This window comes from Dipodomys spectabilis, unplaced genomic scaffold, assembly GCF_019054845.1.
Source record: "Dipodomys spectabilis isolate Male_0828 unplaced genomic scaffold, ASM1905484v1 ptg000098l, whole genome shotgun sequence".
Taxonomy (NCBI): domain Eukaryota; kingdom Metazoa; phylum Chordata; class Mammalia; order Rodentia; family Heteromyidae; genus Dipodomys; species Dipodomys spectabilis.
Genome location: NW_024870775.1, coordinates 10,992,481 through 11,130,433, shown reverse-complemented (window position 1 = coordinate 11,130,433; position 137,953 = coordinate 10,992,481). Strand labels below are relative to the sequence as shown.

The following is a 137,953-nucleotide window of genomic DNA, read 5'->3' as shown; positions in this document are numbered from 1 at the left end:
TGGCCTGTGTGAAGAACCCAAGAGCAGCCTCACCTTGCCCTGGACAGCCAGGGTGCACAGGCAAGGGACCCCCGTCCTGTAAGCACAGAGGACAGCCAGGACCTTCCCCTTCCACACGAGGCCGGGGTCCTCTTGAGTGTCCCTCCATGACCCCTCCTCGAGCCCAAGGAGGCAGGAGGGACACTGCCGCTGCCATGCTGGGAACAGCATTCTCCCCCGGGACTCCACCCTGAAGAATAACAAGACTCCCAGATCTCCGGGATGGGGGTGAGGGATGGCACCATCAACGAGTTGGGCAGGCCCCCCCAGCCAAGATTCCTGGGTAATTATTATTTATAAGTGACATGTCAAGCCTCCACTCCTAAACCCCCAAAAGACAGCCCAGTAAGAGTTGGATGGCCTGTGCAGAATTCACCTCCAGGAAAGGGAAGGCAGGAAGGAGCTGTTAGGAGCAAGTGCCTCCTGCTTTTGCCCACCTGCTCCCTGCTGACCATCTCTGCCCACCTCAACAGCTTGGGAGACTGAGCAGGGCTTTCCCCACCCCAGCTGAGCATGGCACCCCTAAGCAGTTGCTCAGTGCTCAGGGCTGGGCCTGTGACCCAGCTGGATCCTTGGGCCCAGCGCCCTGTGCTGGAAATGGGCTGTGCCAACTGGTCAGACTCAAAGTCCAGAGCCAGTATGACCAGATCACCAAATGTAGATGCACTGCCCTAAGATTAGATGGGGGCAGAAGGCCCCAGGACCCTCCCCAGGACCCACGCTGGCAAAGCCACACCTGAAGCTGCTGTCATTTCAGGTTTGATACCACGCAGGATCCTCACTCAGACCTTTTGAATGAGTGACATTGTCATTTGGTAAACTTGGTTGAGTAATTAAGACAGAAGTCATATGACTGTTATAACCTGTTAACATTTTATGTAAAATACAAATACTGTATTTTTGATGTCACTGAGGTTTGAGCGTAGGTTTGTTTTGTTTTTTGTTTTTGTTTTTTGTTTGGTTTTGTTGGTTGTGGGGCTTGAACTCTGGACCTGGGCGCTGTCCCTCAGTCCCTCAAAACTAGCACTCTGCCACTTGAGCCACAGCGCCACTTGCGGTTTTCTGGTGGTTTATTGGAGATAAGAGTCTCATGGACTTTCCTGCCTGGGCTGGCTTGGAACCTCGATCCTCAGATCTCAGCCTCCTGAGTAGCTAGGATTACAGGCATGAGCCGCCGGGGCCCGGCTTTAAACGAAGGTCTTTTGCTTCCTAGGCAGATATTCCTTGAATTATGCCCCCCAGCCTTCTTTTGCTTCAGTAATTTTTCACTTTTGGGGGGGTTAGTACTAGAGTTTGAACTCAGGGCCTCATGCTTGCTAGGAAGGCGCTCTACCACTTGGCCATGCACCTTGGGCTTGAACTCAGGACCTTAAGCTCACTTGTCTTTCTTCCTCACAGCCAGTGCTGTTCCACTTGAGCCATGCCTCCAGTCAGACATTTTGCTGGTTCATAGAGATAGTGTGTCACAAACTGTTCTGCCCAGGCTAACTTTTGACCATGATCCTCCAGATCTCAGCCTACTAGACTGTTAGAATTACAGATGTCAGCCACTGGTGGCCAGCTGTGGTTGCCTTCTGCTCTGAGAGGAGCAGAGTGACTCATCGCCACTCAGATATGATAGGATAAGCTGTTTGGACAGTGGCCTGGAGGTTGTAACTCAGTTCTGACTCCTGGAATTATCTTGAGGAGACAAACAATACTTCCAAACCTCCATTTGTGCCATCATGGGAGCTCAGTGTGTGAGGAGAGGACACTCGAAATCCCTGAATGGTAGGGCAATGTGGAGGCATGTCTTCCTCCTGTCTCAGCCTCAGCCCCATCCTCCATTGGCAAGCATACACACTGGCACCTGCCTGTGGCCCAGGCGATGTCCTGCATATCATGTTCCATGAAAGTTCACGCACAGAGACTGAGTACTCGGGTTGCTGTGACTCCAGTTGGCAGAGGCTGACCAAGCTAGTCTCAAGAATTCCTACAGAGCCGGGCACAGTGGCTCACACCTGTAATCCCAGTTACTCAGGAGGCTGAGATCGAAGTGAGCCCAGGGCAGGAAAGTCTGTGAGACTCTTATCTTCAATGAACCAGCAAAGAGCCTGAAGTGGAGCTGTAGATCAAGTGTAGAGCACCAACTTTGTGTGAAAAAGCAAGCAGCTCTGAGGCCTCAAAATCAAGGCACACACACACACACACACACACACACACACACACACACACACTCCTCCTACAGGACAACCAAAGTAGGAGGGAGCATGTGGCTGCAGAGTTGGTGTCCAGGCCTGCCCAGATGCCCACACCCACCCACTTGGCTCCTAGCTCGGCAGGGATGGCCCAGTGGCTGATCACCAGCCCCTGCCTGGGCCTGGAAGGCATCTTTTAAGCATATTTGGAGTAGGAACCTTGAGAATGATTTTCTCATCTAGCACAATAAGAATAAAGCTGTTTTATTTTGTCATTAGATGGCAGGCTGTGTCCTATTTAGGTGAATATCTTCTCATGAAAAAAAGAGTTGCTAGGCACTGGTGGCTCACGCCTGTAATCCTAACTACACAGGAGGCGGAGATCTGAGGATCACGGTTCAAAGCCAGCCTGGGCAGGAAAGTCCCTGAGATTTTTGGGGGGGGAGGGGTATGGTCGTGGGGCCTGAACTCTGGGCCTGGGAGCTGTCCCTCAGCTCTTCAGCTCAAGGCTAGCACTCTACCACTTGAGCCACAGCACCACTTCTGGCTTTTTTTTCTGCTTATGTGGTGCTGAGGAATCGACCCCAGGGCCTCATGCATGCAAGGCAAACACTGTACCACTGAGCCACCTTCCCAGCCCCATCCCTGAGACTTTTATCTCCAATAAACCACCAGAAAACTGGAAGTGGCACTGTGGCTGAAGTGGTAGAGTGCTCACCTTGAGCTAAAGAGCTGAGGGACAGCACCCAGGCCCAGAGTTCAAGCCCCACGACCAACAACAACAAAAAAGAAAATAATAGTTGAGACTGGGCATGGCGGCTCACTCCTATAATCCCAGCTACTTGGGAGGTGGAGATCAGAACAATTGTGTTTCAAGGCATCCCAGATCAACAACAACAAAAAGTAGCCCATCAAAGTGGACCTCATCTCAACCAACAAGCTGAGCATTGTGATACACAGCTATAATTCCAGCTACATGGAAGGCAATAGGAATAGGATTATGGCCCAGGCTGGCCTGAGTAAAAAAAAAAAAAAAAGCCTCTTTAAAACAATAACTAAAGCAAAAATGCCTGGTGGTGTGGGTGCAAATGGTTGGCGCACCACCTAGCAAGCATTGAGACTCCTAAGTTCAAACTCTAATACTGTGGAGAAAGGCGAGGGGTGGGGGGAAGAAGGGTATAGAATGCTAGTGGAAACTAGCTTTGGTGGAACTGCCTTCATTTCAAAGCCATCTGCAAAAATTGGACATTTAAAAAGCAATCCATCTAGAGGAAGCCATTTTGCTATTTCAATCAGTTTTCTTTCTTCCAGAGTCTCTTGTTTCCAGAGGTTCTGGGTTTTGAAACGTCGTCGGGCGCAGATTATTAAAGCAGATCCTGGAGCGTCTGCTTTCACAGTTGGCTGCTGCACACTCCGTCAGGGCTTCAAAAAAGAATTTGGTTGAAAAAAAGTTCAGGTTCTAAAATGTTCCCCAAACATCGCCAGGGCTCAGAGTTCCCGCTGTGCCTTGGGAAGGGGGGTGGGGTGAGGTGGGGTGCTGTGGCATGTGCTGTGTTCAGGTGGCTTAGCTTGCCCACTCTGCTGTGGATTATTGTACCCATTGTCCAAGTGGGGAAATCGAGGCCCAGGCTGTGATGAACTGCCGAGGTGACAGGATTGCTAAGAACCCAGGTATTCTGACCCCCAAACCCTGAGGGAAGATGCAGGAGTTGAAGCCGGCTTCAAACCAGGGCTCTGTCCCACCCACCCTGCCCAGTCTGTGTGGCTTGGTTGGAGCCGACTAGGCATTCTCCACGTCCCTGCCCCGCCTTTGGAAGAGCCAGTGGAGTGACAAGCGGCTGCGCTGGACATCAGCCCACAGTGAATGGGCTAAAAAACTGAGGAGTTGGCAGAAAAATGGGGAGTTGGCAGAGAGGACAAATAGCTGAAAGCGGCCTCACGTCCCAGGGGCAGAGGGGAGCCATGGGCACCACAAGCGCTGGCCAGATTGGCAGAGAGACCCAGGAGGAGGAGAGAGGAAAAATCCAGCTTCTTAGAAACACCATCACCAGCTCAGCCTCAACCCAGCGCAGCCCCAGGACACGGCCACACCCTGACCGGCCCAGCAAGCCTGGCCTGGGACTCTCCAGGGTGTCAGCCGCTTCCTATCCACTGGGCTCAGGCTGCTCGGCCCAGGCAGGGAGGTCTGCCGGTGCCTGTCTGGCCTTCTGGTTCCTTACATCCAAGATGACAAGTGGCCAGGGCCCTTCGGTTCCATCTGTGACCTCCTGGCTCTTTGCATCTTTAGAGATGTCGTTTCTAACATACAAGTCATCTGAAGGAGAAAGTAGCCAAGCACCTGGGGTTCATGCCTGGAATCCTAGCTACATGAGAGGCAGAGATCAGGAGGATCAAAGTTCCATGCCAGCCTAGAAGGAAAAGTGTGGGAGACTCCATCCCAACAGAAGAAATTGGATATGTCTGACTGATCATGTCAGCTATGAAAAAAGAAAAGAGGATCTCATTACAGGAACAGGAAGTACAGACTATCTCAAAAATAGCCAGTGCTGGGGCTGGGAAGGTGGCTCAGTGGTGGAGTGCTTGCCTTACATGCATGAGGCCCTCAGCACCACATAAGCAGAAAAAGCCGGAAGTGGCGCTGTGGCTCAAGTGGTAGAGCACGCTAGCCTTGAGCTGAAGAGCTGAGGGACAGCATTCAGGCCCCACAACTGACAAAAAAAAAAAAAAAAAGCAGTGCTGCACTGGAGATGCAGCTGAGGTGGTAGAGCGCCAGTTGTGAACAAGAAAGCTGAGTGAGAGGAATGTGAAGTCCTGAGTTCAAGCCCCAGTACTGGCACACAAAAACATGCAGAAAGGGGCTGGAGGCATGGCTCGGAGGTAGATGCCTGCTGAGCAAGCTTGAGCCACTGAGTTCAAATCCCACATCAGATCCCCCCACACCCCGTCCCCCGAAAAAGATTCCTGGTGCCAGGTCACCGGGTGGGCAGAGGAGGCAGGCGAAGGGCCACCACAGTAGGTAGATGGACAGAGGGGTGGTGGGGGCAGTTCATGAGCAGAAGTGAACGTGGACCCGGGGACCCTAGCCCCGCCAGCCCTGCCCTCATCCCCAGAGCCCTGCAGAGGCCAGTCGGGACCTCTGCCTGGAGTTCTCCCATTCTTCACTTTCCACCAGCCCCTCATGACTGCCTGGGAGGGTGACAGGAAGAGGCCAGGGGCGGGGCCGAGAGGGCAGAAGGGGAGGGGCATGGAGGTGGGCGGGGCCGAGTCATAAGGGAAGGGCTTGTGGAGGCTGGAGGCGGCGCTAGAGTGAATGGGGCGGAGCTAGGAGGACAGGCAGAGGATTGGCAAGAAGCTGAGCGGATTGGGGGCGTGGCCTCGGGCGGGACCGCGAGGACTAGCTGAAGGGTTATGGCCTAGGGAGTGGAAGGGGCGTGGCCTGAGTGCTGGCGGGGAAAGTGTGCCCTGAGGGTGGGAGGGGCAGGAGCATCAGGATTGGCTGGAGGGTGTGGCCCGAGGGCAGTAGAGGCGTGGCCTAAGATCAGCTGGTGGTGGGCGTGGCCTGACCGCTGAAGGGCGGGGCCTGGGGCCGGACTCGGTGGTGGAGCTTCCCGCGAGTTGGCAGGGCTCCGCTGGGAGGTGCTGCGTGCGGCTCTGCGGACTCGCGGACGCCCAATGCGAGTTCCCTCTGCGAATCGGAAAGGAAACGGGATGGGGCGCTGGCCCTCCTCCGTGCCCACCCCCCGGGCGGTGCAGCCCTCCCTCCCCACCGCCAGCCCTCTCCTGTGCTCCCCTAGAAGGGTCGCCACAGCGAAAGGCCCAGGCGGCCCCGCTGCGGGTCCAGTCCGGGGTCAGCGGTGTCCAGCCTATGGAACCACCACCGTCCATCGTGGCCCCGCTGGGCCCGGCAGGCATGGCGACCTCCGGCTCCCCGCTGGTCGGCCCGCTCCGAGGCCGGTAGGTGACGGCCCCACAGGCAGCTGCTTCCCACTCCACGAGGGAGAGCGCAGCACACCATCTACGAGACCCCAGTTTTCTCTGTCCACACGGTTTCGGGTCCCGCCAGGTCCACCCTGTCTCGTCCCTGGAGAGGTCTCCTTCCTGGGGGACGGTGGCTTGGGCAGTGTCTAGCCAGAGTCCTGGCCTGGGCAGGGATGCCAGCCTTCTGTTCCAGAGGCCACGGAGGAGTGGGGGGCTGGTCCTCTGTCCCCTCGTCCCACTTGGCGGTGTCCAGTGCCTAGCACATGACATCGCGGCTGTCCCCACATGCACGTCCCAGTGCGGAGATTGCGCAGAGATCGAGGTCAGTCTGGGGCCACGGCTCAGCTCAGCTCAGCTTTTCCGAGCCAAAACTGTCACATAAGGAATCCACACTTCAGCTCTGTCTGGAGGAAACTGGAACCTGTCAAGGAGGGCCAGCCCCGCCCCCCCCCCAGCACCCCAGGGCCATAGCACCCTCCCTTGCTTGCCTCCTCTCCAGGCTCTGTCTTCCCGAAGCCCTGCTCTGGGGCCTGGGTGATCCTCCCAGGTGCAGGGGCACCCATCACAGCCAGCCTCCTGCCTGGCCCCGTGTGACGTGGAGACCCAAGTGACAGGCTTGTGTGCAGCCACACGGAGGCCACTGTTCCCCTCCCTGTCTTAAGGCAGGGCGCTCCCCACAGCTCTGGGAGCCAGTTTTCCCCACCCCAGGACAAAGGCTGAAGTCACCTCTCCCACTAACCTGCGCAGCCCTGTGACCTGGGCTGCCAGACCCAGGGGAAGGGGGCCAGTCTGAAGAGGTGATTCCCTCTGGGAGGCCTGGCAGGCTGGGCTCCGCTGTCCCCACCTTGTTCACTAGGGGGCAGCCTTGTCTCAGGAACATGCCTGCAAAGTATTCAGAGCCCACTTTCTAAGGACCTAGGGTCCCATCCCCCTGGTCGCTGAGGCCTTCATGTCCCAGATCAGCAGGAGAGGAGACATCAGCCTCTATCCTCACTCCTGGCATGGGATCCAGTCCTAGGCCTGAAAGAAGCCTGATCTCCAGGCCAAAGGGTCCCAGAATCCCGTACCTAGGACAGAGAGCCCAGTGGATTCATGGTATGTGAGAGGGTAGGGGCTTGGGAGGGGGTTGTTACACTCAGGGCCTCCTGCTGGCTCAGCTTGCTTACTCAGCTTGCATTCTACCATTTGAGCCACACCTCCAGCCCAGGTTTTTGCTAGAGATGGGAGTCTCATGTCATTAGATTTATCTAAATCTATCTGTATTTTATTTTGAAGTTGGGTCTCACTATGCAACTCGTTGGTCTCCAACTCACAATCCTTCTGCCTTGGCCTCCCAAGTGCTGGGATTACAAAAGTGCACTACTGCACCTAGCTTAAATAGGTCATTGTTTTTGAGAGCTGAGTAGTATTCTATTTTCACACACTAAAGTAATATTACAAATACAACAATACCAGCCCCAGGCAATCACTGACTATTCAGCTTGGGTTTTGTAAAGATGTCATATCTGAACATTTAGTCCAGGCTGAGCCGAGAACCTGGGCCACCGAAGGCCCCTGCAATCATTCAGTCCATGACAAGGCAACACATATTCTTCCCATTGACCGCTCTCGGCCATCTGCTTGTACCCACAATGCTATGCAGTTCTCAAATGATGTTTTAAATATCCAAACGGCCCCTTGGCAGAGAGAAAGAGTCCCACTGCCTAATCCCTGCTGGCCCTGACATCCAGCCCAGTTCTTTCCCATGTCTCAGTTTCCCCATCTCCCAAAGCCAGCCCTTCCCACCTCTCCAGAGCCCCTAGGACTTGCTGTGTGGGAAAGGACTCAGCCGGGGTTGTCCACTCGGCTGTGCCAGCCCCTGCTCTTGGGCACCTGCCATACACTGGCGGGTAACACTCCCCATCTCGGGCACAGTGTGGGTGGCGGTCTCTATGGCAGCAGTGCCAGTGCCTGTCCAGGGTTGGCCAGGCTGCGGCCCGGGCACAGCTTTGTCCTCTAGGCTGGACCTGGGCCCACATGGGCAGTCTGGCTGGGAGGGAAGGGGACTGGGGTTCAGGGGTCCCTAAGTCTCAACCTCGCACAAGTGGAGCCTGCCTGGGTCACCGCATGGGCAGACTCCTGGCCACGCCTGATGCCTCCGCTCTGCTGCCCCTGGGTAAGGGCTGGGCCCCCGGCAGGAGGTGGCTCAATTTCTGAATGCCTCCGTGTCCCAGGCAATTGGCCAGAGCGTGGCAGGTCTCCTCCTGGGCCCCCCGAGCCTGGTTGTGGCTCCATCCTGCCCCGCGGTGCCTGTGTCCCAGTCCCTGCTTGTCCACTGCCTCCCACCCCCTGCCCCTCACTCCTCCACACGCTGGACTGGTGGAGAGGGCGGGGAGCAGATGGGTGGGAGACCTCTGCTGCAGTCCAAGGTGGCCAGCCGCTCCCCCCCTGCTGGTCAGGAGGCCCCAAACCCATGTGTGCAAAGTGCATGTTGCAACCTCAAGACTCTTCTCCCTTGCCCCTTCCCCTTTGGTGCCAGTACTGGGGCTTGAACTCAGGACCTGGGCTCTGTTCCTTAGGTTTTTCTCTCAAGGATAGCACTCTACCATTTAAGCCACAGTTCTACTTCCAGGTTTTTGGTGATTCATTGGAGATAAGAATCTCAAGTGGTTTTCTGCTCAGGTTGGCTTTGAACCAAGCCTCCTGAGTAGCTGTAATTAAAGGCAAATGCCACCACACACCCCTGGGCGGCAGTACTGCCGCCTTGCTGGTCAGAGGAGGGGATCGCCTGGCTCTCTGGTGTGCTTCCACCTCTGTGCAGGTCAGACTTACATCACACTGACAAATGCCTGCAAAAAATCAACTCCAGAGAGAAAAGATTTATTTTGGTTCATGGTTTCACTTGGGGAGCTCCATGTGTCAGCCCGTGGTAAGGCCAAGCATTATGGGGGCAGGGCGTGGAAGAGCAGAGCTGCTGCTCACGTGTGGCGCCAGGAAGCAGAGAGAGAGACACAGAAAGACAGAGACAGACAGACAGACACACACACAAAGGACAAACAAGAAGAAAGGAGGAGGAGGAGATAAAGAAGATAGAAGGAGTAGGAGGAAGAAGAAGGAGAAGGAGGAAGAGGAGAAGGAGGAGGGGGAGGGGGAGGCAGAGAAGGAGGAGGAGGAGAGCAGGGGACAGGACTGGGCTGTCCATAGCCTACGCTCAGGGCATTTTCCCTCCCACCAGGCCCCTCTTCCTGGCCCTGCGTTATGAATCCATCTGGAGATGGGGCCCTGGATGAGGTCCGAGCCCAGATCGAAGCACTTCCCTGAAGCTCAGCCATCGGGAGTCTAGCCCCCAACACAGAGCCTGCAGGGCACTGCACACCAGGAAGGACAGGACAGGGTAGAGAAGCCAGAAGGGGACTCAGAACACCCCACGGCCAGTGACCTGGCCAACTTGTGTTCTAGGGACAGCCGAGCTGGCTCCTTCAACACGGCCTCATTTATTTATTATTATTTTTTATTGTAAAGCTACTATACAGAGGGTTACAGTTACATGAGCGAGGTAATGAGTACACTTCCTATTGAGCATTGTTACCCCCTCCATTGTTTTCCCCCTACCATCCCCTCCCTCCCTCCCTTCCCCGAGGTTCTTTTTTTTTTTTTTAATTGTGATTAAGTGATTACATAATTTCCCAAATTTCACAGTATTGTGGAATAATGATGCTCATTTAAAGTCACAAGTTCATCCTAACTTTCCTGGAGCAAATTGTCTATCAAGGTCTATAACATATAACGGTGTACACATATACACCATACATGTGATCAGCAGCATGGGGATGTTTAGTAGTGGTTCGACCATGAGTGGAAGTTCTTTGTTTCTTAAGTCCTGTTAATTTTGTCCTATCACCTAACATTTTGGATTTAGCATCCACTTATCAGAGAGACCGTGTACCATTTGTCTCTTTGCTCTTGGCTTACCTTGCTCAACATGATTTCTTCTAGCTCCATCCATTTCCCTGCAAATGCCATTATTTTGTCATTTCTATTTTTTTTTTTTTTTTTTTTTTTGGTAGTGAGGCCTGAACTCTGGGCCTGGGTGCTGTCCCTCAGCTCTTCAGCTCAAGGCTAGTGCTCTACCACTTGAGCCACAGCACCACTTCTGACTTTTTCTGCTTATGTGGTGCTGAGGAATTGAACCCAGGGCCTCATGCATGCAAGGCAAGCACTCTACCACTGGGCCACCTTCCTAGCCCTATTTTGTCCTTTCTAATGGCTGCATAATATTCCATTGTGTATAGATACCACAATTTTTGGATCCATTCATCTGTGGTGGGGCATCTGGGTTATTTCCATATCCTAGCTATTGTGAACAGTGCTGCAATAAACATGGAGGTGTACGTGTCCTTATATATTGGTTCCTGTTGTTCAGGGTAGATGAACATGTTCTCATTTCATGATCCCACTGCAGAGCAGATCATTCTGGGGCTGGCCATCTTCTGGTTTTAACTTTTTTGTTATTGTGGGGCTTGAACTCTCAAGGCGAGCGCTCTCCCACTAGAGCCACAGCGCCACTTCCAGTTTTCTGGTGGTTTATTGGAGATAAGAGTCTCACAGACTTTCTTACCCAGTCTGGCTTTGAACCATGATCCTCAGATCTCAGCCTCCTGAGTAGCTAGGATTACAGGCATGAGCCACTGGTGCCCAGCTCTGGTTTTAACTTTTGTGTCCTGGATTAACCATGCCATGGGTGTTAACCAGAGATCTATGTGGTCCTGGTTTGCATTTGCCCAGGACTGGTGAGGCAGGACATCTTTCCATGAACTCATGGGTCACTTGTAGATCTTCCTGGGGAGAAATGGCTATTCAAGTTTATTGGAAAATGCACCCAGGGCCAGCTGTGGTGATGCATGCCTGTAATCCCAGCTGCTTGGGAGGTAGAGGTAAGGAGCACCCTAGTCTAAGGACAACACAAGGGAAAAAGTTAGTGAAGCCTCATTTCAACTAGTTAGTTGGGTGTGGTGGTTCATACCTGTATTTCCAGATATATAAGAAGCATAGGTAGGGAGATATGAAAAATAAGTAAAACAAAAGGTCTGGAGGCATGACTCAGGTGGCAAAGCACCGGCCTGCCTGGCATGCATGAGTCCCTGAGTTCAAACCACAGTACTGGAAAAATAAATGTACCTAGGATTTGGGTTCATTCAGGTTTACTGAGGCCAATTAATTAACAAATCTTACAAATCTTGATGAGTTTTGGCTTCTCTGTTTTTATTTTTATTTTTTATTTTTGTGCTGGTATGGGGCTTGAACCCTGGACCTGAGTGCATTCCCTGAGCCTTTTTGTTCAAGGCTGGTGCTCTCTACCACTTGAACCACAGCCCCACTTCCAAGCTTTATGGTGGGAAGATAAGAGTCTTATGAACTTTCCTTCCAGGGCCTGGCCTGAGTAGCCTCCTGAGTAGCTCAGATTACAGGCATAGACTATTGGCACCAGCTACGTTTTTTTTTTGTTTTTCTTTCTATTTTTAAATTTTTTTTGCTTGTGTTTTTAGAGTGGTAAGCAAACAATTGTAGGTCAGTGCCCTGAAGTTCTTCTACATCTCCCCCAGAGTTTCATAGCTTCAGCCTCTACGTTTTGGGCTTGGATGGTGTTGGAAGGAAGGCAAGGGTCCAAGTCTGTTCTTTAGTCTGTCCATGTCCTGCTGTCTTGGCACGGCTTGTTCATCTGAGTGAGTTTCACCTCATCCTGTCTCCAGCACCTCCAGCCTGTAATTGCTCATTCTGCCCCACTGAGGTCACAAGCCCAGCTCCCACGACCCGGGGCTCGTGGACATCAGGCCTCTGGCCTTACAGCCTCTGAACAAAATCAGGGCTCAAATGAGGGACTCAGCCCCTCTCCCGCCCACCCAGCAGCGGCAGCCTGAGTGAGCTCAGACATTTGTGATTCAATTAGAATCACTGTCCCGCTGAATTCCATGCCGGCTCCCCTGACATCCTGGCAAAGTTTGGGGGAAATTTGCATACAGTGAAGGTGGCTCTTTGTGGTGTGCAGTTCAATGGGTTTTGGTAGAAAGCTGGGAGGCCCGCATCCTGCCACCCTGTCACCTCTGCCTCTCACCCAGGCTATGGCTGACCCTCACTTCTTTCCGTCCTTCCTTCCTTCCCTCCCCCTTCCCTCCCTCCCTCCTTCCTCCTTTCCTCCCCCTACCCCCTCTCTCTTTGGAGCTTGAGTATGGGGTCCCTCAAGCTCATTGATCTTCCTTGTTCCATTGGTACTTTACCACTTGAACCATGCCTCCAGCTTGGCTTCTTGCTGGTTCTTTGTATATGTGTGTGTGTGTGCGTGTGTGTGCGTGTGTACACAAGGGTTTGAACACAGAGCCTGGGCACCATCTCTTAGCTTTTTTTCTCAAGGCTGGCACTCCCGCTTGGGCCACAGCTCCACTTCTGGCTTTTTGGTGGTTCATTGGAGATAAAGAGTCTCACTGACTTTCCTGCCCCAGCTGGCTTTGAACTGCAAACCTCTTATTTCAGATTCCTGAGTTGCTGACAGGCATGAGCCACTCACATCGGGAATGGAGCAAGGGAGGAAGGTATGCATAATGAAATGGTCCTGCACATGCTGTGGCCTGGATGCTCAACCTTTTGTTCTGGTTCTGGGGGGACAGAGCCCAGAGAAGTCCTTCCCTATCTTCATGCGTGGGGAGCAATCTGGTTCCGAGAAATGATTCTCCCACACTTTGTGTAGACAACTGTCCTCATTCCGGGTGTCCTAACCTGTGAGCCTTTGCATTTCATTTTGTTTTTTGTTTTATTTTTTTTCACCAGTATTGGGGCTTGAACTCAGGGCCTGGGCACTGTCCTTGAGCTTCTTTTGCTCAAGGCTAGCACTCTACCACTTGAGCCACAGTGCCACTTCCGGCTTTTTCTGTGTATGTGGTACTGAGAAATCGAACCCAGGGCTTCATGAATGCTAGGCAAGCACTCTACCACTAAACCACCTTCCCAGCCCCCAGCCTCTGCATTTCCTTTGGGGGAAATTTCTGTCCCTTGTCATAAAAATATTATCGAAGCTGGGCACTGGTGGGCAATTCTATAATCCTAGCTAGCTGGGATGTCTGAAATCTGGAGGATCACAGTCAGAAGTCAGTCCAGACAGCAGAAAAATCTGTGAGACTTTCTTTCCAAAATAAGTAGAAAAAAAAAATCCAGGCTGGAGGTGTGGTTCAAGTGGTAGTATACTCACTAGCTGAGCAAGCACAAGCCCCTGAACGAGCAACAAGATTGTATCCATCCCTCCTGTCCTTTCTGGATGCCTAGGTGGCTTCAGGGAGGCCAGAAGGCAGACAGGCCGGGCTTTTCTCCTGCCCCTGGGCACCTAGGTGAGGAGTAAGGGCTTCAAAAGTCTCTGTCTCTGACAGGCCCTGAGGTGCTCAGGTGGCACCTCCCAAGCTAAGCAGGGCAGAAACACCCTGGGTTTCAAGAAGCCCTACAAGGTGTCATGGGTGCCTGGCCAGCAGGGGCCTCCAGGCCTCATGGGGTGTGGTGGCCTGGGTGGGAGGAGAAGCGGGAACCCTCTGCAACTGTGGGCACAGTCCATGCCCCTGCTCACAGCAGCCCTGTCTTCAAGAGGAAACTGAGGCTCCGGGAGTCTGTGCAGTGGCCATTCCTCCTGTCATGAAGCAGGGCCAGGCCCTGGCTCCAGCGGCAGATGGACAGGACCAGAGCCTGAGGCTCTGTTTGCAACATGAGGAGGGAGACTCCGGGCTGCAGTGCCCTCTGCTGGCCTGTCTGCAACTTACAGGTCCTGAGCCCTTCAGGGCTGGACACTGAAATGAGGTACAAGAGGGTGTCCACCCCCGGGGGGGAGGGGGGGTGCTGGAGAGATGGGGTGGACAGAGACATGGCCGACATGAGGAGATGGATTCCTGAAATCCCGGTTCTTCAAAATGAGGGGGAGAAAGAGGAGGAGGAAGAAGTAGAGGAGGAGGAGGAGGAGGAGGAGGAGGAGGAGGAGGAGCAGGAGGAGGAGGAGGAGGAGCAGGAAGAGGAGGAGGAAAGGGGAGAGGATCAGTCTGAGGCCAGCTTGGGCAAAAGTGCAAAACTCTCCAAGTAAACTGAAAGCCAAAGAGCTGGAGGCAGTAGCCCGAGTGTGGCCTGGGTTCAATCCCAGTACCAAAAGGGGTGGGGGGTTAGTTGATTTAGTCTTTTGGTGCCCAGACCAGGGTCTAAACGTGAACTTGCTCTATTTTTTCCATTCATAGCTGATGCTCTACCACTTGAACCATGCCTCCAGTCCAGCTTCTGTTGAGATGAGTCCTGAGAATTCCTCTGCTCAGCCTGGTTTTGAACCATGATCCTCCAGTTCTCAGCCTCTTGAAGAGGGAGGATTACAGGTGTGAATCACCTGTGCCCAGCAAAAGAGTTGTTTTTAATTTTAAGCAGTTGCATAAAAAGGTTATAATTCCATAAGTCAGGTTACAAGTAAAATGCTTCTTGGTCAAATGTCACCCCTTCCCATTATTTCCCATTCCCCACCCCTAACCCCATCAAAACAGTCATTTCTTTAATTTATTTAAATGTCTATGTTTGACTCTTGACACTTGCCATATACCACATAATTAATTAATTAATTTCTTTATTGCTGGTACTAAGGCTTGAACTCAGGGCTTTGTGGTCTTGGTTGGCTTTGTTGTTGTTGTTTTTTACTCAAGTCTGGAGCTCTACCACTTGAGCCCCACATTTCCACGTCTGGCTTACTTTTTTGTTGGTTAATTTGGAGATAAAGAGTCCTACAGATTTGTCTGTTCAGGCTGGCTTTGAACTGTGATCCTCAGATCTCAGCCTCCAGAGTTGCTAGGATGACAGGCATGAGCCACTGGTACCTGTTTTAGCAAGAGTTGTTTTTATTTGTTTTGTTTTTGTTTTTGGGTCCGGTTGTGGGACCTGAACTCTGGGCCTGGTCTCTGTCCCTCAGCTCTTCAGCTCAAGGCTAGCGCTCTACCACTTGAGCCCAGCGCCACTTCCGGCTTTTTTCTTTTTGCTTATGTGGTGCTGAGGAATTGAACCCAGGGCCTCAGGCATGCAAGGCAAGCACTCTACCACTGAGCCACCTTCACAGCCTCAAGAGTTGTTTTGAAAGCAAAGGTTTCACCCTAATGGTTGATGTTTAAAAAACCAGAGCAATTCAGAGCCACGTGCCCAGGGCTCACGCTTGTCATCTAGCTACTCGAGAGGCTGAGATCTGAGGATCCCTATTCAAAGCCAACTTGGGTAGGAAAGTCTGTGAGGCTCTTACCTCCAATTGACCACCCAAAATGCAGGAGATGCTGCTGTGGCTTAAGTGGTAGAGGGGTAGCCTTGAGCACAAAAGCTCAGGGACGGCACCCAGGCCCGGGGTTCAAGCCCCAGGAACCACACAACAACAACAAAACAAACAAACAAACAAAAAAAATAGAGCAATTCAGACCGCAATTAAACTCCAGATTTTAGCATCAAAAGCTCTGTGTAGAGCTGCTTCCCTGTGCGCAGTGGGGAGACGCTGGATGGCTGGACACGTGTGTTAGCGTGTTAGCCATGAGCCCCGCAGGTCTCTGCCGCCCTACGCTGCTTCCATAGGCAGTCATGGTTGTCCTCCTGGGCCTGTGGACATTTGAGTCCCCTTCCTGGCCACCCAGAGCGCTGGGCACTCCCCGGTCAGCTAGTGGCCTTGGGAAACTGGAATAACTCTCCTGGACCACAGACTCCTGCCCAACAGCCACTGAGCCCAGAGAGACTCAGCCCAAGGCATCAGCCCCCTGTGCCAGTACTGGAGAGAGGACGAGCAGGGGCCTGCTAGTGTGCTCTTGCAACATTTAGGGTCTCTGAAGGTGTCAGGGAGCGTGTGAAATCCCAGGGGATGGGAAGAGACTGGGACTTAACTCTGCAATGTGTTTCCTGTAGGTGGGCAAATGGCTGTTCTGGGGAGGAATGAGCTACTTGTCATTGAAAGAGTTTAAAAGAGCCAGGTGCTGGTGGCTCACACCTGTAATCCTAGCTGCATAGGAGGCCCACAGCTGGAGGCTTGCAATTTGAGGCTAGCCCAGGAGAAAAGTACAAAAGACTCCATCTCTAATTGTCAAAAAGCCAGGCTGGAGACATGGCTCAAGTGGTAGAGCACCAGTCTAGCAAGTAAGCCAAGGAGAGCGGCTTGAGACTCTGAGTTCAAACCCTGGTACCATTAAAAAAAAAGAAAGAAAGAAGAATTCAAAAGGGACCTGGTTCCATTTCCTCATGAATCTGACACCTCTTTCCTGGTACCCCAGATGAGCCCAGCCTGCTTCCTGTGTGGGGACGCTGGGGTAAGCAGGCAGGTTTGCTCCTTTTTAGAGCAGCTGCCTATCTATCAGGGAGCCATAGTGGGGAAAATCAGATAATCTAATCCTGTGCAGGAGGTAAAGGGAGCAAATGCTGTGATGGCAGATGATGTTCAGGGGAGGGGTCTCTCTGAGCAGGAAGCATCCAGGAGAAAGGCTGGAGTGATGAGGAGGGGCCAGGCTGATAGCTTCAGAAAGGTAACACAGGGAGGAGCTGGTGCAAAGGCCCTGGGGCAGAGCCCGGCTCCATGTGCTGCAGGGTTGGGATGCAGGCATCCAGTCAGGGACTAGATGAAGGCAGAGTTTCTAGGCTCCAAGGCTGTAGAGGGATTTATTTTGCCCAGGGCATAGGGCCACTTTAGGTACCTCTAGGGTCCCAGGGTATCTAGGAGGGGGTCCCCAGATCACTCATTTCTTCATTCATTCATCCCGCATTTTCAGAGCTCCATGTAATGTAGGACAGGCCCATCTCGGGGGCTGGTGAGGTGAAGTCACTGACCTCCAGGTGAGGTCAGATGTGAGGTCACGTGCTGGCCTGGAGGAAGCAGAAGGCTGCAACAGCTAGCTGGAGACCAGGGAAGGCTTCCGGGAGGAGGAGGCATCCTGTCAGTTAAGGTGCAGGCAGAGGAAGTGGCTGCCAGGGGAATCCCGGTGAGTTCTGCCACTAGATGGCAGTGCCAGGCCAGGGTGTGGCGGCAGGCCAGTGGGGTGAGGTTGGCTGGGGGTGGCAGGTCTGGTGGGGAGTGGGGACCAGTGCTCGGTGCTGAGCACCGTGCTGGCCTTAGAAGGATGCGCAGCTCCTGCAGCCACAGGCCTGGGGACCACAGCTCCCCACAGCCCACTTCACAGATGGAGAGACTGAGGATGGAAGATGCCTCAGGACCTTGAGGGCAGTGGAAGGTCAGGGGTCAAGGGACCGTGAGGGGTGTGTGTGTGTGTGTGTGTGTGTGTGTGTGTGCACGCGCTACTCATATAACTGCAAGGTGGGGAATTGGTTACCCACAGGGTAACTGAGGCCCAAAGAAGTTGAGCAGCCAAAATCATGAACCAAGTACCTGGTCTCCGGGCACAAGCACTCCCGGGGCCCCCTGTGGGCTCAGCACCCCTGGAACAGGACAGCGGGCGCGGGCACAGACAGCCAGGACCCTGCACCCGGCCCCTTCCCAGCAAGACTGGCCTGGGCCGGCCACTTCCGGTCCTCAGCATCCCTGGCCCCGCCTGGCTGACACTGAGGCTCGGCCTCCCGCAGGGGCGACAGGAAGGGGCTGGTGGCCAGCTGGGCCGAGGACACAGGCTGGGGAGGGGAGCGGAGACAGGACGGAAGCCCCACAGCTGGAGTCCGGGCCACCATTGTCCCACCTGGAGCTCGGGCGCCAGCAGCTCCCTCAGCCCTGCCAGCTGGGAAACCCAGGCACCTCCCGCTTTCCAGCACTGCGGGTGCTAGGCCCTCCCCAGCCCCGCTCACATTTCTGATGCCTTCCATTCCCCTATCCATCTCCCCTTCCATCTCCCCTTCCATCTCCCCTATCCATCTCCCCTTCCATCTCCCCATCCATACAGCCTCAGAGGGTGCATGGAACTCTAGGTACTGATGTTATGTCCCGTGCCAGCCCTTGCTCACAAAGCTTGGCCTGCATTTTATGCTTTGAGCAGCGGCTCCATCATCCCCGAGTCTGAGGCCCCGAGTCTGACAGAGGAAACCAGAGCTGAGACTCACTCAGACCAGTGTCAAGTGGACAGAGGAGTGGTAGACAGACAGACAGACAGACAGACAGACAACAGCTAACTAGCTGGATGATGGATAGATAGCTAGATATGCACCAAGATATTAACATGATCTAATGATTAGATACCTAATGTTGGTCATACTAAAATAAACACACAAGCCAGGTGCTGGTGGCTCACACCTATAATCCTAGCTATGCAGGAAACTGAGATCTGAGGATCACAGTTCAAAGCCAGCCAGGGCAAGAAAGTCCATGAAACTCATATCTCCAATTAACCACACACACACACACACACACACACACACACAAAAAGCAGAAGTGGAGCTGTGGCTCAAGTGGTAGAGGACTAGCTTTGAGTCAAAAAAAAAAAAAAAAAAGCTCAGGAACAGCACTCGGGCCCTGAGTTCAAGCCCAGGAACCAGCACAAAAAATAACTAACACATAGCCAGATACTGTGGCTCACATCTGTCATCCTACCTACTCAGGAGGCTGAGATCTGAGGATCACGGTTCAAAGCCATCCCAGACAGGAAAGTCTGTGACTCTTATCTCTAATAAACCACTTAGAAAACTGGAAGTGGCGCTGTGGCTCAAGTGGTAGAGCGCTAGCCTTGAGCTGAAGAGCTGAGGGACAGCGCCCAGGCCCAGAGTTCAGGCCCCACAGCAACAAATTACCACACAGCTATGCAAACTAGCAGACACCTGTCATGCTGTGAGCTGTTGAAGCTCTGACCTCCCCAGGGGCTCTTGCCCCACACAGACAAGAACAAGCTCAGAGAAGGCCAAACTTGTGGAAGGCCACCCAACCTGGAGGCTGCAGAGCTGAGAGCCACCACCCGCTGTGCTGGACACCATGGTGCCTCCCCCTCCTTCCTCCTCCTAGCCCCGCTCCCCTTCCCCCCCAGGGCTGGGCTGGCAGCATGTCTGTCTGTCTGGTCTGTCTGTCTGCTCTAGTTTCCAGGTGGGATGAGAAGAGGCCGGAAAAGCCCTAGAGGAAGTGAAAGAGAGGAGGCCTCAGGGAGCTTGGGGCCTCTGCGGTGATTCCTGGACAGGACTCCCCCCCACCCCCCGCGCTTCCTGCCGTGGGGTGGCCCCCAGCGGCCGTGGAGAGCCCTGTCTGGGGCCTTGTGGATTCAGGCCCGACACCCTGTGGTCAGGCCTGTCATGTATCCATCAGAAATCGGAAGGGGGATCTTGTGTTCACTGCAGCCCCATCTCAGACCCTGAAGGGCGGTGGGGGGGGGGAGCTAGGGTTCCCCTTGGGCTTTCTCTCGCAGTGTCCCCGCCCCATGGCAGCCAGGCACCTGCAGCCTGCTCATATTTTATTGAAGTTGTGGAGCTGGGGGTTCACACAAAACCAGAGGATCCCCCCAGCTTGCCTCGGGTGGGATTCCAGGTGCATGGAGAGCCGAGGCTTGCAGCTAGGACTGCGATGGGTCAGTCACCCCCATCCCTGCAACGGAGGACCGGGGTCCACCCTGAGCCCAGCCACCTGAGCAGAAGGGGCCGGGGCGCCGCTGGTCCTGGGGGGCGTTGGGGGCCTGCTGGGGCGGGGACGTTACCCCCAGCTCAGGCTCCGCTTGGCCAGCTCCACGTGGGCCAGGGGGCGGTCACTGAACACCTGCACCCGGGTGACAGTGGCCAGTGGCCTGTGGCGGTGCGGGAACTGCAGCACCTTCTGTTCCTGGGCGTAGACGTGAAAGTGCTCGGCATCGGCGCTCACCTCCATCTGCCCGGTAGGAGAGTGGGCGATCCTGGTCCCCAGCCAGCCTTGGAGGCCAGTCCCCCCATCTCCGCAGAGGGCCGGAGGGCTCCAGGAAGAACAGCAGGGACTCACAGAACCGGTTCCCACCCCATGCTGGGGAACCTGTCCTCCCTCCCAAGTCTGAGGCTTGGTAGCCAGGGTAGTGAATTCCCTGTGGCACAAATGGGGAAACTAAGGAAGGAGGAGTCACTCTGACCAGCGGTGTGTCTGCGGTGCTGGCCTGCAATCTCATCCACCATGGGTTCTCTGTTTTGGGGCTTGGGACCCCCGCCCAGCTTCCTCCCACCTTTCCCACCCCCTCCCACGGCCCCCATCACCTCGAAGGGCTCCCCCAGGGCCAGAGGGAAGATGCTGGACACCACCTCCGGGCCCCAGAGGCCTCCCAGGAAGGCGTTGCCCACCACCGTGGCACTGGAGAACCGGGGCTTCACGTGGAAGGCGATGTCCCCCGACTCTGACAGGAAGTTGATCTCGAACCTGGGGATGTTGTGTGGTTCTGAGGCTGGTAAGCACTGAATGCGACCCCCCTTCCCCCAGCATCAGAGGCCCAGAGGGAAGCACACTGCCCCTTACCTGTCCTGTCCGGAGTCTGCTTGCCCCTGCACGGTCAGGCTCCAGCCGGGGGCCAGGCCCCCTGCACTGAAGGCTTCAAACTGACAGTCAAGGTCAAAGTCATGGACACAGATCTTTAAGCTGAGCCAAGACCTCCTCCTCCACAGCCCCACCCATCCACCCTGTGTTTGGTCCCTGTCCCCCTGGACCCTCTCGTGGGGGGGTTACTCCGGGACTTTCACCCCCAAATTCTTTCCATCTGGGGACTGACAAGAGGGCAGAAACAGTCCCTCAGGTCTGTGGGGAGGGGCAGGTGGCCTGGGGAGCCCTGCTCCTTTCCCCAGACCCAGAGTTCGTGGCCACCCTGATCCCTGGGCATCACCCACCTGCAGCGCCATGTCCACAGCCACCGCGGAGAGGGAGCAGCTGGGGATATAGGCCGAGCGGCTGGGCGGGGCGCAGCAGCCCCACCCCGGGGGCCTCCCTCCTGCCCCTCTCTCCTGGGGGGCCATAGCACCCCCACACACACCATGGGTCCCCATTACAGCAGGAAAGGCGGGCTGGGAGGAGGCTCTGAGCACAAGGGGAGGGATCGGCACCCCAGCCCTGCCCGCTGCCCGGCCCTCTGGGGTCCTCTCTGACCCAGCGGCTGGGCGGCCCCATGGGCTGCAGACAGGATTAGGCGGGCGCTGGTCAGCGCATTCCAGGCCCAGCAGACAGATGGGGAGGGCCTTTCCCACACCCCAGCGCCCTCCTGGCCCGGCGCCTGGGTCCCCACAGGCTGTGCGAGGGAGGCGGCTGCTGGGATGGGGGATCGGTGGACGGATGCTGTGGCTGTGGCTGGGGGGGTGGCTGGGGGGTGTCCCCACCCCATTGGGGTCAGAGCTCAGGCAAACTGTGGGCCTGGGGTCTCGGGGTGTCCTTGCGTGGGGATGTGTGTGCGGGCGAGCCTGCGGCTGGGCACTGGACAGCAGGAGGTCAAAGGCCAGAGCCACCTGCCCCTCACGGAGGACACAGAACCTGGGCACTGGACACTATGCCAGTCAGGTCCAGGGCCCAAGGCCTGGCTGGTCACCTTGGGCTACTGACCTCTGGTCCTCGCTCCTCCCTGGCCAGAGGAGGGCCTCAGGGCCCGCCCACCCACCGCCGAGGCTGGGATGTTGCCTGCTCTGTGTCTGCCTCCTTGGCTGAGATGAGCTGGGGTGCTCAGGAATGAGCCACCCATAGCTCTGGCTGGGATTCGGAGGTTCAGAGCTGGGCTGGGCCTCCAGACGGGCTGCAGGCTGCATGGAGGCCAGAGATGCCCATCTCTGGCAGGCCCATCTTCCCTTCCCCACCAGGGGATCTGAGGCTCCCAGGAGCCTGACACTGCCCACTCCCAGCCCTAGTCTCCACAGCTCCAGGAAAGCCAGCTGTCCCACCGGATGGGCAGTACTGGGTCTCCTAGGCGGGCCTGGGTTTTCATCCTGCCTAGCTATGGGAAAGGGATCCCCCCCAAACTCCCCACCACCCAGGCAGCTGCAGACCCAGGGGCCAGGATGGGCCGGGGGACTGAGACCCCATGTGGCAGACCCACACTCCGCCGGAGAGTGGATCCGATCCACTCTGGATCCACCCCTGGCCTGCCCCCTGCCCGGCCTCTTGGGGCCGGCAGTGCAGTGGGCAGTGCCTGAGCAGCTGGCAGGCCAGCAGAGCTGGGTGCAGCTCCCGAGTGCGAGTGCTATGGCTCCGGGCCCGGGAGCAACCGCCATCCAGGTGCTAATCCACCTGCTCCCTGCCCCCACCCGGATGTGCGCTCTCCAGGCTCCTTTGGGTCTCAGCAGGCTGCGGTGTGGCTCCACCCAGCTCTGCCCAGAATGGGCTCAGCTCCGCTACCTCTTCCCTGCCCTGTGCAGGCCAGATGCTTGAGGCCAGTGGCCCAGTCCTGCCCCAGGGCACAGAGGCATTTGCCATCTACAGAGCATTTGCTACATGCCAGCTTTTGTTGTTGTTGTTGTTGTTGTTTTGGTGGTACTGGGATTTGAACTCAGGGCCTTGTAATTGAGAGGCAGCTGCACTGTGTTGCTTTCCTTAATTTTCAAGTAGGGTCTTGTGTTTTTTGTCCAGGCTGACCCAGGGCTATGACCCTCCTACCTTCACCTTCTGTATGCCAGGATTACAGGCAAGCAATACCCTGCTCAGTCCTAATTTGTTCATTCAGCAAATACTTGCAGAGCATGTATTAGGTGAAAAGCTTTGTCATGGTTAATGAGTCAGACAGATAGACAGAAAGACAGACACACACACACACACACACATATACACACAGAACTTGCTGTGTCTGGGGAGGGAGGCAAGTCTAAGGGATGAGATTTAGCATCCCATGGTGTGGTTACAACTAACATCGGATCACTGAGGGGTAAATATGGGGAGTGACCAGTGTGTATGACAGAGGCGAGCAAAGCGAGGCACAGAGGGGAGAGGATTCTCAAGTAAAGCATAACTCTTGCCTTGGCCCAATGGAGGAACAGGAAGTAGGGGACGTAAGGTGGTCAGGACGTAATCCTGTGGTATTCCCACAATGCAGTGCGGAGCCTGGTACTTCCCCTTCTGGGCCCCATTTGAAGCAACTGGGGCCCACAGGTCCCTTCGCCAGGCCCCCTGCCTGCACTTGCCCCTCTGGCCCTGGCTCTGCCTGCCACCAAGGCCTCCTGCTGGCAGCTGAGCTGGTCACAGCTCAGGACAGACAGCCCTGGGGTAGCCTGCTTGGGACACTGAGCTCCCTCCAATATGGTTGTGTCTATACTCAAGCCGTCTCCCACCCTGCTGGGCCAGGACTCCCGCTCCCATTTCGCTGGTGGACGGGCAGAGGTCATTGTGGGAAGTGTGCGTATTTCTTGGGTCAGCCTTGAGGGTCAGTCAGGAGCCAGATCAGAAGAGCAGGCCCAGATGCTCCAGCTGGCTGTGGTGTGTGGCGGGTGTGTGTGTGTGTGGCTGTGGTGTGTGGTGGGGGTTTGTGTGTGTGTGTGTGTCATTGGTAACGAGGTACGGTTCTGAGTCCATGCAGGGCATGGGGCCGGCTGCCCTGGGTCAACTCCTTGGCCTTAACCCCATCCAGCGGCGATTGACCTTGAGATGCCACCATCTTAGTGGAGGCTCACAGTGGCAGGCCACAGACACGGGTGTCTGGAGCTGAGAGCAGCGTCGAGGCCAGTGCGAGGGCCGGCTGGGCAGGTGGAGGCAGGGCAGGCGGCCTGGCCCTCCGTCCACCATCTGGCCTGCAGAGCCCTTGATGATTTTTCCAGATGGAAGACAGACCCAGAGGATGCGGCCTGCTCCAGAGCTATAAACAGATGCAGCCCAGGCTGGATTTGAGGAAGGAAGGGCAAGGAATTCAGTCAGATGAGAAGGTGGCTGGGGATCCCAACCCAGCTGGTCAAGCCCCGAGGACCAGGCCAGAGACAGGAAGGGCCACATGGGACACAGGTCACCAGCCACAGGTTCAAGTACTGCTCTCTGCAGGCCTCCCTGTGCTATGGGGAGCAAGGATGGTGGGGGGAACGAAGGGGGGGCACACCTGGGTGGCTATCAGTTCTGCATCTGCATTTATAAAGCACCAACTGCACATACTCACAGATGGATGATGCAATGAAGAGGTAAGCAAGACAGGCAGGCCCTCTGAGAGAGAGAGATAGAATGTTCTAGATAGTGACCAGGCTCAGAAGGAAGTGGAGACCCCTGTGTGGTTCTGCTAGATGGCCCTGCAGCACAGCTACTGAACACCCACATACAGCCAAGAGGCACCTCAAAAGTTCCAGTGGACATATGAGCAAAACCCACCCTGGACTCAGTACAACGCCATGGAAAATGTTAGCCTGGATGTGATAGCACATGCCTGTAATCCCAGCTACTCACTCAGAAGGTGGAAACAGGAAGGTCTAGAATTCATACCTAGCAAGTCTCTGTCTCTCAAAACAAACCAAAAGGCCAACTGTGGTGGTGCACATCTGTAATCCCAGACAAATGGGAGGCAGAGGCAGGATATCAAGGTCCAGGCTAGATTTCACACAAACACAAATCCTGACCTCAGAAATAACAAATGCAAAAAGGAACTGGCAGAGCGGCTCAAGTGGTCGAGGGTTTGCCTAACAAGCACAAGGCCCTGAGTGCAAACATCACTAACAGTGAGAGAAGAAAGATAAGTAGCCGGGCGCCCGTGGCTCACGCCTGTAATCCTAGCTACTCAGGAGGCTGAGATCTGAGGACCATGGATCAGAGCCAGCCCCAGGAAGAAAAGCCTGAGACGCTTATCTCTAACCACCCAAAAGCTGGATGAGGTACTGGCCCCGTCAAGGGGGCGGGGATGGGGTCCGGCGCCCCAGGGCCCAGCTTGATGACTTCACTCGCTCTCCCACGGAGCCGGTGAGTCGCCCTGAGTGGCTCAGGCCTGGGGCTGGGCCCGGAGGGTCCCCCCAGTGGCCACCCGAAGGCACAGATGCTGCGCCCACGCTCTGGGGCCAGCAGGGACCCGGCAGGGGGAGCCGGCCTCCCTGGAATGGTGAGGGGCAGGCTGGGGTCCCTCATCTCCCCATGGACACTGTCACCACCCCGTGCTCCACTGCAGGCCACCCCTCACTTCTCGCGCTCTCCATCCCGCCATGGCTGCTGGGAAAGGCTCAGGGGAGCTACCAGCTCCCAAAATAACCTCCCACCCGTTCCAGGACATCTGTGGAGGGCGGAGAGGCTGCAGCCCAGAGCCCAAGGAGGGTGGAGCTAGACATGAGGACAATAAGGCTGGACAGACAGAGAGGAGCGGAATGAGAAGGCAATGGTTAGCGGGGAAAAATGAGATGACAGTTCCAGGCCAGATTGAGCAAAAAGTTGCCAAGAGCTCATCTCAAATGTTAGGTGTGGTAGTTCCTGCCTGTCGTCCCAGCTACAGAAGAAACATAAGTAGAGGCTGGGAAGGTGGCTCAGTGGTAGAGTTCTTGCCTTGCGTGCATGAGGCCCTGGGTTCGATTCTTCAGCACCACATAAGCAGAAAAAGCCTGAAGCGGCGCTGTGGCTCAAGTGGCAGAATGCTAGCCTTGAGCTGGAGAGCTGAGGGACAGCGCCCAGGCCGAGTTAAAGACCCATGACCAACCAAAAGAAAAAAGAAAAAGAAAGAAAAAGAAAAAGAAGTAGAATTGTGGTCCAAGCTAGGTTGGGCAAAAACACAAAGACCCTATTGGGGGAAAAAAAAATGACTGAAACAAAAAACGCTGGAGGCATGGTTCAAGAAGTAGAACACCAGCCCAGATTTCAATACCCAGTACTTCCAAAAAGGATAAAAACAGAGATGGGCAGAGACACCTAGAACAGCGGAGTTGGGAGAAGAGGCAGAGAGAGAACAGAAGGAAGAGAAAGCAAGGCCCCCCCAGGAATGCAACCCCTGTCCCCCATTGTGCCAAGTGGGGAAACTGAGACTGAGAGGGGCATCTGTAACAGGTGGATGGCAGTGGAGACCCCCCCCCCGCCCTGCCCTTCACACTCAGCCACTTACTCAAGCTGCCTGGAGGACTTTGCTAGAATGTTCTGCCGGCTGCCTGGGGTCCCCAGGGCATTGGGAAATGTCCTCGGAAGGGCCCCGGCCAATGCCGGGAGGAGCATGGAATGTCCCCACACAAGGCAGCCAGGGGGTTGGGGAGGCTGTGGTAGGCTGACAGCTAAGAGGTCAGGGCACAGTGGGGAAACAGAGGCACAGAACAAGACCTGACAGCTGGCCACTCTGAGAGCAGGGTCCCAGCTCAGAGAAGCCTGGGACTCTAGGAACCCATAAATGATCTTCCGAGACCAAAGGAGGCCTTGTAAAATCCTGTCCTTCCCTGCCCCCCTGAGCCATATGATCTGGTCCTTCAGTCATTCAACAAACATTTATTCAATACGCCATGCGCTGGGCATCACCGTGGATACCAACAAGAAGCTGGGTGCTAGTAGCTCCCACCTGTAATCCTACTTAGGAGGCCAAGATCCAAGGAATGATTTTAAGGATAGTACAAAATAACCAGCAAAAAGCTGGGCTGGAGGTGTGGCTCAAGTAGTACAGCAGTAGCCAACTGAACAAGCTGAGCAAGCAAGTGAGGCTATGAGTTCACACCCCAATATTGGGAGCAGGGCACTGGTGGCTGATGCCTGTAATCCTAGCTCCACATGAGACTGAGATCTAAGAATCATGGTTCAAAGCCAGGCTGGGCAAGAAAGTCCATGAGACTCTAATCCTCAATGAGTCAGTAAAAAGTTTGGAGTAGACGCACTTCTCAAGTAGTAGAGTGCCAGCCTTGTGCACAAAACTCAGAGATAATGTCCAGGCCATAAGTTCAAGCCCTAGGACTTGGCATAATAAAAACCCCAACAGTATCAGTATGCCCATACAAGAAGAAAAAGAAGAAAAAAGTGGTGGTGGAGGAGAATGAGAAGGAGGAGGATGAGGAGGAGGAGGAGGAGGAGGAGGAGGAGGAGGAGGAGGAGGAGGAGGAGGAGGAGGAGGAGGAGGAGGAGGAAAATGAGCTGGGTGCCGGTGGCTCACACTTGTCATCCTAACTACTCAAGAGGCTGAGCTCTGAGGATTGCAGTGCGAAGCCAGCCTGGGCAGAAACGTCCATGAGACATCTCCAAGAAGCCACCTGCACACCAGAAGCAGAGCTGTGGTTCAAAGTGGCAGAGCACTAGCCTTGAGCATAAAGGCTCAGCAACGGCACCCAGGCCTTGAGTTCAAGCCCCGTGACTGAGCAAAAACAAAACAAAACAACAACAAAAGCCAACATGATGACAGGAGCCACTGAACAGGATGAAGCCTGGGTCCCATGCTGAACAAGCACCAGACTGGAGGCCACCCATCTGCACAGCTGAGAGGTCAGGCAAGGTGGGTGGACATGCCGCCTCCATTCTTTTTTCTTTCTTTTGAACTCAGGACCTGGGCGCTGTCCCTCAGCTCTTCAGCTCAAGGCTAGCACTCTACCACTTGGGCCACAGCACCACTTCCAACTTTTTCTGCTTATGTGCTGCTGAGGAATCGAACCCAGGGCCTCATGCATGCAAGGCAAGCGCTCTACCACTGAGCCACCTTCCTAGCCCCCTGCCTCCATTTTTGAGGGAGGAAGGGAGGGGGGGGGTAGGAAGATGCTGTCCAGGCCAGGCATGAGGCCTGAGAGGCCTGGGCTGCAATGGAATAACTTTTGCCTCCCATTTCCCCCCTCTTGAGTCCCCACGGCCACCCCAGGGCCCCAGGGCTCTGGGTCCCAGACAGCAGCTCAGGGCTGGAGTCTGGTGTGGCTGCTGATGGCCAGCCCCGCCCCTGCCTTCCCCACCCGCAGTCCCCATTTCCCTGGGCTGGGACCCGGCTGCAGCGTTGTTCAAAAACATTTCCTTTGCAAAATAACCCTTCAAAATATGTTTTTTTGGAAACAGCTTCGTCCTGATCTGAACGGGAAGACGTTAATTATGGTCTTTCCCCAGGGGGTGCAGGGAGGAAGCTCAGGGGTCAGAAACAGGAGCCGGGGGCCAGGTCAGCACTGGAGGACCCAGCCCACACCCTGCCCAGCTTCCTTGCCTGGCCTCCCCGCCCAGCCTCCCCGCTGGGACCTCCCCTCCCCGTTCACACACAGTAGAGCGCAGAGCCCCGGGGTGTGGGGAGGGCCAAGGTGTGGTGAAAGGTCACAGGTCAGAGGTCCCTCTGACACATGGCCAGCATCCATGGCCAAGTATGAGCACCCACCTGAGTTTACTGGCCACTGAGGTGGAGGGGTGATGCCAGGGCAGCTGGATCCCCATGGCCACCAGGAAGGAGGAGGGGACTGAGGACCTCCCCCCTCCCCCGTTTCTAATTTGGCTTCTGGACACCCACTCTGTGGCCAGGCAGCCAGGTCAGCGCATCCCAACCTCTTCTTTGTCCTCTAAACAGGGGTCCTCCACCCAGCCATGCCACCAGGATTCATCTGAATGCACCTGCAAAGAGTGAGCCTGAGGCCAGCTTCCTTCCCTCCATCTTTGTGACCTTCTACCCATTGATCCTTCTATTCATCCATCCGCCTATCCACTGACTCCTCCAAGCTCCTGCCTACCCATCCACCTAGCCATCCCTCCATCCTTCCATCCATTTACCCAATCCATGTATCCACACACCTGTCCATCTATCCATTCACCCATCTATCTACCCATTCATCCACCTACCCCTCCATTCTCCCATCCACCTACCCAACTATCCACCTGTCCATCACCTCTCCATGCTCTTGTCTACCCATCTACCTGCCCATCCATCCACCCACCCCCCTCTATGCTCCACCCACCCATCTACCTGTCCATCCATCCATCCATCTATCCATCCCTCTACCCATCCATCCACCCACCCATCTATCCCTCTGTCCATCCACCTCTCCATGCTGCTGTCCAGCTGTCCATCTATCCATTCATCCATCCTTCCATCCATTTACTCAATCCACGTATCCACCTACCTGTCCATCTGTCCCTCCCTCTATCCACCCACCCATCAGTTCCTCTCTTGTTTCATCCATCTGGTTCTGTCTCTATCCTGCCCATTCATTCACATGTCTGTCTGTCTATCTGGGGTAAAATGCTAAGCAGAGGGACAGGGCAGGCCCTGGCTCCTTCCCACCCATGCTTTCCTCTCGTTCAGCCTTCCTCTTCCTGGATCCATCAGCCCTGGCCACCCCCCAGGGACAGCTTCCTCCTCGGCCCCAGCCTGTCGGGGAGGGGCTCTTGGAGGCCCAGGCCATGCGGCCATGCCCTGTAAGTGGCACGGGTCCCCAGGGTCACAGGTGTTTTGTGAGTAGACCCTGGCCTGTCATTGTCAGCAGGGTGGCCAGAAGTAGGATGGGGGCACCCCACCGGGGACAAAGGGGTGCCACCCTGAAGATGTACGAGGTGTGGTTGAGGGGTCGGCGCCGTCCATGCTCTGTGCCCCCCATGAGCTGGGCATAGCAAGGCTAGGAAAGGCCCCTGGGGAGAATTTGTGCCTCAGGGCTCAGGAGATGACCTGGCCGGAGCCTGGGATGATGTGATGGGGACAAACGCTCCCAGCAGGAGATGCTGGATGTTGAGTTACTCAGGTGAATAGGCCTTAGCCCTGCCATTCACCATTGGGACAGAAAGGGAGTTCTGTCCCCACACAGATAGCAGAGCAGGACCCTGCGCCCCTCACTCCTGTCCCGTCTCCCACTGCCTCTGCTCCTCATGGCCTCCCCAGATCTCTGCCCCCCCCCACTGCTCCCTGCCCTCCATTTGCCACAGCTGTGTCAGCAGTCTGCCCCTCCACTGTCCTGTCCACCCCCTACTTTAGGACGCCCCTCTGCCCTGTGTGGGGACAGCAGTGGCTTCTCCCTCCCTCCCTTCAGGGGAGGTCACTGAGAGTGAGCTGGTCCCCGAAGCCACCGTCCCATGCCTGCCTCTTCCCCCTTTTGGGAAGGGCTCAGAGCCTGTGGCCCAGCGTTGCCCGAGCAGCTGGGTGGTAGGAGTGGGGAGGGTGGAGGGGCACTCGACACAGCTGGGCAGCACTGAGGCCACACAGGCTCTGAACTCGGCCCTGCAGAGGTGGCAGGGACAGGTGTGTGGGCTGGGGGGCCAGACCTGAGGAGGGGCAGCCTGGCAGGCATCGTCCACAGCCATCCTGTACCAGGGCCCCCAGTGGGCAGGCCTAGCCAGCGTCCTGCTCCAAGGCCTTGCACACACCTGACCGCACTGGGACCCTGGCTCCAGGGCAGTGGGGGGCCTGACCGCCCCAGCCCCCACTGCTGTTTCTCCATTGTCTCCTGTCCCTGCCTTTCGTCCTGGTTTTGAGATGGGATCTCTCTGCTTAACTCAGGCTGACTGGAAACTTCAAATCTTCCTGGGTGCTCCGCCATGCCCTGCCCTCCTAATCCTGGCTGTAATCTAGACCCTCACTGATGTCCATCCAGGGGGAAATGCTGTCTCTCAAGACCCCTTACAGGGCCAGGAACTGGGGAGCTGGGGGAGATTACAGCTGAGCCTGTGTGAGGTTCCCGGAGCCCTGGCCAGCACACCTGTCACTCTGGACCAGGTGGAAAGCAGCAGGGCCTCCCTGTCCTTGTCCTGAGCCTTGGAGGCTGGAGGAGACACAGAGCACTCAGCATTCAGGGTATTGTCCAGGCAGGGGAGGGATGGGATGGGCACTCAACATTCAGGGTACTGTCTGGGGTCACAGAGCACGCAGTATTCAGGGTACTGTCCCGGAAGGGGAGGAACAGATGGAAATCTGGGGTTTCAGCCCCTCTCCTTTGACCCCAGGGTCACTGAGCAGGTAAATATTTGGTGTAGGTACTGGCAAGTGGCTGTGGAGAGCAAGCAGGGGTACCCACGGGCTGGGGTGGTCCCGCTGGTCCAGCCTTCCTACCCCAGGGTCTGCCCTGCACCCCCTCTAGCCCCGACCCCTTCTATTCTAGTGTGGCCCTGATCCCAATGCGCTATAGGACAGGAGGGAAGCAGAGGCCTGGAGGCCCCTCTGGGGCACTGGGCTGTTAGGCCTGGGGTTCTGGGGTCAGGCCTGCTCTGTGAATCCCGGTGAGGACTGTGTCCCTTGTTTCCTGCCCTCAGCACCCCAGCTCCGCTGCAAGCAGCCTGAGGGAGGGAGAGGCGGAGCAGGGCGGCTCCATTAATGACTGGAGCTCCAGCCCCAAGCTCCCAGGCGGAAAATTCAATTAGTCTCAAGCAACTGTTCTGCTGAAGAGCCAGAGAAAGGGGAGACAGGGGGCCCATCCCCGGCTGTTGGCTGTTGTGTGTTGTGGGGGCAGGGGAGGAGGGGAGAAGGGACGGGGAAGGGGGAAGGGGAGAGGGAAGAGACACACACTTGGCCCTCAGAACCCTCCATGTGGCCCCCTATTAACCACAGCTGCCAGCCATTCAGCCCTGGGTCTCCCCCCACCCCTCCCCGTCCTGCGGCTGGACGGCTGGCTAAGGGGACGTGCAGGCTGGGGTAGACCCCCTTGCTCTCACAGGGACAGAGTGCCATCCCTGGACCTCCTCAGGCCTGGTATCTCTCCCCTGGTTTCCATACAGGCCTCTGGTCCAGTCCTCAAGGACTCGTTTCAGCCACTGGACCTTTGCATATCCCATCCTGCTACATCTGGCAAGCTTCCCCCTGGAGAATCAAGGCTCTTTTTTTTCTTCTTTTTCTCCCAGACCTGGGGCTTGGACTCAGGGCCTGGGCACTGTCCCTAAGCTTCTTTTGCTAAAGGCCAGCACTCTACCACTTGGGCCACAGTGCCATTTCTGGCTTTTTCTACTGATCTGGTACTGAGGAATTGAACCCAGGGCTTCATGCACCCTGCTTTGGCCTGATTGACAGGGCCCCTCTTCTAGAATCTCCCAGCTTGGCTTCCGCCAGGGGCATCTTCCCTGTCCTCGGGAGAGGTTTTGCTCTACGTATTCAGGCAGAACCAGGGTCACCAGGCACCCAGAAAACCGTGGCATGTTTGTTAAAGTGACAAATAGGTGGACCCACGGGGGTGGGGTGGGGGAGAGGACTGGATGTGGGGGACCCTGAAGAGGAGAGGTAGACAGGGCCTCGCTGGGGAGGCAGCAGCTTGGGCAGGGCCAGATGTGGGGGGGGGGGCTGCAAAGGAATGTACCCCCTCTTCAACTCAGGAAAGACAGAGGCAGATGGCAGGCTGGGGGCCAGGATGGAGGGGGAGGTAGCTCGGTGGAACTAAGGGTGGGGGCCGGGGCCTGCTCAAGTTCCCACTCCTGCTTCTGTCAGCTGTGCACCGCTGGGGCCTTGCCCTGGAGACACCACGCCAGTGGGGGTCGGGGGGGGGGAAGAGGGGGCGGGAACCTGAGGTCCCACAGCCCATCCCCCCCCCTGCAACCAGCACCAAGGGGGCTGCCAGTGACCTGCAGACACACCCATGAGCCCTACAGCCCTTCGAGGCCTCCCCGCTGCAGTACAAGCTCCTGGGTTCTACCACTGTACTTGAGCCTCAGTTTCCCTGTGAAGACTCCACCTGCTGCCCCCAGAGTGCTGGGACTCATGGCGCCCCACTGGGCAAGCCCTGGAAGCTGTGTGTGTGTGTGTGTGTGTGTGTGTGTGTGTGTGTGTGTGTGTGCTCGTCCTCCTGGGGTTTGAACTCAGGGCCTGGATGCTGTCCCTGAACTCTTTTTGCTCAAGGCTGGTGCTATGCCACTTGAGCCACAGCTCTACTTCAGGCTTTTTGCTGGTTAATTGGAGATAAGAGTCCCATCAACTTTTCAGCCCAGGCTGGAATTGAACTATGATCTTGAGTAGCTAGGATCACAGCATCGGACCCAGAAGCTCTTTAAATTTTTTCTATTATTGTCCACTCCACCTTGCCTCCTTCCTTTCTTTGTTATTTATTAAGTGGTACTGGGGTTTGAACCTAGAGCTTTGTGATTTCAAGGCGGCCTCCCCAGCCCTTTTTGCTTTAGTTATTTTTCAGATAGGGCTTTGTTCTTCTTGCTTGGGGGTGCTCTCCCACTGTGATCCTCTTACGCTAGGTCTCCTTCCCACATGTCTGGGACTATAGGAGTGTAGGGCCACGCTCAAACCCAACTCCTCTTTTTTCCCATGGAGTCCCTCAGTCCCCCAGGGCACAGCCTCTCTTGGAGGCCCCCCTGCAGAGTCTGACTGTCCCTGGAAAGCTCTCCCCTCTCCAGATGGGAGATGGAGGCCCTGCCCAGAGCTAGGAGGGGGTGGGCAGGGTGCTGGGGCAGGGGCAGGCAGCTGGCAGTAATCCTTCGTCAACAGGAGCTTAGACACCTGCTCAACTCCTTCCTCACAGCCCTGCCAGCCCGAGCATTCCTATACATCCTGCCTTGTAAATGGAGCTTTTCCCAGCGCCAGGGTTTGGGCCTCAGGCTTAGAGTGGGGCCCTGCCACCCCCTCAGTCTGATCAAACAAACAGGGTTTCCAGGCCCGGCTCCAGTCCCTCTAGCCCCTGGCCTGCCTGTCCCCTTCCCTTTCCTGGTCACTCTGTTGGGAATAGCCAGTTTGGGTGGGCTAGGGAAACTGAGGAAAGCCAGAAGATCCTCTCGGGCTTGGGAAGGGAGTCTTTGCTGAGGCTGGAGGCTGAGAACCAAGCCCAGGAGTGGCCAGGTCGGGTATGGCAGCAGGGCGGGTGCCATAGACAGTCCTGTGGGAAGAGCCAGGTCAGAGCCCGCTTCCTGGGGGAGGAAGGGGGAGGGCATCAACCAGGCCTGGCCCAGCCGCCAGCCCTGAGCCACAGTCTGAGCCGGTGGTCAGGACCCTCGTTCCCCCTCTCCCCCACCAGAGGGGACACATGAGGCTCCAAGACCCAATGTAGACGTGGGGCAGGGGGTGCAGACCCCAGGAGGGCTTCATTCTTCATTCATTCATTCCCGCCTTGCCCTGCACCTGCCCGGCTGCCCCTTCTGCCCTCCTTTCAGGCTGTGGACAAATGGAGAGCTAGATTTCCATGTCAATGGCCGGCCTGGTAAGCTGGTTAACAAGGCCCCAGCCCCACGGGCGGTGGGCATGCAGGGAGTTAACATAGACCCTCTTCTCCCCTGGCCCCAGGTTGCTATGGAGCCGGCCAGGCCTTGGGGCCGAAGCTAATCTATTTTCCCTGGGCCTGTCCTCCTGCTGTCCCACCCCAGGCTGGTCCCAGTGACTATGCCCTGCCCAGCAAGGCGGGGTTTCTCAGCCCAGGTCAGGGGAGGCCGTAAATCCAGCCCTCAGGGCCCCTGGCCCCCAGCCCTTTCTTTGTCCGTCCCCTGCATTGTCCCCCTGTCCCCAGTCTCCCCCTGTGGAATTCCAGCAGCAACGGCAGGAAGCCTCACCACGGCCAGCTCCAGATTCAGCTGGACACTCTTCCTTAAGTGTCCCAGGCCCGGGTCCACCTCAGAGCCAGGAGCCCAGGCATCCTCGGGGCTGACTTTGCTAAGATTGTTATTATTTATTATTTTTTTTGTCAGTCCTGGGGCTTGAACTCTGAGCCTGGGCACTGTCCTTCAGCTCTTCAGCTCAAGGCGAGCGCTGTACCACTTGAGCAACAGCACCCACTTCCGGTTTTTCTGGTGGTTCATTGGAGATAAGAGTCTCACAGACTTTCCTGCCCAGGCTGGCTTTGAACCTCCATCCTTAAATCTCAGCCTCCTGAGTAGCTAGGATGACAGGAGTGGGCCAGCAGTGCTGGCTTTTTCCATTTTCTTTTTCTCTTGTCAGTCGTGGGGCTGAACTCTGGGCCTGGGCGCTGTCCCTCAGCTCTTCAGCTCAAGGCTAGCGCTCTACCACTTGAGCCACAGTACTACTTCCAGCTTTTTCTGCTTATGTGGTGCTGAGGAATCAAACCCAGGGCCTCATGCATGCGAGGCAAGCGCTTTACCCCTGAGCCACCTTCCCAGCACCTCTTCCAAGATTCTTTAAGGAGTATTTTGTTTGGTGTTTGGAAGTACTAAGGTTTGAACTCAGGGCCTCCCATTTGCTCAGCCATTGGTCTACCACTGGAGCCACACCCTCAATTATTACTTTTTTTTGTTTTTGGCCTGACCCATATTTTGGGTGAAATTTCGTGCTTTTGCCCAGGCCAGCTTGAGCTGAGGTCTATCCCCTCTCTGCCTCCCTGGGAGCCGGGGTTACAGCCTGAGCTTCTGCATCCCTGCCTTTTCCTTCTTTGGGGGAGAGGACAGGGACTAGCCACCCCTGGAGCCCACAGTCCTCCCCATACCCCCAGGGCGCCAGGAACTCCAGGAGTGAGAATGTGGCTGGCCTGGGACAGGTGGAAGTGCATGGAGGGACACCGTCACCCAGGGGCTGCTGGGGTCCCCAGGGGGCCCCACCCTCCTCTCTCACCACGAGAGTATTCCTCCTTCAGGCACCATCTGCCTCCAAGAGACCCACTTGTGAAGGCCCGGACTCCAGGCCATCTAGAAGGCCAATCCATCAGCAGGGCTTGCGGCCCATTCTGGGCTCCTCTACCCTACTACCTTTGCTCACCACCCCAGGAATGGGGAGCTCACCCCCCTCCCCGGCTGCACACACACAGGAAGCACTGTTCACAGTGGTGTGTGCCCAGCACTGCCTCCAGCCTCAGCAGCCAGGAAACGGGGCCCCCATGGATTTTCACCAGCCCGTGGCTCCTGTCATTGTGGAATGGACGGGTGACTGCCCTGCCCCCCCCCCCCCGGGCTGGGCTGTGGGGAGGGGCTGCAGGCATCTCGTGGAAGCTGAGTGGTTGAGGGGAGACAGGAGGGGCTTGAACTCAGGGCCTGGGCACTGTCCCTGAGCTTTTGTGCTCACAGCTGGCACCCTACCACTTGAGCCACAGCTCCACTTTTGGCTGTTTGGAAGTTAATTGGACTCGTGGAAAGTCTCATGGACTTCCGTGCCTGGGCTGGCTTTGAGCCTCGATCCTCAGATCTCAGCCACCTGAGTAGCTGGGCTTACAGAGGTGAGCTATGGCTCTCAGCCACCATCACTCTTTATACTATCAGGGCCATTTCACAGAGCAGGAGCGACATGACGGCTCCATTTCTCAGCTGGAAAACTGAGTCTTGGAGGCAAGGGCTGAGGCAGAGCCTGACTTCCAACCACAAGGCCTGGGCTGGGCTCGCCCTGGCAAACTCCCTTCTCTCACTGGCAGAGCCTATGCCGCATGGAGACATTTTGGCCTCAGGGACCCAGAGAGGCGGGGACAATGGGTACAAAGATAGGGTAGGGTACCCCTGGGCAGGGTGTGGCAGACCAGCCTCAATGTCCCTCTCTGTCACAGGGGCTAAGTGGGGGGAGGCACTGCCTTCTGAGGAAGTGGAGACACAGTGTCCCTCCAGGCGATGCTGCACCCCAACACTGGGAGGAGCTGGGGCTCTGAGAAGGAAGAGGGAAGACGGGCACTGTGTGGACAAGAGCAGGATTCCAGAACTCTCCAGGAACAACATGGAAGATCCAGCCTCCAGTTCACCATTGGCTGCATGATGGAGGCCTGTGGCCACATCTAGCTGTACCTCCTGTCTCCTCCAGATCCTCAGGCTGAGGAAGTGTAGGGATTGGGCCCCTCAGCCAAACAGGAGACCTCTCAGCCCAGAGAGGGCAAGATACCTGCCCAGGGCCACACAGCGACAACTTGTGTCTATCTGCAGCAGGACAGATAGATGAATGAATGAGAGCTCCAATGGAAGGCTATACCATTCCTAGCAGCTGCAGGTAGGGGTTAAAAGCCAGCGCTATAGTAGGGCACAGGGCTCAAGCCTGAAATCCCGGCTACTTGAGACGTGGAGATCAGAGGATTGAGGTTTGAGGCCAGCCAGGGAAAAAAGAATTTTGTGAGAGACCCCATCTCAACCATGACTGGGAGCAGGTAGTATATATCTGGCATCCCAGCTACAGAGGAAACATAATGGCTGGGCACTGGTGCATGCCTGTCATTCCAAGTGATACTGGGAAGGACAAGCAGGAGGACCACAGCCCAGACTGGTCCAGGCATAAAGCCAGACTCGAGCTCGAAAACAACCAATTCAGGGGCTGGGAAGGTGGCTCAGCGGTAGAGTGCATGCCTTGCAAGCATGAGGCCCTGGATTTGATTCCTCAGCACCACATAAACAGATAAAGCCGGAAGTGGCCCTGTGGCTCCAGTGGTAGAGCGCTAGCCTTGAGCTGAAGAGCTGAGGGACAGCGCCCAGGCCCAGAGTTTAGGCCCCATGACCGGCAAAAAAAAAAAAAAAAAAAACAATTCAAAGGGGTCACCAATGGCTCACACCTGTGACCCTGGCTCTTCAGAAGGCTGTGACCTAGAGGCCTGAGACCTGAGACTTGAAGCCAGACTCCAACTCCAAATAACAAGAAAAAATCCAAGTGGAGAGTATGGCTCAAATGGTAGAGCATCAGTTGTGAGTAAGCTGAACAAGTGTGTAGACCCTGAGTTTAAACTGCTACAGAAAGAAAGAGAGAAAGAAAGAAAGAAGAAAGAAAGAAAGAAAGAAAGAAAGAAAGAAAGAAAGAAAGAAAGAAAGAAAGAAAGAAAGAAAGAAAGGAAGGAAGAAAGGAAGGAAGGAAGGAAGGAAGGGAAAAAGGAAGGAAGGAAGGAAGGAAGGAAGGGAGGGAGGGAGGAAGGAAGGAAGGAAGGAAGGACAGATGGACTGGAGACATGGCTCAAGTAGTAGAACACCTGCCTAGCAAGCATGAAGTTCTGAGTTCAAATCCATACTGCCTCCAAAGCACCCTGCCCCAGCTCTGTGGTCCTCCCCTCCCCAAGTCCTGCCTCAGGGTGCTTGGGGGGCAGACAGCAGCCTTGGCCTTGGCCCCCCACGTGGTGGAGCCAGGCAGCCGCTCACGGAAGCGGGCAGAGGCCCGTGGGTGCACGGGTCTGCCGCGGTGTGGGCGCCGGGCTGGCCCCGTGCCGGCCGGCGAGCCGGAGCAGGCCTGGGTGCTGGGAAGGGGCCTGGCTGCCCTGGCTCTGCCTCCCCCTTTCCCTGCTCCTCACCCCATTCGCCCCCCCCCCCCGCGTGGTCTGTGCCCGGCAGGGTCACCCCTTTGGTCTGTGCCCGGCAGGGTCACCCCTTTGGAGCCTCTGTGTCCGACAGAGTAAAAGCAGCAGAGGAGGCCAGGCTGGGCCTCGCAGACGCCCCATGAGGACCGCTGGCTTGCCAAGGGTCTCCCTGGACAATCAGATGGCATGGGAGGGCAGGGAGGGGGTGATCTCCTTTACTGGGATGGAGCTGGGCACAGACCCTGGTCTCAGCCACACACTTGGGCCCAGGAGGCCCAGCAGGAAGCCAGTCAGGCTGGGTCAGTGCTCTGAAGTCCTCAGGTATCAGGCACAGTGACAGATGATGACGATGCCTGACTGTGGGCTGTGCTTGGCACGGTGTCCAACTTCAGCCACCTTTGAGGCAAATCCCACTTGGCCACTGAGGACAGGAACAGAGAGGTTGTGTGACATCCCTGAGGGCACCCAGCTAATATCAGAGTCACAATTTAAACCCAGGTAGTAGGGTAGCCAAGATGCTCTTGAGCAAAGCATTTTGCTCAGCCTCAGTTTCCCTCTGAGACCTCAAGGTCAAATTCATGGTAGATGGGGAGATAGTGAGGATAGCTCATGGCCTGTGGACCCCACCACAATGAACCTCCTTCCTGCTACCAGCAGCGTGGTGGCGGTCAACCTGACCCCTCCAGCTGTGGAGGCCGACAACCCCCAGTCAGTCTAAAAAACTTGGCCTAGCTGGGTACCGAAGGCTCATGCCAGTCAGCTACTCAGGGGGCTGAGATCTGAGGATCGCAGTTAAAAGCCCAGGTAAGAAAGTCTGAGATTCTTATGTTCAATAAATCACCAAAAAGCTGGAAGTGGAGCTGTGGTTCAAGTGGTAGAACACCAGCCTTCAGCAAAAGTGTCAGGTCTAATATAAGAAAGAGAGAGGGTGTTGGAAGTTAATAAAGTTCTACCTTCTTCCTCTCTCAGTCATATCACATCTGATTTTGTATGAGCAGTGTTCAAACCAAAGCTGATGTATTTGTGCATACAGTAAGTATAACAGACCCTATATTTCAAATAAAGTCAATATCTTTAAGAAATAAAAAAAAGAGAGAGGGGGAAGGAGGGAAGGAGGAAGGAAGGAAGGAAGGAGGGAGGGAGGGAGGGAGGGAGGAAGGAAGGAAGGAAGGAGGGAAGGAAGGAAGGAAGGGAGGGAGGGAGGGAGGGAAGGAGGGGAAAGGAGAAAATGTGGCCATCTGTAGTCTTCAGTCCACACCACTGGCCTTGTCTGAACCCCGGGGCCTCAGATGGACCTGTACCTCAACGTTGCAGTCTGCACATGGCTGCAGGCACAGCTACCAGGGGGGTGGGCATGGAGGTGGTGGGAAGGGGCCTGGGTCCCCAGGTCTCTGTGGACACACCTGGGTGCTTCCCCGCTATCAGGGCTGGGGGTGGGGCACCCAGCCAGCCCAGTGTCCTGGAAGGAGGGCCCATAGGGACAAGGAGAAGAACCGGCTGTCCTGGACACCTGAGCCCAAGCTCACTGGCCAGGCCTCCCAGGGGGCAGCCGCCTGGGGGCTGGGAGGCTGAGAGGAGGCCGGTTCCCACCACCTCCCCTCCGACAGGCAGGAGGGAGGGACCAGGTCAGCAGGTGGCGGGCCAGCTGGGGGCCAGAGCCTGTCCCGACTTGCATCTGCTGGGGCTGGGGTCGTGAAGCGAGGTCAGCCAGGCCCTACCTCCTGGCTCTGGTTTCTGGGTGACCAGGGACACTGACCCGCTCCTCCAAGGCTGGCTCATCACCTCATTTCACAGAGGGAGACGCTGACATCCTAGCTGAGTCTCCAGGGGACCCAGGGGGACCGGACCACAGCCTGGAGTGGGGTGGGGGGGGTAGGGGGATGAAGACAGCCGGTACTGCTGAAATGGACCCAGCCAGCCTCCAATTCTGGCACCGCTGCCACCAGCTGGTTGGACGGCTCCGAGGCTCAGTTGCCATGCTTTGCGAAAGCTCAGCCTGAGCCTGGCACCAGCACTGAAGCAGGGGAAGGCGCCTTCCAGCCGGCGGGCAACCCCAGGGGTGAGCCCCGGGAGTCTGTGGCCATTTGCCCATAGCTCATGCTCAGACCTGAGGGCTGCCATGCCTTGCCAGCCCCGGAGGGGAGGGAAGGGGGGCTCAGCACATACAGAGGCAGGTGCCTCTGGGGCCCCGGAACCATCCAGGATCATCCAGGGGCAGGGTGTCTGTCCATCTATTCTTTAGAGGACCCATTCTTTATGGGCAGGCTGGCACTGTCCACCCCCACTGACCAGCACCATAAGCTGGGGTTCTTGGCTCCTGACTCACACAGCCCCCCCACATCTCCCGCACTTAAGGGTGCTGTAGGTTAAAGAGTGTCTCCCTCTCACGAAAGATTCGTCAGGGAACTTACTTGGAGCCAAGATCTTCCCAGATGCGATACGCTACATACTTTCCTTTGGTGCTGTTGAGGTCTAAACTGGGGATATGCTCTACCTTGAGCCATGCCCTTTTTCCTTCAGTTTTTTGGTTTTTTTTTTGGTTGCTCATGGAGTTTAATTTCAGGGCCTGGGTGCTGTCCCTGAACAACAACAACTTCTTCTTCTTCTTCTTCTTCTTCTCCTCCTCCTCCTCCTCCTCCTCCTCTTCCTCCTCCTCCTCCTCCACCTCGTTTGTCGTCGGGATTGAACTCTGGTCCTGGGCGCTGTCCCTCAGCTCTTCAGCTCAAGGCAAGCACTCTACCACTTGAGTTATAGCACCACATCCGGTTTTCTGGTGGTTTATTAGAGATAAGAGGCTCATGGACTTTCCTGGCCAGGCTGGCTTGAACCAAGATCCTCAGATCTCAGCTTTCTGAGTAGCAAGGATTCTAGGCGTGAGCCACTGGCATCTTTTACTCAAGGTTAGTGCTCTATCACTTTGAACCCCAGCTCCACTTCTAGTTTTCTGGTGGTTAATTGGAGATAAGAGGCTCGTAGATTTTTCTGCCCAGACTCACTTTGAACCAGATCTCAGATCTCCTCAGATCTCCTCAGATCTCAGCCTCCTGAGATTTCAGATCTCAGCCTCCTACTTGTGCATAGGTGGTCTCCTTTGTGAGGGTGTGGCCACCATGTGGGCGTGGCTGTTCTTATAGGTATGGTGTGACAGGGGAGTGGTAGAGGTCCTTTCTGTGGGTGTGGTCTCTGGGAATGTACCTATTTGTGTGGGTGTGGCTAACAGAATAGGTGTGATCAGGACAGAGGCGTGGCTGTTCAGGTGGGTGTGGTCTCATTGTGGGGTGTGGCTACATGTGTGGGTGTGGTTGCTCTTTTGGCATGTTATTTCTGGGGGTATGGCTAGAGTGGGCGTGGCCATGGATGAGGGTGGAGTCATCTAAATTGAAGCACCTAGTAGCACCAGCTAGGTATTAGGTGCTAGCAGGTCTGCAGCTCAAAGTTGGGGAGAGGGAGGGAGAGAAATGAGAAGGGTCTCATCACCGCTGGGCACCAGCAGCGCCTGACCCACACTTAACCCTCTGGTGATGGGGTGAGAAGGGGGGGACACAGTCCCTTAAAGATACAATCTGACGCTGTCAGCTTGAACTCTGCTATAGCTCTATGGCTACCAGGCCATACTGAGGCCCAAGAGGACAAGGCTGCATGAGAGGACATTGCGTAAAACATGCCCCACGTGTGGAGGGAAAGGGGGAGGGGTCAGGTCAGGGCTGCCACGTACCTTTGCACAGGTTGCGCACTCAGCAGTGGATCACACCGGAAATCCAGCCAAGCTCTGCCCGGGACGCCATGTCTTTCCCAGGCCGAGGCCCTGGGCAGTAGACAGCGTGTCTGGCGGGGAGACTGCAGCTGGTTCCCAGGCCAGTCACAATGGTCACAGCCCAGGGTCCCGAAGGGGATGGAACCCGATCTCTGGCTATTGAAGACCTGAAAGCCGTGGCCCCTGCCCCAGCCAGCAGACGCCCCTGCCCGGCCCAGCCCGAGACACCCGATCCATCATGGGCCCACCTCAAAGGGGGCACTGTCCCCCTAGGGTCCTCTGCCCCAAGGCACAGACAAGGAGGGAAACTGGGTCGCGGGGATAGAGTGACAGCTGTGGCAGGTAGAGACAGGAGGGAGGGGCAGCTCCACTGAAGGGCTGGTCTCTGGGGGAGAAGAGACGAGCTCTTCTCTGGGCCCAGAGAAGAGCTGTTGGTGGTTGGCAGGGAAGGAGGGGTACAGAGAAACAGAAACCCACAGAGTAGCCAGGTGCAGTGACTCAGACCTGTAATCTCAGCTACTCCCCAAATCAGAGGCTGTCAGTGTGAGGCCAGCCAGGACAAAATGTTAGCAAGAGCTCATCTCAACCCATAAGCTGGGCATAGTGGTGCATGCCTGTCATGCCAGCTACTAGGTGGGAGATATGGGTGGGAAGATCGTCGTCGTTGGAGGCCAACCTGGGTACAAAGCTTGCGACCTTATCTGAAAAGTAAAAGAGCACAAAAAGAGTTGGAGTCACAGCTCAGTGGTAGAGCACCCACCCTAGCAAATGCAAGACCCTGAGTTCAAATTCCCCATCACCAAAAGAAAAAAGACAAGAAAAAGAAATAACCCAATGGAGAGCTGAGACCTGACACAAACAACTTGTTACCCCACAGGAGGCTGGGAACACACACAAGGCCTCCCTGAGTCTCCTGAAGAGACGCCATAGACCCTCTAAAGCGTGGGCTGGAGCAGGATGGTCAGCTGCCAGCCTCTGGGCATCGCTTAGGCTCCTGGCTGGACAGAGCTTTCCAAGCAGATCATAGGTCAATCCCCCTGGCCCGGTAGGCTTATTCAGGCAACCACCACCATTGATGTGCACTAGGCTAGAGGGGGCCAGGGAAAAAAGAGAATAGGTGAGAGAATCTGCAAGCCTGGAAGACTTCCTGCAAGTGGAGGCCCAGATGGGAGGTCCAGTCTTCCTGGCAGAAGGGAAGTACAGGATGGGAAGGGGTGAGGGGCAGTGGCCTAGCCAGTAGCCTAGCTTAGGGACTTCAGGTCCCAAGGGGCTGGGAGGTTGGCAGGGGCCAAACCATGGTGGCCCGCTGAAGGGTGCAGCCCAGAACTTTCTCTAGAGTCTAGGGATCAGCTCTCCTTGTCTGGACAAGCCCACCCTGCTCACCGAGGACCAAGAACCAGGGCAACCTTGGTCATGACTCAGAAAGACTCATGGGCTGGCCACGGGAGCTCAGGAGGGTGGGGTGGCCCCAGCCCTGATGAGGGGCCCTTGGGTGGAGAGGAGAGGCCTCTTTTGGAGTGGAGCGCTGGTGGCTCATACTTATAATTCTAGCTACACAGGAGGCTGAGATCTGAGGATCACGGTTCAAAGCCAGCCCGGGCAGGAAAGTCTGTGAAACTCCAATTAGCCACCAGAAAACCAGAAGTGGCGCTGTGGCTCCAAGTGGTAGAGAGCTAGCCTTGAGCAAAAAAGAGCTCAGGGACAACACCCAGGCCCCATGTTCAAGCCCCATGGCTGACAATGACAACAACCAAAAGAGGCCTCTGGGCTGTTGCTCAGCCTGGCCTTCCTTGCTGTCAGAGGAAGGGGCTCCCCACAAGGACCTTGGGTTTGCCAGGGGCCCCTGGTAATGCCACTCCAACTCTTTTTGTGCTCTTTTGTGAGGGCATGCAGTGCAGGAGGGCCACTTCCATGGGGGGGGACATGTCCCTGTGGTTGCTGCTCAGCAGAGCTACGTGTGTGTACCCCACCAGCCCTGGGGAGCCCCTCCCCGGCCCTCCAACCTCTCTGAGCCTCAGCTTCTTGCAATAAGGCATCGGGGGATCTGGAGCCCCTCTACTTCTCGCCCCCAGGGCCCTTGGCTCCAGCACCTGGCAGCTGGCAGAGTGGCCTGGGCCGCGGGTTGGGGAGGGCGGGGAGGCGGACTCCTAGAAGGCAGGCGGCCGGGAGCAGTTCAGCTACAGCCGGCCTCTGTCGGTACTTGCTTTCCTGTTTTGCAGATTACCGTCCCCCACCCCCCTCCCGCCAAGGAAAGAACCCCACCCTGCCCTGTCCTCACTCTGCTCCTACCTGGAGGATCTGGGGTGACAGAATCAGGATAGGGGGGCAGCTCCGGCACCCCTGCTTTGTGACACCCCCGTGCAGCCCCCCTCCCCTCGGCTGCCCGCCTCCTGCCCCAGCCCCCTCTCCACCCTTGTACCGGAAGCCCCCATGCAATCCTTCCGCTCAGAGCAGCCACAGTGTCCTAACCCTGCCCTTGGGTGAACTCCTGCCGGAAGGCACGAGCAAGCTGCTCCACCAGGCACGTGCCGGCCTGTTGCAGCCCTCAGGCATGGTGGGAGATCTCCACCCCAGAGCTCCCTTGGAGGCTAGTGTCCGGGGAGATGCCTGCCACCTCTCTCCGTGGCCCCCACTGTGGTGTAAAACAACCTTTGCTGTGGGTTCCTGTCCTGTGCTGTGTATTCTGGGCTGGTTTGCAGCATCTCTGGTCTCTACCAAGTGCATGTGACTAGTATCGCTCTGTCCCTCCCCGAATGAGACAACCAAAATATCTCAAGGTATTGCCAGGTGCTGGTGGCTCACACCTGTAATCCTAACCACTCAGGAGGCTGAGATCCAAGGATTGTGGTTGTAAGCCAGTTTGGGCGAGAAAGTCTGTGAGACTCTTATCTCCAATTTACCAGCAAAAAGCTGGGTATAGGGTTAGGAATGTGGCTTAGTGGCAGAGTGCTTACCTAGTATGTATGAAGCCCTGGGTTCCATTCCTCAGTGTCACATACACAGAAAAAGCCAGAAGTGGCGCTGTGGTTCAAGTGGTAGAGTGCTAGCCTTGAGGCTCAGGGACAGTGTTCAGGCCCTTGAGTTCAAGCCCCAGGACTGGCAAAATAAATAAATAAATAAATAAAAGCTGGAAATGGAGCTGTGGCTCAAGCGGTAGAGCATCAACCTTGAGTGAAAAAGCCAAGCAAGAACATGAAGCCCCAGTACCAGCAAACACATATCCAAATGTCCCAAGGACCAGAATTGTCCCTGGATGAGACTCAGTCGGTCAAGTTCTGGAGACAAGGCACATGCAAAGGACCTGGGGCTACTGAGAGAGAGGAAACTGGGGAGGCCCTGCCTCCCTCCCACGCTGGTGCCAGTGACACCTCAGTATCCCCGAGTCCCTGTGCTCCCTGCCCTTCCTCTTCAGATACCCCCAGCCTTAGCTAACACAGGCAGAGTCCAAGGAACAGGAGAAAACAAAGGCCTGAGATGACACCCCTGCCTTCCCCCACAAAGCTTGGATGGACAGACAGGCAGACACTCTCAGGGCTGACACGCACTGCCCATCATTGGCCTTCAGCAGCTCGCTTCATTCCCTCTGGTTCTCCAACCTTCTGTGGTTCTCTGTTCCCCACTTCCGGCTTACCAGTCCAACCTCATCTCTACTGGCAGCTCCACAGCACACTCACCCCTGCTCTGCCCCTGTCTGTCCTCTATCTGCCCCACGGCTCGCGCTGCACGGTCCTCTGTGCAGGCTCTCCATCAAGAGCTCACACCCACCTGCCTATGCCTGCCCCAGCGGCGCCCAGGACCCCCTCACCAGACTGACTACATACTCCCTGCGGCCAGAGGCCCGAGGCCCAGCAGCCCGAGGCCCAGCCAAGCTCAGGAGGCCCAGCAGAGCCCGGCAGGACAAAGCATGGAGGGGAGCCAGTATTGGGTAAAATGGGCAGATGGGCAGACAGTCAAGGGGCAGCAGGTACAGGCGGGTGCAGGCCTGAGCTCTTAGACGCTTTGGGGTCCTGACTCTCTCCTGCTACATCTCAGCCCCCTTGAGAGCAACCTTGATACTCCCCCCACCTCGTGCTCTATCTCCCTGACCCTGGTGAGGAAGTGATATTTGCCTTCTCTGCACAGGAAGAGCTAGGGGTCAGGAAGGTGCCTGTCACTCAGTAAGCACTCAGGGAGCACTTAGTACGCACCCAGTGAGCACTGTGGCCTCCATGCTGCTGGAACTCCCCTCCCACTGCTCCCGGGTTCCTGTCTCATTAATGTGGGCACAGGGTCATGCCTGGGGGGCCATGCCTGGCAGTCTGACAGACCCCAGTGCAGCCAGGTCCCCCACTGTCCACCCGTGGCAGCCACACAAGCCAGCCATTCTTGGGGAGACAAAGGCCGGCCGGGGCTGGGCGGCTCTGGTGTTTCCCTGATGGTGTCTGGTGTCTGCAGGACTTCAGGAAGTGGATCCCAGTGGTTGGGCTCTGCGACTGGAGGCTGCAAATCGGATTAGCCCCAGCCAGCCTGCAGCCCAGCTGCCCCTGTGGAGCCATAGCGAAGCAGGCAGTGGGGGAAAGGCCTTCTAGTGTGGCTAAGCCAGCCCCAAGGCCAAGAGGCCTTCTCGCTAGTTGGGTTTAGGGTACCACCTCATTCCATCCATCTATTCATCCATTCATCATCCATCCACCCACCCAGCTCCCATCTACTCATCTATCTGTCCATTCATTCACCCATCTATCCATCCATAATCCACCTACCCGCCATCCATCCACCCACCTGTCTGTCCATTCATCCACCCTCCATCCATCATCCATCCATTCAATTATCTGTTCATCCACCCATCCATCATCCACCCATCCGTCTACCCACCCACCATCCACTCACTCACCTCTCTGCCCATTCATCGACACATCCATCCATCCATAATCTATCCACTCATCCACCCATCCATCATCCATCCATTCAATTATCTGTTCATCCACCCATCCACCATCAATCCACCCACCCATCCACCAGTGCCCATCCACCGATCCACCTATCATCCATCCATCCATGTATGCATGCATCGCCCAACCCTGCATTCATCTATCCAGCCAGTGTTCACTTAACACCTGCGTGTACCAGCCCTGACAAGGAGTTAAGGCCTGCCCTTGCTTCATGGTGGTGGACAAATAAACAGTCAGTTCCAGCTTCTTGTGGTCAGGACCAGCAGGAGGGGCGGCATCAGTTGGGGACGACCTCCCAGAGAGGCAGCATTTGGGGCCTTTCAGGATGTCCAGGCTTAGGACAGCCTCTGAAACCTTGTCCAGACACCTAGGCCAAGTCACCCAGTCCCTATCAGGCCTGGCCACTCTGGCTATGCCAGGCCCGGGGTTCAAGCCCAAGAGTCAGGCCAGCAGCAGCAAAGCCATCCCTTTTTTTTTTTTTTTTCCAGTCCTAGGACATGAACTCAGGGCCTGGGCACTATCCCTGAGCTTCTTTTGCTCAAGGCTAGTGTTCTACCACTTGAGTCACCGCACCGCTTCTGGTTTTTCTGGTGGTTAACTGGAGATAAAAGTCTTACAGACTTTCCTGCCCGGACAGGCTTCTAACTGCAATCCTCAGATCTCAGCCTCCTGAGTAGCTAGGATTATACAAAGCCATTACTTTACGTCTGCAGAGCACGTCCCCAAGCCAGAGTGGAGGGCAGAGCAGGAGGCAGCAGCCATGTCCCAAATGCACAGTTAAGTGAAATCCTGAGCCCACCGTGAGCTGGGAACTGGCCCAAGACCACCCAGCATGTGGGCAGTGGTGAGAGGGTGCTGGGCACAGTGGTTAGGGGGCGGGGCTAAGAGAACGGCTACGTCACTCACAACTGGGGCTGCCTGTTCTCTGGCAGTGCCCACCTCAGCCAATGGGAACCACCTGCAGCCCTGTGTCCCTCTCTCCTCCCTGAAGTTCACCCCCTCCCCAGGCAGCTGTACTGAGCTTCTGCCCAGCCCCAGCCCCTCTGCTTCTACCTATCCATCCACACATTTATCCATTTATCCTTCTGTCCATCCATCCACCCATCCACTTATCCATCTCTCCACCCACCTGCCCATCCCTTCCCTTGTCTGTCCAGCCAGTGTTCACCCAGCACTGAGCACAATTCTATACCAGGCCCCTGACAAGGAGCTTCTGGGCTGGGCCGTGCTAGGCCCCTCAGCCGTACTTCTTCCGTTTGGCTCTGTGTGTGTGTGTGTGAGGTAAGGAAGGAGTCCCTCGCCAAAACCCACTTTCCTGCCACTGTGTGTGGTGATGGCAGGGACGCTCTGGGCTCTGCTGCCAGGGGGAGGCGGCCGGGTCCCGGGACACTGAGCAGCTCACTGACCCAGAACAGCAACCAGCTGGCAGTGGGCCACCTCAGATGGCTTCCTGCCCAGTTAATGGATCACGCATTATGTCTCCATAGATCTTCCCAGGACCCCACAAGAGAGCTAGTGCTGGGGCCCAAAGACACCAGAGGGAAGTGGGCAGATGCTAGCTCCAAGCGTCCTGGGGTCCCTGTGAGGTAAGGGTAGGCCCAGTCCATGTCTTCAGGACCTGGTGGGCCTGACTCTAACAGGTGTCCCCAGCTTCAGGGGAAGGAAAGGACCTCAACTCAATTTGAATATTACAGTGTCCCCCTCCCAGAGGGGACAGGAACGTTCCAGACTACCACATGTCAGCGTGGCTTTCTCTGGTGACATGACTGACTGACCAATTCTCCAACCCCCCTCAACAGGCAGGTCTCATCAAATCTGGCACCTGGCCGTCAGGAGCCCTGAGTCCCTGCAGAGAGGCTATGCCCAGAGGAGCCCACATCCGGGGCCTTAAGACCAGGCTGCCACTTTGCCAATGAACACCTTTAAAAAAATGGGTGGGGCTGGGAATGTGGCTTAGTGGTAGAGTGCTTACCTAGCATGCATGAAGTCCTGGGTTTGATTCCTCAGGACCACATACACAGAAAAAGCTGGAAGTGGTGCTGTGGCTGAAGTGGTAGAGTGCTAGCCTTGAGCAAAAGAAGCTCTAAGACAGTGCCCAGGTCCTGAGTTCAAGCCCCAGGCCTGGCAACAACAACAACAACAACAACAAAGATGGTAGCCAGACACCAGTGGCCCATGTTTGTCATCTTAACTACTCACCAGGCTGAGATTCAGAGGATTGTGTTTCCCAGCCATTCTGGGCAGAATTGTCTGGGAAACATCCATCCATAATGAAACCAGCAAAAAAAAGCTGGGCTGGGGGCACAGCTCAAGCGGTAAAGCAGCACCAGAGAACTGAATAAGCAAGCTGGATGAGTGTGAGGTCCTGAGTTCAAACTGTCAGTAGTGAAGAAAAAGAAAAGTGGTAGTGGCATTAGGTGGAAGAAACTGAGGCTCAGGGCACTAAGGCCACAGGTTAAAGACAGAGAGGTGGCCCCTTAAGGGTTGGGTAAGTAATGGTCATGTGGTCCTGCCTGGGACTGGGACAAAGGACAGCCTCCTTCCCAATCCCCTTCGGAGGCCCCAAGGGGCTTCCTGGGTAACCTGGTCAGCCCTCACCAGCTATCTCCACTCCCCATTTCCTGTACCTCCACTCCCTATTTGGGTAGAGAGTCCCTGGAGGGAGATCTGGGGGTGTGGGGGCAAGGGGAGTGCCTAGGCTGGAGCTGAGCTGGGAGGAGGTGGGGGCAGCCGGCCAGCCTCCCCCCTCCAGTTTTCAGACCTTAAGGAGTCACCACAAAATTCCATTCTCCTGACAGCAAAGAAATGGAATCATTCTCGCCAAAGCCTGCAGCCCCCACAAGAATGCTACAAGACTTTGCCCTGCGGTTCTCATACAAGTGACTGGAGCCATGTCCCCCACAGACCCCCGCAGGCATGGCTGCAGGGAGCCTCAGGAAACTCCGGGCTAGCTCCACACAGGAGCCATAGCACAGGGCTCCTCGAACAACACCCTTGTCCCTGTCCAAGCCTGCCGTCCTTCCTTCCTTCCTTCCTTTCTTCCTACCTTCCTTCCTTGTGTGTGTCAGTTGTCGGACTTAAACTCAGGGCCTGGGTGCGGACTTAAACTCAGGGCCTGGGTGCTGTCCCTGAGCTCTTTTGCTCAAGGCTAGTGCTCTACCACTATGAGCTATAGCGTCCCTTCCAGCTTTTTGGTGGTTAATTGGGGATAAGAGTCTCATATATTTTTTTGCTCTGGCTGGCTTTGACTCAGATCTGTAGATCTTAGCCTCCTAAGTAACTGGGATTACAGGTGTGAGCCACTGACTCCTGCCTGGCATCAGTTTGCTTTCTTTTTCTTTTTTCTTTTTTTGCCAGTCCTGGGGCTTGAACTCAGGGTCTGGGTACTGTCCCTGAGCTGTTTTTGCTCAAGGCTAGCTCTCTACCACTTGAGCCACAGAGCCAACTTGGGCCTTTTCTGTTTATGTGGTACTGAGGAATCAGACCCAGGGCTTCATGCATATGCTAGGCAAATACTCTATCACTAAGCCACATTCCCAGCCCCAGTTTGCTTTCTTTAAAATGGGCAAATGGGGGCTGGGAAGGTGGCTCCGTGGTAGAGCGCTTGCCTTGCATGCTTGAGGCCCTGGGTTCGATTCCCCAGCACCACATAAGCAAAAAGACAAAAGCCGGAAGTGGCGCTATGCCTCAAGTGGTAGAGCGCTAGCCTTGAGCTGAAGAGCTGAGGGACAGCGCCCAGGCCCAGAGTTCAAGCCCCACGACCAGACCCCCCAAAAAAAATAAATAAATAAAATGGGCAAATGGCCCTATGTGGCTGAGCCACAGGAGCTGGGGTGTGGTGGGGGAGCATGAGAACCTGTGCTGGGGGCTTAAGCAGCCCCACTCCCTGGCATGGGGGCCCACACGGATTCCCAACACTTGGTCAAGTGAGTAAGCATGGGAGGTGTGACCGTCCCACGCTTGCTCTGGCTCCCTTGATGTAATGAATAAATGGAACAGGTAAGCCAGGGACCCAGAGGCCAGGGTATAGGCTGCCAAGCAGTCCAGGGGAGAGAGGAGAGATGAGTAGGGGAGAAGGTGAGGTGATCAGAAACAGAGGTTTGCAGTGGAGATAAGAGCAAAGACCCCCCCCCCCCAGGCTGCAGCTGGGCTGAGTGGACTACTTATGGGACAACAGGTAGGTAGGTCCCTTTCCTTCTTGCCCACCCCCATGGCCCTATAGCCTCTGGCAGGCTCCAGGAGTGCTCTGGGACTGGCGGGGGAGGGGTTTATAGCAGAAGGTGACGCCTGGGAGACTTGTCACTTGGGCAGTCAGCACCATCTGCTCTGGCATCTGCCTACCGAGGTGGAGTCTGCTAATTACCTGGGGTGGGCAGGAAGAGGCCTGGGAACCACCGTTCCCATCCCTCCCCATCACAGAGGGGCTGGGATGGCCCCAGAGCAAAGGGGCCACAGCACTGTCCCCAGAGACCAGAGAGACCAGGCAGACATCTATTCAACGTCTGTGTATGTACACGTGCATGTGTGTGTGTGCGCGTGCGCTCGTACACACACACACACACACACACACACACATTGGCCCTGGGGCTCAGTCCTGAGCATTTTTGCTCCAGGCTAGTACTCTACCACTTTGAACTACCGCTTTACTTCTGGCTTTTGGCTGGTTAATTGGAGGTAAGAGTCTCCTGGACTTTCCTGCTCAGGCCGAATTCGAACGGTGATCCTTAGATCTCAGCCCCTTGAACAGCTAGGATTACAGATGTGAGCCACCAGCTCCCGCATCAGCAAGTCCTAGAGCTCTACAAGCCCCAGGACCGGCCGCGTTCCGAGGTCGCTGTCTGGCAGTTGGCTACAAATGCCACTGCAGGCCGAGCGGCTAAGTGTTCGGGAAGGGTTAGCCCGTGGCTGTCGTGGCAGGCGCTGGCCTCCTGCGCATGGGACGAGGAGGCCGGAGTCGAGGGGACCCAGACGCAGCCCGGCGGAGAGCCGCCCCCAGCTGCAGTGCGGAGGCTGCGGCCGGCGGCAGAGGCTCCTCCTGCTCCCACTCCGGGGACCCTCGGCCGCTTCCGGGCCCGGAGCCCCTCGCCCTGGCTTCCCGCGCGCATTCCTGCGCCCCCGCTCGTGCAGGGGGGCGGCCCGGGCCCGTGGGAAGGGCCGGGGGCCGGGGGCCGCGTGCCAGGGAGGCGGAGCAGGGAGGGCGCACAGCTGGGTCACATCTGTCCCGAGCGCAGAAGGACCAAATGGGACAGAAGGCCGCCTTTCATCCTGAAAGGAAAGGGGGAGGCCTTAAGTTTCTCCTGGCTGTATGGCGCCTGACGTTTTCGGGACCAAGCCCCCCCCCCACACCCCGTGCAGGGGGAGTGGGGTGCATGTGCTTTCTCGCTGGACACTCGGGGGGGCCCCACCTGCGGCACAGGTGGCGAACCCCCCTCCAGCTCGAGCTCATACCAATGGATCGGCCGCGACCGCCCCAAGGGGTAGGAAGCCAGTCGCGGGAGAGGAAGTGCGCGCCTGCGGGGCGTCGGAACCCGGAGCTCGAGTCCCAGCACCCGGGTCACCAGGCCCAGGGCGCGCCCCGCCGCGTGCAGCCGCGGCCGGCGTTAGCAGCCTGGATGCCTTCCCCCCTACCCCGCCCCGCATTCAGCGCATCCGGTGCAGCGGAGACCGAGCCCCACGCCCCTCGGAGGCCCGCGGGAGACGACCCGGCGGGGCGGGGCGTGCACGGGCGCAAAGGGGGCGGGGGCCCTGGACCCCCCGGCGGGCCGTTCCCAGCCCCCCGCCGCGGCCCCCACGTGGGCGCTGCCGGGCTGGGAAGCAATTCCGACGCCACGCCCACGGGGGGGGGTGCCGCCCTCGGCGAGGAGCCAATGAGCGCCTGGGGGCGTGGCCGGCGGGGAGGTTTAAGAGCGCCGAGCGCGGGCGGCGCGCAGCGCAGCTGGACCGTGCGGCAGGGACCGGGGTCCTCGGGCGCGTGGACCCTCAGGGCAGGCGCAGCGCGCGGCTGCCGGCCACCATGCTCAAGCGCTGCGGCCGGCGTCTGCTGCTGGCGCTGGCGGGCGCGCTGCTCGCCTGCCTCCTGGTGCTCACCGCCGACCCGCCGCCGCCCCCGGTGCCCGCCGAGCGCGGCCGGCGCGCGCTGCGCAGTCTGGCCGGCCCCGCGGGGGCGGCCCCGGTGCCGGGTCTGGCGGCGGCGGGGGCCGCGCCCGGAGCCCTAGCCCGCGAGGTGCACAGCCTGTCCGAGTACTTCAGCCTGCTGACCCGTGCGCGCAGGGACGTGGGTCCACAGCCCGGGGGCGCGCCCCGAGCCGCCGACGGACAGCCGCGGCCCCCGGCCGAGCCGCTGACGCCCCGAGACGTCTTCATCGCGGTCAAGACCACCCGAAAGTTTCACCGTGCGCGCCTCGATCTGCTGCTGGAGACCTGGATCTCGCGCCACAAGGAGATGGTGAGCCCCCCGCGTCCCCGGGCGGGGCGGGCCGAGGGGCCGGGCGCGCACCGGTCCAGCTGGCCGCGGGGACGGTGATGGCCAGGCTGCATCCCTGTCCAGCCACGGGGCTGGCTGGGGGGCGGAGACGCCCGTTCCTCTCCTTCAGCCCAGGGTGCCTGCCGCGGCCTCTTTCCCTTATACCTTATTATAGCCTGCAAGGGGTGGGGGGGCGCTGGACACCATTGCCACCGCACGGGCGGGTGCCTGCTTGTACTCTTAGCTACTCAGGAGGCTGAGATCTGAGGATTGCAGTTCGAAGCCAGCCTGAACAGGAAGTCCTTTAATGAACTTCCAGAACCCAGAAGCGGAGCTGGGGCTCAAGGGGTAGAGGGCTAGCCTTGAGCACGCGCGCGCGCGCGCGCGCGCGCGCGCACACACACACACACACACACACACACACTCAGCCTAAGGACAGCACCCAGGCCCTGAATTCAAGCTCCAGAATTGGCAAGAAAGCTGAACGGTCTGCATTCACCTTACAGCTGATGTTAGTTCTCCAAATGTTGGAGCAAAGTAGGGTGTTACTTCTCCTCAAGCCTCTGCAAGCAGATTGGGCTTCAAACAGTTCCTGGTTCAAACAGTCCCTGGGCTCCTTGAGGGTGAAGGGAAGCCAGGGGCACTGCACCCCATATCCCTGTTCGTTACTGTCTGGCGTCAAGTTGATGCTGGCTGGTGAGTCCTGGAGACAGGGAGGGAAGGAAGAGGGGGAGAGAGAAAGACCAAGAGGGGGAGGGAGAGGGAGAGGGAGAAACAAGCAAACACACAGCATGTACTAGGTTTCTGGGCCTGTGGGGAGAGGGTCTCCCCACTGTACAGTCCTTTAGGCCTGGAGCCTTGTGCTTAGTCCCCTTCCACTCTGAGAACCAGTGTCTTTCACACACATAATCAAGATACACACCACTTTGAATTTTCCCTTGAGGCTACGCGAGGACAGTTGGGGCGGGAAGAAGGCAGAGTGTGAGCCCGCCAGGGGGAGTAGGGGAACAGACCCGGAGGCCTGGGGTATTTGAAGGTGGGGGGGATCTCAAAGAAGACCCTATTCCCTATTCCCTACAGATCCAGGGCATTTTTGGTTTAGCTCGGCCCTGTTTGGGGGCAGTCTTGGTGAGCTCCTGACCGAGGCCACAGGGTAGGCAGGGTCTTATCTGGTCCTGGCTGGGGAGGGGCCCTGGGAACCCCAGGGCAGCCTCCTGGGAATGAAGCATCCCTTTCCCAGGGGCTCAGCAGGCCGGCAGGAGGGGCAGTGGGGGCCATGGGTTTTGTTTGGCGGCCGGGCCGTTAGGACGGCTCTCACGCTGGCCCCTTGGGCAAGGTAACAAAGCGTCTTTCTCCAGCCCAGAAAGGCGTCGGGCCTCTTGTGTGCAGCTATGCGCTCCATGGGAACCGCTGCTGGCGCGCTGGCCACTCAGGTTGCCTGGTGATGAGGGGGCCTCTGCCCCCCCCGCCCCGCCCTGACTGACAGCCCTTGTGGGGCACCATCCCTGAGCCAGAAGCACCCCGCCTCCAGCATTTGGTCTCCTGCTGTGTGACCTTGGGCAGCCTCTAGCCCCTCTCTGGGCTGCCACCAGCTCTGACCACCCGTTGTCTTAGAATCTGGGGGCTTTCTCAAGCAGAGGGGCGGGGTCAAGGAAGGCAAGTACAAGTCTCCACTGGGCTGGGCAAAATGGGGCCAGACCTAGGGTCTTCCTAATCCTATGTCTTCACGAGATGGTTGCAGAACCTGCAGACTTGGGGAGCCTGGGAGGTGCTCTGAGTTGGGGTCTGCCACTCTACTGGGTGAGCCCTGTCTCAGCTAATAATGCACACAGCAAGCAGAATCCACCACCACCACCACCACGCATGGCATGTTGTGGGTGGAGGGGGTGTCTTTGGAAGTCACAGCAAAGGGCTGCCACCCCTTCAGTCTGTGCAGGCTCAGGCAGAATGGCTGTGTAAGCCAAGAGGGCATTGCCTGATGGGAGGGGAAGGTTCGGGAGGAGGTACCCAGAATGGTATGGGGCATCCAGGTAGCATCAGCTTGGGGTCAAGGGGCAGCTTCAGGAAAAGCAGGGTACGGAGGGCCCTTGTCCCACCCACTGCCGCCCCCCCACCTTCCCAGAGTGCGCCAGGCTGCAGGCTGCCACCGCCAGGGCCACAATGGATGGGGCAGAACTTGGCATCCTGTGTTTCTTTGAATCGCAGTTCCAGGAACAATACTGCTTCCTGTGAGTGCCCCCCCCCCTGCGGCCCTCACTGCAGTGATCTTCCTCCTTTAGGGAAGTTGGGGGAGGTGCTGATAGGGGCGGGTCCCTGGTCTGGGGCATGGCCAGAGGCCGGTGCCTGCAACTCCAACCTAGGTCCCCAGCTTGAGTGGTGCACACCACCCAGGCCCTTCCCGAGAGGAAGGGACACAGTCTGTGCCTGGCGCCTGGCTCTGCACAGCCCGGCTCCGTTGTACTCATTTTACAGAGGAAACTGAGTCTGGTGCATGCCCTACACACCCCCTTCTCCAGGCTGCCCTATGTTGGGGACCCAGAAGGCCTGGCACCCCCATACCCTCAAGCCCCGCACCTCCAGAGCTATTCTGGGGGCCCCCCTGCTCCGTAGCTGAACAAAGGTGACTTTAATCGGTGTAGCCTTGGGCTGGGGTTTTCGGGAGAACAGGCTTGAGCTCACTAAGAAAGCATTTTCCTTTAATCCCGCGCCACTGCGGAGTGTCTGCACGGGCCGGCCCTCTCCACCTCCCACGGCATTCCTGGGCTAAGATGCTGAGGTGCGGGCGGGGGGCTGGGTGCGAGTCTGTACGTGTGGGCCGCCATGGGTGTCTCTTGGGCTCTGGAAGGAGGGGTGCCAGTCTGGCTCACATCTGCCCCTCCTCTGGCCCTTGTCCGGTCCTGTGGTCCTGCCAGGAGCCTGAGCTGCACAATGGGGGTTTTCCCTGGTGCTGAAGCCACCCTTGGAACTGTTTATTCATGGAAGGAAATCAAGGCCTGGTCGGTGTGTGTGTGGGGGGGGGGTTGCCCTGCTGTCTTTCCTCTGAGCATCCCCCATCCGCCCCAGGCTTGCACTCTGTGGGTGCGGCAGGCGGCACGCGCTGGGCGGGCCAGCCCAGGAAGAAATAGGAACATTCCTGTCCGTGTGTGGACCGGCCCAGGCGGGCGCCGGCAGCTCCTGGCCCCGCCCCGGCGGCCCCCTTCTCTACCGCAGAACGCGCTCCTGGCCCAGGATTGCCTTGTGCCGGCACTAGTGGGGCCTGACAATGTCTTTGGGCACGGCCTTCGTGAGCGGGAGGGCTGCCCCTTGGGGGCTGGGGACAGGAGCCATTTCCTGCCACCCCTCCCCTGGCAAGCACAATTGAAGAACCTGCCTGGGCCATTCACGCCTGGGGGGGAATGGGGGGTAGGATTGTTGCCTGGCCGGTGGCCACGCCCCTGCCAGAGATCTCGTGTCCAGCCCAGCCCAGTTAACCAGGCCAGCTGTATGGTAATAACTGGCCGGCCACTCCTGCTTAACTCGGCCGAGTTAAGGCTGCCCTGGCCCAGGACAAAGCTGGCGGACAATGCCTGGTGATTCATCCTCCCTCTGGGCCCTTTGTCTGCCCGGACTTGGCAGCCGCCCAGCAGAGGCCTTTGTCCCCGATCTGAGCGTTGGAGGCGCTGCTTCCCAACGCCGACCTCGTCCGCCCCTCCCGCTGCCTCCAAAGCAGCAAGCCGAAAGCTGAGTCAATAAGGGTGTGTGCTGGCCAGGTGCACAGCGAGAGAAGTCTGTTACCTGGCGGGCAGGTGGGACGGCCCACCTGGCTCGTGCCTCGCTGCTGCCCAGGTGACCTTGGCCCAGCTGCTGAGATGATGATGGAGCGGTGGCCCCAGCCCAGCTGCCACTCACACCTGGAGCGCTCTCGCTCCCCCCCCCCCCCCGTCTCTGCACGTGGGGAGATTGGGGTGCAGAGAAGAAAGATGAGGCATACTGAGCCATAGGTGCAGAAACTTTAGGACCCCACCCCATGCCCGGCCCGGGGACACTGAGCAGAGGGCTCATGGTCTTGTTTGTCTTTGTAGACATTCATTTTCACGGATGGGGATGATGAAGAGCTGGCCAGGCACACGGGTGAGCCTCGGATGGGAGGGGGGTGCTGGGCCTTATCCAGAGCAAACTCCACCCCTGCGGGGGCTCTGAGGACCGTTTCCTCCACGCCCCACCCCGCCCCACCACTCGGGGGCTCCCCCATTCTCATGTAGATAAGGCCTTTTCAGTCCTCTGGGCCCTTTGAGCCCAGCGAGAGGCAACAGGTGGCGGGTACTGGGAAAAAGCTGGCTGAATGGGCAGGGGCGGGCAGCTGGGGGGAGGGGGGCAGTGCTGGGGGAGGGTTCACAGGCCCAGAGCCCAGCACCAGGGTAGGGGAGGCCCCTGTGGATCCCGCCTGAACCCCAGGCTCTATGCCCACAGGCAACGTGGTCAACACAAACTGCTCAGCTGCGCACAGCCGCCAGGCTCTGTCCTGCAAGATGGCTGTGGAGTATGACCGCTTCATCCAGTCGGGGAGGAAGTGAGTTGCCCCCAAGGTTTCTCCCCTGGACCCCATAAACCTCCTGTGCCTCCTCCTCCTTCCCCTGGACTCATCAGCCCTGGCAGCCCTCCCTGATGGTCCACCCTGCCCGCAGATGGTTCTGCCACGTGGATGACGACAACTACGTGAACCTGCGGGCCCTGCTGCGGCTACTGGCCAGCTTCCCGCACACCCAGGACGTGTACATCGGCAAACCCAGCCTGGACCGGCCCATCCAGGCCACTGAGAGGGTCAGCGAGAACAAGGTGGTGAGTGTCGCCCCCTGCTGTTCACCTGGGTCTATCACCTCCCCCACCACCAGGAAGTGAGAATGGGAAAGGGATAGGTCAGAATCGATTGTCCACCGGCGAGGACTGTTCATTGCCTGGAAGGAGCAGACCTTCCTGCTGGTATGGAGGTTGTGCAAGGGACTGGATGTGGAAGTTTTTAGGGGTCTTAACAAGGAAGCAGAAAATAAAAAATAGGCTGTGGTCTCCTGGGGGCCAAGGGCAGTGTCCTTGGCCAGGCCCAGAGTGGAATGTTCCACTGGGGTGAGGGGGCTTTCGGCTAAGCTAAGGTCGGAGTGATCTGCCTGTGGACAAGCACATAAGCACTCACATGGTGCTGTGCTTGACCCTGGCGAATGAGGCGGCAGTCAGTCCTTCCATACTCCATCTTTAGATACATTAAAAAAGATTAGACCAAGAGGGGACAAGCAAGTCCTTCGTATAGAGTCTTTGGATACAGAAAAAAGATTGGGCTGAGAGGGAAGCAACAGGGAGTTAGAAGAAAGAACAAAGCAGCCTGGCTCACGCCTGTAATCCTAGCTACTCAAGAGGCTGAGATCTGAGCAACGTGGTTCAAAGCCAGCCCGGGCAGTCCAGTCTGTGAGACTCTATCTCCAGTTAGCACCAGAAACCGCCTTGAGCTAAAGAGCTGAGGGACGGCACCCAGGCCCAGAGTTCAAGCCCCATGACCAAAACAAAACAAAACAAAGAGCAAAGCAGATGCCCATCCGGTAGAGTCTCACCACACTTCCCTCCCACCCCCCCAGCGTCCTGTCCACTTCTGGTTTGCCACCGGCGGGGCTGGCTTCTGCATCAGCCGAGGGCTGGCTTTGAAGATGAGCCCCTGGGCCAGGTGAGTGCAGACACAGGTGAGGCTGCCCACCCTGGGGGTTCTGGTAGAGGGCCTAGGGAAGGTGGGGGGCAGCAGGCAGGAGACCTCCCCCACATCTCCACCGCGCAGTGTTGGCTCACTTCGCCCTCCCCTCCCTCCCTCCCACAGCGGCGGCCACTTCCTGAGCACAGCAGAGCGGATCCGGCTTCCAGATGACTGCACCATCGGCTACATCGTGGAGGCCCTATTGGGCGTGCCCCTCCTCCGCAGCGGCCTCTTCCACTCCCACCTCGAGAACCTTCAGCAGGTGCCCACCTCAGAGCTCCATGAGCAGGTACACGGAGGACGTGGGCAGAGAGGAGGGAGGGGTTACGCAGGAGAGGGAAGAACGGCGTAGAGTCTATTTTCTTTTTCCTCTCTTACCTATAATCCTAAAATCTGAGGATTATAGTTCAAAGCCAGCCAGGGCAGATAAAAACCACAAGATTCTTATCTGTAATTAACCAACAAAAAGCTGGAAGTGGGGCTGGGAAGGTGGCTCAGTGGTAGAGCGCTCGCCTTGCATGCCTGAAGCCCTGGGTCCAATTCCTCAGCACCACATAAGCAAAAAGAAAAAAGCCGGAAGTGGCGCTGTGGCTTAAGTGGTAGAGCGCTCGCCTTGAGCTGAAGAGCTGAAGGACAGTGCCCAGGCCCAGAGTTCAGGCCCCACGACCCGACCCAAAAAAAAAAAAAAAAAAAAGCTGGAAGTGGAGGTGTGGCTCCAATGATTGAGAAACTAGAGGCTCCGAGTTCAAATCTCAAGACAGGAACAATCTTTTTTTTTTTTTGCCAGTCCTGGGGCTTGACCTCAGGGCCTGGGTGCCGTCCCTGAGCTTTTGTGCTCAAAGCTTGAACTCTGCCTCTTGAGCCATAGTTCCATTTCTATTTTTTTGGTAGTTAAGAGATAGGAGTCCCAGGACTGGGAAGGTGGCTCGGTGGTAGAGCACTTGCCTTGCATGCCTAAGGCCCTGGGTTCGATTCCTCAACACCACATAAGCAAAAAGAAAAAAGCCAGAACAGCCGGGCGCTGGTGGCTCACGCCTGTAATCCTAGCTACTCAGGAGGCTGAGATCTGAGGGTCGCAGTTCAAAGCCAGCCCGGGCAGGAGAGACCGTGAGACTCCTTTCTCCAATAAACCAACAGAAAACCGGAAGTGGCGCTGTAGCTCAAGTGGTAGAGCGCTCGCCTTGAGCTGAAGAGCTGAGGGACAGCGCCCAGGCCCAGAGTTCAAACCCTACAACGGACAAAACAAAAAAAAAAGAAAAAAAAGCTGGAAGTGGCGCTATGGCTCAAGTGGTAGAGCACTTGCCTTGAGCTGAAGAGCTGAGGGACAGCGCCCAGGCCCAGAGTTCAGGCCCCACGACCAGACCCAAAAAAAAAAAAAAGAGAGATAGGAGTCTCATGGCCTTTCCTACCTGGGCTGATTTCAAACCACAGCCCTCAAATTTCAACCTCCTGAGAAACTACAAATACAGTGAGAGCCACTAGTACCCAGCCTTACGAAACAATTTTGTGGTATTGACACTTGAACCCCAGGCCTCACTTGCTAGGCAGGTGATCTCCCCTTGAGCCACACCACCAATCTTTTTTGTTTTTTTGCTTTGTCAGATAAGGTCTTCATGCCTTTTTTCCCATGGCTAGCCTTGGACCTGCATCCTCCTGTCTTTACTCCCCAGTAGCTGGCATTATGGAAGTGCACTACCATGCCCAGCTAAAATGTTTTAAATAGGGATTTGTGGGAGCCCCTGTGTTTGCTGCCATCAGACACTGGGAAGCCCCCCAGCTGCCCTGCTGGACTTGGTTCCCAGGGTCTGAGGGAGGGCAAGGCCAGGCTGTGGAATCATTCAGAACCTGGGGCTCCAGCATCACTGCCCCTCCTCCACCAGGTGACGCTAAGCTATGGCATGTTTGAAAACAAGCGCAACGCTGTCCATGTGAAAGGACCCTTCTCTGTGGAGGCCGACCCGTCTAGGTGAGCACACAAGCCGGGTGGGCTTGGCAGAGGGCCTGGCAGGACCAGCTGGGTGCCTGTAGGCCGCACCCCACCCTACACAGACCAGCCCCCTGCTCTGTACCCGCAGGTTCCGCTCCGTCCACTGTCACCTGTACCCGGATACACCCTGGTGTCCACGCAACACTGTCTTTTAGAAGCCATGGCTGAGGCCCCATCCCTGGGCACCCCTGGTATCCAAAGGGCCCGGGGACCCAGGTCATGCACCCCGGCCTTGGCATTCAAGGCTCCCTGGGGCTGGGCCCGTGTGTGCCCACCCTCAGCTGACTGCTGGGCAGTCACGCCGGTGAGGAGGGAGGCGGGATTGCCCTTGTGCGCTTGTGCATGCTGGGCCAGCTGTGAACTGGGGACCTTGGTAGTGTGGGGCTTGGGGGGTCCTTCTGCAGGGGTGCACTCTGGTCCCATCCGGATCCCAGAGCTGTCAGTGACAGCTCTGCCCACTTCCAGGCTCAGAGCCTCGCAGTGACCCTCCAGCCTGCCAGCCGGGCTCCCCTCCCAGCCACCCTGTGTGTGTGGGAGGGGGTCTTCTCGGCCCCCCACCCCCCAGGTCCTGCCTTTGTCTCCCCCACAGTGGCGGGGGCGGCAGAGCTGAGCGAAGTGTCTCCTCTCCGAAGCAGAGGAGAGTTGCCCATAGTGGGCGTGGCTGTACATACTGTGACAGTATTTTTTTACTGTGCTGGGTTTTTTGTTTTTGTTTTTCTTTGGCAAGGGGGAGGATAAAAGGGTTGGGGTGGGGTATTTGTGTGTGTGTGTGTTTTCAGGGGCGGAGGGGGGGGAGGGTCTAATTTTCTCTTTTTTCTGTGGATCAGAAAAAGCAGAAGCCCAATTTGGGCAGGCCTTCATTTGTAAAGGTGACCCAGGAATGTCGGACACTGTATTTATGCCTTCCAGTATCTGGAACCCCCCCCTCCAACCCTCCCTCACCCCACCCCACCCTTGCTCTCCTCCCTGACAGCCCACAGGGCCCAGTACAGCTCCCCTAGGCTCACCGGCCTTGGAGGAGCACATGTTGGGTTCAGTGTTTTCTTCGCAAAGATGTAGCAAGAAAGCAACTTAAGGGGAAAAAGCTCTCAGGGAATGGAAGCGTGGTTGCTATGGTGACTTCTTGCTGTGAATAAAGGCGTTCTTTGCAGAACCTGGGATCCTGGTCTTCGCTGGAAGCTGCCCGCCTCCCAGGTGCTGGGGGGCTGTGGGGTGCCCAGATGAAGGGCTGTTTGGCAGGTTTGCTCTCTGGGGGGTGGGGGTGGGGGATGGGAGCAGGGGGGTAGAAGACCCTCCCTGGAATGTCACAGTAGCTCTTGGCTGAGAGCTGGGGCTCAGCCAGGCCAGGTCCCTCCGTCTGAGCTCCCAGAGGGGAGCATCCGGGCTGGGCAGTCTGCTGGCCGGGGGGGACAGGTACTAGGTGTTCAGACCTCCTTTCAGCAGGCCCGCTTCTTCATAGGAGGGCTGTAGTGTTCTGTTCTGCACACAGGGAAACTGAGGCTCAGAGCAGGTGCTGTTCAGGGATCCTGGCAGCTGGGCTGGCAAACAGCCCGGTGGGTTCCTGTCCCTTAACACACAAGACACAGACACACACACACACACAGACACACACTGCCAACATTGCATGCCCTGACTTACTTAGTTTCTCTCCTCTCCAAACACCACCCCCCCCCGACCCCCCTCACCTCCCAGGAGTTTGGGGACCCAGGGAGGGACAAGCCATGTCTGCCCCACCCCCACCCAGCAGGTGGAGCTGGCTAGGCTCAGTCTTCTGGTTTCCTAAAGAGGGCAGCTCCGTGGGGGAGGGGGGAGTCCCCACCCCTCTCCCCCTTCCTGCCGTCTAACTTCCTGTTCCCTCAGCCCCTGCTGCCCTTGTGGCGGCTCCCTACCCCCACATGGGGCCCTAAGCCTCCCTTTGTGCCTCTTCTGTGCCCTCTGCTGTTCCAAGCCTGTTGAGCACCTGCAACATGACTCAGTCTCCCCATGCCGGGCACTGGTGTGGGCCTGAGTCCGGAGAGCCCAAAGGTCAGGATGGTACAGGCAGTGCCCAGGGCAGGAGCCGGAGAGAGGACCCTCAGCACCATGGGGCTGACCGCCTCCCCCCAGGGCCAGGAGGACCAGTGTGCGGCACTGGTGGAGATGGCCGCACATTGTGGGGTGACTCAGGCCCCGGCATGTGGATGAGGAAGCTGACATTGGGGGAGGCGGAATGGGGATGGGGTGCAGCGCAGCAGTGGGCTGCTTCCTGTCTGGGTGAGTCAGGCTTCGTGCCCTTGGCCCTGGCCTCCCACCCACCCCCTGTCTGGCATCGGCCTCTCCCTAGAGCTAGCCTAGTCGGAGATGAGTCGTGGCAGGGCCCATGGCCAGGTCAGTCCCGAGGCCACGCGATGTGGGCCTGGTGTGAGCTGGGGGAGCCCCAGCCTGGCCATCTGAGAACTGGGAACAGGTAATGCGGCTGCTGTCTGCAGGGGTGGGGGTGGGGCTTCCCGGGAAGAGGCTGGGGAAGTTCTATTTCACAAGGGGTACAAGGGGAGGAAGTGAGGGGGGGTACTGGGGGAGGGAGGCAGCTGTGCCCCATTCACTGATGGTACCTTGTCCTTCCTCCCCTCGCCTCCAGCCAGCGCCCCCCTGCCCCCCCCCCCCCACAAGCTACCAATCTTAGTCTGTTGGGCTTTCAAAAGTCAAACCACAACCTAAAGGTGACAGAACGCAGCCTCCACACCCAGCTTCCATCCTCGCTGGCTCTGGCCGTCAGAGCAGGCTGAGCAAGCAGGTTTCGGGGGAAGGGTGAAAAGGAACTTCTCTGCCGGGTATGGGCTGTGGGGTCATCAGGGCTGACTTCCTGGAAGAGGCTCCCTTGGCTGTGCGGGAACAGGGTGAGGGGAAAAGGAGGGTAGTTGAGCTCAGTGCATGCAGGCCAAGGCAAGGGGCATGGGCAACAAAGCTGAGACTCCGTGACCTGTGTCCTCATAACTCCTGAAACCCAGCTGGCAACTGTGGCTATTCTTGAATGCCCACGTGACAGGCCAGGCCCCGCTGGGTAGCTTTAGCTGGGGGCCAGGCTCTTCTGCAGGCCTGGGGTCCCAGAAGCCAAGACCAGACCCATCTTTTTGCCTGTCAGAAGTGAGCCAGGAGGAGGGAGCCAGTGGCTCACACCTGTTATCCTAGCTACTCAGGAGGCTGAGATCTGAGGATTGTGGTTCAAAGCCAGCCCAGGCAGGAAAATCCACGAGACTCTTTATCTCCAATAAACTGGAAAACTGGAAGTGGCACTTGACTCAAGTAGTAGAGTGCTCGCCTTGAGCTGAAGAGCTGAGGAACAGCATCCAGGTCCAGAGTTCAAGCCCCACGGCCACCAACAACAACAGAAAAAGTGAGGCAGGCCTGCCAGCCCCCACCCCAGCATTTCTGCCCTCCCAGCCTTGATGGTTGCCTGAGTCCAGGGCCACACACATAAGAAAGGCATTTGTGGAGCTGGGAGCCAGGGGCTCATACCTGCCAGCTTAACTCACAGGAAGCTGAGACCTGAAGATCTCAGTTCAAAGCCAGACCAGGCAAGAAAATCAGTGAGACTCTTATCTCCAATTAGCCACCAAAAAGCTGGAAGTAGGGCTGTGGCTCAAGAGGTAGAGCACTAGCCTTTGAGTACAAAAGCTCAGGGACAGCACCCAGGCCCTGAGTTCAAGCCCTAGGATGGGTACACAGAAAAAGAATGCTTGTGCACCCCTTGGAAGGACCCCATGACCAGTAGGCCATCCCCATCTTGGCCCTTTGAAATTGTTCAGATGTTGGTGTGGGGTCTGGAGGTGCGGCTCCCCTAGGTTAACTCCCCTACCATCCCTATCCAGGCCCCCTCTGATGCCACTCAACAAAGTCCTTGGGTGCCATCTGGTGGTGACAACTGACAGCTCCCAGTGGGACTCCCTTTTCTGGATCAAGGACGGGAGGAAAGGAGGCTGTATGTAGCCTATGCTTGATTCTCAAGGCTCACAGCAGCACCGGGGACATGCTAACATCCATTTCACGTAACACGGGGTGCTGTGGAACATCAGGCTGAACAGCAGCTTTAGGGCGTCCCGTGCCTTTCTCCTGCCACCTCTGTCCCCTCCCCCAGCTCTGGGTCATGGGATCCAAGAGCCAGGTGCCTGGTGACCCTCCCCATGTCCCTCTTTTCCAGTCACTGTGGGGGGGGGGGGGAGGGAGGGGAGCGTGGGGAGGGATCTTGCAAAACAGGTTAGTGGTCAGGTTGGCTGCAGGTCTCTTCTCTGAAGATCCAGCGCCCCCTGCCAGGTATTTGCTACCCTGTCCTCACACTGCACCTCTAGACCCACTTTCACAGCGCTTCCAGCTCCTCCCCATCTTTCCTTCCTGCGGGGGCCTCTCAGGACACCTGTGACTCCTGGCTGCTCCTTCCCGCACTGCCTCCCATGACCATTCTTGCAGACTTTGATGTCTAGGACCCTCCCACACTTGGTCCCCATCTCAACAGTCACTGCCTAGGCCTTGCCTGCACCGCAGCTGCAGCCTTCCATCCTACCCGGCTCAAAGGATCAAAGATCCTTCCACCTGCAGGCTCCCCACTGGGGTATCCAGCATCCAGGGTTCAACCACAGCTTCAGCTCCTCAGCTCACCACCTCCCCCACTCTTCCAGGCTGCAGCTAAGCCCCCACCACTTACTTTGCATGTGACTGGGAAAAAGCTGTGGCCCCCAGGCTGGTCTTCCTTGGAAGTCCCAGATCCTGGACCTCAAGGGATCTCAGGAGACCCCCTTCTCTGCCCCACTCCTGCAGCCTCAAATCTCTTTGCTGTCTAACAGCCTTGCCTCAGATCTCTTGTAGCAGACACAGAGCCGTCCGGCAGTCCACACCCATAGCTGCCAGCCACTCTCACTTTGCCCTGCACCCCCTCTTCTCTCCTGCATCCATTCTCCTCTGCTGGCTAGTCCCAGTAGCTTGCAAGATCCTATTTCTCTTCCAACTTGTACACACACATGTGCACACACATATACCCACATGCATGCATATGCACACATACACACAGGTGGATCTGGCATACTCAAAACAGTCCCCCCGAGAGACCCAGGAGGGTCACAGCCCAGCTGAAGTTCATGGCTGCATCCTAGCATCTGCAAGCATGTCTGCTTAGCTGTTGCTGGTGGGCCAGCCCTGGTTAGGAGCCAGATACAGACAGGACTGAGGTCAGAAAGGGCAGGAGGTGCCTGGACTTTTCCTCATGGCCTCTGGCTCTCACTCCAGGTCTGAGGTCTTGTTTTTTTTCTTGCCAGTCATGGTGCCCGAACTCTGGGCCTGGGTGCTGTCCCTCAGCTCTTCAGCTCAAGGATAGCACTCTACCACTTGAGCCACAGCGCCACTTCTGGCTTTTTTTTTTTTTCCTGCTTATGTGGTGCTGAGGTATCGAACCCAGGGCCTCAGGCATGCCAGGCAAGCGCTCTACCACTGAGCCACTTCCCAGCCCTAGGTCCTTTTTTTTTTCTTTTTTTTTTTTTTAAGGACAAGTCCCCTAGGCTGCTGGGTACCAGTGGATCACACCTAGCTACTTGGGAGGCTGAGATCTGAGGATTGTAGTTCAAGGCCAGCCTGAACAGGAAAATCCACGAGACTCTTCTCTCCGATTACCAAAAAGCCAGAAGTGGGGCTGTGGCTCAAGTGGTAAGAGCACAAGCCTTGAGCACAAGAGCTCAAGATCAGCACGAGTTCAAGCCTCAGGACTGGCACACACAGTAGGCCATGTTACCCAGGCCACTCTATCCATGGAAGCCTGGAGCCTTAAGGGCACCCCACTCCACGCCCCTCTTCCTACCTCCTCAGGTCCCTTGTCTGGAGCAGCTGAGCTGGAAAGTGGTGGACAGGGCTGCTGGGCACTGGGGACAGGAGAGGGCGCTGCTCTGGGACCTCCACACTTGTGCCCCAAGCTGGATGTCAGGTGTGTCTGCTCCCCATCCCTCTGTGCACCCAGTTTGGGACACAGCTGGCCTGGGCAGATCCCCCAACTCCTGACATCTCCCCAGGAGCCAGGCAGGGACCATCACAGGGCTGCAGGTAAGGCAGCTTAGCCTCTAAGAGGAAACCCAAACTCCAGCCCCATGGCGTTGCAGGTCCCTCGTGACTGCCAGGAGTGACAGCAGTGGGGACCAAGGCTCAGGACCTGGGGGCTGCAGCCCTGTCCTGAAGACCCCAAGCCTCTCTCACTCTACCTATCAACCACGTGGACCCCCCCAACCCTTGGGTGAGGGGGGCATACTGCAGGGAATGCCCTCCAACCCACCCATCCACCCAGTCAGCCCCTGGCTGTGGCCACCCTGCCTGCTGCCGGGGCCTCCACACCCCAGAAAAAAAGACACCGTTTTTCAAAATCCTTTTATTTTAAAACATGAAACCCAAGCTGAATAGAAACCACAGAAATTACATGGACAAGATTTTTTTTTTTTCTTTTTTAGTATTTGCCAAGAAAAATAAAGTCCCCCCAAGAAATAAAATCCACCCCCCTCCCCAGTCTTACAAAACAAAAACACGGCGACAGGACACAGCCAAGGCCCTGCGGAGGCTGGAGGGGCACGCGGGACCGGAGGCTGGAGGGGCACGGGACCGCGCTCCGGTGTTAGTTCACACGTAATTAAGATGCAGGGTGGAGGGGGCGGGGAGGCCAGTCTGAATGAATCCGTATGTATAACACATAGACGGGCATGGCACACAACCATTATGGTTAAACACAAAAATGCCCACAGAGGGCCCTGGTCATCTGGTCCTCCTGGCTGGGCTGGGCAGGTTTGGGGAGGGAGTTGCATAGTGAGGTGGATGGAAGTCACCAGGAAAAGGGGGTTCAAGGCTGACACCCCAACCAGACCCTCCACTTCCTAAACCTTGCCCTGCCTAAACCTGGGGAAATGGACCTCTGCAGAGCACCCAAGAGCCTGCCCTGCTGGGCTGGGCACCACCTGATGGCTGAGCGCCCTTGGCCTCCCTGCCCCCAGCCATCAGGTCTCTGGGGTCTCAGGGCAGGGTCCCATCACGGGCAGCTGGCCCCAACCTGCTGCCTGAGGGAAGGTCACTGGGAAGGGAGGCAAATGGTCCCCAAAACTCAGAAGGAAAAGGAGACCAGGGGGCAAAGTGGCTCCCCTCCATGGGCAGTGGAGTAGGAACCCCTTCACTTGGCCCTCTCCCCTGGCGAGCCTCCCTGAGGAAGCTCATGGCCGGGCATGTGGGCACACGAAGTCTGGGCAGCACCGGCCTCTCGTGCTATGTACATTCAACTGTGGGCAGCGTGTGCCTCTGTGCTGCTGAGAGGGGCACCCAGGCGGGGCACAGCCCTGGCCAGGAACGCGCCCTCGGCGGGCAGAGCTCCGAGGAATGCCTGGTTCCTGGAGTGAGGCCAGGAACTCGGGGTGCTCCCCTAAGGCTCAGTCCTGCACCAGGGCTGACGCCCAGTCCCCATGCCCCTGCCCACCCCCTTTTTGGTCCGACACCAGCAGAGAAGGGTTTGGAAGGCAGAGCAGGGCAGTCTCAGCCCAGGGAGGGGTGAGGCCGGTCCTGCGGCTGCGCCGCTGCCTTGCTATGCTACTCCAGGAGGGAGCAACAGGTCTGTCTGTAAACTGCCTCCTGCCACAGGGTCCCTGTGGCCCACTGGACACACCTGGCCCTGGCCTCGCCGTCCTGGCTGGCCAGGGCTCCGTCCACGTGGTGACTTGTGGCTCGCAGCCACCATGGCAGGAAGCACAGCAAACATTGTACACTGACACCAAAAGCACCTTAGGGGAGCCTGTCCCCCGCTTCACAGGAGGGGTGCCTGAGGCTGCATCTGCCCAGGGAGGGAGGGGTCTCCAGGCCCTCCGGACAGCCTGTAGGCCTGCAGTCCCTCCCAACAGCACCCCTTGAGGAAAGAGCCCCTTCCACCCAGGTTCCCAGCCGCAGGGCTGGATGCAGGCTCCGGACCGGACGCAGGGTCAAACTCGCGGGCTCTCGTGCCCGGCGGGCTGGTGGAGGCTGGGAGTGAGGTTAGTGGTTAGTCCCCAGACGGGCTTCAGGGGCTGGGGGCGCTTTCACAGACTGTTTGGATCCCATCCCCAGGCTGGGCTCCAGGGACACGGCACCTGTCCTGGGTGGAAATGGGATGGAGGAGGGGGAGGGGCGGCGTCCAGCTCAGCCCTCGCCCGCCTGCACTAGAGATGATGAACGCGGTTAGTGCAAAAAACGAACCCGACGAAGCTGCCAAGTCTTTGGGAGGGGGAAGGGGTTTGGCACCAAGAGGGCAGCCAGCACTGGAAGGCCAGTGAGGGAGCTGCACTGGGCAAGCGCATCTGCTGTCCTGGCAGTGCTGGGCCAGCGGGGGGGGGGGGGGGGGGGGGGGGGGAAGGACCTCTCTGGAGGCCTGGGAGCTGGAGGGAGAAGCAAAGCCAGGGCTGGGCGCGGCTGGACGTGGTCAGGCAGGCGCTGGATGCTGCAGAAAGACGCGCGCATTGGGGCGGACGAGTGGGAGGGTGTGGGCCTGTCCCTCGGTTGCCAGCAATGCCAGGCAGGGGTCTCCTGTGAATGAAGATATGACCCCAGGGATACAGGGTCAGCGCAGGTGCCAGTGCCATCAGGGGAGGCCAGGAGCCGCGGGGGAGGGGGGGGGGCAGAGCGGGCAGGAGAGGCCAGGGCTGTGATGCGGAGTCTGGAGGGCCACCTGCAGAAGGCGCACATGAGCACAGAAGCACCTGGCACAGAGCGGGGCTCAGTAAGTCCAAGAGAGTGGAAGGACACGGGAGGAGGCCAGGCAGGGCCAGGGCATGGTGGCAGCGTCTATCTTGTGACCCAGGCAGGGATGGGGGTCCAGAGCGCCCTGCAGGGAGAGGGGGGAGGGGCGGGCTCCGGCGGCCTCGGTGGCAGCGGTGCTGGCTCAGGAGGGGTGGGTGGGTGGCACGGGGCAGGTGGCGCGAGGCGGGCGTCGGGCGTCTAGTGTGCACTGCTGCTGGAGTCGGGGCGAGGCTGGCTCGTGGCGAGGTATTTGGCTCTCATGCTGGACGTGTACTGAGGAGAGAGGAGCGCGTCAGCGAGGCGCGGGGTGCCGTGAGCCAGGCCGACCCTCGGAAGACTGCCAGAGCGCAGTGCCCCGTGCCTGAGGGCAGAGGGTCCAGGAAGAGCCCCCTGGCCCTCAGCCTGCACCCTGCAGAGAGCAGTCATCTGCAGCTCCCAGGGCCCCACCAAGACCAGCATCGAGCATCTAGTCAGAGCCCTGCCAGCCCGGCAAGGCCCTCACTCCACCTGGGACCTGAATGTCCTTCCAGGCTGCCCGCCAGCCTCCGCCACAGACACTCGGCCCAGCTGGAGTGACTGCTGCCCACACAAGCAGGGCCCCACCCAGGGGCTGTGGCTCAGGGAGGTTGCAGCCTGCACCCTTCAGCAGGAATGGGAATGGTTCCGTGAGTGTGCGCATGTGTGTGTGCGTGACTGAGAGTGCACATGCAATGCATGTGGGTGAGTGCACGTAAGTATGTATGCATGTGTGCACACATGCATGTAAGTGAATGCATGTGTGTGCGCTGGAGGACATACAGGTGGATAAAGCCTATACTAAAGCTGGGCAGTAGTGAAGAATTCACATGCCCTTGGCAAGGGGAAAGGCCCAGGCTGGTCCTGGGTCACCAGTGGTCAGGGCGCCTGACAGGCTGGCCTTATCCATCCCAGGTGGGCTCCCAACACCCCAGACTTTAGGCTGCTCCCATAGCCCCCTGAGCAGTGTGCCGATGTGCCCCAGGTCCCTGGCAGCCCTCTGGGGCACTAGAAGGTTGCAAGCAGCCCATGAGCCATGGAGCAGGGAGGAGCAGGAGAGGAGGGTGGGCCGGGGAGTCATGTCATTCCATGGACATGCAGCAGTGACAGGGGACACAGGGTGGAATGGGACGGTGGGTGGCAGCAACCCCTGAGCAGGGATGGTGGGAGGAGCGTGCACGCTCATCTGCACACCTGCGTCGCAGGCCCACCTGCAGTGCTGCACCAGAACCGCCCCTTGGGCTGGGATCCATGCTTAAGCTCCGGAGGAGCTCTCCGGCTGCAGTGGACGTGGCCCTCCCAGGGCAGGGGGAGGGGGGCAGGGAGGCCGGGCAGGGGCAGGAGTGGAGGCAGGGAAACCTGGCGCGGGCTCACTGCTGCACTGAGACCGTGGGCTTGGGCCCACACCTGAGGTCTCTGGCTGTGCTGGACTGTCGGCACTGGACCTGGCACAGTGGGGCCTGAAGTCAGCCATGGTGGGGGGCAGTGGTGAGCGGAGGGTGCGAGGCATGGAGGCGCAGGCGGTGGCCGTGCGGGGCGGGGGGGACTGGGTGTGTCAGTACCTGTCACTCTGAGGGCACAGCTACCACAGCGTTCGGGCACTGTCCATGGGTTTAAATTGCCAGCCCGTGTGGCTGCCAGAGTCCAAGGCAGCCAGATAGCGCTAGGAGGGCCCGGGGTGGGAGGGGTGCAGGAGAGAGAGAGAGAGAGGAGGCGTCCTCAACGCTAGGGCGCGGCGGCCGCAGGAGACGATGGGACAGAGGGGCCGAGGGAGGGCGGCTGGGTGGTGCTGACAGGGGCCTGCAGCCTGGCATGGCCTCTGGGCCTACCAGGCCCTGGTACAGGTCCTGGGCACCCCAGGCAGCAGCCACTGTACTGTAGGCAACTGTGCTTTTGAAGCAAGATGGCCTCCTACAGCCCCTCAGCCTGTCTTGCAGCCCACTTCCCTGGAAGCCGGGCTCTGCCAGCTCCTCTTTGGCACCAAGTTCACCCTGTCCCCTCGTGTCTGTGCCAATCTCAAGGCCCAGGCTGCAAGAGCCAGGGCTGAGGCACCCAGGCAAAGGAAGGAAAGGAAGCCAGGCCACCCTGGGCAGTCCAGCATGAAGGCAAGAAAGCGGGGGCCTGCGGCGCGGCCGCGGGGCCGCGATGCTCTGCACTCTCTCCCCTGGCTCCTCAAGGCTGGTGAGAACCAGGATGCCCCTAGGTGCACCTGCTTCAGACGCCCTGGCTGGGGACTCCCCCGTGGTCACGGCGACCCCAGAGAGCACCAGCAGACCCCCCGGAAGGCCAGGGCCCCCCACCCCCTGTCCTGGACTTACTGAGGGCGGTGGGGACTCGCGCCCAATGAGAGGGGTGTTCTCACAGCGGGGATTCTGGAAATTGGCATTCTGGCTCCTGAGGCGAGAGGGGAGAGAGCGACAGTGAGTGACCACTGGCCAGTGGGCCCATCTCAGAGAGGTCCCTGTGACTGCCCGGCTCCCGGCTCTGCCTGGCACCTGATCTAACTCCACAGACTGGCACCACTGCTCTCACTAGGGTCTGTGAGCCCAGAAGAGTCACATGGGCTGAGTAGCCTCCAGTGCCCACCCGGAACCCACCTATGCCCTGGCTGCCTGCCCACCCACAGGGCCGCACAGGCCATCCCATGGGAGCCAGGCCCTGCCTCAGCCTCTCCCTCCTGCTGCCTGGCAGGGCCCGCTGTCCCCTGGGCTCCCCAGGACCCACATGTACTCACATGTACTCGGTGACCGGGGCGTTGCTGACGGTGTGGGCAGCGGCCGGGATGCTGGCCTCGCTGCCGTAGCTGCTCCCACAGCTGTAGAGGCTGGGCATGTGGACGCGGTACAGGCTGTCCTGTGCCTGCCGCTGCCCCGGGGCGGCCTCCTCCTCCCCGTCTTCCTCAGGGCCCCTGTGAGAAGGACAGGATGCATGCTCAGTGTCGTAGGATGAAGCTGGCCATGGCCCATGGGTGGCGCTGATGTGGACATGGGCTCCAGGCCTAGCTGTTCACATTGAGGAACTAGTCCAGTAGCCATGGCCTTTGAGCGGGTGCTAAGAGACCACCCGGTGCCCTACTCTGGGCCCTGTCCCACCATCGGCATGCTGAAAGCAGCGTGCAAACACCCCAAATCCCTGAGCACAGAGGCTATGCTGCCCTCTTTTGGCTCTGCAGAGGCCTGAGCTGGCATGCCTTGCCTGCTGCCCTGGCTCTGTGGCCAGGCCCTGCCACGCTGGCGCCCTCCTGTCCTGATAGGATGCAGGGCTGGGCTGCAGGCAGGACGCACCTCAGGGGTGGGGCAGGGCCCTCACCTATGGCAGATCACCTGGCCCTGGTGTGTCCTTTTACAGCCTCCCCCCCCTTTTATAGTCAGGGACATCAAAGCCAGGTGGCTAAGTAACTTTCCCAGCCCCACTATCAGCAAGGTAGAGCCAGGATCTGAATCCAGCCACAGGCTTCCAGAGCTGGGCTCTTACCGCCCTTCCTCCTCACCACTGCCACCACCTCAGCACATCACTCCTGCTCAGTACCATCACATACCACAGCACTGCTATCACTGCCGCCATCCCTGCCACACCACCACCACCGTTACCACCCACCCCCAGCTTCATCCCAATCACCACAAGCTCCATGACAAGTATCACCAAGAAACAATCCAGGCCAAGGGAGGTCCCAGACAGAGCAAAAAGGCAGGAGGGAGACAAAGAGAGATTCAAATAGGGAAGGAAGACATCATACCAGCTGGGAGCCAGTGGTTCAGACCTGTAGTCCTAGCTACTTAGGAGGCTGAGATCTGAGGATGGAGGTTCAAAGCCAGCCCGGGCAAGAAAGTCCTTGACACTCTTATCTCCAATAAACCACTCAGAAAGCCAGAAGTGGTGCTGTGGCTCAAGTGGTAGAGTGCTAGGCTTGAGCTGAAGAGCTCAGAGACAGCGCCCAGGCCCAGAGTTCAAGCACCATGAACAATTAAAAAAAGAGTCAAACCATCTCTCTTGACAGATGATTTGTTCCTGGATTTAACAACCCAACCCTGCAGATGCCACAAAACCTTCTAGTTCTGATAGACACTTTTGGTAACAGAGGAGAAAATAAAACCAACACTGAGAAATCAGTAGCTTTGGCGAGGTACCAGTGGCTCACACCTGCCATTCTAACTACTCAGGAGGCTGAGCTATGAGGATCGCAGTTTGAAGCTAGTCCAGACAGGAAAGTTTGTGAGACTCTTATTTCCAATTAACCCCCCAAAAGCCAGAAATGGAGCTGTGGCTCAAGTGGTAGAGCACTCGCCTTGAGCTGAAGAGCTCAGGGACAGTGCCTAGGCCCAGAGTTCAAACCCCACAATTGACAACAACAAAAAAAATTGCATTCTCAATAACTTCAAAAACACTAAAAATACCTTGGTACAACGTAAGCAAGGAAGTGAAAGATCTCTACAATGAAAACTGTAAAATCTTAAAGAGACTGAAGAAAATGCTAGAAGATGGAAGGACCTCCATGCTCACAGATGGGCAGAACACCACGAAATCAGCAATACTTCCAAAAATAATCTACAAAGTCAACGCAATACCCACCAAAGTCCCAATGTTATGTTTTACAAAAACAGAAAACCCAACCCAAGGGCTAGGGTGCTGGTGGCTCATGCCTATAATCCTAGCTACTCAGGAGGTTGAGATCTGAAGATCCAGTTTGAAGCCAGACTGAGTAAGAAAGTCCATGAGACTCTAATCTCCAATTAAGCACCAGAGAACCAGAAGTGGTGCTGTGGCTAAAAGTGGTAGAGCGCTGGCCTGAGCAAAAGAGCTCAGGGATAGTGCCCAGGCCACGAGTTCAAGCCTTGTGACTAACCAAAAAATAAAATAAAAGATAAAAGAAATGAAAAACCAATCCAAAAATTCATACGGAAGCATAAAAAGATCGCAAATAGCAAGCACAATCCTGCATAGAAAGATTGTGGCCCTGTGGCCAGGCACAGAGGCAGAAATCGCTGACTCGACTGTACTATAGAGCCGCGGTGACAATGCTGTGCGACGGATGGAATTGGCCTGGAGCTATTGGCGCCATGCTGGGCTACAAGCAGCAGCCTACATGGGAAGGGAGACAGAAAAAGTCAGGAAGCTGGGCATGGGGCCCTCAGAAAAGGAGTCTACACTCCCACACTCCAACTTCCAAGTTAATATTCTGGTTCCCACCAGGCCATGGCTGCCAGATGACCCCCCTGTGGAAGCTGAGCCCACACAGCGTCCTCCCAGCCTGAGCTCTGCAGGCCTGCACTGGGGCAGGCAAGGCTGGGCTGGGAGTTCTTCTAGACTGTTTCTTCTCTTCTCACCTGGGACCGCCAGACTCAGAGGTGCTAGAGACCCAGACAGTGAACACACAAGGGTGTGTTTTTCTGTCTCCTCTGGGGACTAGGCTGCCCCCTCCTGGACGTGTGGGGGCTCACCTCTTCTGCTGCCAGGTGTGGGGAATGCTGCAGACGATGGAGCTGAACATGAGAGCCGTGACGAAGGAGAAGAGAGCCAGGTAGATGAGGCCCTCCACACCGTCGTAGCAGAAGCCCATGAGCGCCTGCACGTAGTCCTGGCCAGCATGGGCGAGGCACCACACCAGAGATGGGAGAAAGAAAGTTAGAGGCAGGCAGGTGAGGCCGGCCTGCAAGGCCCATGCCTGGCCACAGTGGCCTCCTGGCCCAGCCTCGGAGTTGAGCTACCCCTCCCCAGCAGCCCCCCCCCCCCCCGCTCCCCACAGTGGTCCTCACCAGGTGCAGGCTGCGGCAGTCCACCAGGGCTGTGAGGTGCTGGAGGTTCACTTCTGTGCCGTTCAGCACCTCCTGGACTCGGAGCAGGTGGTCCTGGGGGGCAGGCACCACGTGAGGTCAGTGCCATGCCTCCTGCTAAGCCTCCAAGCCACCCCTTAGCCTGTAACCTGCTGCTAAGCCTCCAAGCCACCCCTCTAGCCTGTAGCCTGCTGCTAAGCCTCCAAGCTACTCCTCTAGCCTGTAACCTGCTGCCGAGGCCACCTGACCCCAGTCTCAAGCACAGGCCCTGAGGACCCTGGGCCTTCAGAATTGGCAACCGTTTGGGTATAGTGGTGTATACCTGTAATCCCTGTTATTCTGAAAGCAGAGGTAAGAAGGACGATTGAACAGCCTAGGCAAAACTCTTAGAGACAAGCTAAAAAAAAAAAAAAATGCAAAAGTACTAAAGGTGTGGCTCAAGTGCATATGTGTGTGTACAGCCCATGTGTGCACATATGCACACATGTACAGAGACAACCATGGAGACATGGCCCAGCCCCTCTGGGCTGATACAGCTCCTGCTGGGCAAGTGATGGATGCAGTGCTGCCAGCAGCAGCACAGATTCTAAGCACCACTGTGATCCTCCAATGGAGAGCTTCCTGTTACCAGCAAAGAGTGGTCCCTAAAACCTATGCGCTGAAGCCCCATCCCAGAGCCCTACTGTTTAGAGGTTGGTGGGAGGGAGTGGAATCCTTACAAGGAAAGATCAGAATGCAGCTGCACAGGGGATGGCCTAAGGACACGGGAAGCCAGTGCTCGTGGGCCCAGACTGTGTGCCCACCGACCCACAAGGCAAAGCATAAAATCAAAGCAAAGAACCTGCTGGCTTGCTTTGCTTTTTTTTTTTTTTTTAATGGCAAGCACTGGGGTTTGAACTCAGGGCGTCACACTTGCTAGGCAGGAGGGTCTGCCACTTGAGACAACTCCCAGCCATTTTTTTGCATTAGTTTTTTCTCAAGTAGGATCTCCCCTAACCTGGGGTGGGGGGCAGCCAAGACTGGGAGCCTATTTACACTTGCTCACTTGGTTGACTGAAATTATTGCCTGGGCTGGCCTGGAACTTGATCTTCCAGATCTCTGCTTCCCAAGTAGCTGGTGTTACAGGCATGTACCACTAGCCTGGTTTGTTGTTTGTTTGTGAAGTTTCACAGAGAAAACTCTGTTGTTTCCCCTGGGGCAGAGCCCATGAGACTTGCTCTCTGCTATCCCTGGAACCAGGCACTGCCTGCAGGGACATTAGGGAGATTTTTGGGGGCCTAGGCCTGTTAGATGCCAAATGCCACCCTAAAAGCTGGTCTTTTATTTTCTATGTAAAGCGTCTGTAAGATTTTCAGTATAACCAGCACCATCCTCTTTAAGGGCCTATCAGAAATCCCCAGGAAAAAGAATGGGAGGGAAAGGTGGAGGAGCAATCAGGGCACCCTGCCCCACAACCCCTCATCCAATCAGGATGCCTCTTCTGCAGCCCTTCACCCAATCAGGGTGCCCCGCCCTCCGTCTCCTCAGCCAATCAGGGCACCCTAACCCATAGTCCCTCACCCAGTCAGGGTGACCTGCTCCCCCAGCTCCTCACCTTGGAGGCTGGGTTTTCCCGAGTGACACTCTTCAGCAGCTCGGCAACAATGTCCTGCATCTCCACCAGCGCCTTGTGGCTACCCGACAGCTTCTGCTCCACAGAAAGGCTTGGCTTTGAGTGGCTGAGCCACCATGTCCCTCGTCCCACACCCTCCTGCACACGGGCAGCTGCGAGGGCACTTTTGCTCCCCCGCAGTCTCCGCACTGGAGACCCCCCCAGTAGTGCCAGAGAGCGAATGGGCATTCTCAACACAGGCAACTTTTGCATCAAGCTCTGGCTGGCCTCCAGTTCCCAAATCCCAATTGCTGGTATTACAGGTATGCACCACTAAGCCTAGCCTAGACAGGTAAGTCTTAAAAGACCCTCAGGAGCACGATAGGCTGAGGGCAAAGGGTGTGACTAGTCAGGGCTGCCAACCCCTTCCAACGGGCACCTGCTCAAAGGCTTCCCGGGACTCCTCCCGTATCTGCCTGTGCTCAGTGGTCAGCTCTGTCTCTGTCCCCTTAGGAAGGAAAGGAGCCATGCCAGGGAGGCAGTGGCATCAAGCAGGTCACTAGGGTAGCAAGTATAGAGCAGTGAGTGACACACCATCCACCCAGAATGCTGGCTGTGTGGGCTTGGAGACAGAGCCGGGCCTGCCCCACCTCCCCATGGACAAGTGCTTTGGCCTCTCTGTATGTCCCCTGCACCCAAGCCCCAGACTAGCCCACCTCTCACCTGCTGGAAGGGGTTGGCGGCACGGGGTGAGCAGGCCAGGTAGTACTGCAGGATGTCTGCAGAGACAGGGGGAGCGGGATGAGGGGCGGCCAGTGTATGTGTGTCTGCGTGCAAGTACAGGTCTGCATGCGTGCATGCCTCCTGTGCTAGCACGTGTGCACGTGTGTGCTCGTGTGTGAGGAGGAGCAGTGTCCTGGGGGACAGATGTGTACCACCACCACAACCAGACTCAGAAAAAGCCTTTAGAAGGATGTTGCATCCTGACTCACGCCTGCCCTTTCCCAGTCTAAAGGCTTCCTCCACAGAGCAAAGCCCTGACGCCCAGGACCAGGTCCTGCTGCCTTTCCACCCTCTCCTGGCCCAGCTGGTCTATCTGCTTCCTCACAAGCACTGCATGGGAGGCTGTCTCAATGACTCCCGTGTGGTACGCAGGGGCATCACTGCCTGGCTACTCACCCCCACTCAGCACAGTGTACTCGTCCACCACCTTGGTCACGTAGGTGTCAGGGCTCACGCAGAAGTCACTGGAGCCCTGTGGTGCATACAGGCAGGGAGGGGGTGACCAAGTTGGGCCTCAGAGGGAATCTGTACTCACCCTAGGCTACAAACTGACCCTGGGAAGGGGGTACAAACTGACCCCAGGGTCTGTGAATCTAGAGACATGGATGGGCAGTACCCAGGAGTGTGGTTCCCCTCCCCTAACACCACAGCCCAACAGACAGGGACTGCTAGTCCCCCAGCCACTCACCACAGACACAGCCAGCTCCAAGCCCAGTGCACCCCAGCTGATGACCAGGGCCAGGACCCCCAGCAAGCAGACCCTTGAGGCAAAGAAGAGCAGTCAGCAGCCCCCAGGCTGGGGGAAAGGGATATGTCACACACTGGGCTGTAGAAGAGGGCGCCAGGCTCTTGAACACATCTGGGGGTCTGGATCACAGGGACTGTGGCTTTTCCAGTGGCCTGCTCTGTCACGGATGCCTCAGGCTCAATGCCTGGGCAGAACCAGGCTGGGGCACGGCCTGGCCAGCTCAGCACTGGGGCTGCAGAGTGGGCCTGGACTTGGCTAAAGGCCAGGTAACTCTGTGGGTTTCACCGCCTTGTCCTCCAGCTTTTCCTGGCGTCTTCTCTTCACTAGACCTCCTCTCTGCTTTCATCTCACAGAGGCCAAACGAGCATGAGCCTCAGGGGCTCACTGACCTGGGCCAGACCAGGATCTCCAACACTGCTGGACTTCACCCAGAGCCCCAAGATTTGTGGGATCAGTTCTTCACCGCTACCACCTTCTAGTTCCCTTTAGTCCAGCCAGAGAGGCCTTCTGAGCCCCTCTGCTGCCCAGTTCCTCTGCAGACCTATAAACTAACCACTTAGCATCCTTCCAAGTTCTCCATTTTGGAGCTCTTAGGTGAAACATGCAAGTTGTAGACAGCTGTGCTGCCTGCCCTGCTTCTTCTCCTCCAGGGTGTTGTCACCTGACCTTCTGTACAGCTGGCCACTCATCCTTCGCTCAGCTACACACGGCAGGGCCTGGGGTGTTCTTTGGACTCTCCGAGAGCCTGGGAGGTGGCTATGCAGGTGTTCAGCACTTAACTGCTGTGGGCAAGCTGTCACTCCTGCCGTCTTACAGAGGAGGAGACAGGGGAGCTCCATAGCTTACTGTGCCACCTGCCCCACCCCAGCAGCGCAGGGGGTAGCAGAGCAGGGATGGAGGCCTGGGGGAGTCCCTCAGTACCTGGGGCCCTGGGAAGGTGGTAGACTCTCAGAGTCTCCCAGGGAAGGAACCCAACGGGCAGCTGAGCTGAGTCCAGTCTGCAGCAAGTGGCCAGCGAGGCAGGACATAGCAAGGACGTCTTAGAGTAGCCCCCTCCACAAGAACCCCCTCCTCAGGCAGTGTGGGGTCACACTTCAGACCACAGAGCTGATGGGGGTGACTGTGTGCCGGTGCCTCACCCTGCCCCTCTGCCTTGCGGCCCACAGGTGCCCCTAGACTCACCCGACCAGAATGCCCTTGGAGCTTCGGATGAGGCCCACCAGCACCAGGAGGCAGATGATCACATCGAGCAGCAGCAGGCCCAGGTAGCCCAGCCACCTGCCGGCACACAGGGCGTGGGCAGGTACAGAGGGGGACTAGATGGTGGGGTCAGGCTGGGTGGCCAGGAAGGGCATTCACAGGAAACTGGGGCCCGGGGCCTGGCATCCACTGTCAGAGACCTCCAGCTGTGCTGCCCACCACCCATTATGTCTCAGGTACTAGCTAGGTGCTGAGGACGCCTCACGGCCCAGGCGCAGTGAGCCATCCAGGGAGGACGGGAACCCCGGCGCACCTGTACCAGTCGTAGAGATCCACCTGCTCGGCCAGAGCCTCCAGCGACACGCCGGGGTTCCTCCAAAAGGGAATGGCCGCTGTGTAGCCCTGCAGCGTCTCCAGCAAGCCCTGCAGCCGCTGCACAGCTCTCAGGGGTTCAGGCCTCCCGGCCATTTGCCGCGCCAGGCTCTGCAGGCTGGGCTCTGCTGTGCGGTTCAGGGCTGCCACAGTGTCCCACACCTGTGGGGGAACCAGCCGCAGCTGAGGCCAGGGGCCCAGGCCAGAGCGGAGGCCTGGCATGGGGAAGATGCCGCCACCCCCAAACCCTAACCCTGCAGCCACTCACGCGGTCCTCGACCCCTGACACAGTGCGGTTGGCGTGTCGGAGCGAGTAGGTGGCCCGGTGGACGCCATCACTGGTCTCACCATTACCGTAAAATCCCACTGCGATGCCAGCGCTGGAGAAGGCAGAGCGGTGAGCAAGTAGTAGCAGCAGCAGGGCCCTGCCCGCTCCCCTGTCCCTCCCCTCCTTCCCCCCAGCAGGCTCACCTGCAGACTAGCGTGGCAATGATGACACACCAGGCGGTGCAGCAGCAGTCCGCGTCCAGGTGCTCGTCGCTCTTGCGCCGCCGGCAGCACAGCCAGAAGGAGTAGAAGAGAAGGAAGAGGAGGTCCAGGGCGAGGCAGGCCAGGGCCACGGCCCCTACCAGCAATAGTGCCTGAGGGAGGGGAGGGCACAAGCACGTTAGAGGGCCTCAGCACGTGGGACAGGGACAGAAAATTCCATGCCTGCCCACTCAATGCACAGGCCAATGCATTGCACCCGGGGGCCTGGGAGGTAAAGGTCTGGTGGCCACCCTGGACTTGTACCTTCAACTGCACTGTGTATCAGAACTCAAACTCCATGTGGGCAGGCCAGCGTACAAGCTCCAGGTCTCCATCAAGGCTTCCATGCATGCCCCAAGGATATGGAGGGAGGGGTGTCCCCAGCAGGGGGCTTAGGGTCAGTGCCACACTAGGCCCCAAGCACACACCCAGGGTGGCACGCAGCCACAGAGCCAGGTTCCCTGTCCTGCCACCAGCTTGGGGCTGCTCCTCACCTCTCCTCCCTCAGTCCTGGGAAGGACCACTGCCCCCCAGCCAGCATGTGAGGGCAATGTAGAGGTCTCCGGGGCTGTTAGGCAGGGAGAGGTGAGCGCTGCCTGGCTGATTAGTCTAAGTGGCCAGTCCACAAACATCTGGGGGCTCGCATGGGAGGGCTAGCTCTTGAGCCAGTGTAGGACTGAGGGCTGGGCACTGCCTGCGGCACTCAACTATACTTGATGAGAAAGGGCAGGCCCCCCCATACCACTCACACATCAGGAAGTCCTGGGGACACCAGGCCAGGTGCAGGTGGCATTCCCCCTTGGCACCCTGGCTCTGGTGCTGTGTTCCCTTGGGACATGGCAGATTTTCCCCTCCTCTCCAGGCTGGCACCCACAGAAGAGGATGCATTGCATACACAGCAAGATTCCCGGAGCCCTGCTGTGGGAGAGGGATGGTACTAGTCCTCTCCCCCTGGGCACAGCACTTTTCAGTCTGCCTGGCCACCTGCTTCACCAGCAAATAAGCTGCTGAGAAGGCAGAGAAAGGACCAGGCCCCAAATCCCTACATTCAAATGCAGCCCTTGTGGGAGAGAGGGTAGCTGGCTGTCCCCAAAGCCTGAACATGGGGACTTGTTGGGGCAGAATGCCCCCTGCTGGGACCCACTGAGACAAGAGGTCCTGGATCAGCAGTGCTGGTCCCCAGTGGGCTGTCACCCAGGAGACAGTTGCCAGGCAGAAGGTGGCAGACACTGCTTTCCCTAAAGTCATCTAGTTCCACCCATGGAGGCAGCCTGTTCACCTTCTGCCCTGCCATGAAGGAGCTGACCAGAACCTGCATATCCAGCCAGTGTGAGCCAGGAACAGAACCTTCACAGTCCAAAGCCACACTGCTGCCCGGGGGGGTTGAGCTGCCCACACAGGGGGCCCTCAGGAGAAGGCTTGGACGCCACCAGGAGGCTGAAGTTACAGCTGGCTGCACTGGCAGGCTGAGGGGGAGGGGAGAGAGTTGTCACCTCCTGAGCCCAGGGCTCCCTTAGGCCCTAGGTGCTCGGTCCAGAGGGGCCACCGTGGCACATGCAGAAGTGGAGATGGAATCAGGCACTAACTACAGGCCAGAAGCCAGTCACCTGGTAACGAGGGCCTTGACAGTCCTGTACCCCAGTGCCAGGCCCCGCACAGTGGCTGTCAATAAACACTAGTGTTCCAACTGCAATGTCCCCTCACCTGCTCTCAGCTGGGCATGGCCCAGCCCCATCTTGGCCCCGCACTGGCCAGGTCCCTTCAGTGAGCCCTCCCAGGGCCAGCTCATTCCCTGACACCTCTACTCCACATCTAGAACACATACACACCAGGAAAACCCCTCCTGGATTTTGCACAGGAGGCTCTGACAGCGGCAGGGCCGGGCTGTCCAACTGCTCACAGGACACAGCAATGCTCCCAGTCTGGTTTTTCTCCTCCATGTGCTGGGAGCACATACTCCCATTGCCAGATGGGAAAACAGAGACCTAAGATAATGGGACCTGGGATGGTGGGGACCCCAGCAGCATGGAGCTCAGATTACATATGCCACTAGGTGCCTGGCACCTGCAGGGAGCCAGCTAAATTTCACCATAGGTAACCTACAGAAACGGCTGGAAGATAGAAGGGCCATGGACCATAGAGGCGGTCCCTCAGCTAGATGTGCTGGTACTGGTCAGCTCCTTCATGACAGACAGCCTGCCCCCAGGTGGTGGGCGCTGTAACACACAGGGCTGGGTAGGAACGTGAGGCTGCGTCTTTCTCCACTAGGGTCATGAGAGCTGAGCCAATGGGAGGAAAGCTTTGAGCAGCACCTTTGCAGACCCGGCCTCCACAGGGTTGGGTGGGGCAGGGCCCAGCTCCACAGCTCTGAGGGCGCCCCGTGCTGCTGCACCTGACATGTCTCCACCCACGGCAGGTGCTCACACGTGCATGCGCCTGCTCAGTCACAGCCATGGGAACATGGAGCCTCCACGCTCCACAGGCTCTGAGCCCCCAGACATCTGCAAACACCAACAGCTAGGGACAAAGGACTCCCCACTGAGGAATATGGCATGGCCAGGGCCAGCCCCAAGAAACCCCAAGCATAGGTACTTGAGGGGAGCAATGTCCTGGGGCCAGGCTAAAGGCCAATGCAAGAAGACCACAAGTTCAAAACCAGCCTGGCCTACACAGGAAGAATTATCTCCAAAAAGAGGATAACAGAAAGGAATGTGTCCTGGGACTTGGGGGGAGGGGGGGAGGTGTCACCCAAGGGCACCAGAGTCACCGAAGCCATGCAGGCAGTGATTGGAATGCTATCTTGCCCATACCAACCTTGCTGAAGCCATGGCTACCCCCAGGATCCTGCACACAGAGGGATTCAGCCTCACTGTAGGTAAACTGAAGCCCCTCCACCACCCCACTCCCAACTCCATGTCTGGGCAGCCCTCTCTCCAGCAGGACCCATGCTTACCAGATGGGCTGGCACAATAGATGAGGCCCTGAGGCAGGAGCCAGGTGGCCAGGTCTCTACCAGGCCAGCCTGATTCAGCCCCACAGGTCAGCCTGGGCGCTGTGAAGAGTGTCACGGCAGGCATGACCAATGACCATGGCTGGGACTGCAGCCAGGTCCCTGGAGGATGCATTCCACGGGGGCCCGGCTGATGGATAGGTGCTGGAACAGCCACCACTGTCCCCAGACCCATTCAGGACAAGGATGGAAAATGCCTCCTCAGCACGGAGCTGACTACATGGAACTTTCCATCCGGGCTCCATCAGGCAGGACTGCGCAGGCCGACCACCCGCCCTGAACCTGGGCGTAGCCCAGGCTGGGCCTCTGGGGTCTCACAGGTCTGAGGGCCTAGAACTGGGCCCTGCGTCCCTGACTTGGGACACGGTGAAGATTAGGACCCCTTGCTCCCTGCCACACCCTGGGTGTTAAGAGTACAGGAAGTCTTGGTGGAGGGGTGCAGGCACAGGTGAAAGAATATGGCTGTCCGGGCATGGCACATTCAGTGGCTGGAGCTGTAAGGCCTGGCAGGGATGTGGGACAGGAGTGGGAGGCTCCACCGCACGGACAGGAAGGGCAAAGATAGGCCACCTGGTGCTGCCTGCACCCACTGGGGCCTAACACTTCCTCTCCATGCTGCTCTACTTCCTGTGGTCCCTGGGCATGGTACCTGTCCGCCACTGCTAGCACCTCACCCACATAAGACTAGGCTCAGCACCAGCACATTCTTGAGAGCAGGGAGTGGGCTCACCTTGGGCAGCCAGTGCCTAAGCTGAAGGCGGAGGAGTTTGTGGTTCTGCCTAGAAACCCTAGCTGTGGTTGGCTGGAAGAACACAGGCTGAGTGTGCCTGTCACACAGATAGCTGCCCTACTGGAAGGCAGGTATGAGCACCACTGTCATACTGCTGGCCACCAGCAGGGGGGGCCACAAACACACCAAGTCACACCTGCATGCCTGCAGCAGGGGAGAATCCCCACACCTGCCAGTCTGCAGCTAGTAGTCTGCAGGCCCTCCCACCCCTGCAGCAGGCTGATCCACAGCGTCCTCGCTGGGGGGAGGGGGGGGGCGCTGCACTCTAGGAGGGCAGAGCTCAAATGAGCCGTGTGCCAGGACCCAGTGCCAGCAGTGCCCAGGGAGTGGCCTGGCAGCACCGCATTACCACAGTGGGTGTGATGACGCACACGGGAGGGCTGAGGGAAGGGTAGTGGGCCCTCCATCTGCCGTGGGCTGTTCCCACAGCAGTCCTGGATCCGCTAGAAGACACAAGGTTGGGTGTCTGAGCAGTGCACCCCACTCGTATCCTGGGCCACCAGAGGAAAAGGGGAGCAGAGAAGCCCCCAGCGTTGAGCCCTCACCTGGGGTAGCACTGCAGACACACGGCTGGCCCCGCCTGCACAAGTTACCCCCACAGCCCCGAGTCTGGGGGTCACTGGCCACCGGTGGGCAGCAGCACATGTAGCTAGCACTGGCAGCTAGGAGGTTGGCTGACCCTTCTATGGGGAGCCACCAGCCTGCAGAGAGACCTGCTTGCCGAGCCCAGGCTGCTGAGGTTCCCGGCTTGCTGTGGAACCCCAGCCCCCATCCCCAACACACTTGGCAGAGGCTCCCAGCCACGCAGGCCAGAAATTAAAAACAGATTTTCCACGGGCCAGGCTTGCGTTTCATGAATTCCATGACTGTGAGCTCTTGGTGGGGCCTGGACAAAGTACGGCTGCCGGTAGTCTTGTGGGGACTGGAAAGCAGAGCCCTAAAACTTTCTGCACGGACTGCTCGTGTTCACACCCTCCTGGAATGGCCTCCCCCCCACCCCTGCCCTCCCACAAGCCTGGAGCCAGTTCAAGTACAGGGACCCCAGCCCCCCTACAGCCCACACCACCCTGCCCTCACCATGAGCATCTGCATCTGCCTGCGCTGCTGCACACCTGGCCACCCTGGGGACAGGCCCCGGGCCTCAGACCCCAAGACTTCTCAAGGGACCCCCCACAATGGTGAGGAACCCATCCCAAGGCGGACAGTGGAGCATGGGCGTACTGGGCCTGGCACCCTCCTCAGAGGAAGGAAGGACCAGATGGCTGCCTGGCCTAACAAAGTGGGCAATGCCCCATGCCATGCCAGCCCGTTCCTTTGGGTCAGGCCTCAGGTCCTAACAGGAGGGGGCAGGGGGAGGATGTGCCAACTGAGGGCCAAGCAAGAGCGGCTGTGCAGGTGTGCATGAAGGCGGGCTCTGAGAATAGAAGGAATCGGGCCTTGGGCAGGCAGGCCTTGGGCCATGCCTCTCCAGGTGCCCCACGCCCTCTCCTGGCTGTGGACAGAACAAAAGCAGCTTGTGACTGGCTGTCACCAAGCACTGGCTGGAGGTCCAGCTCTAAGACAGGCCACGTCCCAGCACATGGGCATTGCTGCCCTGCAGATGAGGGGGCCTCCAGCAGGCGGAGTGGGTGACACGGCACAGTGCCCAGGGTCCATGCTGGGCTTGCATCCTCACCTCCTGGCAGGGCTAGGTGTCATGTGACCAGTCCCTCCTCTGGCTGGCACTTCCCATTCTGCTGACCCCAGGCCCTGTGCTGAGGCCTGGGTTCCTCTTCCTGGGCCTCAGCAGAGCCCATGGGGGAAGGGCATAGCCCTGAACTCAAGTCCAGTCCATGGGTAGAGGAGCAGGCACGAGCTGGAGCCACAGCCCTGGTCCAAGGCCACAGTCAGTGTCCACCTACCAGGGACACTGTGCTGCCATCCTGGACAGTGCAGCACAGACACACTAACAAAGCTCCCTGGGCAGGGGCCTGGGGTTCAGTCTGACCAAGGCCCAGGTAACAGAGCATGGGTTAGACAAGTTGGGGCCCCAGCCAAGAGTAGGAGGCAGGGAGGATCTCTGCGAGAGGAGCCCAAGATCTGGACTAGGAAGGCCAAGCAATCCCAGAAGTGGGCAGGGGGCCCTGCAGTTCCTCCTGAGTGTTGAGATTACAGGCAGACACTGTCATCCCCAGCCAGCAGAAGCTTTCCCAAAGACTTCTCTTCTCCAGGAAGACTCAGGGCACAGGACTGTGATCAGAGGCCTGAGTGCTCGTGGGCCCAGAGTTGGCCACTGCCTCCTCTCAGTCTCAAAAGCCAGGCCACCACACAGCTGAAGACCAGGACAGCTCCAGGGTAGGGCTGAGGGTGGTGCTACCTCCCTTTCACACACACACACACACACACACACACACACACACACACACACACACACACACACACACACACACCACGAGGGAGTGCACAGGGAGCTCTGGGAGTTGCAGCCTCATCTATTCCTGCCACTAAGTGGCACCAACCAAACTAGGCCTCTGCATTCTCCCCTGGACTCAGCACCAACCATGATAGACAAACGCAGAGCAACTGGACTTAGCTGGACCTTCCCTGCTTCACCAGTGTCAAGCCCCAGCTCTGCATCCCCACCAGTGCCTAGTCCATCAGCTCCTGCCCACCTGTGGCTTGTTCTAGAAGCTTCCACAAGGCTCTCTGGGGTGCTTGTCACTAGCAACTTCAGGATAGTGACCGTCATAGTAGGGTACTGGGGGAGGGGGAACATCTGGAAGCAAAGCCACAAACACATCTAAACTACAGCATGTCTAATAAGCAGATGGCATGCCGGGCACAGCTCCTCATGCCTGTCATCCAGCCACTGGCAAAGCATAAATTAGGGAGGACATGGTTCAAGCCCAACTGCATCAAAAATTTAATGAGACCTATCTCAATTTAAAAAAACTAAACAAACCTGGGTGTGGTGGTATATGCCTGGCACCCCAGCGACTTGGGGGAGTAAGTGGGAGGATCCAAGCCCAGGCTGGCTGAGGCTAAGAATGAGAAATAACTACCTGAAAGATAACTAAAGCAAAAAATAAATACGAAGGGCTGGGCGGTGTGGTACAGTCACTCAAGACGCTGGGTTCAAACCCCAGTGCCATCAAGAAAAGGAAGGAAGAGGAGAAGGAGGAAGAGGAGGAAGAGGAGGAAGAGGAGGAGGCGGAGGAGAAGGAGGAGGGAGAGGGGGAGGAGGAGGAGGAGGAGGGGAAGGCGGCGACAGCAGTCGCAGCCAGAAAGCATACAGCGGGACTCTGCTTTCAAGTGGTGCCCACCCCACAGATGTGGCCGACTCCAGCCAGAGGGCTCCATTGTGCTCCCATTGAACGTGCCCAGCCTCGGTAAGCTGAAGACAGGCGATAAGGCTGCTGTTTTAGCCAGAGCTCATTTCCTGAGTAGTGGAGAGGATGACATTGAGGGCCGAAGACGTGGCTGCTCTGTCACCGGCCTGCCACTGACCTTGTAACCCAGGGGCTTTGCTCTTACCAACTGGTTCCAGTCTCTGCTAGGAAACCACTCAACCAGAGCCCAGAGCCCTCTGCGTAGTCACACTGAGCTTGTGGGCAGCACATTCCCCCGTGCCATGTGGATAGAGAGGGCCTCTCCCTTGCACTGAGCTCACACTCAGGCTTCTCTGCCTCAGGGCCTTTGCACATGTTCTTCTTACTAACATTTTCTTCCCACCACTTAAATCTTACTAAACAACTGAGCACTCAGGGCTGGGTAATTATGTACCCAAGGTAAGCATTACCTACTACCTGGAAGGCCCCCTGCAAGCCAGGGCTAGCCTGGTACCTGGAGCAATCAGGAGACGGGCTGACCTCAGCAGACCACCTAGCTGGAAGAGACTCCATGGCCTGCCAGGCAAACACCTTCTCCAGGAAGCCTTCCCAGACTGCTGGGCCCCTGCAGTCCCTTTTCCAGCCCCATAAAGGTTTTCCATCATCAACTGGCAGTAACTGGCCTGCCCTGAACTGCTGAGGCCAGACTGAGCCAGACTGTGAGCAGACCCAGGGTTAATGGTGGGGTGTGAGGATGAATAGGAAATAAAGGAAGCAAAGATCCCAGAAGGAGACCCAGTGGTCTCCACTCCAAGCATCTCTAGTCTCCCCAGGTCAGGATAAGCCAGGGTTCACTACCTCATGGACCCTCCCCCAGTCTCCCAGCCAGCCTCATCTCAGAGGCAGGACAAGCCTCACGCACATCTGGGCCCACCCATGCATCCAGGAAGGGCCCTTCTGCTCCCACCCCTCCCCCACCCCAAGCAGCCCTGTTGTTTCAGGATAATGTGAAGAGGCCCAGAGAAATCAAGCCCCCGCCTAAAAAGCTCTGGCCATGAGGAGGGCAGGGGCAGGAGGCATGTCCACAGACCCACGTCAGGAGCAGAGGCGGCGGCGGGGGACGGAGACAGGTTGCTTTCCACACCGTGAATTATTCAGTGGCTAATTCTGCTCCTCGGAGAGAAGGCAGGAGAGTGAGTCAGAGCCCTCCCACGGTGGAGAGGAGTGGAGCGGGGCAGCAAAGGGGCAGAGCAGACCCTGCTAGGGCTCAGGGCCCTACCAGGGGCCAGCAGAGCAGAAGAGTCTGGCCAGCACCCCCAGATCCCCATGGGCCACCCACAGATACCTGGTCCCCTTCCCTCCTTGCCACCTGTGGTGGAATCTAGGCCCTGGCTGCTGCCCCCACACGCAGGTGGCTCCCCACAGGCCACAGGAAACAGCCATCAGTAACCCAGGTGGCTCCAGGTTATCACCTTCAGAACCAGCAATGGGGCCAAAAGCTCAAGGCAGATATTCACGCAGAGGCCTCCCCGCTGTTTCTGAGCCTGCATGCCTAGGCCAATCCCTGGCCCTCTTTCTAATCGGCTTAGGGACTCAATCAGCTGGTGGCCCCAGGTTGGGGGGGGCATGGAGGGGGAGTTGGAGGCGCAGCCAGTTCTCAGGCACCCTCCACTTCCGGTTCTCCTCCTCTGGATAAGAGAGGCTGCCTGGGGCAGAATTGGTGAGGTGACACACAGCCTGGGAACAGTGTGTTCCCAGGCCACTGTGGGGATCTGCATGATCACCCAGGAAAACCCTGAACTGCTTGGGGAGATTGGGAGGCCTGGTCTCACACACCCCCCCAACCCCCCCCCCCTTCCCCTCCCTGCTTCTGTAATCGGGATCCCCAAGCAGGAAGGAAAAGTCCACAGCCTGGTCTCCTGCCTTACACTCAAGTGAGAATGTAGTGGCACCAGGGCTTGGCATGACCCGAGCCTGGGGCTCTGCTGAGAGAGGGGTTGAGAGGGGCCCCAGGCCCCCAGCTCTGTACTGCTCAGCCCCTTGCTGGCACTCCTTGCAGCCCTCTTGTCTTGTCTCCCTGCAGCCTGGCCTCCCTTCCCTCCCCTCCCCGCCTGCTGGCAGCCAGGTCTCCCACAGCTACACACCGCACTGTGTGCACACGCCACAGGCTGACCGAGGAACAGGGGGTCATTACCAGCCACAGAGGATTGGCATCTGCCCAGACCACTCACCCACCAAACGCCTGGCAGGGATTCCCCAAGCCGGGGCCAAAGGACTGGATGAGGAATTCCCTCCTGCCCGCACTCCTGCCTGGGCTGAGCTCTGGCCCCAGGGGGGGTGGGGGGCCCTGGAGTCCCCGGGGAGAAGGCGAGGGGGGTGGGATCTGCTGGGGATCAGCACCAGGCGGACCCCCAAGGATGGAGGACTAGGTCTCCACGCACCCGGATCCACCAACCACACAGGGGGCCTTGGAGAAGCCGGGGGTGGGGGGGACCCTCGGGGGAGGCCCGGAAGGGGGTGAGGAGTCTCGATAGAGGCTGGAAGCGGTGAGGACCCCCCCATTAGAAGCTGGAGGGGGTGAGGACCCTCGACCGAGGCCGCAGGGTTTGGACCCTCGATGGAGGGGACCCTGCCTGGAAGTGGGGAGTCTTGGGACCCCGACCCTGGGGGCGCGTGTCACCTGCTGGTAGTCGGCGTCTTCGGGCCGGAACTGGCTGCTGGTGGCCTCCCACCGCAGGTCGAAGTGGGGCAGCCGGTGCAGGAGGCTCACCCACCAGGGCGCCGCGTAGCTGACCCCGGCCATGGCGGGCCCGACGCCGCGCCGCTGCGCGGGGCTCCCTCGCCTTCCCCGGGCGCGGGGTTTCAGGGACCCGCCGACCCCCGCCTGGACGCCCGCATCACCCGCGCGCTGCTGGGCCCGGCCCGGCCCGGCTCGGCTCGGCCCGGCTCGGCCCGGCTCGGCCCGGCTCGGCTGCGCTCGGCTCCGCTCGGCCGCCCGCGCCCGCCGCCTCTTTGTTCGCCGCCGCCGCCGCCGCCCCCTCCGCGCCCCCGCCCGCCCGCCGGCCCCGCCCCCGCGCAGTCATTGTCCCGATGCCCCGCCCCTTACGTCTTCTCCGCCTTCCACCCCTGATCCTGAGCTCTCATTGGCTTATCGCTCACCGGTCCGGCCCTTCCATAGGCGCTACTCACCCGCTCTTGCATTTCTATTGGTGGTTCTTACCACCGGGTCCGTCCTCTGGCCCCGCCCTCTTCGCGTCCGTAGGCTCCGCCTCTGCAAAGCCATTGGCCCACCGTCAGAGTTCCCGCCTCCCCCTGGCCTGGTGCTCTCCAGGGGCGCTGGGTCCGGAAGGCCCGGAGGACCCTCCAGCCCTCGGGCTCCAGTTGATCCCTTCCTGTGATCCGGCAGGTCCAGCATCGCGTGTTTGCTGCGGGGGTTGGGTAGGCCTGCAAGGGGCTGTGCGAGCCCCAGCAGCATGCAACCCCGCGGCCTATCTGTTGGGCGGGCATGGCCGGCTTCACCGACCGCTGTGTGACCTGATCTCCGACAGGTTACATGGCCTTGGTGCCTCTCCGTCCTCTGGGAACGGGGTCCCTGGAGGTGCAGGAAGGACAGAGTGCACAGAACCCTGGCACTGATACACGTTAGTGTGCTGTGGGAGCCGGGCGCTGGTAGCTCATGTCTGCAATCCCAGCTACTCAGGAGGCTGGGACCTGAGGATCAGGGTTCAAAGCCAGCTCGTGCAGACTCTAATCTCCAATTAATCACCAAAAAGCCAGAAGTGGACCTGTATATCAAGTGGTTGAGTGCCAGCCTTGAGTGAAAAAAAAAGCTCAGAACACCCCGGCCCTGAGTGTAGACTGAATCTCCTTTGGGGAAGATTCCATCGTTTGTTAGAACCTAAGCCCCCTCTCCCCCACCCAAAAAAAAGTGCCCAGTCCTGGTGACCTGAAGCCTGGAAATTCATTGATTACTGGGACAAGGTGTGACAGGTACCCCGCTGGGCTTCCTGGAGGAGGGAGGCACGTGGTCCAACAGTAGGTGCTCACCTGCTGCAGCAGCCCTTCCTCCTTTGCCAGGGGCAATGGGTACATCCTCTTGGCTCTGCCCCCTCACTGCCCCGGGGCCTTATTTCAGGACTTCTTATCTTCCAAACCTGAGCTCTTCAGTCCCCTGTGCCCACTTGCCAGCTCTGGGCAGCCAAGCCTCTTCTGGGAGGCTGGGCAATGGTCTCTGAGACACTTGTATTCATCCGACTTCCTTGGGGGAAAAAAGCCTTCACAGAGCAGCCTCTGTGACTTCCCCCTGAGACACCACCCTGTTAGGAAAGAGCAACCAGGCCAGGAGGACAAGGCCAAGAGGACAAAAGTCAAGTTCTCCACACCCACAGGCTAAGGCTGGGAGTCGGGTTTGCTTCAGGTCTTTCCCCAGTGCGCTCAGGTTACTGAGACTAGTGAACAAAATGAAAACCCTCTTCCCAGCTCACGCCTGAGGCTCACGCCTGTCAACCTGGCTACTCAGGAGGGTAAGATCTGAGGATAGAGGTTTGAAGCTAGCCCAGGCAGAAGAGTTGATGAGACTCTTTTCTCCAATTTCCCACCAAAGAGCTAGAGTTGGAGGTGTGGTAGAGCACCAGCTGTGAGCAAAAATGTTAAGGGGCAGTGCCCAGGCCCTGAGTTCAAGTCCCAGTACTGGCATAAACACACAAAAGGAGCTAATTCGCAATATGTGCAGTGTGTTTGGTTCATGAAACCCTGTCTAAAGGAAAGTGTGTGAGGGGAAAGTGGCAAAAGATGTCCAGGGTGGAGAAGGTGAAATAGTTCCACATGTTGTCTGGTGACTCCTGCACATAGTACTCAGGGTGAGAGCAGAGTGGGTTCCCAGGATGGTGAGGGTTAACTGAGAGAAGCAGTCCACCTGGGAACAGGGCAGGAAGGAAGACCCCCGCCCAGGTGCTTTGGCCGGCGCTCACAGGCTCTTCCTGCCAGCTCTGGCCCATGTGTGGCTGAAGGCTGCATATCAGCTTCCCTCTACAGATGAAGCCCATCCACCAGTCCTCCCTTTCCCCTTTCCCCCTTCTAGTGAAGTCAGTGTTTGTGAGTGAAAATTAGAGCTGCGAGAGTCTGTTCAGCGTGAACCTTGAGAGCTGAACTGTTGGAAGCATCTGGCAGAAGCATCTGGAACAGAGCAAGGAGTGAGCCAGGCCAGGGAGACAACCGAGCTGAGGCTCTGAGACCTGTAGCTGCTGGGAGCAAAGCCAGTCTCCGGTCGCACGTGTCCAGGCTGTTCCTGGCCCCCACATCTCAGGGTTGCAGCCAGAACAATGGAATTCCCTGGGCTTGGACCCTGTCCAATGACGTTCATATTTTCTGTGGGGAGAGTATTTGGGGAAACTGGCAGGAAGAGCAGCAGACTGGAGCACCATCCCCCCTCCCCCATTCTCCTTGGTACCTATTGACACGTGGCAATGTGCATCCCTAGCCCCCCAGTCAGGCCAGTGCCCAGCCCTCTGTAGATACCTGGCTCAAGCTTCTGGGCCCCAGGAAGGCCTCTGGGTCACTGCTTTCCTTCTTGCCATGAGGGATTTGGCCTCGTGGCTCCAGAGGCTGGGAGAGCTGTCAGCCAGCACAGTTCCGAGAGGGCCATGGGGCCAGCCAACCACAGCCCAGGCCAGCAATGACATAAGTACACCCCATTTCCCAGGGCTACCTGGCCAGCAGCCTTGCCTATCCAGAAATCCAGAGGGGCTCAAGAAATCAGCTCGGGGAATCTCTAAGCACTGAGCCATCAAAAACATTGTCCTAGTCCCCCAGCTGCCCAGCATAAATCCAAGGTAACAGACAGAAGCACTTGGCCACAGGGATGGTATGAAAAATGACACCCATTCGGGAGGCAGGCAAGACAGGAGGATTGACATTGAGGGCCTCAGGACAAGGTGAGCGGAGGCCAGGAGGCTGCCATGCTTTGTATCACCCAAGCATGGGGTCCTGCAGGCTGAGTGGAGGAAGGGTTGGGAGTTTGGGGGGAACCCCAGGGCAAAGGTCCAGAAACCAACTATAGGGGGAGAATTCGCTCCAAAAACATCTGCTTTGGAAAAAGTGGGAGCTGCTTTGTCCCTAAGTCTTGGCAAAGTAACTCAGCGTGAGGCACTTGAAGCCAGAAGTGCTTAACCACGCTCACCCCTCACAAATAGCTGAACACATGTCAGAGAGGAGCCTGGCTCCCACTTAATTACGGTCCCAGGACTGGAACCTCTCATTTGCAAGTACTGGGCGTCACTGTATCACCTTCAAAAGCCACCTTCAACACCCGCCGTGGTCATGTTGTGGGAACAGAGACTAAGCTATGGCTGCTACCTCCACAGGCCAGCCACTGGCTGTGCATGCGGCTACTACAACATGGGACGGAGGGAAAGGACAATGCCCATGACGGTAGGCCCTCCTCACAGTTTGTTTTAGGGACAAAGTATTGCGATATAACTCTCTATTTTTAGATGCTGGTCCTCGGACTTGAACTTGAGCCACAGCTCTACTTCTAGCTTTTTGGTAGTTAATTGGAGATGAGAGTCTCAGGGACTTTCTGATCTAGGCTGTCTTTGAACATCAACCCTTCACATCTCAGCCTCCTGAATAGCTAAGATTACAGGCAGGAGCTACCAGTGCTTAGCCAGAGTTTGTTTTTGTGCTGTCCTAGGGCTTGAATTCAGGTCTAGAGCTAGAGCTCTACCACTTGAACCACAGAGCCATTTCTGACTTTTTCCTGAGTAGTTTATTGGAGATAAAAGTCTCATGAACTTTCCTGCCCAGGCTGGCTTCAAATCGCAATCCTCAGCTCTCAGCCTCTTGAGTAGCTAGGATGATAAGCATAAGCCACCAGTGCCCGGCCAGTTTGCTTTCTAAACAAGACTTTGCTATGTAGTCCTTGCTAAATTTCAACTTGTGATCCTTTGATTCCTGAGGGCTGGGATTACAGGAATGCACCATTATGTTCAGCCTTTTTTTTTTTTTTTTTTTTTTTTTTTTGTGGGGGTGGGTGGGTCATGGGGTCATGAGCTTTTTTGATCAAGGCTAGTGCTCTACCAATTTGAGCCACAGCACCACTTCCAGTTTTCTGGGGGTTAGTTGAAGACAAGAGTGTCACAGACTTTTCCTGCCTAGGCTGGCTTTGAACCTTGATCCTCAGATCTCAGTCTCCTGAGTAGCTAGGATTATCAGTGTAAGGCACCAGCATCCAGCATGCCCAGCTTTTTTGTATTCTTTGGGGAATGAAAAAGAAGACTCCTTGTTTAGCTCAAGCTGCTTTGAGTTGAATATATTTGTATTTGCATGGGGGTGTTTATATATGTTTATGTGTGCACAGGTATGCATGTGTTTTGTGCATGTGTTTGTAGACATGTTTTTGTATGTGTACATTGTGTATCAACAGGTACATTTGTCTATATTGCATGTGGGAGTGTGTATGTGTATGCATGCCTATATGTGTGTACATTTGTACGGGTGCATGTGTATAAAGCTTATGCATGTATGTTTGCACCTATGCATGTCTACAATCATGTATGCATTTGCATGCGGCTGTTGGTGTGTGTGCACACAGCAGTTTAGGGGTTGGATGGGGGCCCAGGGGAGTACAAGCTCTGGCAGCAGAGTTGGGGGCTGAGGAGGCCCCTTGGCAGGAGCTGGCAGCTGTGCAGGGCTGAGGAGGTGGAGAAAAAAAAAAGAGGTAGCCCCAGGTTTCTGGTGGGGACCACAGCGTGTTGTGGGAAACAGGGTGGGGGTCATAGTCCACAAGACCTGGACGAGCACTATGGGAGGCATCTGAGATTTAGAGGGCCAGGCAGATCAGCTCATGGGAGGAGAGACCCCTCAACTTGACAGGGGAAGGGGCTGAATGCCAGGGGTAGGAGGCAGGCAGGGGGGAAGGGAATCAGTGGGCCAGCCCTGGGGTATATAGCCTAGCTTAGGGGAAGGGGGTCTGGGAGTAACAGGGTGCAGCCTTCTCTTCGCATTATATGAGCTGCTCCCCCACCCTGCCCACACTGCCTCTCGGCTTTCATCCCCAGTAGGGGCCTGGGAAGGGCTGGGAGGAAGAAAGCCTTGGGCTGGGGCCCATGAATGGAGCCCGGGTACACACTGGGCCTCTCCCCTGAATCCTGGCTTGTTCTGGGCTTAATTAGCGAGTAGCTCAGGGGCACTTGCTTTTCTATTCAGGAAAGGGGCACAGTACCATGGAAACAGGGCTGAGTCCCCAGGCAGGCATGGTGTACGAGGGCTGGCTGTCAGGGCTGTGCAGCCTGGCTCCTGGGAGTCATGGGAAGGTGCACCAGCCAAAGGCATGAGCGGCCACCCAGAGCAGACAGACCAGCCTGGTCCTCGTCCTTACCCATTTGTATTCTGAACTCAGTGTCTAAGGACCAAGGTCCTTGGTGTCACCATTTTTTCTAGGTTCCCTGGGACTTGCAGAAATATCCTGCTTAAATCTGTCTTGGTCAGGATCATGGAGTTACACAGTTGTTTTTAAATGTTTGTATTCAATTTCTGACACAGTGTTTTGTACTTTTGCTGGGATCAGTCCTGAACTTTTTTTTTTCTGGTCCTGGGGCTTGAACTCAGGACCTGGACTCTGTCCTGGAGCCTCTCTGTGCTCAAGGCTAGCACTCTACCACTTGAGCCACAGCATCACTTCTGGCTTTTTCTGTTTATGTGGTGCTGAGGAATTGAACCTAGGGCTTCATTCATTCTACGCAAGCACTCTACCACTAATCTATATTCACAGCCCAGCCTTGAACTCTGTCTCTGCCTCCTAAGTAGTTGAAATCACACATCCAACTTTTGTTTTTATTTACTTTTTCTTTTTGCTGATCATGGGGCCTGAACTCTGGGCCTGGGCGTTGTCCCTCAGCTCTTCAGCTCAAGGCTAGTGCTCTACCACTTGAGCCACAACGCCACTTCCAGCTTTTTCTGCTTATATGGTGCTGAGTAATTAAACCCAGGGCCTCACGCATGCAAGGCAAGCACTCTACCACTGAGCCACCAGGCTAGCCTCGTACTATCAGTTCTTCTTCCTCTATCTTCTAGGTGTTTGGATTATAAATATGTGCTACAACAGCTGGCTCAGTCTTTTTGTTGTTGCTGCTTTGGGGGCTTGAACTCAGGGCCTGGCTGCTGTCCTAGGCTCTTTTGCTAAAGACTAGCACTTTGGGCCATAGCACCACTTTCAGTTTTCTGGTGGAAGCCTGGATTGGCTTCCAACCTCGATCCTCAGATCTCAGCCTCCTGAGTAGCTAGGATTACAGGCCTGGGCCACTGTTACCCAGCTTGGCCTCACAGTTTTTAAGAAGGTCCCAGGCTCCTTCCAGACCAAGCAGGGAGAATTCCCTAGGAATGGGCAGGTGTGTCTGTCTGTGCGTGTGTGTGGTGTGCAAATTAATATCTTTGTGTATATTTAGACTCCTAGTCTCAAGGCTCCAGGGCAGATTTTACTCCTTCCTCTCCTCCCACCAACTGTAGTGCTTAGGCTGAGCGTCACGAGATCACAGATGGTAGCTATGAAGACTGTGGCGGCAGCAGGGTTGGTGCAGAAGCATCTGTGGACAATCTGTGGACAGTGCCTTCTCACAGCTCCATATAACTCCACTCATTTGCAAAACCCAAGTTTCCTTAGGAACCATTTATTAGCTGGACACAGGGTGACTGGGTGCAAATGACAGAACCCATGTGCAAGCCCCTGAGGGGCTCAAACCCTGCCAGGGCCTGGGAGCCAAAGCCCTGGTAGGCAGCTGTAAGGGAGGAAGCCACAGATGCACCTGGCCTGTCCAATTAAGTATTAGAAAACAAAACCCCGAGCCAGGCGCTGGTGGCTCATGCCTGTAATCCTAGCTACTCAGGAGGCTGAGATATGAGGATCAGGGTTCAAAGCCAGTCCGGGCAGGAAACTCTGTTGAGACTTACCTCCAATAAACCACCAGAAAACTGGAAGTGGCGCTGTGGCTTAAGTGGTACAGCGCTAGCCTTGAGCTGAAGAGCTGAGGGACAGCGCCCAGGCCCAGAGTTCAAGACCCACAACTGGACCCAAAAAATAAATGAAAAAGTATTCTAAATAAAAATGTGGACAATGTGGATCCCCTTCTAACTGTATGTCAGACATGTAAGGCAGCCTCTTCCTCACATCTCAGCCACTCCTCCAGCTCTGAGTCAAGAGCTTGACATGTCAGGCCGCACAGGCAAACTTATTGAATGGGTGCTGCCCAACCCTGCCCTGTGCCCAGTGAGGTAGCTGGCACAATGGAGGCAGAGCCAGCAGGCTCCCAGCACCACAGGGCAATAGCCAGATGGGCCCCATGGTTCCTGTGTAGTCTCCTGCCCTCAGTTTCTGATCCACGTCCCGGGAACCTTCGAAATTAGCCAGGTTAGGGTGGAATTTTTATTTAGACCACGAAGGTTAGAGTGCGCTTCACAGAAGGTATTTATATCTTCAAAGATGAAGCTCAGCTCAGTGTATTATGTCGGTAGATCGGAGCCAGGTCTTTTTTTTTTTTTGAAGTGGGATTTTAATCTTTTTGCAAGAAGGTTTTGGTCTATCTGCTGGATAGAAGTCTCAGTCCTCATTTCCTTTGTCAGGAGACAAAAATAGATATTCATCAGACAGAAGGCAGCCAGCACCTGCACTCAGGGTTATTTGAATCTGGTCCCTCCCGAGTCCACAGACCCAGCCAACAAGCTCCCACTGTCACGCCATTCCAGCTAAACGCCAGGGGCCAGGCTCAGGGAATCTAGCTGCTTGTTTCTGCTCTGCCAGCTAACCTTTTTAAAGTTTTGTATAGTCCAGGGGCTTGAACCTAGGGCATAAGCAGTGTCCTTTAGCTTTTTTTTTTTTCCCCACTCAAGGCTACTGCCCTACCACTTTTGAGCCACAGCTCCACTTACGGCTTCTTGGTGGTTAATTGGAGAGAAGCTCACAGACTTTCCTGCCCAGGCTGGCTTTGAGCTATCTATGATTCCTTAGATCTCAGCCTCCTGAGTACCTAGGATTAGGAAGTGGTGCTGTGGCTCAAGCAGTAGAATGCTCGCCTTGAGCTGAAGAATGCAAGGACAGCGCCCAAGCCCAGAGTTCAAGCTCCACGACAAAAAAAAAAAAATCTGAATACCTAGAATTACAGGTGTGAGCCACTGGTGACTGCCTCTGGAAGGTTGTTGTAAAATAGACTGTCTACCCAGCTTGTAGCAGGTAGTTTTGCTCCAGCTCTTTTAAGTTGAAGGGCACATTAGCTCCCACCACAATTGTACACACTTGGACCTAGTTTGGCCCTTACCTCTGAGATCCAGGCATCTCCTGGACTCTGTTCCTGAGCTCCCCCAAGGCTGTCAGTCTCGCTGCCTCTGGAGGCTCCACCCCAGGCCTTCCCCACCCACAGGTCCCCATGCTGTGAACTGCACCCCCACAATTTAAACTCCTGGTTCCCTGGCCTGCTCCCACTGAAGCCAGCAGCAGTGGCCTGCCCCCCAGGCCCTGGAAATACTCCCAGTAACTGGGCATGGATGACCCCAGTACTGGTCATCAACTGAAGTACAGGCTTGAGGTACGGTCATTTATTGAGGTAGCTTCAGGATGGAATGTTTGCATAGGTAACAGTACTGGGCCAGAGACAGCCAGGGACATGTACATATTTACAGTTCTGGGGAAAACTCAAGCCTTGGGCCATGCCTGACCTTCTTCTCCCTCTGCCCTGGACCAGGTACCTACAGGTCAGGTCATAGGTCCAGGGCCAAGCCTGACCTTCTCCTCCCTCTACCCTGGGCCAGACACCTAGTCAGGCTGCAGGACCTGGGGACGTGCAGATTTGCCTAAGGCCTAAGCCCTGCCCTGAGCCCCCTCTCCGGAAGCGGAAGAGTGCGAATCTGCCTGAGCAAGGGCGTCCTGAGGTTAAACTTCCCCTGGCTTTGTCACCCATAGCTTAGGGCAGAGTGGCCGTGACAGAGCCGAGGCCCCATCCAACAGCGCTAGACACTGCAGCGCCACCATGTCACCCTCTAGTGCTTTTAAGGGTGGCATGGGCGCGCCTTTCAGCTGTGCCTGGGCCCACCCCAGGCTGGGCAGTTGGAACAGCCCCTTCCTGGCCTCCCTCCCTGAGGCTCCCATTCCCAAATAGCCAGGGGTACCCATCCAAGGGGCCAGAGGAGTCCAGTGTGCCCTAAGTTGTCCCGAGAGGCTTGTGAGCCTCTGTGGAGCCTCTGGGGAGCTCTGTGGGGACTGGGCCACAGGCCTGGGCTACATGTGGGGCTGCTCAGCCTTGAGCACATCTGAGTCCTCCCCTTTTCTCCCTGGCTGATGTCAGGACTGAAGCTCTGGGCTCCTCACAGGAGCTGCTGGCTTCTGAAGGTCCAGGTGGTGTGCATTAGCCTAGGACACAGGAGCTGTCCCTAGGCAACAGCCACCTCCTGGCCCTGCCTTCCTGTAGGGTGACCCCCTCCCCCCCACTGCTGATCTCGCAGTCACAGTGATGCTCTGTATTCTTGTAGTGTTCGCCCACCATGGCAGGTCCCACCCACAATCCTGCCTACAAAGGGCAGTGCCCACAGGGAGGGGGTGGCAAGGAGCTCATCTGGGGTGTGTGTGTGTATGTGTGGCTTTGCCTAGCCTGTGAAGTGGGCTTGCTGCGGCAGGGGTGATGGGTGGGCAGGCAGGGGTGTGGGAGGTGTGGGGAGTCCCACTCACTCCCCTAAAAGCATTTGTCTGCTGGGAGAGGTCAGAGGTCCTGGCTAGTGATATCACAGCATTGGCTGGGATAATGATGCCCCTCCCAGGTCACAGGTCAAGGTCAGGTAGAAAAGTGCTGCCTGACTGGTCTTTGCAGGACACCCTGCGGCTCCGGATTCTGGGACAAAGTTCTGAACTGCAGTCAGAGTGGAGTGAGGTGGGAGGTGGCCACCTGGCCTTCTCCACAGAAAGGCACTACTGGCAGGGACCCTCAAAGGGAGAATGGCAGGAGAGCGCTGAGGTGAGGCTGCGGGTGGGACGCAGGCTGTTCTGTCTCTCCAGTGCCAGCTTCCCCAGAGCACGCCTTGTCCTTTGCCCCTGGCCTGTCCCTGGCAGCCCTTGGCCTGGAGACAGCAGCTGGGGCCTAGAAGGGGGAGGAGTTATTCTTCATGGGCAGAGAGGGCGCGATGATGATGTCATCATCAGAGTCAGAGGTGCTGTCGTCCACAGGCAGGGGTGAGGTGGGCTGTGGGTCTGGAGGAAAGGGCTCCGCTGAAATGAACCAGAGTGGGAGGGGTTAGCAAGCAGTCAAGGGGCCATCCCCAGTTCTCCCGGCCCCCAAGGCAAGAGTGCAGCCCCACCTGAGGCAGCAAGTTGAGGGCAGGGCCTGGAGGCCTGCTTACATCCCCACAAGGCCCCGCTGCTCTCCCCGAGCTCTGAGGAGCTGGGCCATTCCCTGAGATCAGAACACTTGCAGAGGGACGTGGGTGACAGGAGGCAAGGGCCTCGTGCTGGAGGCGTGGCCCTGAGGCTACCAGTCAGGGACAGCTGAGGGTTCGTCCCTGGATGCCACTTCTCCACACCAGCTCCTTTCTAGGATGGGGACAGGCAACAGGAATGCCACCCTCAATGGCAATGGAGAAAGGAAGGGAGAAGGAAGGGCAGGAGTTCCACAGCCAAGAGCCTCACTCTTGCCAGCCTTCCCTGGCTCATACCTATCATCTGAGCTATTTAGGAGGCTGGGATTGTTAGGATCAAGATTTGAGGCCAGCCTGGGCAGAAAAAATGTCCTCCATGGAGGGGTGGACCAGGTGGTGTGCATTTGCTCTCCTCGCTGCTGTCCTGCACCAGGCCAGAAAATGCTAACGCTCAAAAATAACAAGCAAAAGCCAGAAATGGAGCTGGGCACTGGTGACTCATGTCTGTAATCCTAGCTACTCAGGAGGCTAAGATCTGAGGATAATGGTTCAAAGCCAGCCTGGGCAGGAAAGTCTGTGAGACTCATCTCCAGTTAACCACCAGAAAACCGGAAATGGCCCTGTGGCTCCAGTGGTAGAGTGATAGCCTTAACTGAAGAGCTCAGGGACAGGACCCAGGTCCAGAGTTCAAGTGCTAAGAATACTTACTTTCTTCTTCTAGAGGGGGTAAAAAAGTTGCTGGATATTATTGCCTCAAGCCTGCAATCCTAGCTGCTCAGGAGGCTGAGATATGAGGGTCACATTTCAAAGCCAGGGCAGGAAAACCCATGACTTATCTCCAATTAACCACCAAAAAGCCATAAGTGGATCTGTGACTCAAGTAATTTAGTGCTGTCCTTGAGCAAAACAGCTCAGGGGTAGCACCCAGGCCCTGAGTTTAAGCCCTAAGACTGGCATACAAAAAAAAAAAAAGCTGGCAGTAGAAGCATGGTTCAAGTGGTAGAATGCCAGCCCTAAGTGAAAAAGCTAAGCGACAGCATTCAGGCTCTGAGTTCAAGCCCCAGCACTAGCATAAAAGAAACAAAACAAAAACCATAACCAATCCAGTGCTAATGCCTGGCACCAGGCATTATTAGAGGTAGCAGTGGCTCATGTCTGTGATTCTAACTACTCAGGAGGCTGAGACCTGTAGTATGGTGGTTTGAAGACAGCCTGAGTAGAAAAGTTCACTAGAATCCATCTGCAGAATAACTCCAGAAAGCAGGGCTGAGCTGGATATTGGTGGCTCACACCTGTTAGTCCTAGCTACTCTGGAGGCTAAGATCTGAGGATTGCAGTTTGAGGCCAGCCTGGGCAGGAAATTCTGTAAGTCTCTTATCTCCAATAAGCCAGAAAACCAGAAGTGGAACTGTGGCTCAAAAAGGCAGAGTACTAACCTTGAATGAAAAAGCTCAAGTATAGCACCCAGGCCCTGAGTTCAAGCCCCACAACTGATCAAAAAAAGCATGGTTGGAGGCATAGCTCAAATAGTAGAATGATAGCTGAGCAAGTATAAGGCCCAAGTACTGACCCCCTCAAAAAACCATAATTGTCTGGGTGCTGGTGGCTTACACCTGTAATCCTAGCTACTCAGGAAGCTAAGATCTGAGGATCACGGTTCAAAGCCAGCCCAGGCAGGAAAGTCCTTGAGATTCTTTTTTTTGTTTGTTTGTTTTGGGTCTGGTCGTGGGGCCTGAACTCTGGGCCTGGGCGCTGTCCCTCAGCTCTTCAGCTCAAGGCTAGCGCTCTACCACTTGAGCCACAGCGCCACTTCCGGCTTTTTTCTTTTTGTTTATGTGGTACTGAGGAATGGAACCCAGGGCTTCAGGCATGCAAGGCAAGCGCTCTACCACTGAGCCACCTTCCCAGCCCTGAGATTCTTATCTCCAATAAACCACCAGAAAACTGTGGCACAAGTGGTAGAGTACTAGTCTTGAGCTGAAGAACTGAATGACAGCACTCAGGTCCAGAGTTCAAGCCCCACGACCAAAAAAACCAAAAACCAAAACCACATAATTAGCTCTCCATGCATGGTGACCACTGCCTTGGGCAGTTTAGGCAGAAGGATTGTGCATTTGAGGCCAGACTGGGCTATACCACTGCACTGTCTCCAAACCTCACCACCAGAGGGGGCCCAGAGAAGGGCATGGTTTACACTCTGCAAATGGGCTTGTGGCTTCCGTGTCTGACCTGGACATCTGCCATGTCTGAGCTGGTACCTGCGGTTGGGTGGCTGAATCTACCATTTTAAGGTCATGAAAGGGCAACATACACAGACACTTCAGTCCTGTCCAAATACTCTAAAGGTCACCAGACAGCGGGTCTGGTGAGATCAGAATAAACCAGGACTTTGGAGAACAGCCTTCTGGGTACTGAGGGCTCCGGTGTCTGCTGGGTTTCGTTTCCTGAGCTTTGCAGATGGGGATTTGAAGATAGTACCAAAGTTCAGTGTTTACTAGTTCTGACAAAGTTAGAAAAGCAATGGCTTGGGGGTGGTGGAGAGGAGGACAAAATACTATTTCAAACATGATGTCCAGGCTAGTACCAGTGGCTCACACTTGTAATGTTATTCAGGAAACTGAGCCCTGGAGGATTGAGGGTTTTTTGTTTTTGTTTTGGCTTTTTGTTGTTGGTGGTGAGGCTTGAACTTCAGGCCTGGGCACTGTCCCTCAGCTCTTCAGCTCAAGGCTAGTAGTGTTCTACCACATGAGCCACAACACCACTTCAGTTTTCTGGTAGTTTATTGGTGATAAAGAGTTTCACAGACTTTCCTGCCCGGGCTGGCTTTGAACCACAATCCTCAGATCTCAGCTTCCTGAGTAGCTAGGATTACAGGCGTGAGCCACTGGCGCCCAGCTTTAAGTTTTTTTTTTTTTTTAACCTGAATTGTTTTTGTCTTTTCTTTTTCTTTTTAGCACTGGGGATCGAACCCAGGATGTTGCACTTGTTAGGCAAGCGCTTTGCCACTGAGCTACATCCCAGTCTGAGGACTGAGGTTTGAAGCTAGCCAGAGTAGAAAAGTCTGTGAGACTGCATCTCCAAGTAACCAGCAAAAAATCTGGACTGGAGGTATGGCTCCGGAGGTCGAGCACCAGCCTTGAGCAAAAGAAGCCTCTAGAAAGTGCTAGGCCCTGAGTTCAAGCCCTGGTATGGGACAAACCAACAATCACAACTAAACATGGTGTCTGGCCTGGGAAGGTCTCCAGGATGGGCTCCTACAGGTAGGATCAGGGCATACCCGAGGCACAGAGAGGCCTGGCCAGGCTGCGGGCACGAAGGATGGGGTAGGTCACAGCTTTATCCTCACTTTTGCCCTCAGAGAACAGGGTAACTCAATGTGGAAGAAATAGTTGTACTGTCAAAGTTTGTAGAATTCACGAACTTTACAGACCAAGATAATGACATTTTGCCTTGTGAAGGTTAAAATGTGTTTGTAACTTTAAGTATCACTGTCCTACAATACTGTGAAATTTATGTAATCATTTAATCTCAATAAAAATTATTAACCAAGAGAGAACAGGGTAAGCGCTGGAGATAGTACAAACTCCTTACCAGAGAGCAGCTGTGGGCCTGGCGCCTCCCCGGACCCGGGCTGGGGCTCATCCTCTGTGGTCTCCTCACTGCTCATTTCGCTCTGCTCCTTATCTGGAGGACACACAAATGGGGCCTCGTTCTGCACATGTCACTTCCCCCTGGTCACCATTCATGGTGCAGGTCTTCTCTGCCCTTGCCTCTCCTTTACTGCTACTGCAGGACATGTCTCTGTCTAATGATGCCCCAAGTCTCAGGACCACAGAACTGGAGGCGGGGAAGTGACGTTGAGGCCATCTAATCTGCTCCCACTGTGCTGGGGTACAGAGTTGCCGGAGAAGTGGGGTGAGGTGGGGCACATGCCTCAGGGCCGGCCCAGGGCTTCAATGAGCTCCAGGATTCATTTGTTCTGCCAGCCAGAGAAGGAACAGGGCTTTGCTGGCAGCTGAGCGAGATCCCCATCAGGGCCTGGGCCTGTGTGCAGCTCTAGGAGCGCCACGCAGCTCCAGCACCAGAAGGTGCTGCTGGGCTTGAGGAGTGGCTGAGCATGGGGCAGCCCCAGGCGTCTGGAAGGGAACCATGCTTTGGGTTTGAACCTTGGAGGACTAGCAGCCCCCTCCCCCAGAATGGAAATGGTGCGTTACCAGGAGAAACCTGGAAGGAGGGCAGGGATGTAGCCTCTGGGAGTGTGATCTGGTCAGCTTTCCTTGGAGACACGGTAGTGGCTGTCCCTTTGCTGGTGGCACTGGAAGAGACAAGGCCTTGGCTGACTCGGGCAGCGCTCACTGATCTGCCAAGGCAGCGGCCTGCACAGATGGCCCCGCCCCAGTCCTTACCCACCGGAGCACTCACCTGTACCTGTCCCGGGCCAGGTGCCCCCGGAGGGCGGACTGGATGATGGTGATAGCCTCCTCTTGGCCTGGGCTAGCCTCAGTCTGAGGGGTGGGGCTCGGGACTCGGGGCTCAGGAGGGTGCTGCATGCAACGACAACAGGAGAGAGGCCCTGTGGTGCCCTCTGGCCCCAGGGGTGGCGCCTCTCCAGGTGACCCTTCACTGCTTGCTTGACTTAGCAACCTCCAGACTCTAGGGAACTCTGGAGGTATTTTAGGATTTGAGACAGGGTCTTGCTATGCAGCCCAGGCTCCCAGCCTCAGCCTCCCAGTGCTGGGATTATAGGCATGAACCTCCCTGCCTGGCTGGGAGATTTTACAATATACATCTCATCTTCATGAGTTATGATGGGCTGACGTGGGGAACATGACTATTTTTGGCAGGTTTCTCTTGTGAGGTAGACGCGCTACTCTGTGCCTCTTCAGCCCTCAGAGCATGCAGGCTTCCAAGGTTAAGCTCATCAACCCACCCAGAAGTGCCTCTGCTGGGTTTGCCCAGGGCCACTGGCTGCATCCAGCCCCGATGGTTACCTGGTCCTGCACGTCTGGCGCGGGGGGCGATGTGGAATCGTGTGTGTGGCTGGAGAGCAGCCTGGCCCGCGCGAGGTGTCCCCTGAAAGCCACCTGCAGCGCTACAGTCGCCTGGTGGGAGAGGACAAGCCTTGTGTAAATTCCCTGCAAGACCGGTAGGAAGAGACTGAGGGAGATGAGCTGATGTAGAAATGTGTGTGTGGGTGTGTGGGAGTGGTGGTCACAGGATGCCCCAGCACAGGCGCTCACATACCTGCTTGGACGGTGCTATCTGTACTGTACCCGAGGGCTTTCTCACTCCTCCACCCACTGTCCAGCCCAGGCCCCCTGGGCTCTCGCCTCAGGCCTCGGGGGCATAGGCTGCAGGCGATGGGCAATCCTGAGGGGGTTATTTGTCCCCTCATCCTAGCCTTGGTAGCTTTTTTGAGAAATAAGCCCCCAAGGCCCCAGGTTGCTACTCTGTGCTTTGGGCAACTGCTGCCCAATGCCTGCATCCACTGCCACAGTGACGCAGGAGAGGAAAAGCATGCACGTGGTCCAGAGGTTCAGCTACTTCTGTTACAGCCATCACAAAGACATTTGCCTTCTCCCAAGAAACTAGCAGCCCAGAACAGTGGCTCACCCCACTAATCTCAGTTCTTAGGGGGTAGAGGTTCTTTATAGTTTAACATTTACATGTTTTTCCAAGGTAAAGTCTGTGTAGCTCAGGCTGGCCTCAAATCCTCTCAATCCTCTGGTCTCTCAAGTGCCAGGGAAGTTTTTTTGTTTGTTTTAACTAGAAGAACTGGAGATTGAACCCAGGGACTTGAGTTCCACTGCTTGAGCCATGCCTCCAGCCCAAAGGTATTTTCAACATGCTAACAAGTACATTAGGCTCTCCACTGTAACTTTCTTAGCGGGTACAGTGCAGAGGATCTGGGCTAGAATGCTGCCCCTACATCACCCTACACAGAACCGCATTCCCAGTCCATGGAGATGGTACATGAGTGGCAGCTGTCGTTCAAGTGTTTCCAAGGCTCCTCTCGTGGCTGGGTCACTCCCACCATGTGGACAGACACATTTATCCATTTACCAGGCTCTGCCTCCACCTCCTCATAGGTACAACTGTTGCCAGCAGAGGTCAAGTTCAAGGTTTCTTGCCAAGCTGCTCCCAGCACTTACCCAGGTCTGGCTTCCCGAGGACGGGCAGAGCCCCAGCTGCATCTTTCACACTGCCAGGGCTTTCTACTGACCAGGCTGTGTGTTCTTTTGTTTGGAGACACATCTCACTGGCCTGCCACTTCCGATCCTCCTTCCTAGGCCTCCCAAGTGCTGGGACTACAGGCCTGCCCCACTGCACCTGGCTGGGTATTGTTATTTTTAATTGTGGGCATCCTGAGAGAGGTGACTGGTGGCTGTAGCTGGTCTCCCAGCGGCGCCTGCCTCACTGAAGTCAGTGATGAGCAGTATGTGTGCGGCTCAGACTGGAGAGATCATGGCAACCGCATGAAGCTGGAGGCCATGGAAGTGGGAGAAGCTACTCTGTATCATGTGGCATGTACTTTTCTTCAGCCATGTTTGTTGGGGGTGGAAAAGAGAGGGCAGATGGGGCTCACCAAGGAAGGTGCCAGGCAGGAGTGTCTGAGAAGGACAAGGAAGGGGATGCGGCAGGTGTGGTGGGCTATGTGTGCCGGTATCTGACATGGCCACCAGCCTGCAAGTACAAGGAGGGGACCCCAGGGTGCTGGAGAGGGGCCGAGGGTGAGACACTTCTGCAGGGGGCCGGGTTGACCCTGAGGGGCTGGGGCTGAGTATGGGCGCTGATGGTTGCCTCTTGGCCTCAACTCTGGCTGTTCTTCCTGCAGCCTGAGGTGCAGCCGCTGCACCCACCCATCTGGAGGGGCCCCTGCTGCTCCTCCTCACAAGCCCCCAGCACTGAGGGAATGAGCTACTAGCTGGATGGGCACCGAGTCTGGAGCAGGAGATGTTGCGCCCTAGTCAACAGCTTCAGGCCATGGCTGTTCTTTAGAGCCCAGAGCCTGAAGGGGTAGTGGGTGGAGCAGCAGTGTGGAGCCCCGAGGCTGGCCTTCCTCTCAGGGATGGAGATGGTAGCCTTGGCTGTGCCCAGATGCTGAGACATGGTGTCGAGAGAGGCCTTGTCCATGTGAAGGAGATAAAGCTTCCAGTTTAGGGGCAGCTCAGAACCACACTGGTGCATCTCTCTTGGCTCTTGTCCCCTCCTTTCATGTCCCAGCCTGCTGCAATGGTCCCCTCAGACCCAATCAACGTGGACTTCCTGCCCACGAGGCCGATTCCCTCTCCAGGCCACCTGAGTTCTCTGGGCTTTGACAGGCATTGGGGACCCTGTGGCCCTTGGCTGGGCTGATGAGGGGTGAGGTGTACTGAGAGAATAAATAACTGATTTTTTTTTTTTTTTTGGCAGAACTGGGGTTTGAACTCAGAGCCTCGGCTCGACGGGCAGGAACTCTATTGTGGAACCATGCCCTCATGCCCTCAGTCCTCTTTGCTTGTGCTTTTGCCTGGGATGGCTTTGGGCCCTGCTTGTCCTACTTCTGCTTCTGTTTGTTTGGCACTTTGGCTATTTGATGTTTCTACTACTTATATATTTTAAACATAATGTCAGGTTTTGATTTCACTAATATCAGGACTAGGTCTGTCAGTATCTCTCAGTGATTTCTCTTCAAAGAAAAAACACATCACCTGAAATTGGTAAAAATAATTCTGCTTACCTCATCCAGAATAACTTTTCTTCTCTGAAACAGATTTAAAAAAAAGTTAGCAAGGGTAAGATGAGTTCCTCCACCCAGTTCACCCAGAACCAAGTCGCCCAGGGGTGGGGGGGGGGCAGTGTGGGAAGCAGGAGGGAGGAGCTGTAAAGCAAGGCCGTGCAAGCCACCAGGGCTGCAGAAGGGCATGTGGTGCCACTATGTGGCCATGCAGATGTGACAAGGAACCGTGACTACAATGCCTTTTAGAAGAATGAATAATTACTGAACCACTGGGGCCCGCTGGAGGCAGCATCACCACAACTCCTTCCCCTGCAGGCCTTGTTTCCAGTATGGAAGGCAAAGATGGGGTCTGGTTAGGGCTACCTGAGCTGTGGGCCAGGCCACTGTGGGGGAACTGCTGGAGCCAGGGGCACTCACCTGCTGCTGGCGGGCCTTCCACCAGGCCTGCAGGGTCCTGGCAGCGACCTCTCTCCTGTCAGAGCAGGGGCTGGGAATGGGGTCAGGGCCGAGGGACTCAGGGCAGCCCTCCTGCCCCTCCTCGCTGCAAGAATCCAGCTCTAAGTCAGGGTGCGAGTGCTCGCTGCAAGGTGAGGGCGAGAGGAGCAACTCGGGGTCCTGCAGGAAATGGAGGGGGTATGGGCTGCTGCACACAGATGCCTATCAGCCTTCAGGCAGGATATTGCCTGGCGGGCCACCTTGCTCCACTCATCAGATGAGACTAGGAATACATGTGCTGCATCTTTATTACACCTCTAGATTTAAACACACAACTCCAGGAGGAGGCACTGAGGAGGACGTGGTCCCAGTAGGAAGTCTGTCCACAGAACAGCCACAAACCATCTTGCAACAGCATAGCTATAGTCCCAGCTACTGGGGGGAAGGGGACAAACTGAGAAGATGGCTATTTGAGGACAGCTGGGACAAAAAGTCTGCAAGATCCCATCTCAATAAATGAGCTGGGTATGATGGATTATACCTGCAATGCCAGGTACTAAGAAGGCAGGGGCTGGGAGGATCATGGTTTGAGGCCATTCGGGCAATACTTAGCGATACTCCACCACAACCAACAGGCGAGGCATGGTGGAGCATAACTATAATCTCAGCTGCCTGAAGCCATAGGCAGGGGGATCTCATCCCAAGCTGGGCAGGACAAAAACGTGAGACCCTATCTGAAAAGTAAGCAAGAGGGGCTGGGGGCATGACTCCAGTGCTAGAGTGCCTGCCTAGCAAGTGTGAGGTTCTTGGTTCAATCCCCACTATTGAAAAAAAATTGTGTTGGTATGCATGTGAATCCCATGAGGCAACTGTTAAGAAATGTCTCAACCCACAATTCATCATTCACACGTGATGCGGAGCGCTAACCACCTCCAATACTCCCAGCTAAGCCCACTCCCCCTTTTGAAGATGGAATTTGTGTGTGTGTCTGTGTGTGTGCACGCGTACGCCAGTCCTGATGCTTGAACTCAGGGCCTGGGTTCTGTCCCTGACCTTCTTTGCTCAAGGCTGGCATTTTACCACTTGAGCCACAGTGTCACTTCCAGCTTTTTCTGAGTAGTATTATAGACAAGAATCTCATGGACTTCACTACATGGCTGGCTTTGAACTGCAATCCTCAGAACTCAGCCTCTTGAGTAGCTAGGATTATAGGCGTTGAGTCCTGGTGCCCAGCTTGGAAATAGGTTGTTTTGTTTTGCCAGTCCTGGGGCTTGAATTCAGGGCCTGGACGCTGTCCCTGAGCTTCTGCTCAAGACTAGCGTTCTACCACTTAAGCCACAGCGCCACTTCTGGCTTTTTCTGTTTATGTGGTACTGAGAAATCAAACCTATCACTAAGCCATTTTCCTAGCCCTTCTAGACATATTTCTAAGTACAAATTTTAAAAATATAAAGGGGTTGGGGTGTGGTGGTACATGTCTGTAATCCTAACCCTCGAGAGGCTGAGGCAGGAGGATCCTATATTGAGTTTTTATTTTGTATGTACACGTGTACACACACTCGAGTGCATGTAATGGGCTAAGGAGGTCAGCACACAGGACAGGGTCACGTAGTCTATGTGGAAGGACACCTCCCCTGGTGGGTTCCTTGTCCAGTTAGCAGACAGGAAAGGAACCATCCCTTCTGTCTTCATTTTTTTTTTTTTTTTTGTCAGTCATAAAAGCAGGCAGGAAAACCTGCGGCTGTCTCCGTGTGAACAGTCATGGTGGGAGTGGTATGTGAACAGTCCCCTTCCAGGCCACACTTCCCACCAGCTGCAGGTGGAGGATGAGGGACAGGACCTTGGCTGGCCAGTTTCCAAATGTACAACAGTGACAGGTCACTAAGCCCTGCCACCACCCAGATCCTTCGAGCACCTAGCTGTGGCTTTCCCCAGTGCCCAAAGTGATCAGACCCCAGAGGGGACATTCCACCCCACCTGCCACACAGAATGAACGGCAGAGGGAAGTAGGGATCTCCCCCACACTTGCCTGTCCTGGGGCGGTGACCCTGGGGGCAAACACATGTGCAGGGAACTTCGAAGGTGGAAGCGGGGCTGGGAATGTGATTTAAGGTCCTTTAGGTCATTCCCCAAAGGACTGGAAAAACCAGCAGCAACATCTGAAAATGCTTTTCAGAAAAGACAGGCAGGAGACCCCCATCGGCAGCCTTGCCCTGCCAGCAGGGGGTGCCAAAACCAGACACTGCAACATGGGAGAAAGGGCACAGATGGGGCTCTTGAAACCTCTCCCTGTGCCTCCCTGTCACCTGCAGCACTGTGATTTGTCTGGCTTGTAACTGAGAATGTCAACCTGCTTTTAAGGCCCCAGGCAAACTAGGAACCAGCACTGGAAGAAGTCAGTCCAGATGGAAACCAAACCAAACCACACCAAACCAAGCCAAGCCAAACCCTATCTACCTTGTTCAATAAGGGGCAGGTCCCGGGACCTCAGCCATCCACCTGGAGGCTAAGGATTATTTCCTAACCATCAGACCACCTGCTGCAAAGACCTGAAACTTCTGGATGACAGTACAAGGGGAGGGGGCGGTTCCTCCTAGGCCACGCTGTGCTTTTCTTTCTTTGGTTTGGGTGGTGCTGGGGGTTGAAACCAGGGCCTCATGCATGCTAGGCAAGTACTCTAACATATAGCTCCACATATCCGGCTTTTGTTTTTATGAGACAAGGTCTCACTATTGTAGTCCAGGCTGACCTTGAATTCGAGCTCCTCCTGCCTCAAGGTAGGGACATCCACACCTAACCTACAGGACTTATCACATACCATGTGAACCACGTGATGAGGCCTCTTGGAGCTTAACATCTGGTCTTGATTTTTGCATATGCAAATGTCAGCTGATACTTGCTACCTAGATGGTTGTCATGTACAACTCCCACACTCCATCCAGCTCCAGGACCAGCAGGCAGGTGTGAGAGACCCACTCCTCCAGGTTGGGTACAAGGGCCTCCCTTCCTGTGCCTGTTACAGAGCCGGGCAGCCTGAGAGGGCAATTCCCTGGCCATCAGCTGACCCAAGACTATAACCTTGGCCTCTACATGTACTGCTCAGTTTCAGAAATCCATCATCAAGGTCACATGATGGTCAGGAGAACAGGGAGCATGGGACATTGGCTAGGAGCAATCCCAGCTGAGCAGAGACAAAACAACACACTCTACCTCAGGGACCAGGTCCACGGGAGCCAAGTCCACAGGAGCTGCATCCACTGAAGTGACATCCTCAGGAGTCAGGACTATGGAAGCTTCATCCGTGGGAGACAGGTCCACAGGAGACAGGTCCACCGGAGATAGGTCCACAGGAGACAGGTCCACGGGAGAAAGGTCCACGGGAGACAGGTCAATAGGAACCTCACCCATGGAAGCCACGTCCATGGGAGCCACGTCGAGTGGAACATGTGTCTCTTCTCTCTTAGTTTCTTCTAGCTCTTGACACTTCCTGGTCAGTGTTTGAATCTCCTCTCTGCAGTGGGAAGGGCATAGAGGGCATCTTAGTTGTCACTGGAGGAGCAATGGCTGGCCATCACACAACAGGACAGGCTGCAGAGAGCAGGTGGCCACCTCCATAGCAGAGACCCTTCCACAAAGCAGTGCTTTCCGCCATCTCCTTGGGGCTGTCAGCCCAGCTGAGGGCCTCCAGAAACACCATCAGAACTCACCGCACGAATGATGGATTAGAAGGTATCATACAGGATTTTTCCTTTTGGTGCTGGGATGGAACCCAATCCCTCTCATATGCTCAGCACATTCTTGACCACTGAGCTAGCTACACATGGCTAAGCTTCCTGGGGTGTGCTTTTTGTTTTTTGTGTTATACTAGAGCTTGAACTCCGGGCCTCCTGTTTACAAGCATCGTACCAGTTAAAAGAAACCCTTACCTATTGGGGACTCCCTTCTCCTCAGCAGCGGCCCCTTGTGCCCGGCCCACACTGTTGCCCTGCTCCTCTAAGGAGCTGCATCCTCTGGTGGTTTGTGGCCCCCTTCCTGTGCTCCTGGCTCCCCTCCCATGCAGGCAACCTGTACTCTGGCTCTGGAGACCAGCGCTCCTCTGCAGGAGGTGGGAGGCTGAGGGACAGTGACACTGGGCTATGTGGCCCAGAGCAGAGGGTGACTACATGTACCCTTCAGCTGTCCACAGGAAGTACACAGAGGTGGCCCACATATCACAGGGCCAATGCTGGTCTACAATTGGAAGCTTCTCCTGGGGTTTGGAGTTTTACTCAAAAGGCAAAAGAACACTGGTGTAAGCACCCAGGAAGAGGTGTGCCTCTGTGCGCTGAGACTCCAGGGGCGGGGGTGTCCCGCCAGACAGGAAGGTGCAAGTGCGCCAGTCCTTGCCCAAGATGCAGCCCACTTACTGCAGAGCCTGCTCACGCTCCCATTGCTTCTGCTCTTCCTTCCTGGCCTTCTCCAGCTCCTGCTCCAGGCTGGCCTTCGTGTGCAGCAGCTGCTTCACTTCCACCCTGAAGGCACAAAACCATGTTCCCATGGTTGCCTGCAGAGCCCAGGAGCCCCAGTGTCTGATGGCTGTGCTTCCTCAGCAGAGCAGCACAGACCTCAGCTGCACATGGAGACCCAGGGCCCCTGGTAAATGAGCTAGACGCTCCTCAAGTGTGGAGAAGAGTCCTGTCTGTCACGAAGGAAGGGGTCCCTAAATGGTGGCTTCATAGATGCTGTCAGAAGTGATGTGCTTCATTAAGAACCCCCTCAGGGTCTGGGAAGGTGGCTCAGTGGTAGAGTGCTTGCCTTGCATGCATGAGTCCTGGGTTTGATTCCTCAGCACCACATAAGCAGAAAAACCTAGAAGTGGTGCCTTTCTAATCTGAGATCACTCTGCCTCAGATCTCACTGGCCACACAAATTTCTCTCTAGGAAACAGGGCAGTGAGCCCACTGGGAGACGTCCACCCCATGACGTCAGAGGTGGAGGAGGCCTGCCCGGGACAAGGGCACAGGCACCTACTCGAACTCCAGCAGCTGTCCCCGCAGCCAGCTGCGCTCCTGCCGCAGCTCTCGCATGGCCTCCTGCAGGGGCTCTGGCTCCTCTGATGGTGGTGGTGGCTGCGGTGGAGGCGGTGGTGGAGCTTTTGGTAGCTTGTGCACAGACGTGCTAGACGTGGACAGGGGCAGAGGATTCAGCCTCGCCAGCTCTGTGGTTGGGAGCTTTACACCCTCTTGCGAACTCAGTTTCTGGAGGCAACATAGACATTTGTGAACATTATTACCACTTGGGAAAGCCAGAAGATGATGAGCCACGGAGAACACTTTGTTCATGAACCATCATGGACCATGAGCCACACGCACCAGGCTCTGGTATGTGGAAGTGTGGCTGAGGGCCCCGGGATCGGAGGGGGACAGCTGAGGGGCTGAGGGGGAGGGGTGGCCTCGGAGCCTCTGGGCAGCAGCAAAAAGGGCAGGAGGCAGGTGAGAGTTAAGTGCCTCTTCTATTTGTGCTCTCCCCTTCAAGTCAAGCAGTCCCCCACCTTAGGGCTTTCCACCTTGAACCAGGTACCAGTTGTGCCAGCAGAACCCTGGGTCACACTGACCATGCTGACCTCATTCCCCTGGGCCTGGAACTACTGCTCCCACTTCACAGTCCTGCCCTGCCCCCGTGCTTGCATCTGCCAGCCAGCTTTACTTGTAACACACCCGCAGTGCATGGCAGTGCCTTACGTGTGCTATTTTGGATATGTGTGAACATATTTCAAGTGTTCTCCTCTAGGGTTTGCTCTGCTTTGCCAAAGAGCCGAAGGACATAGCGGGATGCAGGACCAGGCACACCTCCCAGGTTTTTTGGCTGGAAGAACAGCTTCCCGCACCCTCAAGAGTCACAAGGGGTAAAGAAGAGTTTGGAGGAACCGCAGAGCAGAGTCCACAGGATGCATGCGCCACTGGGCTGTGGGGACTCAAGGGTCACGTGCACCCACCTGAGGCTACACAGGACATTCACTCATGCGGGCTCTGTGGCTGTTTGTTTACTTGGCGGTATTGAGTAGGCAAGAGCTTGCTCTATCATTTGGCCTAAATCTCTATAAAAAGAGAGCCATAGCCAGGTGCTGGTGGCTCAAGCCTGTAATCCCAATTACTCAGAAGGCTGAGATCTGAGGATCACGGATTAAAGCCAGCCCAGGCAGGAGTCCTTAGGATTGTTATTTCCAATTAACTCCCGGGGGTGGGGTGGGGGGCGGGGGAGGGGGAAGAGACCCACAAAACAAAACCCAGAAGTGGAGCTGTGACTCAAGTGGTAGAGGACTAGCCTTAAGTGAAAAGCTCAGGGACAGAACCCAGGTCCTGAGACCAGCACACAAAAACCAACCCAACCTAGTCCTCAGGGCCTGTGCTCTTTGATTGTGCTTGGGGCCACGTGCTGGCCAGCCACTGTGCACACACACGCGGCGACCTGTCTTCACTGTGCATTCCTCGGTGGAGGCCCGCACCACTCACTCACCCTTTCCAGTTCTGCAATGCGTCTCAGCAGCCGGGGCTTGCTCCAGTCCACGTAACCTAACCGGAAGGGCAGGTGTGCACAGGCCTCTGTAGCTGCATGGCCTTCTCAGTGATGGCCTCCTTGCCTCCCCCTGTGTAGCTATCAACAAATTCCTGGCCCAGAGATGACGGACATGAAAGGGCTGTCCGAAATCACAATACTAATGCTTGAGGTATCCTGGTTTAACCCAGCAAGGTCGGCAAGGACTTCTGCCTTGCCAAATCCCAAGCTCCATCCTTGGTACTTACTCCAAGCCCTCTGGCACAGCTGCTTCACGGGCTACTTCCCAGTCTTCCTGAGCGCAGGGCTGACCTGCTCTTCTCCTCGACTCCTGCTCTTGCTTGCTCTCAAGGCAGCCTCCCTTGGTTCCACACTCAGCAGACCCACACACTGCCCACGGCCTGCCTCCACCTCCCCGCGCCTCAGACCTCACCTGCCCCACAGGCCATGCCACCGCGTGGTCACTGTGGCAGGGGAGCCTGTGCTCTGATCCCATCCTGCTCTACCTCCAGGGCCTAGAACATGGCTGCCACATTGTAAGGTCCCGACATGTCTGCTTTGAGCCGACATCCACTTTCTAGAACAAACTGCCCACAGCACATGCCCTTCACATCACTGGGGCCACCTCACATCTCCCCTGGCAGAATGAGACCTTACCTCCTCCCTCATGTCTGTCCCCCCGCTTCCCCACCCTCCCCACCAGTGATCTGCGGGAAATACTCTTTGTTTTGGAGACGGTGGGCGAGTTGCTTAGCACGCGGTCCAGGTCTTCCTTCAAGCTCTGGTTCTCTTCGGTCAGCTCCTGGACGCTGCGGGACAGGTTCAGCAGGGCGCTGCTCATCTTCCTCTGTCTTTTCAGGCCAGGCTTCTCCATCAAGGGCCTGGCAACAATAGAGGCAAGGCTGAGGCTAGGTTTCTTGACTAGCTTAAAATGGCTTCCAATGAGAGATGAGCTTCAAGTCTTGGCCTGTTTCTTTCTGGTGGGGAGCTGAGTGGTCTTACAGTTGAGAATCTACAGTCAAACAGCGAACACTAACTCTGAACCCCAAATAAGCAAAATGTTAACCCCGTGATAGACTCCATTCTTTTTTTTTTTAAACCAGTTATGAGGCTTGAACTCTGGGCCTGGGCGCTGTCCCTCAGCTCTTCAGCTCAAGGCTCGCGCTCTACCACTTGAGCCACAGGTCGACTTCTTGTTTTCTGTTGGTTCATTGGAGATAAGAATCTCAGACTTTCCTGCCCAGGCTGGTTTTGAACCAAGATCTTCAGATCTCAGCCTCTTTAGTAGCTAGGATTACAGGCGTGAGCTACCGGTGCCCAGCTTTGTACTCCCATTCTTATTATAAAAATTGTATTCTGGGGCTGGGAAGGTGGTTCAGTGGTAGAGTGCTTGCCTTGCATGCATGAGGCCCTGGGTTCAATTCCTTAGCACCACATAAGCAGAAAAACCCGCAGTGACTCTGTGGCTCAAGTGTAGAGTGCTAGCCTTAAGCTGAAGAGCTGAGGGACAGCGCCCAGGCCCAGAGTTCAGGCCCACAACCAACAACAACAACAATGAAAATTGTATTCAGAGCCGGCACCAGTGGCTCACTCCTGTAATCCTAGCTTCTTAGGAGGCTGAGATCTGAGGATTGAGGTTCAAAGCCAGCCTGGGCAGAAAAGTCTGTGAGACTCTTAATCTCCAATGAACCACCAGAAAACCAGAAGTGGTGCTGTGGCTTAAAAGTGGTAGAGCGCTAGCCTTGAGTTGACGAGCCGAGGGATAGTGCCCAGGCCCAGAGTTCAAGCCCCACAACCGATCAAAAAAAAAAAAAAAAAGATTTATCTGCAAATTAGCTGAGCACCAGTGGCGTACACCTGTAACCCTAGCTACTTAGAGGAGGTTGAGATCCAGAAGAATGCAGTTCAAGGCCATCCTGGGCAGAAAATTCTGCAAAATCCCATCTCCAATTAATCAGCAAAAAGGCAGGCATAATTCAGTGGTAGAGTGCTAGCCATGAGTAAGAAAGCCAAGCAGGTATGCGGTTCTGAGTTCAAACCCTAGTACCAGAAAAAAAAACCAAAACAACTACAACAAAAAATCCCTGTAAACTAAAACCAGTGCTCATGGGGCTTTTTAGAGCCATGCACGTGTAGAGGGCTGAGAAATCTCTGAGGCCATGCCATCCTCTCATGGGGAGACAACGCTCTTTTCACTGCTTGTGTAGGGCAGAAAGACACTACTGCACCTTTGTGGCTTTGAGTTGTGATGTCACTGCTGGAGATGGCCCAGGGCACAGCTGAAGCACTGTCCAGCTTTCTGCATGTGATGAGACCATGAAGGTATGCGTAAAAGGGCCCAGCTAGGGCAGGGCAGACAGAGTAAAGAGGAACACAGGAAGCTGCTGCTGAGAGCATGGAGGTTGCCAGAGCCTGAGCCTGCATCACCCAGAGCTGAGGCGCAGGCTCTGCTGACCCAATGCTCATGGGAACTTTACAGAACAATACTCATTTCTCTCTCTCCCTCTCTACTGTGTATGTCCTGGAGCTCGAAATCAGGGCCTAGGTGCTTTGAGCTTCTTTTGCTCAAGGCTGGTGCTTTACCACTTGAGCCACAACTCCAGTTCTGGCTTTTTGGTAGTTTATTAGAGATAAGTGTCTCATGGAATTTCCTGCCTGTGCCAGCTTTGATCCTCAGATTTCAGTCTCCTGAACAACCAGGATTATAGGCATGTCCAGCTAAGTCTGCCTTTTTATTGGCTGAGATGGGATCTTGTAAACTTTTTGTCTAGGCTGGTCTTGAATCAAGATTCTCTCGGAGGGGGGGGGGGCGGGGGGGGGGGAGGAGAAGGATTGGGATTAGGGGGGGAGGGGGGAGGCTGGGAAGGGATGTGAAGGGTAAACAAAGGAGGAGGCTGCAATGTTTGGTAAGAAATGTACGCATTATCCTGCCCATGTAACTGTAACTCCTCTGTACAGTATGTTCACAAATAAAATTAAATTAAATTAAAAAAAAAAAAAAAAGATTCTCTCAATCTCCACCTCTTTTTTTTCTTTTTTGTCGGTTGTGGGGCTTGAACTCTGGGCCTGGGCGCTGTCCCTCAGCTCTTCAGCTCAAGGCGAGTGCTCTACCACTTGAGCTACAGCGCCACTTCCGGTTTTCTGGTGGTTTATTGGAGATAGGAGTCTCACTGTCTCTCCTGCCCGGGCTGGCTTTGAACCGCGATCCTCAGATCTCAGCCTCCTGAGTAGCTAGGATTACAGGCGTGAGCCACCAGCGCCGGCAATCTCCACCTCTTGAGCAGCTGAACTTATAGACATAGGCTATTGCTTCGCCGAAGTGATGACTGAGCCCAGGATCTCAAGCATGCTAAGCAAGGGCACTACCATTTGAGTTAGGCCCCAGCCTTTGATTCGGGTAAAAGCAGTGGCTCAAGGATCTGCTTAGTAAGGCAGGTCTGCCTTTGGCAGTGCTAGTGGGAAAGTGCCAGGTGGAATGAGTCATGTGTGGAGTGCGGGTCAACTGTTGCAGGCATAGTCACAAGGCACAGCAGTAACCCAGGTGCGCACATGCAGCTCTTGCCCCAAAGGGTGCAGCCACGGGCCCTGCTGCCAAGGCAGACATGAGGGAGGGGCCGCTTCCTGGAGGGGCTACCTGCTGCAGGATTGGCAGAAACATTAGAAACCAGCGCTGAGCAGTACGTACTTCTTCCCTGATGCTTCGGAGCTCGCCAGCAGAGTCTGGAGACGGTGGATCTGGAAGGACCAAGTGAGAGTGTCAGAAAAACATGTGAGTATGCCATTAGCCTTCCCCCATTTCTGTCTCCTGTGGGACCACACACTAAGCTGCTGGGACTTGCGGTCACGCTGCACTGCGCATGCATGGCCAGCATGACCCTGGCTGGCAGTTGCTTCTCCCAACAGGCCTGCTTGTGAGCATGCACCCTGCCCACATCAGGAGCACCCATACCTCCTCATCGTAGGTCTCCATGGCGATCCGCATTTCCTCCAGGTTGGTAGTCTTCATGTCTGCCTGAAGTTTGCTGGAAACCCAAAACCCAAGTTCAGAGTTACCACAGCCAAGGCCAGAGTCCAGGGCCATGTGGGCATTCAGGGAAGGGATGACTTTGGAAGAGAACTGGGAAGGGAAAGAGGTTTTCTGTGGCTCTGGCCTTCAAAAAGTGTAGCGGCTGACAGAAGACGCATGTGCAGCCATTCCCAAGCAGGCTGCCTCAGGCTGCCTCAGCAAGCAGATGAGCCGCAGAGCACCGGGGCCGGGGAGGAGTGGGTGAAGAGAGGGATGAGGTTTAAGAGTTATTTTCTGTCTTGGGCTCCTGACATGCTAAGGGCCTCACACTATAGGTGCCAAGACACAGGAAGAGTGGAGCACCCAGAAACTCAGAAACAGACTCCAAGAGAAACAAGGAGTGGGGGACTGCAGGATGGGATGCAGGAGTGGGGGGTCCACAGGAGTGGAGTCTGCAGGAGGGGAAACAGGAGGGGGGTCCACAGGAGAGGACACAGACCAGACAGGTGGACGCGGTTTTCCCTTGTTCCTCTGTTGGGAGCAGTCTTGCTATGACTGGCCTCACACTCAATCCTGAGCTATATGCACTACCAAGTTGGTGACAGTGTCCCTTAAACAGCATTAACTACAGCCAAGACAACATTCTCTTGGCACTAAAAAGATCAGGAAAAAAGAAGATGGGGAAAGAAACATGGACAGCTAAGCTACAGACCAAGTGCAAGACAGGCCCAGTGCCATGTAGCCAGGGGAGAGAATGGGGCATTATGGGGAGACAGTAGATCTGGCATCAGCGACCAAGAAAAGGATGCTGGAGACAAAGAGACACTAGCAAGAAAATAGAGATGCAGGAGCAAGCGGTTGGTCCCTGCTGGCGGGGGCCGAGGGCGGGCATGCTCACACCTGATAGTGCCATCCTTTTCCTTGCACTGCTGTTCCAGCCGGAAGATCCTCTGCTTGAGCCCAGTGATGACCTGCTGGCAGAGGGAGGCCACTTCAGCCAGCATCTCTGGAACCTAAGCTCTCCCCACTCTTGCTGGAGGCTCAGGCCCATATGAGTCACACAATCCCACCCCGCTGGCCCCTTCCACTAGTCCATCCTTCCTTCTTTCCTAATGCTGTCCTGCCATGTAGGCCACTGCCCTACTCACTCAGTGTGCAGGGGACAAAGAGTACAAGACACAGGCAATGGTGGCAGCAGCAGCAGTGGTGGCAATGGTCCCTGAGCGCACTGCATGCCTGGGAGAATGGGCAGGCTGCACTGTCCACCACTTCTCTCCAGGAAGCTAATGAGACCCTCTGTCTTTCCTCAAAACAATTATGGCTTTATGGAGGAGGCCACTCTCCTCGCCTGCCACCCCTCAGCAGGCACCTGCCCAGCCCGCAGGGCATCTGTTGTGCAGGGGCCCACTGCTGGGTGCACACGCTGAGTGCAGGCACACCAGCACACTGTGGAGTGCAAGCTGCCCTTCTCAGTCCTCCTGACCCCCAGCTCTTCCTATATGTATACATCTGCACTGTTCTACAACAGGACGTATGAATTCTGAGAGACTCTTCTTTCCCATTAACCAGCAAAAAGCCAGAAATGGAGACGTGGCTCAAGTGGCAGAGAGCCTTGAATGCAAAAGCTGAGAGATGAGGCTGTGAGTTCAAATCCTAGTTCAAATCCTGGCACATCAAAAAACAAAACAAAAAACCCCCAACAATTTGACTGGTGTGACTTTGAAGCTTGATTTTCAGGTTTCAGCTTGCTGAGTAGCTGGGATTACAGGCATGTTCCACATGTCTGCAGTGGGCAGCATTTGACCAACTACTGCCTTTGCAGTAGTTGTGTAGGTGCCAGGCACGCCAGTTCTGCTGTCACTGAAGGTAGTTTTGATCTTTTGTGTGGTTTGTTGCTTTACAGTGTGGGCTTTGCCCAGCAGTCTAACTTCTTTCTTGCTGTCTTTCTTTCTTTCTCTTTCCTTCCTTTCCAATTTTCTTTCTTTCTTTCTTCCTTTCTTTCTCTTTCTCTCTCTTTCTCTCCCTCTTTCCGTCTTTGGGCTTGAACTCGGGCCTGGGTGCTGTCCCTCAGCTCTTCAGCTCCAGGCTAGCACTCTACCACTTGAGCCACATAGCACCACTTCCAGTTTTCTGGCGGTTTATTGGGGATAAGTCTCATGGACTTTCCTGCCTGGGCTGGCTTTGAACTGCAATCATCAGATCTCAGCCTCCTGAGTAGCTAGGATTACAGGTGTAAGCCACCAGCCCTGGCTCAGCAGTCTAATTTCTTCTAAGGACGTCCTGGTGCTGGGATGACTGGGCTGGGACAGAGCTGGTGTAGTCAGGGGAACCTGACTTAGGCAAATCTGTTCCATGATTTCAGGAACTCTGTTACACAAGAGCAAACGTGTCACACCTTTGTGCAAACTGAACAGCCTCATAGCACAGCTGCAGTACCAAACACACTTGCTTAGCCAGGAGTGTGGTCTGTGATCCCCACTGCTCCAGAGGCTGAGGGTGGGGATGGCCCAGGGCCAGCTGCAACACTCTATGATGCTGCCACTAACTTCATTCATTGGTTACTTGATTAATAGAACTACTTTCCTGTGGAGGCACCCAGATCCATCCAGAAGCCTTTGAGCACAGAAGCCAGAGCACAGGGGCAGGCCCTCATTGCCTTGATGAGAGACAGCACATTTCCCCTCATACACATCACGCATGTGCTGCATTTCAGACGATGGTTCTCTTTTGAGGGTTGTAGAGATTTTTTGACACATTCTTGGCAGAAAGCAACTCTTGGGTTGCTTGGTTTCATCCTCCCTCTTGTTATATGGTTCCATTTCCACCTTAGTGTGGAGGATTTTTATGCGAATGTTGATTCTAGGTTATAGAGTGCATAAGTCATATCATTACCCTACTCTCTGTACTGGGTAACACGGAAACTGGCTTCTCCATCCACAGATGGTACCTCCTCCATGCCTCTGTCACCAGGCATGCGCCCCATCCATGGACACTGACTCCCTTATTCCTCTGTCACCTGGCATGCACCCCATCCATGGATGGTGACTCTTTTATTCCTCTGTCACCTGGCAGGTATACCAGATGCCTCAGCACGGCCACATTGCAGCCTCCCCAGCCCCAGTGCCTGTCACTCTGCAGAGGGGCACACTGCCTGATCCACCATGTCAAGGACATGGGCTGCCCTGCCTGTGTGAATCACAACCTGGCTGTGCACTGGACCAGCTGCCACCTTGGTTCTTATCTCTGACATTCATTTTTTTACTTCTGTGAAGCCTGCTCACCTCATCTTATTCCTCATAACAAATCCTGAGACATCTTTTTTATCACTCTATGGCTCTGTGAACAGTTCTAGAAAGTTCTGGTCCCCCTCTTCCCCTCAGCAATGTTTGTGCAAGTATAGTCCTCAGTGTCCCTACCTGTGATGTTGGAGGCAGGCTCTACTCACCCAGCCAGAATCAGGCCTCTTGTCTGCCAGAGTCCGGATGAAGTCAGAGCCCTGCAGTAAGCGGACAGAAGCAGGAGAGGTAGGCGCCTCCCCCCTGCCCCATCCCCAGGCTTCAGCTCCCACCCCACCCATGGGCCATGGCTGACTTACCCGCCCTGGGTCCAGCAGCTGCTCTATCTGCCGGTCCTTCCTGTTGTTTTCTTCTTCCAAGCGCCGCAGCTTTGTCCTCATCAGGTCTACATCGTTTTTCTGCATGTGCAGCAACTGGAGCAGAGAGGGCCAGCACACATGTGACACATGAGCACACATTGGGACACATGGTCCCGGAGGGTCATCCTGAGCCACAGGCAGCTTCCAAAGAAGTCTGCCTCCCTTTGGGGTAGACTGGGAAGATCGTGGGTCACAATAAGGACCTTTTATGAGGAGATGGTAAAGATGAAGAACATTTAATGTCCTCACTTGGAAAAGGTTTGTGCATTCTGGGAAACCTAAAAACCTGACCAGGGTAAGTTAAGCCCAGGTTGGCTGGTGTAGGGGATATCCCAGCATCATGAGGCCCAGGGCTTGATCCCAGCACCACAAGGAAGGAGGAAGAGAAGGAAAGAAAGTGAAACTTTGTTAGAGAACAGGAAGCCACTTTGGTTTTCTTTCTACTTCATCTGGATGGAGTGCGAAGAAGTTAATACCAACTGGCAGACAATAAAAGCCTCCAAAATGAATTGGGTGCCAGTGACTCACACCTGTAACCCTAGCTGCTCAGGAGCTAGGATCTAAAGGACGTAGTTCAAAGCTAGCTTCTAGGGCAGAAAAGTCTGTGAGACATTTATCTCTAGTAAACAAGCAAAAACAAAACAAAATGAACAAGTGGAAGATGAACTATATAGCTCAAGTGATCAAGTCACACCTTGACCATCAAAGCAAGTAAGAGAAAGAGGCTCTGAGTTCAAGCCCCAGTTCTGGTCCCCTACTAAAAAGCCCCCAAATTGTTCTCTTCAACTAAGGGTAGGCAGCCCGTGACATAGCCCAGGCACAACCGCAAGAGGGCACCATACTACTGGGCTAGGTAGCAGGCACCCAGGGCTGCTGGAGCCAGGGGCTGCTGAGGTCACCAAACAGCAGGTCTAGGGGTAGTAGAATCCCCATTAGCATGCCACAAGAGTTAGTGCTGCACATCCACCTGCTTAGATGTGGTGAGGTGTTCCCAGAACAATGTCATGGGGGCCAGAGTCTCATGATGTAACACCCTACATGTTTCAGTGGAGAACTCTTCATATAAAGGACCAGAAAAGTCTTATTTGAATTTCATTTGAATGAGATTTTTCAACAATCTTCCTAGAAATGTTTCCTCAGCAAACATGCTTGAGAAAATTAAACAGAAGACACAGAACAAAATGGGAACGACAGAACTGGAAAGCATAAGAGCGGTTCAAACCCAGCAATGAGCACCCAGACGGCCAGGACATGCAAATTCCCACTGTGCATGAGGCAGTGCTCTGACCACAACCTGGATATTTTATTGCATCTTTTTTTTTTTTTTGGGGGGGGGGGGGGTCCAGTCGTGGGGCCTGAACTCTGGGCCTGGGCGCTGTCCCTCAGCTCTTCAGCTCAAGGCTAGCGCTCTACCACTTGAGCCACAGCGCCACTTCCGGCTTTTTTTTTTCTGCTTATGTGGTGCTGAGGAATCGAACCCAGGGCTTCATGCATGCAAGGCAAGCGCTCTACCACTGAGCCACCTTCCCAGCCCCCTATTGCATCTTCTTAAGTTGATGAAGCCAGCACGATTATACCTCATGTGGGGAGAGTATTGGGGTTCAAACCCCACTCTAGCTCTGACACTCAGTATGTCCCCAGCTCTATCTTTTTTACTTGTGACAGGTGTTACTAAGGTGCTCAGTCGGGCCTCAACTTTGAGATCTTCCTGTCTCTGCCTCCCAAGTAGCTGGGATTACAGGCATGGCCTCCAGGCCTGGCTACTTTCCCAATTTTCTAACTGGAAGCAGAGGCACTGTGCACAGGAAACTGCGGTGATGCTCAGGATCTGAGAACACAGCAGTGAAACACAGCCTACACCTTTGGGAGTGTGGGAAACAGGCTGATTTTATCCAGATACGCATTTAAAGAAAGCTGGTACTGTGTTCCCAGAAGCCTAGCTCTAGCTGGAGCTTTCCCTAAGGCCACTCAGCTGTCTCTTAACCTAATGGGAATTCCCCCTATGATCCCAGACAACAGCCAGGCCTCATTTAACTGACTGCAGTCCACACACACACACAGCTCTACAGTGCAGCCAGCCAGGAGGGCAACACAGAGATTAAAGTGACAGAGTGAGCCCAGTTAACTGCTCAGACAACAGCATCCATGGGAACTAATACGATGATGTCACATGAGGCCATCCCCACCTCACCAAGTGTGTGGCTGTGGGCGCAGGTACATGACCTCTGCCCTGCTGGCTAAGTGAGGCAGCCCCCTTTCAAGTTGTCCACAAATGGCACTGACTGTAATGAAGGCCCTGTCTACCTGCAAGCTTCTGAAGCACAGAAGTTGGACAGGGTGTGTGGAATATTGCCACGTGGGCAGGTCACTTGAACAGGTTACAATGCCACATCAAGTGCCCCTTTTGTGCTACTGAAGGCTGGCACGGGACCATCACCAGCCCACCACCCTTGAGTAAGTGTAGTGAGTAGGAGCTGGCAGGGGTGGGAGCTGAAGCATGGGTGCTGTCCAAGGCAGGTGTCACCGTCTGTGCAGCTACTGTGGCCGGGCCTCACTTGGCCAGCGTGTGAGTGACACTCAGACTCTACCCAGAGGGCACACCCAAGCCCTGACATGGTTAAAGGCAGACAGGTGCTACCTTCTTCAGCTCGGTGATCTCGTCGTACATGTCTTCTTTCTCTCTGTAGATGGTGATTCCTGGGGTGTGGCCTGGAGGAATACACAGGCTCTCAGAGGTCATCACAAGGGACAGAACTCTTGGCTACCCCTTAGTGGAAAGCTGGAAGTTAGCGTACTCCCTTTTTAAGCAGACAGTGATAAAAGGACCAAAAGTCTCTCAACAAGCCAGGCCTGGTGGTAAGCCAGTAATCCCCACTACTTGGAAGGCTGTAACAAGGATCACTTCACTCCAGCCCAGCCCAGCGCAGCCAGCCAGCATGCTCAGCAGGGCTGATGCATTGCCTGCATGGTGAGCTTTGTCCCATGGCTTCGCTCAGATAAGTCAGGGATGCAGCTGGTTCTGGGTGGGGGCCCATGAGTGCTCCCAGTAAGTGTGGACTCCGTGGGTTAGCCTTGTCCTCCTGGCTTGAATGCAAAGGCAATGGAGGCTCTCCCTATCTGCACCTAGGTTGTAAGAAAACTCCATCACCCAGAAGACACCCGGCTGAGACATCCCCGTTGAGGCTGCTTCAGCACAGGCCCTCAAGGTCAAATCATGAGGCCCTGGAATGTAGCATTTCGTAGCACCTGCTATATGATGTAAATGGTAAATAGTCCCCCCTAGGAGCAGCGTCATGCTGCAGCTTGCAAAGCCCCCATCAATGTCACTGTGGGCTCTTTTAGCTGCTGGAGCTGGCCTTGCCACACCTCAGCCTCCCAGCAGTGGATGCAGTATAGCAAGAGGGGCCCCTGTGTCACTTGAGCAGACCCAAGGATCATACCCAAGTGTCCTGAGACAGCAGGCATGGTGACACCCAGGGAGCACTCTCTCTCCAGTTGCCCTGCAAGTACCTTGTTTAGCAGAGCCCAGCCAGAGCTTTGGCGGTGTCTGGGACAGCCTGCTGCTCAGAGGCATCCCCCCTGTGGTTCGCAGGGACCGCCAGGACGTCATTTTCCGAGGCTTGCTGTAGTAAGGTGACTCTAGAAAGCCAACACATGGTTAGCAGTGTGCCCTGACATGCAGGAATACAGAGACAAAAACGGGAAGGGGAGGCATGGCTCAAGTGGTGCAGTGCCAGATTTGAGTGAAAAAACCAAGTGATAACACAAGGCCCTGAGTTTAAGCCCAAGTACTAGCACAAAAAAATTAGGACAAAAATGGAAAAAATTAATTTTGTTTGCTTTTTGTAGGCCTGGGTACCATCTCTCAGCTTCTTTTACTCAAGGCTAACACTCAACCACTTGAACCACAGCTCCACTTCTGGCTTCTTTTTGGTGGTTAATTGGAGGTAAGAATCTTATGGACATTTGTGTATGGTCTGGCTTCATGATCCTCAGATCTCAGCCTCCCAAGTAGCTAGGATTACAGGCCTGAGCTACTAGCACCCAGTTGGCAAAACTAAATATTCAAAAATATACCTACATCATAACTATTTTGTTAAAAAGCAAAGGGTAGCTGGGTGCCAGGGGCTCATGCCTGTAATTCTAGCTACCCAGGAGGCTGAGATCTGAGGATCACAGTTCAAAGCCAGCCTGGGCAGGAAAGTCCATGAGGCTCCTATCTCCAATTAACCATTAGAAAACGGGAAGTGGTACTTGGCTCAAGTGGTAGAGCGCTAGCCTTGAGCTGAAGAGCTGAGGGACAGCGCCCGGGCCCAGAGTTCAGGCCCCATGACCAACTAAAAAAAATGCAAAAGGTTCAGTTATCTTATTTATTTATTTGATAAGGGGCTCTTGCTATACTGATGGCTCAGGCTGGCCTTGAACCCCTGGACTCAGTGTTCTTTCTACTTCAGCCTCCAAGCAGCTAAGATTACAGATAAACCATGCCCAGCTTTATGACTACTTTATATATGTACATATTCATTTATATTTCTTTTAATTTTTACTGTAAATACAATAATGGGAAATTTATAAGAATGAGAAATTCTACTAATATCCTAATTCTACCAATATCATGGTAGCCTAATCCAAACTATTCAGATATTTATACTTTTAGTCACCATCATGTGAATGTGTAATTATATCTAATATGATTTTTTTTACTTGGTGGTACTAAGATTTGAGCTCAGGCCCTTTTTTCCCTGGCTATCTTTTGAGACAGGGTCTCACTGTATGTCCAGACTTGCCTGGACTGTGGTCTTGTCTGTGCTTCCCTCCCTTGCTGGGTGACAGGTACACAGCACAATGCCCAATCTTTTGCCTCAAACCATCATTCCCTGATCACTGTCCCTCCCCACCCCCAAATAGCGATGAGAGGGTTTGAGCTGTGTGACTCAACCTGTAACTATTTTCTCACGTTGCTACATAGTGGTATAATAGGGACATTTGAAAATGTAAAATATCTAGAAGAAATGAGGGCTGGGGCACCTGCCTAGCAAGTACAAGCCCTACCAAACCCCAGTACTATCAAAAGAGGGAAAGAGTGAGACAGAGAGACAGAGACAGAGAGACAGACAGAGAGAGAAAAGGAGAGGAATCATACTTTTCCAGGGCATCCTTGATTTTGTTATTATGAAGGATAAATTTTTAAAATTATTTTTTATCTGTGATTCATCTCCTTAATTAAATAAAATAGACAAATATATAAAAAATGAAGATATTGTGGAGTATCTATTGGTACTGGGACTTGAAAGCAGAGCCTTATATTCTTGCTTGCTGTTTTGCACATGGCTGGTGCTTTACCATGTCAGCCATGTCTCCACTTTTAGTTAACTGGAGGTAAGAGTCTTGTAGTTTTGTCTGCCTGAGCTGGCTTGAACCTTGATCCTCGGATCTTCGCCTAGGATCACAGGTGTGAGCCACTGGCGCCTGGCTCAGTCTTTTTTTCTTTTTCAGTACTGGAACCTCATGTTTGCTAGGAAGCACTTTACCACTGAACTGCATCCCTTCCTTTTGCCCTTCCTCATTTGTACTTTCCTTCTGTCTACAATTAGGACTGCACTCACTCATATTTTCTTCCATTTCTATTCTCCCACCCTTAAACCTTGCAGGTAACTAGACTGTCCAAATATCATTTTGTGTGTGTGTGTGTGTGTGTGTGTGTGTGTGTGTGTGTGTGTATGTGAGAGAGAGAGAGAGAGATCTATTCCATTTCTACATTTATCTTCTCCCCCTCAACACAATGCTAACTCCCTCTTTTCTACTCCATTTTCTCATTAAACTCTCCCATCAAGCTCAGCTCCCACCCTTCCTTCCTTGTATAAGTGAATACCGGGTTTCATTCATTAGTGTTACCCTCACTGTCTCCTTCCCCTTACAACTGTGGTTAACTCAGGTCTTCCTAGATCATGAAGATACATCTTTGCTTCCCTATTTGTCTAAAGACACTGGCACAGCAGTGGTCTTCATCAGGGATTGCCCCAAACACAGGGCTGTGGTTTATCAACAACATCAGCTTTTGCAGCCAAGCTTCCTCACCTCGAGTGGAGAAGAGGTCCACACAGAGTCCTGAGCTTTGAAACTGAAGGTTTGACCTGTGAGCCACACACCTCCAATCTAGTAACAGGAAAGAAAGTACACCACCATACAGCTACTACATAGACTTAAGTAACCTGCAAGAAATCATCAACTATGAACTCATTACCTGACTTATGAAATGGTAACTCCTGTGTATCACCTTTGTAATGATGATAAAAATATTTAATTAAAAAAAGAAATAATCAACTAAAAGGAAACAGAAGATGGAAATATTCACCAAAAACCTCTGATGCATATATCTCATCATAAAACCACAAAGTTCATGAGTAAACAAGGCAACATGTCACTCTCAAAAGCCAACAACTTCACAATAAAGAGCTTAAGTGATGCCGGGTGCCAGCGGCTCAAGCCTGTAATCCTAGCTACTCAGGAAATCTAAGGATTGTGGTTTAAAGCCAGCCTGGGCAGATAAATTCATGAGACTCTTACCTCCAGTTAATGAAGAAAATGTTGGAGGCTGAGTTATAGCTCAAGTGGAAGAGGTCCTGAGTTCAATCCTAGTACTGAAAATAAATAAATAAATAACACCAAAACAAAACAAAACTCTCAATAGAAATCTAACAGCAGAACAAGTTGATAATAGAGTAGCTAGGAATGAAGATAAAGTAGAATAAACAAATCATTCAGTCATAGACTTTGGAAAAAAATCCCACAAAACTAAGAAAACACAGATTGAATATGCAGGACATCTGGCACACCATGGAAAAACCAGACTTACGAAACATGGGTACAGAAGAAAGAGAACAGATACAAACCAAAGGCACAGATTAACCTATTCAACAATATAACAGCAGATAACTTCTCCAATTTTGAGAAAGACAGGCCCATCCAGATGGAGACCTATAGAACACCAAAGAGGCAAAATTGAAAATATTCCTAGACATAGTATAACTAAAATGCTAAATGTACAGAATAAAGAAAGAATATTGAAAATCTCAAAGAAGAGACAAATTTCATATAATGGCAAGCCCATAAGAACAGCAGGTTTCTCAACATGAACTCTAAATGAACTTTAAATGGAAGGATATTATTTCAGCCCTGAAATATAACAACCATCTGGTTAAGTGTATCCACAAAACTATCCTTCATAATTGAGAGAGTACAAAAAGCCTTCCATGATAAACAAAAGGAATTCATGAATACAAGGCTAGCACTTCAAGATGCCAAGACACTTAAAGGAATCGCACACAAACTTGCGCGCACGTGCGCACATGTGCGCACACACACACACACACACACACACACACACACACACACACACACACGAAGACAAACCAAGAACAAGAAAGAATAAACGCCACTATAAGAATAAATAAATAAATGAAAGATGTAACATCATAAAGACAAAAAACGAAAGGAAATTCAACAGACATTTCAACATTAACACTCTCAGCTCTCCAATTAAAGGACATGGAATGGAAGCTTATCCAAGCATGTGTTGTCTACAACTCCCTTACCAAGGCAAACCTAGCCTTAAGGTGAAAGGTAAAAAAAGGTCCCAAGCAGAGGCCTCCAAAGCAAGCTAAAACTGTTGAAAACTGTTGGATTTATATCTGACCAAACATTTATTTATTTATTTATTTTTATTTTTTTTTGGGTCCGGTCGTGGGGCCTGAACTCTGGGCCTGGGCGCTGTCCCTCAGCTCTTCAGCTCAAGGCTAGCGCTCTACCACTTGAGCCACAGTGCCACTTCCGGCTTTTTTCTTTTTGCTTATGTGGTGCTGAGGAATCGAACCCAGGGCCTCGAGCATGCAAGGCAAGCGCTCTACCACTGAGCCACCTTCCCAGCCCCTGACCAAACATATTTTAAACTAAAATCAGAACAGACAAAGGAGATCACTTCATACAAATAAAGGGAAAACCCCTTAAGAGAAGTAACAGTCATTAACATACATACAAGTGCTAGATATTGAAGTACAACTAAACAAATGTTTCTGACTTACAAGTGCTTACATACTCCAGCACCAGAAACAGTGGGAGACTTCAATATTCCACCCTCTCCAATAGAGGTCATCCAACAGAGTATCAGTAGGAAAACTTCAGAACTAAACAACACTGTGGACCAAGTGGATTTAACGGCCTTCCATAGGGAATCTCATCACACAGCTGCATGGCACACATGCTTCTCAGCAGTGCATCTCAGGATATAATGGAATGAAACTAGAATTTTAATAAAACCTAAAGAAAATATTTGAACAAATGGGATACTGAACAGCATATTGTTGAATGACTGACCAGTTGGTCACTGAAGAAATAAGGGCAGTAAACAAAAAGTTTCTGGGAACCTTTTGAAAACACCTACCAGAACCTTTGGGATACGAGGAAAGACAGAACAATATTTATAGCCATGATGCCTGAATCAAAGAAAAGAGTCCTAGACAGTTCTCAAATTGTTTAATGATATACCTAATATTCTTTTTTATTTTTATTTTTTATTGTGAACAGTACAGAGGAGTTACAATTACATGGGCAAAGTAATGAGTACATTTCTTATCAAGCATTGTTGCCTCCTCCTTTGTTTCCCCATACCTACTATTCTTAGAGGAGCAAGTCAAACCTCAAATTAAGAGATAGAAAAAACAGTAAGTATTAGGGCAGAAATGAACAAAACAGAGACTAAAAAAAACTATACAAAGAATCAACAAAACAAAAAGGTGTCTCAAAAAAATTAAGACTAATAAATCTCTGGCCAATCTAACCAAAAGGAGGAGGGAAAAGACTCAAACTAGAAACAGAAAAGGGGATAGCACACCAAGTATCAATGAAATCTGGAAATATCATGAAATCTGGGGATACTTTGAAAACCTACACTCAGATGGGAAAATCTAGAAGAAATGGATAAATTTCTAGGTACAGCTGACCTACCAAAATTGAACCAAGGGGAAATAAACTACGTAAACAGAACTATACAAGTAATGAGACTGAAGTGGTAATAAAGAATCTTCCACAAAGAAAAGTCCAGGACCCAGTGGATTCACTGCTGAATTTTAATAGGCCTTTAAAGAACACTAGTACTCCTCAAACGCTCCCATGAAATAGGGGAGGAACACTAAACCAGATGACGACTCAGCAAAGAGAAAGAGAGAGAGAGAGAGAGAGAAAGAGAGAGAGAGAGAGAGAGAGACAGACAGACAGACAGGCAGGCAGACAGGCAGGCAGGCAGACAGGCAGGCAGAGACAGAGAGACAGAGGGAATTACATACCTATCCCTTCAATGAACATAAAAACAAAAATTCTCAATGAAATGCTGTCAAGGCAAATTCAACAGCATCTTAAAAAGATCAATATCCAATGATCAAATTGGATTTCATCTCAATGATTCAAGGATGGTCAACATACATAAAACGAATAAACATAATACACTATACAAACAGAATCAAAGACATAAATCACTTGATCAGCTCAATGATGTAGAAAAAGCTTTTGACAAAATTTACTATCTTCTCAGAGAACAACTCCAATATCAAAAACATCTTTTAAAGTTGGGCACCAGTAGCTGACACCTATAATCCTAGCTATTCAGGAGGCTGAAATCTGAGGATCTCAGTTCCACCCAAGCAGGAAAGTCCCTGAGATGCTTACCTCTAATTATCAAAGAAAAAGCTGGAGGCAGAGTTGTGGCTCAAGTGGAAGAACTATCTTTGAGCAATGAAGCTCAAAGACAATGCTCGGGCACTGAGTTCAAGTCCTAGGATCAACACACACACACATACACACACACACAACTTTAAACTGGGCACCAGGGGCTCACTCTTACAATCCTAGCTTATTCAGGAGGATAAGATCCAAAAATCATGGTTCAATGCCAGCCTGGCCAGAGGTCTATGAGACTCCAAAATTACCAGCAAAAAGCAGAGCTGATGAAAGGCCCTGAGTTCAAAACCCAGTACCAAAACAACAACAAAAATCTGAGCTGGAGACATGGCTCAAGAAACAGAGTGCCAGCCAAGTAAGCTTGAGGCTATGAGTTCAAACCCCAAAAAACAAACAACAAACAAACAAAAAATTTACTTTAACTTGGAATTGTTTGGGCACTGAGACAATAAGAAAAAAGACGATGGGCACAAAGAGTAGTGTTGAGCTTCAGCCTGAGAAGAGGCCACCCTGAGGTCCCATAACAAGTGCCAACCTCTCCCAAGTGCACAGCAAGGAAACCCCCTCACTCCTTCCAGGACACATAAGGAAGAAGAGGCCTGCCCATACTCACTGGGTGAGGTGGACAGAGGCTTGTGGGAGACTTTCCTTTCTGCTTTCTGAAAGAGAAAAAATGTGATGTGAATCACTGAGCTGCGTATACCACCATAGAGCCCCACTGTGAAGCCATGGCCTGCTCAGAGGGCCACCAGATAGGACAACGGCCTGCTGAGAGCTATGTCTGGCTGAGGGGACCTTGTGGGACTGGGGCTGTGGACCTAGAAAGGAAGACCCTGGTCACTAGTGTCACATCTTACTGGCTTTCCTCATGGCCAGCCTAAGCTGTGGCATCTACCAGTGTCTGCACAGAGGACCTGGCAAGACAGAACCTTGTGTGAGCCAGTGCAAACACATGAGGCAGAGGGGCCCAGCAGGGATCCCGTGTGGCGTGCTGTCCTGACAAGCATACAGCTCATGCTGAATGGGGAGCAGACTTGATTCTGCTTCTGGGTCTGTAGCCTGGGGACAGGGTCCTCCTCTTCCTCATCTGCATCACATCAGGTCAGGAAGGTAACAGTAAACAGCCAGGGACTCATGTGAGTCGGGCAGAAACACAGCTCTGCACTCAAGGAAGGCTGACTTCTACCTGGGGCTTGGCTGAGTACTGCTCTCCCAGGAGTCCATTGGCCCTGTCCTCTAGTAGGGAAGGGAATCTGGCAAGGTGGCCCCAGGAGAGTCGGGGCTTCTCTCAGAGTTGAGGTGCTATAAGAACTGCTTTAGTGCTAACACATGCTTCCTCACTTATCCACTAAATGAGCAGCTAGTTTGCAAGCTAGAGGACAGGCAGGGAATGCAGCACACCCTGGCCTGGTTGCCCTGCCCCTACCCTAGATTCATTCACCCTCCTGGCTGCATCCAAAGAACGCTGAGGATCTGTGTTCTGGGAGCAGGGTCTGGTTTACACGACTAAGGGGCACCCAAGAGGACAGCAGCAGCAGCAGCTGTGGGTACTGCCAGCCCTGCGGTGCACTTACCAGCTCAGTGTCAGAATCGAAGGTGATCGCAGACAGACTGTCATCTCCCTGGAGGAGAGAGGCAAACACTGCAACTGCACACGACCTGTGGCTTTCCACAATCCAGTTTATAACAGTGAACAGGGCCCATCACATGCTGAACACTCCCTTAGCACAGAATTACACAAGAAGCGATTTGGGCTTATCCAGGTCCTTGCTGACTGTGTCACTGCCCTGGCCCTGGCCCAGGAAAGTGGGGACCACCAGGATATAAGGGTTGGGGGGAAAGGCATTTTCCCAAGAGAAGCAGCTCCTGGGTTCATTCAGGCTCATGTCCCGAGAAAAGGCAGTGGAGCAGGACATGAGGACCAAAGCCCTTGCTGAGAACTGTGAGGCTTGCTTTTCAGAGGAGTGCAGCCACTTACATCTGTGTCGTGGGTCTCTGGTGGGTCATGATGGGGGCTGCTGCATGCTGGAAATCAGCAATATACAGCTATGCTGAATTCAAGGCTGACAGCAAGAATCCCCCTAGCAGTCTGTAGAGGGCACTGTCATGCAGATGAGGTGTAATACTAATAACCTGGTGCCCTTATTGTACTCCTCTGTATTGCAGAGAGCCCAGATTAAAAGTGTGGTGTGGCTTGGTGCAGGTGGCTCTCATCTATAATCCTAGCTACTCAGGAGGCTGAGATCTTGTTCAAAGCCAGCTCAGGCAGGAAAAGCTGTGACTCTCTTATCTCCAACAAGCGACTCAGGAAAAAATGGAAATGGTGCTGTGCCTCAAGTGATAGAGCACTACCCTTGAGCAAAAACATGTTCGGGGACAGCCCCCAGGCCCAGGTTCAAGCCCTAGGACTGGCAAAAAATAAAATAATATAACAACAACAACAATAAAAGTGCAATGTGTCCTGGGTGCTGATAGCTCATGCCTGTCATTTCTGATACTCAGGAGGCTGAGATCAGGACTATTGTCCTAGGCCAGCCAAGGGAGGAAAAAGTTGTGAGACTCCCATCTCAACAGAAAATGCTGGGCTTTTGTGGGTATACCTGTCATCCCAACTATGCAGGAGACCACAGATAGGAGGATCACAGTCTATGATGGGCAAAAACTCAAGATTGTACCTGAAGAATAACTAAAGTAAGGTGAATGCTAGTGGCTCATTCTTATAATTCCTAGCTATTCAGGAGTTTGAGACCTAGAAGAACATGGTTTTAGAAGCAAGCCTCAGCAGAAAAGCCGAAGAGATTGCATTTCAATTAGCCAGCAAAAAGCTGGATTGGAAGCATGATTCAACTGGTAGAGCACCTGCCTACCAAATGAAATGCTCTGAGATCAAATCCCACTGTTTCTATTACAGTATAACCTGAGCTAGGGACAAAAGGGCACAATGCATGCCAAACAACCAGAACCTTTGAAAAAGCTGTTCATGGACTTCAGAGTTTCATGGTCATGAAACAGGTGACATTGAAAGGCATGAGTAGCATGTGACAATATAGAGAAAGCTGCCATTTAAACAAAATGCGTCAGCTTAACGCTGACATACACAATTTTGGGAAGGAAGGTGGAGAACTGGATAAACATACTAAGTGGGAGACCAGAGGAGTTAACCTGTAGCCTGTGCCACACAGAGGTGAACCAGCTGAACTAAACTCTGCAGAAGGCCGGGCGCTGGTGGCTCACGCCTGTAATCCTAGCTACTCAGGAGGCTGAGATCTGAGGATCGCGGTTCAAAGCCAGCCCGGGCAGGAGAGACCGTGAGACTCCTATCTCCAATAAACCACCAGAAAACCGGAAGTGGCGCTGTAGCTCAAGTGGTAGAGCGCTCGCCTTGAGCTGAAGAGCTGAGGGACAGCGCCCAGGCCCAGAGTTCAAGCCCCACGACCGACAAAAAAAAAAAAAAAAAACTGCAGAAAATCAGTTATCTGAACAGCAGCTGGTGTATAAAGTAGGCACAACAAACCCCATTACAGTTAAAAACTTTTTTTTTTTTTTTGGTCCGGTCGTGGGGCCTGAACTCTGGGCCTGGGCGCTGTCCCTCAGCTCTTCAGCTCAAGGCTAGTGCTCTACCACTTGAGCCACAGCGCCACTTCCGGCTTTTTTCTTTTTGCTTATGTGGTGCTGAAGAATCGAACCCAGGGCCTCAGGCATGCAAGGCAAGCGCTCTACCACTGAGCCACCTTCCCAGCCCCACGGTTAAAAACTTTTATGCTGTGAATGATACCAACTCATAAAAGCAAAGATAGGAGTTGGATAGCTCATGCCTATAAACCGAGCTACACAGGAAGCTGAGATCTGAGGATCACAGTTCAAAGCCAGGGTGAACAGGAAAAAAAAAACAACAGAAATGGAGCTGTGGCTCAAATGGTGGAGCACCAGCCTTGAGGGGAAGAAGCTCAAAGGAGCACCCAGGCCCTGAAACCAAGCTCCAGTACAGACACAAAAACAAAAGTAAACACGCAAAGACAAGATGACCAAGTCTGCAAGGAAGTAAAAGGGCTGGCATGGGATGGGAGGGACTATTGGAGCATCACCTCCCTGGTACTGGACCGGCATGCAGAATCTTATTTTAAATCTTGCAACTTCAACAAATTCTTGTTATTCATGCTGGTTGTTGTTTTTTTGGCGGTGCTGGGGGTGGAGCACCGCATGCCAGGAAGGAGGTGTGCGGCGGGGCCCCCTCGCCGGCCCTCAGCTTCTGGGAAGCGGCGGCCTCTGGTGGGGCGCGGGCCGGCCAACGCCCGGGGCCGGCCGCCATGGCGCGCCCGTCCTCCCGCGGGACGGAGGCCGCGTCCTGACTTACGGTCTCCGAGGCGGGCTCCTCCGTGCCCAGGCTCACGGCGGGGACTCGGCCCCGGCGCCCCGACGCTGCCGACTCAGCCATCGGCCTCTGGTGGCCGGTCCAAGTCGCCCGCAGCCTCCACGCTTTCCAACAGCTGGCGCTGTCCAAACGCCCCGCGCCGGCCCGCTACCCCGGTGCCATGGCAACCACGCACCGCGTGGTCGCGGGACCCCGGATGTGATCCCGCCCACCTCGCCAGAGAACGTCGGTGCGCCTGCGCGCCCGAGTCGGCGCATGCCCAGTGGGAGCGCGCCCGGAAATGGCCACCGTGGAACCCCGGGAGTTTTCGCATGCGCTGTCCAGAGCCAGGCGGGACAGTTTGCAAAGTGTTTTATGGGTGCTTAGTCGCCTTGTCAGCCCC

The 137,953-nt window shown here is 55.6% G+C and overlaps 5 protein-coding genes across 9 annotated transcripts in view; 2 read left to right on the top strand and 3 right to left on the bottom strand.

Moving 5' to 3' along the window:
• Chst12 (carbohydrate sulfotransferase 12) overlaps positions 1–948 on the top strand; it is a 17,037-nt gene extending 16,089 nt beyond the window's left edge. For all 3 annotated transcript variants that reach the window (XM_042686987.1, XM_042686988.1, XM_042686989.1), the window contains exon 2: positions 1–948. This exon is cut by the window's left edge and continues 2,627 nt beyond it. The gene's annotated coding sequence lies outside the window, so the exon portion shown is untranslated.
• An 18,720-nt stretch (positions 949–19,668) lies between these two features.
• Grifin (galectin-related inter-fiber protein) lies at positions 19,669–21,018 on the bottom strand. Of its 2 annotated transcripts, XM_042687012.1 has the most exons (5): positions 20,952–21,018; positions 20,587–20,666; positions 20,331–20,490; positions 19,811–19,977; positions 19,669–19,701 (listed from the first exon to the last, which is right to left on the bottom strand). In XM_042687012.1, exons 1-5 carry the CDS (start codon positions 20,961–20,963, stop codon positions 19,686–19,688), a joined length of 435 nt encoding a protein of 144 aa, XP_042542946.1. In that variant the 5' UTR covers positions 20,964–21,018; the 3' UTR covers positions 19,669–19,685. The 2 variants fall into 2 exon arrangements, with proteins under 2 accessions (XP_042542946.1, XP_042542947.1); XM_042687013.1 differs by lacking the exon at positions 19,669–19,701 and having other exon boundaries at positions 19,807–19,977.
• A 31,626-nt stretch (positions 21,019–52,644) lies between these two features.
• Positions 52,645–62,010, top strand: Lfng (LFNG O-fucosylpeptide 3-beta-N-acetylglucosaminyltransferase). The gene is made up of 8 exons (XM_042686977.1): positions 52,645–53,139; positions 57,219–57,267; positions 57,607–57,706; positions 57,822–57,975; positions 58,761–58,846; positions 58,994–59,159; positions 60,751–60,836; positions 60,946–62,010. Exons 1-8 carry the CDS (start codon positions 52,708–52,710, stop codon positions 61,010–61,012), a joined length of 1,140 nt encoding a protein of 379 aa, XP_042542911.1. The 5' UTR covers positions 52,645–52,707; the 3' UTR covers positions 61,013–62,010.
• A 7,723-nt stretch (positions 62,011–69,733) lies between these two features.
• Positions 69,734–90,662, bottom strand: Ttyh3 (tweety family member 3). Its single transcript, XM_042686872.1, has 14 exons — positions 90,409–90,662; positions 80,564–80,733; positions 80,361–80,472; positions 80,034–80,254; positions 79,703–79,798; positions 78,461–78,533; positions 78,169–78,244; positions 77,713–77,768; positions 76,993–77,085; positions 75,380–75,472; positions 75,065–75,201; positions 72,361–72,534; positions 71,945–72,020; positions 69,734–69,884 (listed from the first exon to the last, which is right to left on the bottom strand). The coding sequence occupies exons 1-14, from the start codon at positions 90,529–90,531 to the stop codon at positions 69,810–69,812; spliced, it is 1,575 nt and encodes a 524-aa protein (XP_042542806.1). The 5' UTR covers positions 90,532–90,662; the 3' UTR covers positions 69,734–69,809.
• Positions 90,663–99,231: 8,569 nt separating this feature from the next.
• Iqce (IQ motif containing E) lies at positions 99,232–137,711 on the bottom strand. Of its 2 annotated transcripts, none has more exons than XM_042687059.1 (22): positions 137,554–137,711; positions 134,774–134,821; positions 133,813–133,858; positions 126,978–127,106; positions 126,106–126,176; positions 123,408–123,521; positions 123,258–123,308; positions 120,713–120,786; positions 119,756–119,828; positions 119,492–119,541; positions 116,527–116,687; positions 115,768–115,823; positions 114,283–114,509; positions 113,679–113,783; positions 112,483–112,783; positions 109,255–109,452; positions 108,838–108,861; positions 106,109–106,219; positions 105,540–105,661; positions 105,332–105,432; positions 104,709–104,801; positions 99,232–100,971 (listed from the first exon to the last, which is right to left on the bottom strand). In XM_042687059.1, exons 1-22 carry the CDS (start codon positions 137,632–137,634, stop codon positions 100,844–100,846), a joined length of 2,364 nt encoding a protein of 787 aa, XP_042542993.1. In that variant the 5' UTR covers positions 137,635–137,711; the 3' UTR covers positions 99,232–100,843. The 2 variants fall into 2 exon arrangements, with proteins under 2 accessions (XP_042542993.1, XP_042542994.1); XM_042687060.1 differs by having other exon boundaries at positions 120,713–120,783.
• Between the last annotated feature and the right edge of the window lie 242 nt (positions 137,712–137,953).

What these genes read in the sequence shown, in the direction of transcription:
- Grifin (XM_042687012.1), bottom strand. An exon ending in GCAGACTCCGGACAGGACAG is followed by an intron (nt 20,491 to 20,586) that starts GTAAGGGGCAGT and finishes CAACATCCCCAG; the next exon opens with GTTCGAGATCAACTTCCTGT. An exon ending in CCCTGGGGGAGCCCTTCGAG is followed by an intron (nt 19,978 to 20,330) that starts GTGATGGGGGCC and finishes CCTACCGGGCAG; the next exon opens with ATGGAGGTGAGCGCCGATGC.
- Lfng (XM_042686977.1), top strand. Translation starts at nt 52,708, where the DNA reads ATGCTCAAGCGCTGCGGCCGGCGTCTGCTGCTGGCGCTGGCGGGCGCG. An exon ending in TCTCGCGCCACAAGGAGATG is followed by an intron (nt 53,140 to 57,218) that starts GTGAGCCCCCCG and finishes TTGTCTTTGTAG; the next exon opens with ACATTCATTTTCACGGATGG. An exon ending in AAGATGAGCCCCTGGGCCAG is followed by an intron (nt 58,847 to 58,993) that starts GTGAGTGCAGAC and finishes TCCCTCCCACAG; the next exon opens with CGGCGGCCACTTCCTGAGCA.
- Ttyh3 (XM_042686872.1), bottom strand. Translation starts at nt 90,531, where the DNA reads ATGGCCGGGGTCAGCTACGCGGCGCCCTGGTGGGTGAGCCTCCTGCAC. An exon ending in TCCAAGGGCATTCTGGTCGG is followed by an intron (nt 78,534 to 79,702) that starts GTGAGTCTAGGG and finishes CTTTGCCTCAAG; the next exon opens with GGTCTGCTTGCTGGGGGTCC. An exon ending in GGGAAAACCCAGCCTCCAAG is followed by an intron (nt 75,473 to 76,992) that starts GTGAGGAGCTGG and finishes CCTGCCCCCCAG; the next exon opens with GACCACCTGCTCCGAGTCCA.
- Iqce (XM_042687059.1), bottom strand. Translation starts at nt 137,634, where the DNA reads ATGGCTGAGTCGGCAGCGTCGGGGCGCCGGGGCCGAGTCCCCGCCGTG. An exon ending in GGACAGCTGCTGGAGTTCGA is followed by an intron (nt 113,784 to 114,282) that starts GTAGGTGCCTGT and finishes TTGTGCCTTCAG; the next exon opens with GGTGGAAGTGAAGCAGCTGC. An exon ending in GAGCGTGAGCAGGCTCTGCA is followed by an intron (nt 112,784 to 113,678) that starts GTAAGTGGGCTG and finishes TTCCCACTGCAG; the next exon opens with AGAGGAGATTCAAACACTGA.